Genomic DNA, 110,270 nt, shown 5'->3' on the forward strand with positions numbered 1-110,270 from the left:
AACAGTGGCGACATTGCCGTTTATGGACTTATTGGTTGTTTATATTCTGTTTGTCACAAATCTTGATTGCAACATGCACGTGCCGTTTGCAATACTTCAACACTGGTAACATGATCATCCTCGGAGACCCAGGGACAGGTTGTCCAGCGGGACGACGAGAAAAATCGAGGAACTCGAAGGATAGACAATAATAAATCAACCTGAAAAAATTGCAGAATTTGCACTTCGATAATGAACTCGATCGGATCCCGATTAAACGCCGGAACACACAAATATTTGTGCCCGCTTTTGAGCAATTGTTCTTTTAAATATTGGAAGACGGTGAAAAGAGATACCTCTTTTTGAATTTCTTGGAGGTCTGTTTAGGCAAAATGGAGCTACACAAACAGGCATTTTGACAAACAAAAGCCACTACAAAGAAACAAGGGGTTTGAAAATATTTGAATTTTCCCGCTAAACTTTCAGGCTGAGCTCTTTGACGTCACGCATACATTACCAGCTCCAAGATGGCGGCGTTCAGTTGTCGAGTTTTGGGTTACTTCAGAAAGGATTTCGTACGGTTTAAGCGCTCGTTAGAAGCTGAAATTTTGGTGAACAACATATCTTTGTATAAACATTTTATTGGCGTAAAAAAAATAAATGGCAAATTCCGGAGTGAACTTCTCCTTTAAAAGTTTTAGCGGAATCGATGTTCAAAATTCAGCGAATTAAAGCTTTACAAGATACCACCACCCTAATGAATTTATTAATGAGCAAGGGTCCTGCGTGACGTTAAGGTGGCTCAATCGGATTTTTGAGTGACGATACCTTTCAACTTTGAGCAACTTGTATGTCACCGTAAACAATCCGACTTAAAATCGATCAATACAGCTGTACTAAAGAAAGATGAAAGTTTCAAATGAGAAAAGTTTCATCGAAATCGGGGTAACCATAGCAACAAAATGACATCACCACCTATTTTACACGAGACTGATTTTCCAGCAATTCAGGGATTATTTTGAAAAAGGCTTCTAGATCTTGGACTTGAGACAAATTTCTCAAGGTCTGCGAAATTTGAAGAATTTCTATGAGAGCGTTTTCAAGAAAATTTCGGAGGAAGTTTTGAGGTGCTAAAATGCAACAAAATCAAAGCAGTCTTAAAACGTTATTGAGAAAACGTTCACAAGGCCCGATCAAGTAACAAAGAGGCCATGACCGTCCACATCTTTTGTTTCGCGCTCATAACTATGCAAGAGTTACGTAATTGCAATGTTTTTTTTTCTTTTTTTCAAAAAATATCTTAATCCTTAGTCGTCGCATGGGACGATGTAGTGTCCGGAGTTTGTTCGTAGCACGAGTCAAGTTCGAGCCCGAGTCAACTTCGAGTCACGAGTCAAGTTCGAGTCAAGTTAAATTTCTTATTTTTTTTGCAGTTTTATTTTTAATTGCTGTGTGAAAATTATATACGTACCGGAGGTATAAGAACAGCAAGATTTGAGTCATTTGACCTCTTCTTTCAGTTCACTGTCGATTGCGACAGTTTAGTCCTGCATTTGTTCGCAACTGCTTTTCAAACGTTCCTCGGCATTCATAATAAATTTTCTTCAAAGATTCCTACCTGTATTAATTACACACAGCTGAGGCATAGGTTCCATTTCAACAAGAAAGCGTGAAAATTGACGTGAAGTTAAAAAATATTAGCCCTTCTTGACTCGAGCGCCATCTTGTTTTATCCACAGGGATCCCATACAAGAAATAAAACATTCTAGCCCATTCTCTACACGGCCAAATTGGTGGAGGACATGTTGTTTACCTGTCAAACAGTTATAATTTCTTGCATCAGAATAACCACGTCCAATGTAGTTTTTCTTTGTGTGCGGGTTTTACAGAGAGAATTTGTCTAAGATTTTCGAAGCACCTCATAGCTGTGAATGGAAACATTATCAGTCTTGAAAACGCAGCAAACGGTTTGGAAACTTCACGACAATTCTGTCAATCGTGAGTGTGTATGTTTTTTACATGATAAATGCGGAAACTCGTGCGTCTGTGAGAAGCAGAAGAATTAAGCTGCTTCAACTTGAGTGACAGATGTACAAAACAGTTAAGTGAAAAAAAAGTGACTCGAAGTTGACTCGGGCTCGAACTTGACTCGTGCTACGAACAAACTCTGTCGTGTTACGGTTGCAAAGAAAAGCGTCAGGAACACCCAGGAAGGAATACAAGTGGTGTTTCAACGTCTAATTGAAAGCAAAATATAAACATAAAACATCATACTTTTAAATGTCGACTCCATTGCATTCTGCACTGTCCTTTGAGTCTCTGAGTTGATTTGATTCGTTTATCACTTCGTTTATTACTTTTCGTTTAATGACTATTGAGCGTGTAAAATGGAGACATGGCGCTTTCGAGAAAAACAAAAGTATCGTGCTACGTTCGTTTTGAAGAAAAACAAAAGTATCATGTATCATTGTTTGTCAAAAAGCCAAAAGTATCCCGTAATAAACAAAAGTATCACGTTACGGTTGTTAAAAAGCTAGCAACAAAATAAGCGCTATAAACAGATTAAGAACGTGCTATTCCGTGCCACTTTGATAATTAAATAAGTTCTTGTTTTTCAATAAGTGATGAAAATTTACGTATTGAATAAAACAGTTCTGACGTACCAAAGTGCACGCCAAAATTATATTGTTTGCAAGCGAATTTCTTTTTCGTTTACACAGAAACGATACGGTATTGTTTTGGATTCGATGTGAAGTATTTACACAGTGGAGGCTATTATACAATAAAAAAAACGCTCGTAACCACAAAGTAAATACGTTTGACCGAAACAGGCATGTAATTGAAGAGAAGGATATATATGCAGGTGAATTACAAAGTTAATTTCACTTCATGTAACAAACAGAGTACAGTGGAAATAATACGGACACCAAGGGGACATGCCAATGTTTCCGTATCATCGGAAACTCCTGGACGCTTAGCGTGCTTATGTTCATTGGTTAGTTGCATGAACACACGTTATCGCTTATTGTATTTTTTCAGGTTGTGTGCACAGCCAACCCCCAAAATAGCGAACAAATACCTTAAACAAAGAACTTTGCCGGGCATAATAACTATTTCCCTTTATTAACTATACGTGTTAACTATTTTCACCAGAAGTAAAGGCTTTGCAAGCAAACGCAACTCAATTTGGAAAGTCTTGATCATTGTGACCATTGTCTCCAAAGTAACTTTTACCATTCCGACTCTTTATCAAGTAAGAGAAATATATTTAATAAAACTTCTGTTTTATTAAGTGGAAGTTTTACTTTAGTTTTCTTTAAGTTATTTTACCGTATCATGAGTTTGTTTTGTAACTTATTTTACAATTTTAAATTGGTACGTGATTCACCGTTAAGACTGTAAATTTGGAGACTGACGCCACTCTATGCAGCAGCTGTTAATCATTATCTTCAAACTGAACGTTTTAACAATAACGCCCGCTCATCTGATGTCACTATTAAGAATTTATTCACTGTGTATCAACTAATGTCTAATAACAAATAACAGTGAGCTATCGACAGCATGTACTGAGAGAGAATAATTATGGTACAAAATTGTACCAGCTGCGGTACTTGGAAACGGGTGAAAAATCTCAATGTGTCCTAGGGCATAAATTATTATTATATTCTTCTGGTCGACTTGGTTTTATATGGAATTAAGTGCCGTTATCGTTGGTACTGTGACTGTTATTGTTCAAAAGCTAATATTACTACAGATAAAAAGAAGACAACAATCTTTAACAGGAAAGGAATACAATATTTCAACATTTTTGTAAGACCCGGCCTCTACAATGACAAGTATTTTGCAAAAGGACCATCTTCAAAAAAAGGCAGCATAGGGATAAGGATTGGGGAGGTGGGGGGGGGAGTGCACACTCAGTCTAAAATATCCACTTTCTGAAAGGAGTTTATGTGCGACGCGTAAAATTCTGCTTGGTTGTGACGCACTCACTCCACAGAATTAAGCCTTTGGACCGCCTTAAAACGCATGATATTAGGGACAGAATTGCAGAAAATGTCTTTCCCATGAAAAAAAAAAAACATAAGCAATCCTCAAACTACAAACTTAATAACAAAAAAGAGAAACCAAATTCTTTAATAAAACGGTCTTTAATCTATTGCGAAGCACAAAAGGCGTCAATGTTACTTGTTTGCCTTAAGCCAGTCCCAGAGTTTCGTTAACTCCTGCAACAAAGGAAAACAAACAAACCTTGAGAAAGATAACATGCCACGTGATAAACCGTAATCATGCAGAGCCGTCTAGCCTAGCAACATAACACCTCTTTCGTTTTCACAAGCCAGGTTACTGCACGTGTTTTTCCTGAGAAGCAAAGACCCAGACTCTGTGATAGAGCGTCTTACCATTGCAGAAAGTAGCAGGTCAGAAGAGTTAAGATTATATTTACGATAAGCCAACTCACTGTGTTTCTACTAAGCATGACATATAATATACATGCATCGTCATTTCTTACCTATTATATTCAATTTTTTAAAGAGATAAATCACTGAAATAACGGTTAAAAGACCAATAACAACAACTTACAGCGTCATCGGTAACCTTGTACCCATGCTTCATATAGTTTTTAAACTTCTCCAGTTTCTTTGGAAGATTAGGCGTCTAGAGACGAAGGTAGAAAAACAGGTTTACATGGAATTCAGAACAAACTAAGGAAATTCAATTTCAAACCATTTTAAGAATGTAGGGAAAATCCAGGGCGATTATATTTTTCTTGGCAAAACTAGGTAACTCCCACTGTCAAAAATGGACTTGTCCCCAAAACTTGCTGCAGGGACAAGTCACAGGGACGTGTCCCATCACGAGTGCGTGCCAACCTAAAACGCCTACCCAATGCAAACTGTATACAGTCTAGCCTGCATGCACACACCTCCCTTCCTAAGTCATGGCCACAGCCACATAAACCTTGACGTTTTTTTATCTCGCCTTACCAGGCACTTCTTCAGGCCCAAAGAGCGTCTAACAGCAGACACAACTGCACTTATAGACCTTTGACACTCAGAGTCATGTTTGTTAGATATTACATTTAGATAATTAGAGCCAACTAGGAACCACATGCTTTGTTGTCTACCTCTTATCTTCATTCTGAACATCGGTTAATGGATATAGGCTTAAATGAACTCGCTATCGACCAGTCGACGCAGTGGCTTCACAGCACATTGGTAGAGCGTTTTCTCCAGAATCACAAAAGTCAGGGGTTTGAGGAACAATGGGGACCAGATTTTTTTATGATTTTTATACAAGACATAAATTTCATTATCATTGTTCAGGTATTCTCTGTGTTAGGGATTGATTTTCATTGTAGCTAAACTTGCATCCTCTAACCACTTAAACTTACACCCTTGGAGATTATGCGTACTCACCTTAACTAACTTTTCTTTAATTTTATCCGTGTCCAGCTGAAGAAAATTGAGTTTATTCAGATGTAAAAGAAGTCGTTTATAATTTAACACTTGCATGGTTTTACTTCAGTTACTGAGATGTACTCATAAAAATCGTAGCGAGTACAAATCATTCCTGGATCAGCCAGTGTGATTTTTCTTTTCTTTTTTCAAGTATTATTTATCATGATTTGAAACCAATGAAAATTGAGCCAACAAGGTGGCACTGTCAGGGTACATTCTGTCAAGCAACATGGCCCAAAAAGTAGCGACAGCACTTGAAATGAAATTGCGACAAACAATAACTTTTCTCATCACATTCCGATAAGTAAAAAAAAGGCCTAGAAAGGCCAAGGAAACACCAAGCATTATGTTTTGAAATTCAAACAAGCGACTCTGGGACCCCGCCCTGGCAGGGCCTCAACAAGGCTAGTCAACTGAAGAATGTTCTTATATCATTATCATGTAAAATAGTGTCTTGCTGGTTCAGGAGTTTTGCCTCCAGTCTTTTTCCCACCAGTTTTAGGTGTACTTGGTTGCTGAAGTAACAAGATAAATAAAATGATTGTGAAAATCATGTGGACTCAAAACGAACAGAAGCAAAAGATTGACCAGGCATTCCAAGACCATGTGCAGAGGAACCATGTTAATCTTGTTACAAATGGGCCAAAACATAACCATATTAACAGGGTGGCCATATTACAATTTAAATAGAGTAGTCCTATAAGAAAATGACTTACTGAGCTTTCGTTCGAGCCACAACATACATTGTAGCTTTTCATATACTGGTCTCCCTGCTAGCAGAGGCCTCTTTTCTTTTGTACATTGTATTAGCAAGGCTAACGGAACGCCCAAACGTGTTGTTCTTAGCAGGTTGAAGGCTCAATCAATGACAGCAGAATAAAATACCGGTATCAATGGAAAGAAATGAGCGAATCACAACAAACCCAAGTTGTGGACAGCAAACAAAGGCAAGGAGCATGCATTTTGAGAGCAGCTGTCCAAGACTGCGGATGGTGGTCGAATAAAGTGATTTTCGACCCAGGGTAGAGGTCTCTTTTCCCCGTTCCTTAAACTCAGCGAATACAAAAGAAGCCTCTGATAGCAGGGACCATGCTCGTCACAAACCTGTAGAGTTGGAGTCTTTCTTGTTTTTTCTTCTTTGTTCTTCTTATCTACTTTGGCTACTCCCTGTGTAGAAAGAAAACAAACATGTACACTATAAAAGGAATGTAAAGGATCATGACTGATCTTGTCTACAATGTACTTTTGTCATGACCAGAGATCTGATGCTTATTAAATGAAATATGGCACTTACATGTATCACAAAATATGTTTGTGTTTTAACATAGTTTTTTTAATAAACTAAAAAAAAACAGAAATTTTGTCGGACTAATTGGGTGCATGTGTGAATTTTGGCACCAGTGTGCCTTAGTTCTTCAGGATGAAAATTTATTGGTTTATGGTTGTCTTTTATTTTTAAATCCACTGAGTTGACCCAGTAACACCTACATGCATGTACAACCCAGTCCCAAAAGATGATACTTAATCTCTTTAAATGATTTAATGGTAGTATGGTATGGTAGTATTCAAATGGTATGATTTAATGGTAGTTTTAAGAAATTCAAACAATAATTATAAGAGTAAAGCCTTTTTAGAGTACAGTTTATGGCAGAGCAGGCCAATATTAAACTTCATTATTTGTAGCATGTTGCAGTTATGAGTAGCGCTACTATTCCTAGATGGGAAGGTACAGTGTACATGACGTCCCTTACAGGTAGCCCCCCTGTTGTCAGTTTGCTCTTTCACCGGCCTCTATTTACACTCCTGGGTGGATGTACATTCCAAGATGACAAATGACCCCATCCAGTGGTCAAAATGGTTGGTGATCTGCTTGATTAAGATTCAAACACGCTAACTAGTGATCAAGTCACTGCATCTTTCATATACATTTCGAATTGGCTTTTTCTGCTCTCCTTTCCTCCTTGCTGTAATATTAAATATCATTTTATCTTTTTTTATTTATTTATTTGCAAATACAACATTAAACATACAACATTACAATGATTACAAAAAATAGATCACTAACTTTACAAAAGGAGCTACTTTACAGTACAGCTTAGACAGTGTGAAATTACTCTACTTTATGATATCAATACTATTAACATTACAACACTTAGGCTAACGATGCAAAAATAATTAACAAATAAAAACAAAACATATTATTTTATCAAAAAATTAGCGTCACAACTTTTTACACAGTCTACATTTTAAAATGATAAAGTAAACCTGAGTGTATTTCAATTCCAAAAGACTGTGTAGTGGGAGCATAATTTGGTTAACTTTCTCTTTGTCACGCAAGGCATTAACTGGTCCATGATTGGACGAGTAGGACGACAATTTCTAAAAATTTATCTTACTTCTGTTCTCTTCCACATTTAGAGATCAGCAAGCTGATAAAATTAGCCAATTACCAAACAATTTTGGACCAGGACACTAAACTGTGCTTAACGTGCAATTTTTTAACGATCATGGATTTTGAGACCAACATGGAGGACACAGTAGAACAAACATTAACAGCATTTAAAAGCCCGCAAAGATGGTTTTTTGAGGATTAAGATGATCCGAAAGGTGTTTCTTTAGTGTCAGAGAAAATATATTAAACAATTATCTGGAAATGATATGTGAAAACATTAACTTGTACAGGTAGATGATCTTTTACTTTCCATCGCACGGATTTAAGGCGCTGGCCGAGTGGCTTAGGGCGCTGGTTTTGTAATCTGAAGGTCACCGGTTCGAGGCCTGCCCTTGCCACTAACTGGATTTGTTTCTCAGTTGTCCCGAGTTCAAATCCTCGACCACGCTTTGTATATAGCCAACTGGTCTGCCTCCTGCCAGTTGGGATTTTTAACCTGGTTTTGTTCATTTATAAATTATTTGTTTCCTCTGTTTCAGTGGCATGCTTCAGATATGAGATATGATATGAAGCTAAGTGCATGACCACTATAAACACATATTTATTTTATTTTTATTTTTTTTAGGTCTATTGGCGATAAGAGCAAACATTCTTCAAAATGCGACTTAATACTCTTGAGATCGCCGTTGTTATGTTAAGAAACTGTGTATCGTCGTCTTGTCAAACCTTTGAGACCTTCTCTTTCTTTTTATTTATTAACAATAGCGTTATAATAATTTAAACGTTATTCCCGTAGAGAGCCTTTGAAGTTAAAGGAGTTGTATCATTATCATCATCATCATCATCATCACCATCATCATCATCATCGTGATCATCATCATCAGCATCATCATTATAATCATCATCATCATCGTCATCATGATCGTCGTCATCATCATCAGCATCATCGCCGTCATCGTTGTCAACGTGAACGTCATCACCGTCATCATCGTCATCGTGATCGTCATAAAAAGAGGTTCGTTAGTAATGGACGGTGTGTATAATTGTCATTACATAGGCAGTAGTAAATAACTGTAAAAAACCTTACCTATGAGATTAGGGTTAGGATTAAAGGCTTCAATTTTTTACCTGGTGTACGTGCGCCCTTGCTATTAGTAGGTAGGGGGACCTTCCCTCAGCTTTCTTACTTGACCGATGAATAAAGTTGAAATAATTATTTTCATCATAACATCAGTCAACCTACCTCTACATTGCCGGCGCTAGTGAAACGCACCCTGATCGAGGTAGTTACTAGGACAAATCAATAACGTGCCTCCCTTGCGATGTTTACTTGCATCTTCCAGCTTCTCTTTGTTGAATTGTGATTTAACAATTCGAATTTCATGGCGTATTTTTTGTAATACAAATTGCCCTTACAGACTGCCCTGCAAGCAGTTCTATCAGCATTATATATCAAGGCAATTCACTGCAAAATTTTAGAAAACTAGCTACTTGGAGATCCATTCCCTTTGAAAAAGTGTCCAGTATAAAACTGATTTCAATGTAATGTACCCCTGACCGCAAGTAAGATTTAGCTCGAAATACAGAATGACTACAAAACATATTTCTTTGGCTAAAATGCGCAAAATGCCATTCAGCAGGGCGGGCAGGGAGGGGGGGGGGGGGGGGGCGAATAATAAGTGCTGTGGGGGGTAAATAAGCTTTAGCTCTTCTCCAAACGGTGCACAGACCTTACAGCTTTTCTCGATTTTCCTGGCTTATACACGGCTATAAACGCACTTAAAACTCACAGTAAACTCGCCTCTTCGGTTTTCGAGAATCCTCGCACGTATTCATTTCCTTATTTTGTAGAACTATCAAATGTCACTATGTGGATGGGAGTTGGGCAAAACTCTCGTACACAAATAAAAGTCAGAAATTGTAGCCCTTTTTTTGTATTTGATGTCAGTAAATAAATAAATAATAATGGATTATGTCAGTAACATATGTTTTAATGCCTGTGATGTTCGCTACTACATTATGTGTTTTGGTTTTCATATCATTGCCATCACTTCTGAAGAAGAAAACTTTAAACCAGCAAGGGACAGGAAGCAATAATGTTGCTAACGTAAGATCTGCCAAGAGATCTTATCAAACTAAAAAAAATGAAATAACATAAAAAACAATACAACAAGGCTGATCATACTAGATGAAAAAAAAAAGCAGATTCTGCGAGACATCATCACGACTAGAACTGAGAGAAATGGATACAACAGTGGAAACGAATGCTCAAGCATCATTATAGAGTAAACGTTGTTTTAACATAAAAGAAAAAAAGAAAAAAACTCAAAGAGGGTGACATCCTCCCACCCCCCGCTCCGTATTCCAATGACTTGATGCGTAACGTTAAGCTGATGATATATAGAAAAAACAAATACTGATCACATTGCTGTACCACTGGAGGCCTCTCGACGCCATATTAGGCGAACCTATCCTATGAAGCATTCGCATTCTTTCGAAGCGCAGGAGTAGCGTGAGAGCAGTTTTCCCATCATTTATCTGAAATGCTTTTCACACTACCGAAAGTAAACGACTGCTTTCTAAAGGGACGTGTAATCTCCTATTGACAATATTTTGTTGTTCGCAACGCCATTTATGTGCATGACAAGCCCACATGTTAAGTACGAAATGAAGCGGTAGCAACTCATTCGCCTACATTAGAAATTAACGAAAATGGGAGATCCATTCCTTGAAAATGAATGAAAGAAACGCTTAGTACACATACCGAAACAAACATGGATGTAACCAATCTGTAAGTAGGCTTTATAAAAGAGAGAAGCAGGCACACTAGCTAAGGTCAAAAGGTTGGCTTTATTTAAGGCTTATTGTGTCTTTTTCCCAGGAAATCATGACCCACTTTACAGCTGATATTCTGACGTCCTGTCGTGTTCTTTTAACAACACAATATGTTTTCACTATAAGGCGGTTGCATAAAACCTTGTTTATAAATAAAAGCCTTTTCAATGACAAACATGCTTGATCAATCAGAAATATGGGAAACAATGGTAAGACAGCATTTCGCTTTTACAACAACATCGCTCAGTTGAGCATAAATCACGCGCGATGCAAGTACGGACTTTGTACGTTAAACCGTCGAGGTTATTTTTTTGTTGGCTGGTTACTTAAATGCCACCAGGTCGTATTCCAAGAGCGTTAACGTTTTCTCTTTCCGAGAAATTTCAGTTCAAAAAGATGAGAAAGGGTACCTTTGTTAAGAGCAACGTAAATTTGATTCGTTTGTGTAGATGTAACGAGCTGTTTTCGGTAGACGGTTCTTCAGACTTTGAGAACGTCGGTTCTGTATTGAGTAGAATGAAAGCACTTCGACGTTAATTATAACTCGCATAGTGGGGATTTTTTTGGAGAAGATCGGATGTCCAAATTAAACATAAAGTATAAAGAAAATTTCCCCTTCAAAAAATAAACAGAAATTCGTCATCAGGTTTGTGTAATATCGCACAATAATGAAAAAGAATTTACAAAGCTTCCTGCAAATGTTTAACAAAAGTGAAGGAAAAAGTACTGAAGGAAGCAAACAATTACCGAGCAAATTTCCGAAAACAAACATTGCTACAGCAACGAAAGCAATCAGATAATAAAACGTCTCAGTGCATAACTAGCAGTGCGACACGTTTTTTTTTTTCTCGTCTACATTAATTTGTTTTTAGGGACTCGCCTTACAAGATTGTAAAGTGCAGTTTAACTTGGTTTAACGTTACAGCAGGCCAGGGCAAGTATGTTTGTCAAAAAGGGAATGAACGTCACTAATCCTACAAATAGAATTATCTGAGGTCGCAAAATACAAACAATGCGCCACAGTGAAAAAGACTACAAAATTTCTAATTATAAGTGACTCCATTATTAGACCTTGGCAGTTTCTTGGTTAGTGACTAAAATACTAAAAAATTCCTTATCATAAATGATATTGTTAATTTATGTTTATAGCAATATTCTATGCTTATAATGATAATGATATTAAGCTTATCCATTTTTGTTGTTATATTAGGTGTTGGGAACATTTATATTTACAATCACCTGCTTTCATTGTGTTACGGGAATAGCTGTCTTTCTTCATCAATCTTTTGACCTGGTCTTTTGACATCATCTTTCGATCGACGTAATTTTTGAAATGAGCCAATCAAAACCGATACATACCGGAGTTGGTTTCACACGAATGAGCCCACAACTTCAGGATCGGATTTCGATCCGTCTTGTTTGTTTAGCACGTTGAAAGATGGATGACGATGGAAAGCCGCCTTTCATGTAGCACTGAAAGCGGGTGAAAACGTTCTTGAAACGTTTAGGGCTTCATTCGGGGATAAGGAATCACTGAGCTGTTTTGCTATATATATCGAAATTCAACTAAAGAAATACAGATCTATAATTATATTGTGACTGGCGCTTAGATTTGGACGTAACTATGTCTATCTTGTAATCAAACTATTACGGCAGCTTCGGCTTTACGTCGGAACACCGCTTATCTTCATAAGCCGAGATAAAATTGGTTTAATCTGGACATATTTTATCCCAAGTCTACAATCGTATCTTCATGAGATAAGAAAAAATGCTGTTAAGTTTTGTTGTAATTCTATTATACGATATTACAGTCTTACGTTCGCGTTTCCAATTTATCAGTTCCACAATATAAAATGTTCTAAAGTAAAGCCGTTATAACCTAAAACTTATGTCTCTTTAATATAATTGCGTTTGAGTATAAGATTTGAGAAAACCATGAGCGAGAGTCTGCTAAATCTGACTCTCCCATGGGTTAACTAACTGTTCTTCTTGCAGGAAAATTATACACCTGCTGTTTTGCGTTATTTTGGCTACCTAGGCGTTGCTTCTAGGTAAACAACTACATGATCTCAATAATGTGGCACGAATTATCAAACACTTCGCTGTGGCTCGCCCTGCCTCAACATCTACCTCAACTTTGAAGGCATTAGCTATTCAGGCCGTCAACCAATCTAACGTATTAACGCGCCTTCAATATTACCAATGTTACAGCGAATACTGCTCTTTGGTTTATTTCCTGGAAAATCCCACCAGGAATCGAAAAAGAAGCCTAACTAGTAAGTAAACGACTACCAAAATCTTTATCATAAATGGCGCCATCACGCCTAAGGTTTTTTTTTTCTAGAGACTAAAAAGAGTACGATATTCCTTATGATATAGGTGTTTTCTACCAAAACTACCAAATTCCTAAAAAAAAGCTTGACATATTTTTGAGGTCTTAAGTATTTTCTTAGTCTATCAATTTTTCTAATATCAAGTTTTAGGTATTTCCATGTTTGGTTACTTAACTGAAACAGTATCATTAAATCTTATTCTATCCTACAAGTAATACCGTAAGACCTTGTCGTGACTAAAAGAACTATTAATCCCGATTTGCAACTAATAGACTACTCTTTAAAGAGTATTCTATTTTTCTTAGCTTATCGCATACCTTTTGGGCTGTCTCACATCCTAGCTGCCTATCAAAATACTTCATCCATTTATAATAAAGTAAATTGTTACATTTTCACGACATCAGAATGTTAATATATATAGAACTTCTTTTGAAAGCTATAATGAACAACGCTAATTTGTTTTGTTCTCGGGTTTCCGATAACCGCAACAATAACTAACTACGTATTCATCACGTGTTTTGTGACCCTAAAAAGGGCAAGCATTTTTTGTCTAAACATTATTGCGTTCGATGAAGAAGAGCGCAAGCCTAATTTTGTTTTTGCGTCCTGTGTCTTTTGAGTTGGTATGCCTGTGTACTGTTATGTGGAATGAATCGAGCCGTAATGCGCGCGCAGTTGTATGGACACCAGATTGGCCGCCCGATTGATTTTTGCAGGGGCAAATCTCGGCCGGGAAATTGGTAGCCACAGATGGCAAGATGACGTCCCAACAAAAACATTATTTTGCTTGAAAAAAGAGTTAAAAACGTGTGGCCAAAAATGTCATGGAGAACATTAGAAGGTTATCATCATAGGTAGCAGAGTTGTCTTCAGCCACCGAACGTCATAAAAAGAGTGGAAATCGAGTAAGTCGATGCATAGTTTTGTACGGAGTTCGTTCGTAGGTAAACCAGCGTATTTTCCTGCAATTATATGTTGCACAAAACTACAAATTGTTAGAATTAAATGCATCGAGAGTGGGTATAGTACGGACCAAATTTTTTTAAACACTTCTTTAAATTTGTGATATATCGTTATTCCTAGAAACACTAGACGTTTTCACGAGGAAATCGTTGTGTGAGTGCAATATGCGCGTAGTGGATTACTGTGTGAATTATGTCTGTGGAATTTTCAATCAAAGTGAAACTATTTCCAGAAGTTTGTGGAAGTTTAAATCTCGTTTAGTGCCAAACGATAACAAGTCAAGTGAATTAAATAATTATTTGTGTGTATGTTATATTTCATTCTTTTGGCTCGTCACACAATCTTTCTCGCTCTTTATATCCTCCTCGCGTTTAGTGAGGTATAAGCATAGCAACTAACTTTGGTTTTTAAAAGGCATACTACTAGTAGGCCGATCATATCGGGTTTTGGCCACTGCCTGCTTACCTTGGGTCTATTTTACCTATAGGTCGAACGCACCCCCCCCCCCCCTAATCTCTGATTACTACTAGTTTATATGGGCAAAACATCGACAAAATCATGCAGTCTTCGCACGAAAAAATAAAAACCTACGAACTTAAAACCTACTTTTTCTTGACTATGCGAGAAGCGCTCGATGTGACTAACAACTTAATCATGGGCTTGTCAAAACTGTGACATCCGAAGGCCATTTCCATCCTGCTCACAAAGAGGTATCATATGTCTCCTTTGGTGGCTCATGAATTGTGACGTCTGCGATGGATACGTCGCTGTCAGGGTAAACTATGCTAGCTTTCAGTTTGGATACTTCATTTATTTTACTGCTGGTAATGGCTTCTTTGTCAAACGTTTGTGTTTCTGTCAAGTTAGCTTCGTAGATTTCCTCGAGGCTAAAATCGCCAACTCCACTGTCTTTTAACGTGCTTGTTATCGACGGCATGCCAAGTTTACCTGTTTGCATTTGTTGCTTGAAGATATTTTTTCCAACCAATCCACGTAATTCGCCCTGCAATTCATTCAGAGGTAGTAGCAGACCTAGGCAACACGAAAAGGAAAATTTTGGATTTTTTCGCCATTCCTTTAGGTTTCTATAAATCAGCGCAATGTACTGAACTGCAAAGAAAAGAGAAGCATTGAATTAGTTATCAATTGATTATAACCATTATTACACTTTTGCGCCATTTTACCATATGGCACACGATTGAGCAAAATATGGCACGTTATTGCACTGTAGAACAGGGCAAAAATGCAGACGGACAAACCAACGGACTACGGACCGAAACTTGGGAATTTACAATTTACAGGGATTTACAGCAATTCCTCGAACCGTTAATCAGTGGGATTGGAAGCGATCGCTTTTCACTGATTCCAGATCGAGTTCGAATTAAGTAGTGTTTTTTGTGGAGGAAGAAAAAACTGGAGAAACTGGGAGCAGAGGCGCAAAATAATAACAAACACAACCCACATATGACGCCAAGGCCGGGAATACATACTTTTTTACCACAAAGGATATTTCCTTTCTTTTGATCATGATGAAAAAAATGAAAAGACAATGAAAGTAAATGTACTAAATAGTAACAGAAAAACAAGGCACGATTTAAACCCATATTTAGCTTTATTAGATTGCCCGCTTTCCATTTACTTTTTCACCATTTTCTTACCTTCTCACTTTCCCATTTTCTATTGGAATATATTATTGTATCATTTTACGAAAGGCAGGCTTTCAGCCTCTAACAACATTAACTTCGCAATCAGGCAAAAGAACCCCCTCCCTTTCCCCTGTTCGCCTTCAAGCCGTACATAGTCTAGTGTGAATATCATTACCACCACTACTCTCCTTTAAAGGGGCTACGACACCGACAACTCAACTTTAAAAAATTGTCAATTTTTTTGTCTGTTTCTCATAATTCGTCTTAACCTTCTTCAGTTTAAATCATCCTTGTTTATTTTCGGGTTTTTGTCTCTCTGTTGGTGTTTTTCTATCTTGGAAAACTATTACCTTGAAGTTTCCTTCGATTTAATAGAAATCAGAAAATGATTTCAAATACCGTAACAAATACTCCTTTAAAATGTATTTACTTTCCCATATTTAAGCAGATTACTTTTTCAATATTTTTAAAACACGACACTTACCAAGTAGAAGTCCAATCACTAAAGAGTTGGCTCCAATCACTAATATCTGAAACATCACGCTGTCCAGGTACGGGTCGATAGAGTCTGGTAAGTTTTCTTTGGGAATCTTACTTACAGACCCTATTCCCAAGTTTACGAATGTTACAGCGAGAGATGACAGCATCAACTTGTTCTCAAATGGATCCACTATGGGGTGGACATAGGCAAAGAACATTCCATAGAGACCTGACACGATACACGCCAGTCCAACATAAGCCCTGCTATGTCCTCCCACAAGGATCGAGCCGGATGTCAATACCACCTTTCGAACAGTCTCGACTAATTCCCAATACCACGAATGAGAATTATAGTTCTCAAATAGGAATTGCAATCCCTTGGAAACTTCCTCGATTTCTCCTTTTTCTTCAGATGTTTGCTCCTCAGCTTCTCTTTCACCAACGACTTTTCGTTGTTTCCAAAGAACTATAAGCGATGCAGTCGGCAGAAAGATGATGTACGTCACAGCGACGTATGCGACGACAACCAAACGATTGTACTCTGGATCTTTACACCTTATGGTGTAGTCTGCTTTAAGGAACTTTTGGCAATTTTTTACGTTGTCGTCGTCGCAAAGTTCCCGACAAGCAAGTGGAAGGACATTTGCCGTCTTTGAGCAGGTACTAAGGTATGTGACGTAAAGGACGAAAAACAAGTTTCTGTAGATAAGTTCTTTCGCTTGTGATGTTTTCGCCACAAGATCCCTTTCATCCAAACTGCTCCGCATCAGAAAGAACTTTCTTAGCCAGTAGATAACGAGAGATATAACGATAACGGCAGCATTCATGGCGAGAATGGCAAATAAGCTTCCAAATGCATCAACTTTTACACCAGGAAATAAGCATTGAATTGGGGCAATCTGAAGTACGTTCAGCTGCAAAATTTCGGAATATTCACTCATAACTGCAAGTGGACCTGGCCACTTAATGTACGCAAAGGCTTCCAAAACTCCAAATGTTACTTGATAAAAACCAATAACGATCTTCAACTTTCCAAGAATGATATCAACTATAGAGCGTCCAGCATTCTTCTTTCTTTTCTTTTTGCTTGTCCACATCACAATAGCAATTATTACTGCAATTATGGTTGCAATAATTGACAGCTGACCAGCCATCCAGTACTTTGTTGGACATTCCCTGCATGTTTGCAATTGTTTATAGAATCCAGCCTGGCACACTTCACACAATGGACCTTCATAGCCATCCTCACATCTAGCGTCTAGACCTCCCATGCACGATTCCTTTCTTGGACATTTATATGGCTTAGGCAGGACGTAAGGGTACTTAATGACGGCATCGTTTCGCGAATTATTGCCTACAAGAGGAGTGATATTGACGAGATTCTCGGTATAATTTTCATATACTAGTTTGTGTGTTTCGTTTCTCCAGTTCCACCAGTAACCAGGTTCGAGAGTAGCATAATCATCAACACACTTGAGTCCAGTTTGATCACATTGTTTGCAGCCTTCAAAAAGATGATTGCGGTAGAATCCGCTCAAGCACTTGCAGGCTCTATATCCGGCAAAAATGCTTGTATTTGTTCCTACAGAATACGTGGAAATCATAAATTAAGATATAATATGTTTTAAGTGACATCTGATATTAACCTTGTTTTGGTCGTCAAATCCCTCGAATTTTCCTCTTCTTTTCAGTATTCTGAAACCAGGTGAAGCCCTCGCTAAAATATTCCATTGACAGTGAACAACCAGATTTTTGGTTGGTATTGGTGGTCTTCAAAAACACACGCAAAAATAATTTGAGTCATAGGCTGTCGTAAACCTCGCACTGATTCATTCGCATTATATAAACCACCGGTTTTAAGCCTGCAAATGATTAAGACCCAGAGCGAACCACTATGCATTGCGCGCGTTAATTGGCTTTCGGCATATTTTGTGCGACTTGACAAGTCCACAATTGACGACGGTGATGGGAAATCCGTTTCCATCGGCTTACTTTCGGTCTCTAGAAAACTTAGAATTATTACTTGGGTTCGGTCGTCAATATTCTATATTAGGCTGGCTTTTTTTTGAGTCGTGGTTTTCATTAAGGAGAAATACATAGTCCAATCTATAGTTGTTGAGATGGTTGCGGAAATCAGACAGGTCGTTCGTCCTAAACTCTGGAGTGAAATGAAGATTATTGGCTCTTTGAGTGCAGCTCTCAGTGGCTTCGAAAGATTGTAGGTTTGAGCCGCGAACGAGGTGAAGTCCATGACACGTGGAACGGTTTTTCGGTGGAATTCAATTGTGAGTACATACGTATAACTTTGGAGGCAATTTTCTATCTTTCTTTTTTTTATGTGCGCATTTAGAAACATATGATCGCATTTATCAATCCGCGCGTCTGTTGCCGGTTGCAGCTTTGAGCTTTGATCGCTTGGGTAGCGGCTGCCGTTATAATATTCACGCGGGAATTTCGATATATTTCAAAATCCGTCAGCACAATTTATGAGAATGGTAAATTTGGTTTTTCCTTCTTGATTGTTGTAGAAGAGTACCACTATATAAAATTTATTCACAAATACCCTGCGTTGTCTTTGACCTGGCACTTAGCGTGAAACAGAAACTTCGCTTTTGTTTAATTTGACCGTCACATGTAAACGTAATACAATAAATCCTGATGGGTATAGGGCAGAAACAACACTAGTACTGATACACCTGATCTAAGACTCAATAAAAGCAGAATATGTTTGCAATCGGTTTTTCAAATTATCATGATCACATGCAACGAAGTACGTGATCAAAACAAAAAGATAAGCGCGCAAAGTACAGTGGTGCGTCATTTGTCCTTAAAAGTCATTTGAGTCAAATTCGTCTTTTACCTTCAAAATCAAGATTTGAGCTCATTTTGAGAGAGAGACAATTTCTTACTTGTCCGGAAATGGCATCGCTTTTTCGCCGTATAGTTTACTATGGGAATCTCCCCGAGTAAAACAGTTTTCTTTTCTTGTAAACGTGATATATGGAAGAGTTAGTATGTGGACGAGGCCTCAGGGCGACGCCACCGGTATAAATAGTTTTGAGGTCCCCTTAGCTTCGGGGTAGGGGTGGGTCTATCATATGCGATGAAAAGTTCGCATTTCGCTTAAGATGCTGCTGGTCTCAAATAAACCACACAGCCTTCCTTCTTCAGGGTCCTACAAATAATGACTTTGGATCAACTAGGACGGTGAAGATTAAAGGTGGCTCGTCAGCCCGGAGCTTATCCTGGTATAAGTAGTATGGAGCGACTATGAGTATTCTGAACTCGATATTTGAAAAATATGTATTCAAGATGAGCTAAACATGAACTGCTATAGTTCACATTCAAGTACTAAAAACAAAGCAAACCGAAAAAAAAAACAGAGAAAACACTGAAAAGATACGTTTCGCTTATCTGGTCAGAAGTACGTTGCCCCAGTTTTCAGTCTAGTGACAGAAAAATGTTGTGATTATGAGGATTTGAGAGCGTCGCACCCAGCGCTTATAAAAACCCCGAAACTATAATTATCACACCAGGTTTTAGAACAGCACTCCCTTGTTTACAATATCTACATTCAAGTGGTTTGAAGTTTTACCGAGTAGAGAAACTGTCTTTCAAAAAATAGGAGCAAATTAAAAATTTCGGGCAACCGAATTTAAGTGACTTTAGGCGGTTCTCGGTGATCTTGAAAAATAACTTAGAGAACAATAATTAGACTAAAATAAGTATTGAAAAACTTAACAGCTCAAAACCGGGGTTTTATATAATGGGGATAAATCAGTGCGGAGCTTACGACAAGGTATGAGTCACATTTATTTTGTGTGTTTTGAAGACACGTGAGCCCATAAAGGTTTTGTAAGCTTTTGTTTAAAAACCATATAATATATAATTAAAATCCTCTGAAGTGTGAGCAATCGCGAAACAGGCTTGTAGGGATGAAAGTGTAGTTTTTTTTTCTATTTTCAATATATATATATAATTATATATATATTTCAGGAAAAAAACCCACCGCGTTTCTAGGCCAATTATAGGCTTCATTTGGGCAAAGAAAAAAGGAATTTGATTGTTTATAATGTATGATCACTCCCACGGACTTAGAGGGCATTCCCTTGTACGTCCTCTCAGTTAAAAATCTAGCCAATCAAATCATTTGTCCCCAGAGGCACTTTCTTCTCGTGCCTCAGTCTTCGCTTGGTAAGAGGAACAGGTTTTATGTGAGGACGAGAATGCGCTATGGCTTTTATGGACTTTTAGAATATAGCCGCTGTATACGCGCGATGGAATTCTAGCGGGCATTATTTTTAATAGAACATAGCTGAAAACTATAGAAGTCCGGTACCCCGGATGTGCGAATTGTTTGTCGAATTCGCTGAACGACTTTGTCGACTTCGCCTCATTTCTCTTGTTTTGTTGTTTAAATGATGCTTTAAAGCAGCAAGTTTTTATCAGAAACGTTTTACCTGCTTAAATGGAAGTAAGACAGTGCCAAAGGAAGCGACAGATGAAGAAAGAATCGTTGAAATTTGTTGTTTTTCTTTTTGGAGTTGTATACGCCAGTATTTTGCCGTGAACTGCCCGAAATTGATTGGAAATTATATAGCACAAGCCGGACTCTAGAAACGCTTTGAGGTAAGAAACCTTTTTTTAGCCACAATCTGAAGACAGAACACTCTACTTTTGTTCTTTTTAAATCGAAATAAGAGGCGAATTTGAAAAACTTGCTGCGAAACGAACGCATGAAAATTTTTCATTTGAATGAAATTGAAGTAGGCTTAACCAAACTTGAATGCGTAAATATTTCAACTAGATTTGTCGGCTTTGTGAGAATCTTTTGGTAGTTGGAGAAAGGACTATGTAAATAGGAAATATGAATGAAATGGTATCTTGGTTTATTTATAAAGAAACCGCCAAAGAAAAGAATAAACTAAACTTTCACTTTTACCAATGTTGCGTGCGTTTGTAAATGCCGTGAGCGGCCGCGAGTCTTGTAAGTTCTGTGCTCTTTTTAATGCTATATTCTAAACCCACTAGAAGATGGTTTTCCTATGTCCTATAAGAAAATAATGCACTTTTGAGGTCTAGAAAAGCAGCTGAATGCCCTCGCCTGACGGCTCGGGCATCCACTAGCAGCTTTTATAGACCTCAAGCGTGCATTATTTTCTTATAGAACATGGAAAACCATCTTCTAGTAGGTAAATAGATACCGATGCTATAATATTATGCAGTCCCTCTGGAATACAGTTTAATCAGTAACTGGCTTTCGTGGAGAAGCATTAAAAATATGTAAGAGATAAATACCGAGAACGGAGGTATTAATCCATATACATCCCGAGGGCCGTAGGCCCGAAGGATGTATATGGATTAATACCGACGTTCGAGGTATTTATCTGACTTCTTTTATGATATTATTCATGAGGGATCATTATATAAAGCCCGTTTCCAGCAGGACAATAGCTGTCTAATTAGAGGTATTTCGGCTCCGACCGTAAAAAACATAGTCTTTCTTTTGTTGTATTGTTGCCATTGTGCGGCTTTCTCAGAATGTCCGATTTTCACGATTTCGCGACCCACTGTGACTTGTCAAGCGGCTTATTTGAATAACACAAGGCTGTTTTGATGTTTTGATGATTTGTTTTTCTCTGTGTGATGTTCACAACAAACGAGTTAGTTTGTTTAGTACAGCGTCCATAACGTACGAAGAAAAACCTCCAGAGAAACGGCAAGGTCATTTTACGAAGAGTTGAACCAGCGACAGGAACATGATTACTGTGACTCAAGCTTCCCAGCGAAACCGAATTCCAGATAAGTTGTTAGGAAACGTTTAGGAATGCCATGTTTTCAAGAATGAGACGCGCGTTGTTGTATTCAAACAAGATAATCAAGCAGAAGAAATTTCAACTGAGGCAATATGCAGCTACAAATTCAACTGAACTGAGCAAATCGCTTATGTCGATTGTGTTTTTCGTGAATATTATATTTCCAAAATGAATTTAGAAACAGAAGAAGGCTTTATAAATTTCAAAAGACTTTAAATTTTAGGAAAATTAAACCTAAGAAATGTTTGGGCTGCCTATACGGTGAAATTGTTTTGTATTAGGTTGCTTTCAAAACTTAATCGTTGGAAATGTAAAGTTTAATTTGTCCATACAAAGGTTTGATTTGGTCAGGAAAAAATTAGTCGTAGCCTAGAATATTAATGAGAGGTTTAACAAATTTTACAGAAACATCCCTCGTTTGAGGTCTTTATTTGAAAGGAGGGATTTATACAGATAAATCCCTGAAATGAGGGATTTATACAGATAAATCCCTCATTAATAGTCATAAATTCAATTCATAAGTCCCGCTCTTCCCTGCTACATTATCAAGCCCTCCCCGGACTTTCAGATAGTTAATATTCATTAGGGTTGTAAGTTAAATAAAGGTTGTTGAATAACAAAAGAAAATGTGTCAATCATGAAATAAGGTCAAATAAAACACACATTTCGCGAAAGAGAAATTAACGAGGAATTCGTTTCTTTTTTATAACTTAAAAAAAAATAGTAAAAGGCTTTGAAGTTTGCGTAGCGAAGTGAAAGAACCTTTTCAAATCTTTCTCCTTGCAAATTTCTAATCGTAAAAATGATAAATCCAGTATACCTGTATTGCATTTTTCGAAGTTTAATAAAGATTACATGTCACTCTTTTACACTTAACCCTTAAGAGGTTTTTAACCTTCCCTGGGGGGGGAGGGGGGTATTTTATTACCTCCTGGAGAGGAATTCCGTCTTTACTCAGTACTTTAAGGGATTATCACACCAAGAGAGGATCATCGCCTCTCACTCAGTACATTGGAAAATTATAATAATCTTGGGAGTATTATCTCCCCTCACCTGGGATTTTCACCTCTTAAACAGAATATCTACCTTTGGGAGAGGTGGTTAACCTCTAGTAGAATTATCACTTTTCTCTTAGTGCATTACGGGAAGGGGTATTTTTTAAGGGGGCAAGGCGGGCAAAAGAAAAGTGAACTAAAGTCCATACCCCTTTACCCACAATTTTTATTTCTGAGGTGTTTCCCTCTATGGTAAGAGTTACTGTTGGGAACATTAAATTTTGGATGGGTAAATAAAACTTATGTTCCTCGTCATTTCTTTATTTATGTATTTACCTTGTGGGCAAGCAATGCAATCTCGTGCTCTTTTTCCAGGCGCTTTATTGTACGGGACATAAGTGCCATTGGGACATTTCAGACAGCTCTCGCTAACATACGCTTTAGTGTCCGAGTAAAAACCACCTATAAATATGTTTGAGAAAACAACAAACATTACTCTTTACAGTGATGACATTACAACGTTTGCTAATGCGATGAACGGCGTGTTCATGTGATACCCACGACTTGAAGGAAGGGTCCCCTTAACCGATAATCTTTCTAATTAAAATTTGATCTAAAAGTAACAACAACAACAACATCTTTATTGTGACGTCATCATCATCATCATCATCATCATTATCATCATCGTCGTCGTCTCGTCGTCATCATCGTCAACAGGAAAGCAGCTATTCAAGAACACAATATTTACATCCTGCTTATAGCATCATTAATCGAAGCAGTGATACTGAAGTGCTGTGGAAGAAAACTAGAGTCAATGTAGACACAAAATAATAATATAGAAATAAAGCTACAAAAAGAAAAAGAAAACCAGGTTACCAGTTAAAACAAAGCAAATAATAGAAAGTATGAAAATAGAGTGAAAACATGCATAAGGAATGAAAAGATTGGCAAATTTATTGACAATTTCAATCACGGCTTTATGGGTTACGGATTAATTTTACTCGTAAAATGTTTTTTCCTTGTTTTTTTTTTTTATTGTTTCTTAAGTTGCATGTAATGTTATTCCAGGTTACTCTCGAAAGAAAAAGGTTTTGTATTTTTTAACTTATAAACCAAAATGATTAGTAATAATTTCCACGTTCTGCAGACCTATTGTTGTAACCATGCACTTTATTTGAGTTTTTAAAAACAGTTTGATTTAAACAGATTGGCTGGGATCTCTGTATCGTCAATCTTTGGCTTTCGCTTGGACGACAAACTAAGTCGGTTATGATCAATGTTATTACTCTTCACCTCGTCTGAAAATGGAGATTATCAGTATTGTAAAAAATGAACTGATCACGAGACTTACCCACAGGACATTCCACGCACTTGAGCTTACTAACATCGCTAACAGACGCATTGACAAACGTTCCCGTAGGACATGGACCAAGTTCGAGACCGTTTTTGCCTTTGCTTGCAAATCCAGCTCGTTGAAAGATCTGCAGTAACCACACTTCTGTAATGGTTATGTACTCCGAGCTACCTACACCACTGAAATATGAATTGTAAACAAAAAGCTTCAGTACGGGATTTTAAAAGTTCTGTTATAAAAAATAATGTCGGTACAATGAACAAGAGCTCACGAAGGCGGAATTTATCCTCTCCGCAGAGTATAAAGCGACTTGGAGTGTTAGTTACTATTACTGGATGAAATGCTAATTAATCTTACGCGGTATACGTTCTTATTTTGATTTCCATTATACCCTGCCGCCATTCTATCTGAGCGTGGGGATACACTGTGGAGATAAGTGCCTCGCCTGTATTCCCCTGCCAACAACACAGTAACCCAAACCAGGGCTCGAACCCCGAACCTCTTAATCCTGAGTCCAGTGCACTAAGCATTAGGCCTGCATACCTCTCACTCTATTATAAATAAATAATAAAAGAAAGAAAGAAATACTCTATGATCTATATAATAAAAGTTTACAAATTATTATGGCAAGTTACATACAGCTGTATAATACAACGCTCTTCCTGATTAGGTCCCAGAAATTTTACGGTGCCGATTTTTCCATCTTCCATGCTTCTACAGAGCACAAGAGAGATTTTTTAAGAACTTGATAATACAACTGTAAAGCCGTTTATCTTGTAATGGGCGGGATTAGCACATAATGGCGTTCATTTCTTAAAGCACCTGCACCGATTGGTTATCATGTTCGTTTATTGTTGTCCGATCTGATAAAAGTTTGGATGTATTGACCTTCAAGAGGACATTGGAATTTTGTTCTGAAGTTGCACCCATCGTGTGATTGTTGCTTTGGCGTCGCTGTGACATTTAAGATGATGTTTTTGTTGTGTGAAGCGATAGTGGATTCATGTTTGTATACGTTGCATATGTTACAGGTCAAATTTAAATTCAGGTTAATTTTTTTAACTTAGGTTTTTTTTTTTTTTTCAACCTAGGTAAAATTTATGTTTATTATTAGGGTTAGGGTTTGGATTGCAGTCATTTATTTTTTTAAAAAATAGTGAGTCACACAACATTTCCTATGTGACAAAGTGGATAATGGGTTGGACAGCAAATCTGAAGGTCGAGAGTACAAATCCAGTGCAGGTTAGTAAAAAGGAAAAAAAATAGATGATACTACTTGGGGGTGGCATAACAGCAGATGGTAGGGGAGGGTAAGTAAGGATGGTGAATGGGGGGGGGGGGGTTCAGAGACAGCGAGCTCGAGGAAGGGGAGGTGTTTTAATTTAATTTTCTACTTATTAACCTAGTATAAAAAAAAATAAACTAAGTTAAAAACAAATAACCTAGGTTGAAAATTTTGACCTAAAGCTAATTTTGACCTATAACACATACATTGAATTAGTGATTCATTTTTCTAGATCAGTCTGTGGGGAATCGTGTTTTTGCTTGCCAGTGGGGTGTTCTTTTTCAAATACTTGAATTCCTTCACAAAGTGATATACCACACTTACATGTCTGCTGTCAGATTAGAAAATTCCTCAGTGAAAGATCGAAGACTCACTGTTTTTAAGTCCGTCCGTATCATATATCTAATAAAAGTAAACTCACTAAGTTACCAACCATAGATTGTAAATGAAATGTCTTTGGCATTCGCAGCGCGCACCGAAAGCGCAAGCCATCTAGGGGTGTCCGGGGGCATGCTACCCCGTAAACGTTTTGAAATAAATGCTCTCAGAATGCTTAAAAATGCATCCCAATAAACGAAACGCAGTGAATTATTTCATTATTTATTAGGCTAACAAGTACCACCAAATTTGAACTACAACAACAAAACATCAAACCAAAGAGAAATTCTAATAATTACCTTTTACCACATTGACAAATCTAAATCAGTAAATTTACCAAAGTTGCATAAACGGTTTTCATTTCGTTGGACAAATTCATTCGCTAAATCTACAACCCGAATTTTTCTGTTCTTACCTTGTTGGCATGCAATAAAGCAACATTATCAAACCGTTGTTGGCTCATGTTCGCAATTATTTTTTATATTTCTACCTTGTATTTTACTCTGTAATTCAGTTATTACTGCAATGAGTTTCCATTAAACATTACATAATAATTAAGTTACCACCCTTATTGCCGACATACAGTATGCCAAACTGATTACAATGCCTTCTCCGATGCAATGGTTATTTGAACAGTTCCCCATAAGAGTTGCATGTTTCTGATGTAAGTAAGCAACGACTTCTATAACCTGGCCCTAATAGAAAACCTTCAAACAATGCCTTACGAACAGCCGCAATAATTATTGCATGTTAAAGTTCTTGTCCTAAAGGAAAAACTTAAATGATCGGCGGCGACAGACAATAGAAAATTTTCGAAACTGTATTAGAAAGAAGGACTAGCTCTTTTAATCGAGGACACGTCCGTCAATTGCAATGTATGTAGCATGTAATAATTTTCAAAGTATTCACTTTATTATTTATTTATTGTTGTTTAATGACTTTTTAATATGTTTAGTTGTTATATTAAATAGATTAAGCCAAGTTTAAAAGCAGAGCTCCCCGGTTATTTACTTCGTCCTTTTCGAAAATCCGAATTTACTGAGCCCGCAATCCAATGTAAACCATTACTTGGTTAGCGGAAAACTTCAAAAAACACTCGACCTCGATGAGTTCTATTTGTGAGCCCGCGATATGGTCATGTGATACTTGTCAGCGGATGCCTTGTTTTGATGGCTGTTATTTGACCATGACATGGATGTCCAATATCAAAGATATAAGCTGACGTTAACCATAACCTTGAACCTATTTCTGGAGTATGGCCACCATGTTGGGGCAACTTCCTCGCTAGGGCGCACGCGCCTGCGAACCATATCGCTAGCCATGATGACCAAGAAAAACCAAAACCATGGGTCTGTTAAATTTCTATGGGTATGGGGCTCTGCTCTGGGGCCCTTCGGGCCGCTGGGAGCTCCGCTTTGATTTTAAATTTAAACCTAGCATGATATTTTAGACTGGTAACGATTATTTATTTAATAATTTCAAAATTGTTTTATTGCCCCCAATTAGCCTAAGAGCGAACAAAAGACAAAACGCTTAAAATGGACGGCTGTTTCTGAGGTTTCTTTATAGTACTTCCTCGACAATTGAGTGTCCGGTTTAAAAAAAAAACACTTTCAAATTTTGGAAACTTTGTCGAACGTGCCTCGGCAAGTTGTTTGTGTTGCTTTTTACTCAACTCTGTTTTAGGTATCAAGGAAGGAAAATTGGCGTTTTCGTTTCAAGTGAAATTGCGCGAAAGCCATCAATGGTAATTGGTAACCCCAATAAAGTATATAGTTTTCTGAAAGCTTATTGAATAAAGATTAAATTTTTGATTTTATTTTGATCATATAGACCATAATAAGAAACTTCAGCATTTTGTTTGCAATTATAATGCTGCGCAACATTAGGTTTATTTGAGAACACATTAATTTTACGTGAGCGCCTAATCTGTGGAATTTGATCTACATAATTATATTAGTCTAAAAACCGGTGTCTCAGATGTTACTTTTCCTCCTCCATTATTTTCTTATAAATTTCTAAACTTTAAAATGGCACTTTTAGGGCTTCTTTAGGATTAAAAACTAGAAAATATACACTTTATTGGGGTCACCATTGATGGCTTGCACACAATTTTAAAATTTTTCTTCCGTAATACCTTAACGCTCTCCAGAAGTTATTTCAAAATAATCTTGATCCGTACAGTGTTCATGCTTTCGCGTAAAAATGAAATCCAGTTAATTGGAGAAATAAATTAATAAAAATTAAGTTAACTTTTGGAGTCACGTCTCTTTCATTAAGCCAAATACCAAACTATTTCTGGAAAGCCTATAAAGATCACTAGCCGCGCGTCAACCTGATGAAGCCGTTCAGACGTACAAGGAGGGGGGGGGGGGGGGAATGCGGAAAAATATAATTTACTCTTCAATGCTGAAACTTTCAGTAGCTGTTCATTCATCCCTTGCGAAAATTTGGGTATGCGGTGGTGAAATCCAAGATGGCTGATCAAAGATGGCTGTTCTGATAACGACATGCGACGTCATATGACGTTACAGCTAACACAAAATTACGTCATCTGTAGAGTAAGCGACGGGTTTTCTACAAAGTGCAAAATAATTTCACAGTTTCTTAAGAGAACTAAAACCGTGGAGAGGGGCTCCATCCACCCAGGCCACGACTTATTGGAAGCAGCTGAACTTATTGAGAACACTAAAGAAAATTACTTACATAGTAAGCTTCCCTTTTGGAATAACGAACGCTCCAGAAGAAATTGACTTGACAGGATTATCTGAAAGCATTCTACGGAAAATCATAACAATAATTATGTGGAAATGGAAGTTTCAATGACCAAATGATAGTTTATTCAAGCACATGGATGCTCTTTTTGCAACTTGTATTTTTTTAAAATGCAGACAATTATAAAAACCTTTAATTGTCGTTCTATCATTGCTTTACGGTTGATTACTTTTTTTAAAAAAAAACTATCATTTCTCATGTTCGTCTTACCTAGCCTGTCTCTGTATTCCCCAATTAATTTTAACTATGCATCTCCTTTGTTGATTTATTGTAACATCAATGCTGTTTTTGTTACTAATTTGGGCATGTTCAAGTTGCGAGTTGCTCCGATTTGAGAGTGCCGACCAGAGATAGAGACCTGGCATATCTTGATCTGGACAGCTCTCTTACAGCTTGTCAAACAAAGACAAGAAACGTTGCACGAGAAAACTCAAGATAATTATTATGGGCAATACTTGCTATGAAACTTAATGTTTTCAAAGAAATTACTTCTATGGGTCTAAATGGCAAAACCATAGCTTCACTGCAATCAAATGTGTCTTCCGAGCATTATAATTTTAAAATTACAAGCAAACGAGATTAACTTTGAACACTGTTCAGCCCAACAATATTTGAAAAACCAATCTCGTAATTCATTTTAATCGTCGCTACTTTTGACCATCCCTTTCTTCTTTCTTATTTGCTGCATTATTGAAATGTCCATTCACTGTTATTTTATTATCAGACAACGACCATGAAATCCAGGTAGAGGACGAAAGTGTCGATCAACATGCAAGCCTGAGTGAAGATAGTGATAGAGAAGATGTTGATGTTGCACCTAGCAGAGGCCAAGGAAGAGGAAGGGGTAGTAGCCCTCTTGGTCTTGCCGGAGGTGCTCGAGGTGGAACAAAGGGTGCTCGTGGAGTTGCATTTGGAGCTCGTGGCGCAGTAAGTGGCGCTCGTAGTTCTCGTAGTGCTCGACGTGCACATGCTACTGGTCCTTTTCAACAAGCAGCTCTTGAATTAGCGCAATGGCCTTTAGTTAACACGGTGCCAAATGTTCCTTCTTTCACCAGTTTTCAGAAATAACAGAGTCACTCCAACATAATCCATCAACAGGTGACTATTCAAATTTGAGTTAATTTCGCAGTGGTTATTATTTTTGACATCCTTGTTTAGAAAAAAAAAAAATTGTATGTAGCTCAATAAAAAAGGAATAATCCCGATTTACTGCCTTATGACTATGCTAATGAGTCGTTTGACACAACCAGAACTGAACGAAGCAATATATTGCCCTTTAATTGTTGATGGGAATTGTTAGAAAACCAGAGCAATCAAATTATTGGTGTGCAAATCAAATCCTGAAAGGCATGCCACGCCCACGAATTAATTCCAGTCTATTAAACGTTATTGACAACAGCCAGGTCGATCCCAATGATCCTGATCCATGCCATGCCTGTTGTCGAGTAGCTGGTAAGCAAATTTTGTAATAATTATGTTCCTACGGATCACATTTTCAGTGATGAGAAATTCTATTTATGGAATAGAAATATGTCATTCAAGAAGCACGATTTCATAAAATGTGCACGGTTTGGGATAAAGCTGTTCAGTTTACCCAAAAACTCTGGGTATTTATAATGTTCATATGTTTAACCAGGGTGAGGAACCCAACATAAATGGCTATGACCCACAGCTAAAGTGCAAAGGCTTGCTTATATTTCGAGTGACATTTCGAGGCTGATTGATGGAAACCCAGCTGATTAAAGTACATAGGCTGTGGGTAGATAACTAGTGCACCATCCAAGAGTTATTCACCTACGTACGTGTGGAACAGCACGGGAAAATAGAATCAAGCTCCCGAGGGAGTTAAAAGATGCTTCACTTGCAAAAGTGCAGCCCACTGTTTTCGACGAAATTGGGACCTATTGGCTGTACGTTTTAATTATAAGCAGGAAATATAATTTTCCTTTCACTGAAGCTTTTCAGGTGAATCAGAATCCCCAGAAGAGGTGGGTGATCTGTATACGCAGTTGAAGGAGAAAGGAGTTCCGATATCCTGTGGTGACTGTTGGGAAAGGCCAGGATTGTGTGCTGCACCATGCTTTAGAATCTATTACGCACAGACAGATTATCGAAGCCACTGAACTGTGTTTCTCTAGGGCAAACATGACACATAAGACCTACTTCTTCTTATACTAACTTTTAAGGGCAATGAATATAATTATAAATTAAAGATGGCTACCAGCCATGATCATTGACATTTCCAATTTCTTTTAAAATGTAACCAATTACAATGAACTCATATTTTTTCTACAACGTTTTTTTAATAATTGTAAATTCAAACAGGCTGCCATAACAGTTGTGACTGCCTAGCCAATATATATACAATACATACTTGCTGTATTGACTTTTCAGGAATGACAACTAGCAAGAGTGATAAAGCACCAAAGTGTTTTAAAAATTGCGTAAAAGAATTTTTTGTGAACAAACCAAACCATAGTTCAAAGGGGCCTTAGTGGCCCAGCAGCACACACTTTAGCTAAAAGCTGGCAGAGTACACCCCGGGCGTAATCTCCGTTACAGGGTTACGTTCGCTGTACACGAAGTTGTAAATCCATGCACAGATCGAAAGCTGTGAAAACGAAGAATGTTGTATTCCTGTAAAGCCGTGAATAAAGACGTTGAGTAAAACAAAACATAATGGTCCTTCGACCTGTGGATTTAAAAGATCGCAAGAACATTTTGCTGTGGATTGACTGACTTCTGTGAGACTTCGTGGAGTCAACACTAGAAACCACGTGGGCGACAAGATGGCCGCCAATGGAAGTGACAGTGATATCGAAGAGGAGCTATCTCGAAAATCAGTGGAGCAACTACGTGGATTACTCAAAGAGAAAGGATTATCAACAGTTGGAAAGAAAAAGATCTTGATTCAGAGGTTAGTAAACGCATATTATGAGTCAAAGACTGCTGTGAAATCAGAGCCGTCAGAATCACACGAAGATTTGAATTTCGCTAAACTTAGCAAAGAAGTTCCTCCATCCGTTAGCAAGGAACAGTCGAAGGAAATTACTTCGATTAGACTTAAAGCGAAAGTATTGCAGGGGGATACTGACGCCTTAATTCGTGATATTTCAGAGCTGAGTGAAAGTGAAGGCAATAAGGTCAAAATACAGATTAGAATCGAGAGATTGACAGAGTTTCGCATGGCATATCTTCAGTTGAGTACGAAAGCCGAGGAGGGACATCAGATTTCCGACTTCAGACTTCAGGCTTCGGACTTCGGAGATCGGAATTCGGAATTCGGACTTCGGACATCGGACTTCGGAATTCGGACTTCTCACGGCGTGTTTACATGGTGAGAGGGTGCCCCGGTTAACCGAGTTACCCGGCTAGAAGGGATGAAACATAGCCTGCCTTTACATGCAGAATTCACAGTACCTCTACCCGAGTTAAGACAGCGTCATTGAAGCGTGTCACAGCGTAGGAAAACCATGTAGCTCCAAATGATTGAAAAAAATATGACTTTTGTACTGAATAAACAAGGCTAGCCGTCATCAAACCTATTTTACTTTGATGTGCAAGCTCTTAGAAATAGGTCAATTCCGATATATTAATATTCTAACTTGGCTCCGAGGCTTGGGGGAATGAAACATAAGAAATGATTTATTCATCCCTGAACCTCGACGTGATATCTTTTTTTTTATTCTCCCAAGCCTCGGATCCAAGTTAGAATTTTAATATAACGGAAATGGCCTATTTACTGCGTCCTTTTTTTTTTGGGGGGGGGGGAATTCAATAGAAATTCAACAGTCATTGGCCGCCAAATTGAAATTAATGAATTGATTAGCTGTTGCTCAAAAAAGTATTTTCCAGCCTACAGATAAAACTAATTTGTTCTAATTTTGGTCAAATAGCACTGTTTAAATTTGGATCCAGAATTTATACAATTTTTTGCCATTAGCTTCAAATTTAATTTAAAAACACGCGTTCACATGGCAAAAAGCTATCTCGCCTAGAAGGGTGCCCCGGGCAAATAGACTGAGAGCCCCGACAAGGCGAAGTTTCCCGTATAGTATGTAACGCTCCAGTGCGTTTTCTAAAGAAACGTATGAAACGTTGGCTAGCCCAGGGTTGCTCGGTTAGCCGGGTAACTCCGTTAGCCGGGACACCCGCCTTCCATGTAAACAGGCCCTTACTATCGACGTCGGACATCAGACTTCGGATTCATCGATTCGAGAGTGAAGACTTATACTTTTTCACTCAACACTAGTAAAATTACACAACAGTACTGACGGCACATAACATGACTTAATAGTCACAATAGAACTTTTCAAAATAACTGAACTGTGGCACTGTAGGAAAGAAATCCGACAACCGTGACTCGATTATTTTGTGATTAAATATTAATTAGAGATTGTGTGACAAAGGTCACGCTATGACACTTGTTACGCGAATTGGATAGATTTCATGATATAAGATTGCACAATTTGTACACAAAGTCCTTTAGAGTTTTTTATACTGTATGAGCTAATGTAACTGCATTTTTTATTAAATTAAGCTAGATATAGAAGCGAAAAAACGTGCAATTTTGCAATTATAACTTCATTAAAGTACATTGCAATATTGTAAGCTTTGGAATTTACTGGACATGTGATTTATGGAAAATAACTACTTGAGGAAAAGAAAAAAACTCAATTATGCTTAGAATATATTTTATATTTATATTGAATCACAAAATAATCGAATCACGCTTGTTCTCAATCATGTACCGACTCTTCCTCAAGCATCTTACCATATGATGTAGCCCAAATCATCTTAAAAGATACTTAATTATCCGTTAAAACGAACTCCGTCTTGACTAGTGATTTAAAGTGGATAGTTCGACTGGAAGGGTTACTGGGGGATCCATCTGTAGTTACTAGATACACTAATCATTCGTGTGTACTTATACTAGACGGATGGTAGTATAAATGGAACAATTGGGAAATGCAGTGGATGTGTTGACAAAAGTAGACAATTTAACTCGAGAAATGAATTTTTAAAGGATTGAAAATAAGATGTCGTAAAGAATACTTAGGTAATTTCCATGTCTTTTTAAGTCTAAATCACTACAACTGGCAAAATGTTAATTAATTCTTTGAACTATTTAGTCCTGTTAGTCCTGATACGTCAGAACTGTTGTGTAATTTTACTAGTGTTCGTAAGTCTTAAATCGAATAACCAGAAGTCCATGTCCGACGTCGGGAGACGAGTAAGAAGTCTGAAGTCTGAAGTCTGAAGTCTGAAGTCTGAAGTCTGAAGTCCGAAGTCTGAAGTCTGAAGTCTGAAGTCTGAGGTCTGAAGTCTGAAGTTTGAAGTCTGAAGTCTGAAGTCTGAAGTTTGAAGTCTGAAGTCTGAAGTCCGAAGTCCGAAGTCTGAAGTCTGAAGTCTGAAGTCTGAAGTCTGAAGTCCGAAGTCTGAAGTCTGAAGTCTGAAGTCTGAAGTCAGAAGTCCGAAGTCTGAAGTCTGAGGTCTGAAGTCTGAAGTCTGAAGTCTGAAGTCTAAAGTCTGAAGTGTCAACTGCTTCTGCTTTGTTCAGTAAGGCAAAACCACCTACAATTCCAAGTTGTAAATTTTGTAAAGCAAATCATGGGTCACTTAACTGCCCAGAGTTTAAATGGCAAACCAGTAGATGAGAGATGAAAATTAGTTCAAGAAAACAAGTTGTGTTTCAACTGTCTTAAGCCTACCAACAGCAAGCATTTCTCTAAAATTTGTCGTCACCCCAAGTGTTCTGTTGTAAATTGCGGTCAACGTCATCACAAATTACTGCATAGTCAGCCATTCGTTGCAAGAACTGAGAATCCTAACAATACCACATTGACTGGATTGGCTGCTTCGAAACCCTCTTCATCCATGAAGGAGACACTTCTTCAGATAGCGTTAGCTAAGCTATCAGTGAATGGCCAAGAAGTTACAGTTCGTGTTCTACTTGACTCTGGCAGTCAACGGTCGTACATCCGAAAGAACATTGCAGAATCCATTGGTCTGCAAGGTCCCTCAGAAATATTTAGCGTTGCAACCCTGGGTGGAGACACAAGTGAAACCAAGAGACTTCAAATAGTGCCATTTACTCTTTCGCCAATTCAGGGACATCCAACAGGAACTGTGAAAATGGAAGTTCTTACCATACCCAAGATTTGTAATCCCTTGGGACCTGTCAAGTTGAATCTTAAGGACAATCCTCACCTACAAGGTTTGACTTTTGCAGACTCCTACCCGCGCAATTCAGTTCAAGTAGATGTGCTTATCGGTGCAGATCACTACTACTCTTTCGTAACTGGAGATTGTAAGAGAGGAGAAACCCCTGAATCATTGGTAGCTGTAGAATCTCACCTTGGCTGGATACTTACAGGACCTTTAGAAAGTTATTCAGAGCACACGTCATCCATGCTAACAATAGTAGAGAATAAAGAGGTCACCACAAGTCTGAAACGGTTTTGGGAACTAGAAGCAATTGGCATAACTGAAACTGTGAATACAACTATGTCACAAGAAGAAGAGTATGCAGTCGCTGACCTCAATGATGGACTGAACTTTGATGGAAGAAACTACGAAGTTCGATTGCCATGGAAGAAGGACCATCCAAAACTAGAGAACAATTATGCGCAAGCTGTTAAACGACTCGAAAGTATCGAAAGGAAGCTAAAACGAGACCCTGAGAAAGCTAAAGCATACACAACTGCAATCAACCAGTGTGTAGAGAAAGACTTTGCAGAGGAAGTAACTGACTTGAGCAGTGAAGATGGAACTGTCCGATACTTACCGCACCATGCTGTTTTCCGTGCTGACAGAAAGACCACAAAGTGTAGAATCGTATTTGATGCTTCTGCCCGAGAGCAAGACAGCGCATCTCTTAATGAGTGTGTCCTTCCTGGTCCTGCACTACAACAAAACCTCGCACATGTCTTCATCCGTTTTCGTTGGCATGATAGCAGATGTAGAGAAGATGTATCTTCAGATTAAACTTGCACCAAACGATCAAGACGTCCACCGGTACTTGTGGAGGGATCTAAGGACAGATGAAGTAGCTAACGTTTACAGAATGCGAAGATTGACATTTGGAGTGAACTCTAGTCCATTTCTTGCCATCGCAACAGTGCATGCTCATGCCAATAAGTATGCAGAGATATTCCCTAATGCTGTGAGGGAAATTTTACATAACATTTATGTAGATGATTGCTTAACGGGAGCCGACACAGACAACTCCGCAATGAAGCTTCAACAAGAGATGTCAGAAATCACGATGACAGCAGCGCTTAACTTGACGAAATGGGCTAGCAACTCAGAGCTCGTAATGGATAGCATAGACCCAGAGAAAAGAGCATCTTCGCCGCTAGTGAAGTTTGACTCATGTTAACCACTCAAAGCAGTTGGTGTTTCATGGGACTTGACATCTGATTGCTTCAGATTCATTGCACCGAACGAAATTGTTTCATCCCATGATCCAATGACATAGAGAAGTCTTTTAAGTTTAGCATCCAAAGTGCTTGACCCAATGGAACTGATTTCGCCTGCCACTGTGAGAGCAAAGATCCTTTTCCAAGAGCTCTGGCAGAGAGGATTAGAGTGGGATGACCCACTGGACAGTAAGTGACATTAAAAGAGAGAGGTCATCATGAAAGTCAGGGTTGTTGCAGCTAAAGGAGGAGGCCATACCTAGATGGTTTAGAACAAGTGTCACTTCAGAGTCTACCGTCGAGTTACATGGTTTTGGAGATGCCTCCCCAAAGGCCTATGGAGCAGCAGTGTACATTCGAGTTATTGACAAGCTGGGACAAGCATCCTCACAGCTAGTGATGTCAAAATCCAGAGTTGCACCTATCAAGGAAGTGTCACTTTCAAGATTAGAACTACTAGCAGCAGTGGTCAATGCTAGATTGTTTAAGTTTGTTGTAGATACTTTGCAAATCAAGATGTACCGTGTTGTATGTTGGACAGATAGTATTGTGACGTTTCACTGGATTAGAGGACGAAGCTCACAATGGAAGCCATTTGTAGCAAATCGAGTATCAGAAACCCAGTCAACATGGAATCCCGAGTGTTGGCACTACTGTGCTAGCGAGGACAATCCTGCAGATCTGTTGACACGTGGATCGAATTGTGACAAGCTGATGTCAAGAGGACTTTAGTGGAATGGACCACAATGGCTGTCCTTACCTCTTGAGTATCAACCCATCCAATATCAAAGTGAAGATAGTCCACCAAAAGCCTGTGATGAGGAACGGAGAGTAACCCATGCTTGCACATCAGTCACCGTGAAGCCATTAATCGATATGTCTCGCTGTGGAACATGGATGAAGCTGATCCGAGTAACTGCTTACGTGTTAAGAGCTGTAAAGGTGTTCAAAGCAAAATGCAAGTCTCCCGTAACTGAGCTGTCAGTCGAAGAAATGCAACAGTCAGAGCTGAAGTGCTATATGTGGATACAACAAGATGCATATAAAGAAGACTACGAGCAAGTGAAAGCTGGAGAAGCACTGCCTAGAAGCAGCCGCCTGTTAAAGTTAGACTCTTACTATTACAAAGCTGATCAAGTAGTAAGTGTAGGTGGACGATTGCAGTTCGCTGACATTCCTGAAGAAACAAAGCATCAAGTAATCCTGCCATATGGACATTTAGAAGTTTCCAAGATGATACTAGATGTCCACAAACAGATGTTCAATGCTGGTCCAGAAACCATATTTTCAACCCTGAGACAAAGAATATGGCTAACCCAAGGAAGACGTGAAGTCAAGCGAATCATCAGAAAATGTGTAATTTGTCAAAAGCAGCAAGTTGGCCCTTGTGATCAGAAAATGGGACGGCTTCCTGAGGAGAGAGTTACACTCTCTCTACCATTTAAACACATTGGTATTGACTTCGCTGGGCACCTATACGTGAAAGAGGGATCAAGTGTAAAGAAAGCATACATATGTCTATTTACCTGTGCATCGTCTCGCATGGTTCACCTAGAACTAACAAACAGCCTGTCAACAGACGAGTTCCTACAAGCCTTAAGTCGCATGACATGTCGCAGAGGTCTGTGCCATACAGTGTGGTCAGTAACGTACAAACATTCGTAGCAGCAAGTAATGAAATCAAGAAGGTTTATGCCAGGCGCAAGACACAAACCCAACCTATGTGGGATGCAATGGATCTAGATCGTATCAAGTCTGAGTTATCATCAAAGGGAATCAAGTGGAAATTGATCACTGAGCGTTCGCCATGGAGAGGTGGGCGGTGGGAACGATTTTGTAAAGCAGTCAAAGAACCACTTCGCAAGGTCCTGGGAAGAGCACTTCTCACCTTCACTGAACTGAACACACTGCTTATTAAAATTGAAGGTGTCATCAACTCAAGACCTCTGACTGCAGTGAGTGATGATTATAGAGATCCATCCCCTATTTCACCTGCCCATCTCGCCATTGGCAGACCACTTAACCAATTACCTGATGTTAATGAAGAGAGCCTTGAGATGTCTAGTAAGAACATTATGGAGAGGTATCTTTACGTGCAGAGATTATTCAACCACTATTGGAAGCACTGGAAGCAAGAGTATATGCATCAGTTGACCGTGAGAAACAGGTGTGCATAAAGAAGAAGCTCCCATAAAACAAACATTGTTGTCCTCTCCGATAGACAAGACAAGGACAAGGTGGGGAGAATGTTTCAGCCCGCTACACCCGCAGGGGTAGGCTGTGTAAGAAACCCAAGATTTTTGACCAGTAATTGTACCCCCGTGGGTACCCAGCAGCGAGCGTCACGTGACTCGCACCGTGTTCGCTGTGCTCGAAGTTGTAAATCCATGCACAGATCGATCGAAAGCTGTGAAAACGAAGATTGTTGTACTCCTGTAAAGCCGTGAATAAAGACGTTCAGTTAAACATAACATTCATGATCATTCATGATTTGATCTTTATAACCAAGCACTTTCTGTGCTAGTTGATGAATATCTACCCAGAGTACACAGGACGAGTTAACAAAATCAACATAAAGTGCCAGTGATCAAAGCGTCGTCCGTGGAAGCACGCGAATAAATCATTTCGCACGAGGAGACACAACGAGCGAGACGTCGACTCGTCAGAAATAATTTTCTCGGAATCTTTAGTGCTCGCCCGTTGGACTGACCCGAGAAAAATGAGAGACTACCCTTGGTTTACGGTAAAAGCAAACTGAATGTAATTGACTTCTTAGCACTTCCGAAAATATAATTTACTGGGCTTCTAAGTTAACAACAACTACTATTGCCAGGGGATTGGCATTAAAAATAGCCGAGAAACTGGGTCATCCTGCGCTGTGTTGACCGATGGACGAACCATTTCGCCTCGTTGGCATAGATTATATTTTCGCAGGGCCGAATGAAATTACAGTTATTGCACCGTTGACATGCCTTATCACGATTGCTATTAGAACTAATCAACCCTGAAATAGATCGTGCTTTGAGAGTAGTTATTTTTGACAAACCGTTATCGCGTCATTTTATTGAGGAAAGGTATTTTGGGGTATTGAAGGCAGTACTTTCAGAATGGATTGGATAATTTCCGTAATATTTCAATTGGATCGGAGCATCGTTTAACAGGAATCGGACATTTCCTTGTCCACTTTTATATTTAGTTACTCGTTTAGCTGTCATTTGATATTGTTCACCCTAGTACTTGGCTAGTTGTATAAAAAAATTAAAAAAACAAAATAAAGATTTTTAAAAATCTACGCTTTTGTTGGAACGAGGTGAACGGTGTCGAACTTTCATACTTACAAATATTCAAGTTCTGCGAGGTTGCTAAACGCCTTTCTTGGTATATAGCTTATGAAGTTATTTTGTAAAAATCTGGTAAAAAAGAAAACAAACATAAATTAACATAAAACATATTTTAATAAGCAGGAAAAGTCACACCTGGATCGGAAAAATGCCAATTTTATAAAGTCGAAAAAGTAATACTTACAAATACTGAAGATTAGTGTTGTTTGAGAAAACCTTCTGACGTAACTCTGTTAACTGATTCTTTGATAAATCCCTATCAAAGAAATACATCGCTTAATAACTAGAATGTGATTTACACTGCACATTACCACTTCTTACCAAAAGTAGCTTGCACATTAACAGTTACTAATAAAATGGATCTATAAATCGATTCACTGATAAACTCTATGCATATATATTTCTACAATCGCGTTTTTTTTTAATAAAAATAAACATACATAAAATTAAAAGTTATGAGCTACCTTGAAAAATTGCAATTTGGAAACAAATAAGACGTTAGACAAATTGTGTCGTGCTCTATTGGTGTACAATAAGTGTGCAATAAACGAATTTATATTTTAATAGAAATAACGTTAATCATTCAGTGGCACGAGCTTTTTTTCTAAAGTCGTTTTATTTTTTTCATCAGGGATAAAGCTATGACAAAGTGACAGGAAAATATCACTAAAAACTTCCTCTTTGGTCAAGAATATCTCACACAAGTACTGATGATTATTGTACTTAGTGGAGTCATATAAAGTGCGTCACACAAAATTTCTCAAAAAAAGCTTCCTATTAAAATAGAAATGACAGAATACTCAGAATGAATTCATATAAGATGTATGTCTTAAGAAGATATTTGTTGAATCTCAATAGCACACATGCTAGTTTACATAATTTATCTAACTCCACATATTCAACAACATGAGCTGACATTTTATTTCAAACCGGTGTTTTTCGCGGCGCAGACAAAGATGAGTTACTGTCTTCGTAAAATTAGTCAACTTTATTTACATATCCGACGCTAACTCGGATATTTTGTGAAATTTGTCTCTGCGCAAACCCTTGATGATGTAGATCAAGCACTGTTTCCCGATAAACTTGGGACAGAGCTTTACCATTGTCGTGGATCCCATACTATCGATTAACGCCAAGTTTACATTCACCTTTGCCGAACAGGAGTAATAAAGTCCCAGTGGTAATAAAATCTTGAAAGATAACTTGATTCTAGCGAAAAATATGAACTCACCAGCGTAGTTAGCAGACGCATAGGCCATTTCACATTCGAAATACAGCTGAGAAGCTGACATAAAAAAACTCACATTATATTTTGCCGCCACCGCTGTGATTGGACGGCGCTTAAAAAATGCTAATTCTTCTGTTTATATAAAGAGTGCTCATTGGTTAACCGTTAAGAAAATGCCCGAAACAAAGTCGAGTGTTCATGGTTCAAGTATCCTCACTGTAAATTAAGCACAGCTGGCATATTCTAGCTTTCGCGTAATGCAAAATTAACGTAGTTCCGTTCTGAATATACTTTTTTGTTACTCATGCATTCTCTTTCTAAAACTTTCGTGTACTGTTTGCTCCGGCTGCCTGTGGTTGGTGTGATGTTTCTTGGTACCGCTCAGCAGCAACAGTGAGCTGAGCGGTACCCTGTCAAAAAATAAAACTTTATTAGTTAAATACGGTCAATATTTCAAAATTGAAGAGCTGCGGGAAAGAACACCCCTGTAATTTCTGGCTAAATCGAACATTATCAAAACAGCTCCAGATTGCGCATGCAGGTTTGTTTACGTGTGCTTAACACTCTCCTGTCTTTCATTTTGCTGGTATTTCGTTCGTTTTAGAAAAATCAACACATGCAAAAGGCAAGGTTTTTTGCTGGTGGCGTCTTTAGGACTTTTCTTACACAAACGATAAAGAAAGGAAACCTTTTGTTCCTTAAAACAATGAAACCAGCTAAAGTTTGGGATTACAGGCCTAGCCCTAACCCCAAGGGTTAGGGTTAATGTTTGACGCTAGGGTTTCATTTTAAATTTAGGTTTAAAAAGCTATACCCAAGGATAAGGGTTAGTGTTAGGGTTATCGTTTAAACTAAGTTTAGGATCAGAGTCAGCTTAACACTTAATTGTCATAGTCTATAAGATTCGAACTTTGCCGGACACCGTACCTCACCGATTTCGCTGAAATTTGGCATGCAGTCTTGTTTTAGGGTCCTAACTACCAAATGGATATTAAAAAGTTTCAATTCTTTTTATTTTGGAAAATATCGAGAAGGCCGATTTGAAGCGTCCGTGACGGCTCGCCAACATGGCGGATCGAAGGTGTTCTTGTTACTTCGACACTGAACCTGCCGTCACAGTTTCTCGATCATACTTGGTATAGTTATAAAGAACTATCTTTCTTCTTTCTATATATCAAAATAGATTCGGCAAATGTTGAGTTTGGATGATCAACGGCCAAGAAGTTCGAAGGTATGTTAACGATGTTTTGAACAGTCTCAAATTTACTACAAAATGAAAGGCTAATAACTCCACTGTTATCTCGAATTAGAACAAGCCATTTACCATGAACAAAGCTTGTTCATTGGTGAATTGATTCCATTAATAAAAAAATTGGGGAAATGTAACCGTTAAGAATAAAAAATTATGGAACCTCTTGTAAATTGGCCATTTCAGCGCCATTTCAGCGGATCAGCTCATTTAACAGCAAATAATCGGGAGAAACATGAAAGGGTTACAGTCGTTTATAATAAGCAGTTTTCAGGTATTCTTTGCTTATCTTAAACAAATACATAATCTTTGCCAAAGATATGGCGATTTTTGAGCGTACGATCGTTTCTCCAAATTTTTATGTCGGCAACTTTATTTTATTTGTTGTCGAGATTATACGCTGTTGTTATTCAATATTCGTTTCACAAGAACTTCTGTTGCTCGCATTTCCCAAATCACTGTTTAAGAAATTGCCCATTCCGTAACAGGGTCATTCTTACTTTTTCTTTAAAAATTACTACGAAAGCAAGAATGCCATAGAACGGTTTTATACTAGTGAAAATACCTGTCAGACATAACTTCAACTGTTTGTGTTATCTGGCTGTTTTCACAAATATGCAAATTAAGGAATTCTTAAAGTGCCTATCTTTAACTATTTCACGCTTAAAGATTCCTCTAAATCTTTTCGCCTACCTTTTGGCCAAACGAAGTTTTGTGTCTCCAGGCAGAATGCTCGTTATCAGTAATGAAAGTCGAAGAGATACAGAAGCTCGAGTAAAATTCTAACTGCAGTGAAATGAACATCGTTTGAGCTTGACGTGTATTTATAGATTGCTCATTTAACAGCAAATAATCGGGAGAAACATGAAAGGGTTACAGTCGTTTATAATAAGCAGTTTTCAGGTATTCTTTGCTTATCTTAAACAAATACATAATCTTTGCCAAAGATATGGCGATTTTTGAGCGTACGATCGTTTCTCCAAATTTTTATGTCGGCAACTTTATTTTATTTGTTGTCGAGATTATACGCTGTTGTTATTCAATATTTGTTTCACAAGAACTTCTGTTGCTCGCATTTCCCAAATCACTGTTTAAGAAATTGCCCATTCCGTAACAGGGTCATTCTTACTTTTTCTTTAAAAATTACTACGAAAGCAAGAATGCCATAGAACGGTTTTATACTAGTGAAAATACCTGTCAGACATAACTTCAACTGTTTGTGTTATCTGGCTGTTTTCACAAATATGCAAATTAAGGAATTCTTAAAGTGCCTATCTTTAACTATTTCACGCTTAAAGATTCCTCTAAATCTTTTCGCCTACCTTTTGGCCAAACGAAGTTTTGTGTCTCCAGGCAGAATGCTCGTTATCAGCAATGAAAGTCGAAGAGATACAGAAGCTCGAGTAAAATTCTAACTGCTGTGAAATGAACATGCATCGTTTGAGCTTGACGTGTATTTATAGATTGCGCTCGAGCTCCGTTAATTAAGTTTATTCATTTGGCGATCAGATAAAAATCAATGAATGATCAGAGTTATTAAAGTCCATTTCTAAGCACCAGAGACACGGATATTTGTTTCAGAAGCATTTATGCATACAAATACCGGTTTATTATTGACTGACGCGGTTAAAAAATACATTGTGTCTAGATACCCGGCAGCCGGGAAGTGTTTTCAAAATACTACATACCCGGCAGTCTGAAATTATTCTAGAATTTTCACGGAAAAACCAATCCAATCCTCCTCAAAACTATAGATCTTTGCTTAGAAATGCCAAGCGATTTCAATTATAGTTTTGGCTTTGTGTTTGAGGAAATTTTCGAGCTTGGGCATACTACAAAATCTTGATTCTTCGACACTTAGAAAAAATTCGTACTCTGACTCCGGTGTCAACTCTTATAGAATAATTTCTACAAAAACTGAAGTTGAAACCCTGCGAGAGTATTCGATATTTGCTGAGAAATGCGAAGCGATTCTAAATAATGTTTTGCTTTTGTTGTGGACGAATTCTCTTGGCTTCGGCGTACTATAAAATCCTCGACTCACGGGCACGGTTGTTCAAGAGACTAGATACCCGGCAGTCAAAAATTCATGAATAATCAATACATTCAATATCCACAAAAATGATCATTGAAACCTAGCTCCCGGCTCCCGAGAGTATTTCAGTATTTCAATTTTCGGTCGGAAATACCAAGCGAGTTTTTACAATGTCAGTTTAGTTTTGCACAAATTGTACGAACTTTATGTGACTCACGGGCACGATTTTTCAAAGACTACATACCCGGCAGTCAAAAATGCTTCCCGTTTTTCCATCAAAATTTCCATTTGAACCTGCTGAGATGTCGGTGTAGAAATACCAAGCGATTTTCCAACTTAAGGCCTCAATTCAACAATTGCCTCGGCAAAGTAGTACAAAATAGCTACAAAACACTTGAGCGTTCGGTGACGAAAGTCCGCCACCGATGTAACTTCCGGTGTGACACTTTAGTGGCGTGACAAAGGTGGCACGTGGTGTTGGTTTTCGCGCCAAAACGAACTCAGCGTTGGAAGCGACGAAGTTCTTCTGTGAGCTAAACGGCTTTAGCGTTGGAAGCGACGAAGCTCTCGGTTAAATAGAAATACAAAGCGTTCCTCTATATATAGTCACTCAAGTAGATTTTTTCAAATTCAGGGGATTTGTCCCCTCAGTGAGGAGACCACTCTCAGATCAGTTCGCAACGTGTGCCTAATAGCGTTGAGGTTCTGTTGATCTGATTTTTGACTGCCGGGTATGTAGTCTTTGAAAAATCGTGCCCGTTAGTCACATAAAGTTCGTACAATTTGTGCAAAACCAAACTGACATTGTAAAAACTCGCTTGGTATTTCCGACTGAAAATTGAAATACTGAAATACTCTCGGGAGCCGGGAGCTAGGTTTCAATGATCATTTTTGTGGATATTGAATGTATTGATTATTCATGAATTTTTGACTGCCGGGTATCTAGTCTTTTGAACAACCGTGCCCGTGAGTCGAGGATTTTATAGTACGCCGAAGCCAAGAGAATTCGTCCACAACAAAAGCAAAACATTATTTAGAATCGCTTCGCATTTCTCAGCAAATATCGAATACTCTCGCAGGGTTTCAACTTCAGTTTTTGTAGAAATTATTCTATAAGAGTTGACACCGGAGTCAGAGTACGAATTTTTTCTAAGTGTCGAAGAATCAAGATTTTGTAGTATGCCCAAGCTCGAAAATTTCCTCAAACACAAAGCCAAAACTATAATTGAAATCGCTTGGCATTTCTAAGCAAAGATCTATAGTTTTGAGGAGGATTGGATTGGTTTTTCCGTGAAAATTCTAGAATAATTTCAGACTGCCGGGTATGTAGTATTTTGAAAACACTTCCCGGCTGCCGGGTATCTAGACACAATGTAAAAAAATACTCGGCTTCTAGCGGTAAATCTGCATTTATAATAGCTGGGAGTTTGGGTTTTTATTTTGGTGTTGTTGTAGGATGGCGGGGGGAAGGGGGGGTGGAAGTGGTGCCTCCGAATCCTCTTTAGATCTCTGACACAGTGGTCTGAATGTTGAACAAAAGAGCTCATCTGTTAATAAGCACAATGCGAGCTGATTTTGAAATGAACATGACTTTATGTTTGTGTCATCAGTAATTATCGTGTTCGAAGAAGGCGTGGCTTACTCGCGGCAAGAACAACATAATAACAGTAAAGCTAACACATTTTCCTCATTGATTTGAAATGAATTTCGAATCAATTCTTTTTAGGGCAAGTTAAAAGATACAAATTTTTTCGTCCAGATTTTTCCAAAAAAAAAAGCAGGTGAGAACTTGGCTGTTTTTGTTATCTCAGACTTTTTTATTAAAGTCGAACCTCTCCATAAGGACACCTCTCGTGATGCGTCATGACTTACATCACGTATGTCCTTATCGCCGACCTAGGTGAAGAAAGGGACTACCGTAATTACTCGAATAAGCGCCGCGGCGCTTATTAAATTTTTTACGCCTCCAGTGCGGCGCTTATTCGAGGGCGGCGCTTATTTGAGGGCGGCGCTTATTAAAAAGTTTGACGCCACAAAGAATCTAATCCTTTATATTTATTAAAATAGGGTCCCCTGATTGCCAAAAGTCGTCTCTTGCTGAAGATTGTTCTGAAGAATGTTCAATAGAAAAACTGAGCGGTAAAACAAGCACTTTGAACTGCAGAACGTCGCTTTTGATGGAAAGAAATGTCCAAGTTTGTTTTAGAGTTGCTTTGTAGTTCTGTTTCTAGTTAAACAGATTTCCTTGAATAAGCGCCGCATCGGGACTGCGGCGCCGGGGGCGGCGCTTATTAACTTTTTTGTCCGAAATGCGGCGCTTATTCGAGGGCGGCGCTTATTCGAAAATTCGGGGGCGGCGCTTATTCGACTAAATACGGTATGATAGTACAGAGGCTTTCCGAAGAACTCAACGCAATATCCCCCCAAAGCTCGAACCGGGATTTAAAAATCTCAAAAAAGTGTTAATATGAATTGTAAATCCACTCATAGCGGTCTGGCCTTACTAAAACCTGGAGAGAGGAAAAGACAGTGGGCAGATAAATGAAAGCTGGTCGAGAGTACGCTGTTGAGCAGATTCTGTGAAACTCCCCTTTTTATCCTTTTCTCTCATAAGCCCTCCCAATTCAAGGCCCATATATTTCTTCCAAGTCAACTGTCAAAGTTTAAGGCCACTTTTTTCCTACCAGGTTACCGTCTTGAGAGTTTTAAGCTTTATTAAATCTTGGTGACACTGTCCCTTTAATTCATTAATGTAATTCAAATCAGTTTATAAAAACGTTTTTCAGAAAACAAGAAGTTTTTTAATTTCGCTTTAAGCCACCGCACCCCAACCACGGATATAAGACCTACCACATTTAAAAGCCCACATTTCGTACCAAACTGTACAACCCCAGGGCTTATACAAGCAGATTTTTGCACTTTCTTACACGGTTGGGGAGCGTGATGGCCTAATAATGGTCACTGCGCTGGACTCTGGACCAAACAGTCCTGGATAGAGCTTTTGGGGGACAATGCGTTAAGTTCTTTGGAAAGCCTCTCAACTCCCAGAGTCCCTTTCCTTACCCAGGTTTAAAAATGATTACCAGTCAATCTTTAGCTTTTCGGGAAGGGAGGTAACCCTGCGATGGAATAGCATCCCATCCGGGTGGAGTAAAAAATACTCGTTGTCGCTTCACGTTGCGGAAACCGGTATGAGCTCCGGCCTGATGGGCCACTAGGCTCGTAACCTGCCTATTGAGAGACCTGGCGGAGAACTACATAAATGGACCGGGCGGCGCCATAAATTTTTTATCGTGAATTGAGGCGCGGCGCTCCCACATTAAGGGGTAGCATAACGAAGAGTAATTGATAATCCATTCCCCGAACTGTTCCAAATTCAGGCCATTGTGTAAAAGAACAAAAGAGGATACGAAGGCACCACTTCCACACCCCCCTCCCCCCCCCCCCCGAGCCCCCCTCAAAAAAAAAACACCAAAAAACACCCCAAACTCCCAGCTATTATAAATGCAGATTTACCGCTCAAAAATAAACCGGTATTTCTATGCATAAATACTTCTGAAACAAACTTCCGTGTCTCTCGTGCTTAGAAATGGACTTTAATAACTCTGATCATTCATTGATTTTTATCTGATCGCCAAATGAATAAACTTAATTAACGGAGCTCGAGCGCAATCTATAAATACACGTCAAGCTCAAACGATGTTCATTTCACAGCAGTTAGAATTTTACTCGAGCTTCTGTATCTCTTCGACTTTCATTGCTGATAACGAGCATTCTGCCTGGAGACACAAAACTTCGTTTGGCCAAAAGGTAGGTGAAAAGATTTAGAGGAATCTTTAAGTGTGAAATAGTTAAAGATAGGCACTTTAAGAATTCCTTAATTTGCATATTTGTGAAAACAGCCAGATAACACAAACAGTTGAAGTTATGTCTGACAGGTATTTTCACTAGTATAAAACCGTTCTATGGCATTCTTGCTTTCGTAGTAATTTTTAAAGAAAAAGTAAGAATGACCCTGTTACGGAATGGGCAATTTCTTAAACAGTGATTTGGGAAATGCGAGCAACAGAAGTTCTTGTGAAACGAATATTGAATAACAACAGCGTATAATCTCGACAACAAATAAAATAAAGTTGCCGACATAAAAATTTGGAGAAACGATCGTACGCTCAAAAATCGCCATATCTTTGGCAAAGATTATGTATTTGTTTAAGATAAGCAAAGAATACCTGAAAACTGCTTATTATAAACGACTGTAACCCTTTCATGTTTCTCCCGATTATTTGCTGTTAAATGAGCTGATCCGCTGAAATGGCGCTGAAATGGCCAATTTACTAGAGGTTCCATAATTTTTTATTCTTAACGGTTACATTTCCCCAATATTTTTATTAATGGAATCAATTCACCAATGAACAAGCTTTGTTCATGGTAAATGGCTTGTTCTAATTCGAGATAACAGTGGAGTTATAAGCTTTTCATTTTGTAGTAAATTTGAGACTGTTCAAAACATCGTTAACATACCTTCAAACTTTTTGGCCGTTGATCATCCAAACTCAACATTTGCCGAATCTATTTTGATATATAGAAAGAAGAAAGATAGTTCTTTATAACTATACCAAGTATGATCGAGAAACTGTGACGGCAGGTTTAGTGTCGAAGTAACAAGAACACCTTCGATCCGCCATGTTGGCGGGCCGTCACGGACGCTTCAAATCGGCCTTCTCGATATTTTCCAAAATAAAAAGAATTGAAACTTTTTAATATCCATTTGGTAGTTAGGACCCTAAAACAAGACTGCATGCCAAATTTCAGCGAAATCGGTGAGGTACGGTGTCCGCGAACTTTTAAAAAAGCTCGAAAATTATGGAGTATTACACTTAAATCGCGCTTTTCGTGCAGTAATCTTTCACGCCAGTTTGTTGGCGGCTAGCTTTCACTGCAGTCTGCTTGCGGTTAGCTGCTTTTTGTTGTTTTGGGCAAGACTATTTTAATCTGTCTCCGTTAGCTGTAATTTGAGGTTAAGTGCCGCCGGCTTGCTCTCACTTCTATCTCCACTCCTTACATCATCACACATCTACAAAATCTTCTGAGGTTTTCGTTCGCACGAATCGATAGATTGATTGATGAATATTAATGAGACACAGAAAAAATATTGCGAAGGAAAGGTGCCCTGCGGAACATCTAAAGAATTTTTTTAAGTCTAAAACCAGTTCGCTTCTCGGCAACTTTGTCGCTGCCGCACCCACGGGGACACTGCAAAACTCACGCTGACATAGTTCTCGACAAACGATCTATGTTTTAAGACTTTATTTACCACTTGGCTCCGCCGACCTTAATCGAACAACTTTTCTCTTGAGCGCTAAAAAGCACTATTGTACAAAACAAAGGCCGAACATCTCTCATTTCTTCGAAAAATGCTGTAAAACTTACGAGTTTTCAGACTTAATGATGTCCTTCAACCGCCAAGTGGATGCATTTGCACTAAAACGAACCAGTAGTTTATTTCCCCAAGAAATGCGCCATTTTTGTTCTCTGTACTTGAATCCCTAACATGTGACTTTAGACGTCACAATAGAATAGCGAGTCCGAGTCCCTCGCTGCTACCGCCTGGGAGCGGTCAGCTAAGTTGGTTTGTGAAACGCTGTTTTTACACCCGGACGACTGTAATAAAGTTCCTCGAAGCAATTAAGATTTGCACACGCGATGCGTGGAAAAATGTCTAGTGCTGGATTACTGTGGACAATGTAAGCTAAAAAACCTTTTTTTTTTTTTTTTTTGCATATGTTATTTTTCGAAAACGAACGAAAGACCAGCGAAATGAAAGACATGACAGTGTTAAGCACACGTAAACAAACCTGCATTCGCAATTTGGACCTGTTTTGATTATGTTCGATATAGCTAGAAATTCCAGGGGCCGTTCTTACCCGCAGCTATTCTTTTAAGATTGAAAGGATTCTGCCTATTTTGTTATGAATAAAGCTAATACCGTGCAACCCTCGTAAAACAAGGTTGATTTATTTATTTATACCAAGTGCGAAATAACAAAAGATCTACGCTGAGAATCGAAGTTCAGTAAAACAATAACCCGGACGTATAAGGAAGGACGTAAAAGGAAGGGGGTGGATGCAACCCCTGTCAAGGTTGCATTTAAAAAAGATTTAATTTTATGACGCTAAGACTGCCAGTAGCTGATCATTCATCTTCCGCAGAAACTGTGATTTGTCAATAGCGTGCCCATGATTTTATACATTGCCATGGCAACCGCATACTGGCATACAGATTACGCCAATTAAGGGCTGTTTGAAATAACTTTTTAAGGGTTCTTTTATAGGTTTTGAAAGCAATTTTTTTACAAAATCGAAGTTAAACAAAACAACAACGTTAGCCTGTGTTAGCCCACGGACGTACAAGGAAGGGGGTAGAAGCGCCCCCTCGTGGATTTCTTGCAATTTTGAAAAGGAGATTTACTATATGATGCTGAAACTCCCAGCAGGATGCTATTCAGCTTTCGAAATATTTAAGTCTTGCAACGGTGTCCTTGATTTTGTAATCACAATGAAAACCGCAAAACTACATGCAGGCTTGACCAAATATAGTTTACCATTCTCAGTCATTAATTATGCCGCTCATTGTCCGGCGTGGATAAGATATGGGAAAAGATTGTGGCCGAGGCAATGAGCGACTGGGTGAGAAAGCACTATAGCTGTGTATTACGTCGCCGAAGGGGAGGTGGGAGGGTCGAAAATTTGTTCGGACTTCCCGGCTTGCGTATCTCTTTCGAAATGTCCCGAAACTAAGCAAAGAGATCTTTAAATACCGCGATTGTGCACATGCTGATTAGGCATTACATAATACAACTATCTATAAACAAACAGGGTTATGTAATCCACGCACTTGTGAGTTCCGCGTCATAATTATGAATGAGAATAGCAACTGTTTAAAAAAATATTGGAATGATTTGACATAATTTCAGTTTTATGAAGTAAATTGCACAGTTCGTATATTTTTACAACCCATTAGCTTTTTGTCTTGACTTTACATTAATTTCCATTATTTTCTAACTTTCTTAAAAAATAGTGAAATCCAAGATTGCGGGTCCAAAATTGTGAATGGTTATGATGGTTATGACATTATATGATGTCATAGCCAACTAAAGATGTGTCATCTTGTAGTGCAAGCAAACGGCTTCCTACTCAAGGTAAACTAGTTTTGCTTTGACTAATAAGAACGAAAGCTTATTTAAATTTAGCACTGCTAGCATATTCTGACTTTTTTGACTTTCAGGTAATGAAAACGTGACGTAGTTTTGCTCTAAAAATATACTTTTTGTTACTGACTCGTCTTAGGGTTCGATTCCAGTTCAGATAATTCAGCAGCTGCCAATGTCGTACAGGGAGCTTCAATCTCTTTATTGGAACCGACCAAAGGAAAATATGCCAAAAAAGGTCTCTCAGATACAATAAAAAAACCTATATCTTTATGATTGACTCTAACAATTCCCAAATTTTCCTTTTTGTAATAACTTTGAGTTCTAATTGTCAGCGAGAGCGTCAAGATCTACATTAAACACGATGTTTCTTGAAGACGTTTTGGTCCATTTGATATAAAGATCCCGGAAGGTAGCAGGGTACCTCCCGCTAAGCCATAGAGCTAAATCCCAGATAAAGCCCTGCTTACAATAGAAATTTCCTGCACCGGATTTTTCCCTTGTTTGGCTTGGGGCCTTCTTTTCTTCACCTCAGCTTAAACATACTATTAGAAAATTAGGTGACGTTATCTTATAGTGTCCGTTTCGCCGTAGAATCACCGCTTGATTTTTTAGAAATCGCTCGTGAATCGCTGGATTGTAGGAAGGCTTGGTTGGATTGTTGCACTTTTTGCTCTACCAAGACAAACCCGGTTTGGCTGGCAGAAGTATTATGTCGGAAGTGGACGTAAACCAAGGTTTTGAATAATTTTTAATCACCTTTCGGATCTATTGATGCGTGGAGTGTAAATTGCCTTGGCCAATGTAGTATTCTACCATATAGCTGATCTCCTTTTATGTAACGCTCTGCTTTGCAAAACACCGATGAGAATAGGACGCTCGTTCGAAAACTAGAACTCTTGAGCGATTGCATGCTGAAGTTCCTCATGGTAACTCATTATGTATGTCTACAATGCGCTCATTTGCGACTTATCATCAACTGATCAACTGATGTACTGTCTATGTCCGTGTTGTTTAGCAGTCAGCAAGCTTACATATCTCTGTCTGCGAGTTCCTTCAGTAAATTTTCCTAAATTGAGTGTTTTGTCAATTATTTTATTTTTTCTGCTATATACTCCTTTTCAATGTTGCAGGTCTCTTAGCGGCATTTGTATCTTTTACCCCAGCTTCTGTAATCGAACTTTTTACAACTGCACCCTTGTTAATTTGTTTAATTACCGCCTGTCTAAGTCGTTGTGTCACCGCTCAGTGTTATAAAACTGTAAATGTAATACAAAAAATGCTAAATGTAATACTGATTTCAAATGTAACAATAATCGACGATAAATGTACTAACGTACATACAATAAATATAGCCGAATTGAACGCTAAATTTAATCACATGACCATCCGGAAATTTAAAATAAGATAACCCTGAATGGTATAACACAACCTGAAAACAACCTGACGAGGTCGTGTGTTTTTCCCGTCTTTCTGTGTGTGGTCTAATAATAAACATTGAGGAACTTTTAAATTAAAAAAAAAATAAAGATTCCTTGTGTAATATTTCGTTTTTGGTTTTCCTGTCATTCCATTTTACTTATCCCACCCCTCAATTGGTATGTCTGGAGAACACTATCTAAAATTATTTCAAGGAAAATTTTGACAATGTCATTGAGCACCTTTTTCTCCTTCCCTCTTGTTCCAGTCTGAATGGGATTAATACTGACTTTGTAACTGCAGAATAGTTCTACTTACAGGTATTCCAACTCGGTGTTGCGTGAGAAAACTTCTTGAGGCAAGTCCTTTAATTGATTTTGTGACAGACTCCTATAAACAAGTAAAACCTCATTAGTTAAACTCGGTCAATAATTAAGAATTGTTTTTATAAGATTGCAAGAATTCTGTCCATGCGTTAGGGATTAAGCTAATTCCAAGATCGAACGCTGAAATCAAAGATGGTGAACCCAAAATGGTGAACGTTCGTAATATTAATAAACTATCATTTAATTTTTGGGTGTACTTTGACATACTTCGTGCATGAAAGACTACAAGCTATTCCAGTTCTTCGAGGTGTTGACAACGAACGAATAGTAGTATCCTACAAGGATGTGTCTTTACAAACGTTTATAAATATCGACAGGGATAAAGGTAAAGGTAAAGCAACTTTATTTATACACGGTTTGTGTTTAAAGCTAGAAGCTTGTGGGGCCGTGTATATGAAACAAATACTGAACAAATATAATACCGTAGAATTCCGGTTATAAGCCCCCCGCTTATAAGCCCCCCCAGTTATAGGCCCATCATCCTGGAAACAAAAAAATACATCCGGTATAAGCCCCCCCGGAATAAGCCCCCCTCTACCAGATGACAGTACTGAATAGGGCTAAATGTTGCTTTATTATGTGTTTTTAACTTAAAAACGATTTCCATCAACACTCCCGTGGCTCGTTTTGAAACGTTTTTTTCATTCCGCTATAAGCCCTCCCGGATATAAGCCCCTCCGCTATAAGCCCACCCAAAACCCCTTACGAAGTTGTATGCCCAGGGTATAACCGGAATTCTACGGTATATTAAATAAACATAACATGATTAAAAATCCCAACTGGCAGGAGGCAGACCAGTTGGGGATTTGAACCCGGGACGACCGAGAACAAATCCACATACTGGTCAGAACGGGACTTGAATCCGGGACCACGCTGCCTCCTGTCTCCTGGATCTTGTGATTTGTCAACAGCGTGCCCATGATTTCATACATTGCCATAGCAACCGCATACTGACATACAGATTACGCCAATTAAGAACTGTTTGACATAACTTTTTAAGTTTTGTTATAGTTTTTGTAATCAAATTCTACAAAAATCGAAGTTAAACAAAACAACAACGTTAACCTGTGTTAGCCCACGGACGTACAAGGAAGGAGGTAAAAGCACCCCCTCGAGGATTTCAAGATGGCTTTTATTTGAATTTAGCACTACTAGCATATTCTGGCTTTTTTGACTTTCAAGAAATGAAAAAAGTAATGTATTATGTTTCGTTAACTGTTTGCTCCGGGTAGCCTGTGGTCGGTGTGATGTTTGTTGGTACCGCTCAGCAGTGAGCTGTCTGAGCTCTTAGATCTAAGATGGCACGCTTGTCGTCTAACAATTCGATTCCAGTTCAGCAGCTGGCAATGTCGTACAGAGAGAGAGCTTCAATCTTTTTAATTAATTAATTAATTAATTAGTTAATTTATTTTTTTTTTTTTGTTTTTCTTTGTTTGTTTGTTTTTTTTTTTTTTTTTTTTTTTTTTTTTGGGGGGGGGGGGGCGCATCTTGAAACTCACCAAAGGAAAATATCCCAGAAACAAGAAATGTAGGTCTTTATGAGCGAAACAAACAATTCCCAGAATTGTCCATTTTGTCATAAGCAAAGAGTAAAGATCTACATCAGACACCATGTTCCTTGATGATTTTTTGGTCCACTTGTTAAAAAAAAAGTTCCTGGAAGGTAGCAGGGTACCTCCCGCTAAACTACAGAGCTAAATCTTAGATAAAGCCCCTGCTAACAAAAGAAAGTTCCCGAACCGGATTTATCCCTTGATTGGCTTGGGGCCTTCTTTCCTTCACCTCAGCTGAAACAAACTCTTTGAAAAACTTAGTTAGGTTATCTTATAGTTTGATTTGGTTTGGTTGTGTTCAGACTACGAGCTTGAAGCGAAATTTTTTTTGGAGAGTCCGTCGAGCTTTTTTTTTTTTTTTTTTTTTTCATTAAAAAAAACTTTTAAATTAAAAAAAAAAAAAGATTCGTTGTGTGATATTTCGTTTTTGGTTTTGCTGGCATTCTCTGTGAACGTTTAATAGAGCATTTCAAAATGACTGACACGTATCCCACCCCCCAATTGGTATGTCTGGAGAACAATATTTAAAATTATTTCAAGGAAATTTTAACAATAGCATTGGGCAGCTTTTTTCTCCTTCCCTCGTATCCCAGTCTGAATTGGTACTGACTTTGTAACTGCAGAATAGTTGTATTTACAGATATCTCAACTCGGTGTTGTGTGAGAAAACTTCTTGAGGCAAGCCTTTTAATTGATTCTTGTACAGAAACTTATCAACAAGTTAAACCTCCCTTAGTTAAACTCGGTCAAAAATTAAGAATTATTCTTATCAGATTGCAAGAATTCTGTCCATTTCGTAATGGATTGAGCTAATTTCAAGTTCGAACGCTGAAATCAAAGATGGTGAACCCAAAATGGTGAACGGTTGTAATAATATTACAAAAACGATTATTTCATTTTTGGGTGTACTTTATGCATAACGGACTCCTCCTCGTTGCGAGGCTTGTGAACTGGGTAAAACTAAATGAGTCCGCAAAGCCGAGGGATGGATACATAATAAGCAGCGCCCTTTTCGGAGGCGCGGTGGCCTAACGGTTAGCGCGTTCGACTCTGAATCAAACGGCCCGGGTTCGAGGCCTGGCCGGGGCGCTGCGTTGCTTCTTGTGCAAGACACTTAACTTTCACAGTGCCTCTTTCCACCCATGTGTATAAATTGGTACCGGCGAAGTAACGGCTGTCTGTATGGGATTAATACTGAGTTTGTTACTGCAGAATAGTTCTACTTACAGCCGCACAAGCTAAGTGTTGTGTGCGAAAACTCCTTGAGCCAAGTCCTTTAAATACCGTTAATTTTTAATAATTTTATTTTTAAGATTAAAAGGATTCTGTCGATTTTGTAATCGATTAAGCTAATTCCAGGTGGAAATAACACAAGATCTACGCTTAAAATCGAAGTTCAGTAAAATAATAACCTGGACGTATAAGGAAGGACATAAGAGGAAGGGGGTGGATACAACCCCTGTCAAGGTTGCATTTGAAAAAGATTTATATTTTATGACGCTAAGACTGCCAGCAGCTGATCATTCATCTTCCGCAGAAATTGTGATTTGTCAACAGCTTGCCATGATTTTATACATTGCCATAGCAACCGCAAACCGACATACAGTTTAGGTTAAAAAAAGGACTGTTTGACAAAACTTTTTAAAGTCCTTTATTAGTTTTTGTAAGCAAATTTTACAAAATCGAAGTTAAATAAAACTACAACGTTAACCTGTGTTACCCCTCGAACGTACAAGGAAGGGGGTAGAAGCGCCCCCTCGTGGATTTCTCTATACCATTCAAGGAAAATCCATTACCTGACTCGTAAATTCCACGTTAAATTTTACTTGAAAAACCGATATCACACTCATGGCTTCGCGATTCGTGCGATATCGGTTTTTCGCGTGAAATTTAACGTGGAATTTCCTCGTCAGGTAATGGATTTTCCTATAAAATTTTGACAATGGCATTGGACACTTTTTTCTCCTTCTCTCGTGTCCCAGTCTGAATGGGATTAATACTGACTTTGTAACTGCAGAATAGTTCGACTCTGAATCTGTAGCGCGTTCGACTCTGAATCGAACGGCGCAGGTTCGAGGCCTGGCTGGGGCTCAGCGTTGCTTTCTTGGGCAATGCACTTTACTCTCACAGTGTCTCTCCTGGGGGGTACCCCTACAATGGACTAGCATCCCATCAAGGGGGAAGTAGCCATACTCCTGGTTGCTTAATGCTACGGAAACCGGGATACGCTCCAGCAGTATGGTGCACTTTGCTCGGACACAGACTTTACGTTTGTGAACCGATTTCCAGTTGTCCTGCACCGGTTCAAAGCAGCTCTCTGATTGGCTGATTTTGGTCAATTTTTTATAAATTCTGAACCGAGACGTACCGAACCACATCACACGCGAGCTTTGGTTGTGTAGCCAAGAGCAGTCCAGCACCGTACCGGTTCAAAGCGGCTTTCTGATTGGCTGATTAACGAAGACAATAGAAAAGTACTTATTAAAATAAAGACTTTATATGTTTTGTGGTAAGTTCTTTCTTCGTTAGTAGTTCCTCTAATTTACATTCCATGTAAAGAACCTTTATGGCTTATCATAGAGATTTATAATAGCAAGGGCAAACATGGGTAAGCATGGGTAAGCACGGCTATGGCCGTACTATGGCCGTACCGGCCAAGACAGCAGCGTAAATGCAGCAAACGATGGTGCCGGCTCAGCAACAGCATCGGATTAAGTGTCATTTTCTACATGTGAAAAAGCAGGATCCGTTTCAAGCCGACTTCGGATCGTTTCCATCTCTGCACAAAGTATTTCCTAAAGTCGTTAGTGAAACCTGCATATGACTCATATAAGACTAAAACGTTATTGGACATATATTTTTTAATGTTTTAACATACTTTTTGTCCAAATCGCGAAAATAAATTCCAGCGAAATACTGTCACGCCGAACGATGGAATAAGAGGGAGTCCACCAGACTTTGTTGGACAAAATTATGTGCTACTATGTGCTACTCTCTTGTTAAAATAAATATTTTCAAACAACACCAAACAACAAAAAGCAGGTTTGACGTTTTATAGAATTGCACTGAATCGCCGTGAGCTTTTGCGTAAAGCTTGTGAACTTTGTGAACCAGAATTGCTCTACCATAATTATTTACATCTTATTGCAAACTTTTGTGCTACCCTTATCTTCTTAAAACATGGAAAAAACAACGTTCTACTGAATTCCACTGAATCGCTAAAGAAGATTTTACAAAATAGCTACAGGTTTTCAGGTTTTAGCATGTTTCCGCAAGTTTTGGCAGGGCACAACAAAGTAGTGGTAAAGGGGATATGCGAGACGCGTAATTTAAAATAAAATTACACAAACACACAGGAATCATGAAGCAAATATTGGACGTAATTAGTTGTGTAAAAGACGCGTTCCCTCTGCTTTATTAATCCTTTTTGGGTTTGTGTTGCTGTTGTGAACTCAGCGGCACATTTCGGTGAACATCGCTTAAAAGATAATATTTATCGTAGTATAGTACAGGTATGAAAAAAGTCATCTAGGATCTAAACTCTGGAAATGGAAATTTAAAGATTTTGTTCGTTGGGTACTCAGACTATACGCGGCTTAAGACAAGAAAAAGGGCGTGCCACGCTCGAGCTCGGTACGCCTACGCCCGGTACGCACGGTGCGCTGGGTACACCCGTTACGAGCGGTTCACCCGGTACGCCTGGTACGCCTGGTACGCCTGGTACGCCCGGTACGCCCGGTACGCCCGGTACACTCGGTACACTCGGTACACTCGGTACACTCGGTACACTCGGTACACTCGGTACACTCGGTACACTCGGTACACTCGGTACACTCGGTACACTCGGTACACTCGGTACACTCGGTTCACTCGGTACACTCGGTTCACTCGGTACACTCGGTACACTCGGTACACTCGGTACACTCGGTACACTCGGTACACTCGGTACACTCGGTACACCACAAAACATATAAAGTCTTTATTCTAATAAATAATGTTCTATTGTTCTCGTGAATCAGCCAATCAAAGAGCCGCTTTGAACCGGTGCGGGGCTGCTGAACCGATTCAACTCGTCAAAACGATCGAAGGACAGGGATGTCCTACAAAACCTGTACTTCTACTCTATAGAATATACAATATACAATAATCATCTTAGCAACGTACGCCTGGAGGTAGACTACTAGCTTTTCCTGCTTTTTCGCAACAAGAAGGTCTTTTTAAGATAATAGTCATGAGGTTATATGACGTCATAACCAACTGTGACATGATGTAGAGCAAACAAATTGCTTTCTACTCAATGTTAATGATTTTTACTTTGCCTTAATACAACTAAAATCTAAGATGGATCCTATCAACGCGCACCCCCCCCCCCCCCATGTACTATGGCTTTGGTATGGATTAGCTTAAACTTTCGAGGGTTAAATAGATCATATATTTACTCGCAGAACTCCTCTGTCTAAAAAAGATGTGTGCTTAACGACGTCATTCTTGCAAACGCATTACTAATTTTAAAGCCGAAAATTGTTGTCTGGCTAAAACCCTCCGAATTCTCGAACGAAAAAACTCGTAATACATAGGCCTCTGTAATTCTTCTTGTACCCAGTTCTGCAGCTTTCACGGTGGATTAGAGTAGAAAAAAGCGTTTAAATCTTGGATATCCGTACCCTCTTCCAGGCGTTCGGTTCTTTTTTCCACTCTCCGTTTTTTTGCGACAATCTGTTTCTAGCACACAAACATTTAAATATAGCTATCAGCCTCTGCAGTTTGTATTGCAAGATAAGATAAGGCCCTGCCTCAGTATAAAACCCATTATCGCGCGAAGTCGATAATGGGCCATATTCCATTATTTTCTGACTTTCTTAAAAAAAAATTGTGAAATTCAAGATTGCGGGTCCAAAATTGTGGATAGATTGGACTTTTTTTGATTGTGCTAGCATAACTTTTTGCATAATAGAGCAAACTGAGCATAATTTTTGGCTTTTATTTAAATTTAGCACCGCCAAAATAGTCTGGCTTTTTGCTTTAAAGAAATGAAAAAGTAACACAGTTTTCTTCTTAACATACTTCTTTTTAATCTTTCTGCTTTTTAAACGTTTGTTAACTGTTTGCTCCGGGTTGCCTGTGGTCGGCGTAATGTTTCTTGGTACCGCTCGGTAGTGAGCTGACTGAGCTCTTAGATCTAAGATGGCGTTCTCGTCATCTAACACTACGATTCCAGTTCAGATAGCTCAGCAGCTGACAAAATCGTACAGAGAGCTTCAATCTCTTGGGGCCGTTTATTGAAACCGACCAAAGGAAACATGACGAAAAAGAAATCTCAGATACAAAAAAACGTGTCTTTATGGGTGAATCCAGCAACTCCCAGAGGACAAAATGCTGTTTAGTGATACTTGCAAAGAGTGTTTTTAGAGGAAATCCGCCAGGACGAGAGATGGATGTACACCGAGAAGCGGACGCCAAACACGAGAATCCCCCCGAAACCGGAGTCCACCCGGAGGCGCCGGCTCCAGCGTGACCCTGCGACTGCCCCACCCCACACCAGAAGATGTCACTGAGGCCAGGCGGAGGCCCCACGGCGACGAGGGGGCCCAGGGAGGAGAAGGGAGCCAAATACCGACTCCAGTGGACCGTATATAAAAGCTCTAAAATATGTTGGTTTTTTTGCCCTGTTCTCCCTTTATTTTGCTTAAAAGTGAACTAGCATAAATTTGAAAATAGGAAGCATAATTTAGAGAAATAACATAATTTCCTTGAAATGTTTTTCTTTTACAAGGGCCAGAGATATTATACTCGGTATGTTGTAAATAAGCTAGGGACTGAGCCGATTTTGACCTGCGAGGTCTGAGTTGAGTCTTTAAGCTCTAAAATATGTTTTTTTTTTGCCCTTTTCTCCCTTTATTTTGCTTTAAAGTCAACTAGCATAATTTTGAAAATAGAAAGCAAATTTCGGCATAATTTCCTTGAAGTGTTTATCTTTTACAAGGGAAAGAGATATAATACTCGGTAAATGCCTTATTAACTGACTTTATCTTTTCGGTCTGTACTGTAAGTTAGGTATCCTCCTCTTCTTCACGTTGATTTATTTCTGCTTTGTGGTTGAATCATAGATCGACGGATAAAAACTCACCGGTCGGAAATACATTACGAACCAAGAGAAAACGGAAAACGGAAAAAGATTGTCTCCCAAAGGGAAACAAATTGCCACATTGCATATAGCGTACGAAAATAGCCCTTCGCTATATTTCCCAGAAACACTCTGGATGGGATTCATGCCGATTTTGTAGCTGCTGCATGAAGAGTTCTACTTACAGACCGCCAAGCTTGGCGTTGTTTGAGAAGACTCCTTCGGGCAAAACTTTTAACTGATTCTGTGACAAATCCCTAGTGAAGAACAAGATCCCCTAATAAGTTGAAAGACTTTTCCCATTTAAAAAATGGGTGAACGTGTCGCAAAACACAGAGATTGTAAGGGGAATTTCAGAGAATTTGATACATTTTATTCCTGCATTTATTTACGAATCGGAAACTTAACCCTATAAAAGACCGGGGGGCTGACTTTGAACGCTTATAACTTTTTCAAGTTTTAACCAAACCCTGCCAAACTTTGTGAGTTTATCTAAAATTTAACTGGTATTTGTAGGGTTTTTTTTTTAAATAATTTCCTTGGAAAGGATGTTGTGTGAGGAACTTAACATCACCATGGCAACGACATTTTGATAGGCATATTTTCCCAAATTTGTATTTTTCGTGTTTCTATTAATGAAAATTAACTCAAATGCAATTATTTTTTACCTTTTTACGGTTTTTAAGCACATTTTCATTGATTTTGAGTACTTTGCAGTAATTTTGGGTGGTTTTCTGGCATTTTGGAAAAAAAATTTGAAATCTAAGATAGTGGATCCAGGATGGCGGTTGTTCTGACATCATGATTTAATTGTCACTAGATGTGACGTCATCATCCCACGTGCCGTATACTAAAAGAAAGATGTTTAGACGTAATATATATTCTTTAAGTGTAAATGCTTAAATATTCTGGAAGTTAAATAAGGGGGGCTTCTGAAGACCCCCCCCCTCCCCCTGTCAGAGAAGGTCCTAAAAAGCCTGGTCTGAATAGGGTTAAAGGGGAAGTATCATGGGATTTTGTGCAATTCAGAAAAGCTAAGAAAATATTATGTATTGACGGAAACCTTTAAATAATAATAATAATCTATTCCCAGCGCATTGCATTAAAAATATCAATGCTCTTACAACTAGTATTAACGAAAACAATATTAACGTAAGTAAATAGAATATTGAACAATTACAATAGGATGATAACATACAAATTCAATAAAATTCTTAAATTCATTATAAAATACTAAAATTCATTAAAAAATACCAAAGTTCATAATTGAATAAAAACGTTTTAAGGCTAGTTTTAAAAGTGTCAGCAGATGGGGCACTTCTCACATCAAGTGGGAGGCTGTTCCATGGTGCTGGCGCGCAATATGAAAAAGCCCCTTAAATACTGGTCTCTGAAGTCACAGGTGATCATTATTGGAGCGAAGACACCTAATCGGTCGATAAATATTAATAACTTCCGCCAAGTAACTGGGTACTAAATCATTTGAAACTTAAAAAGCTTAAAGTAAAATTTTCAAAAAAAAAACACTTTTGCACGGGCAGCCAGTTGGGTAATGCGATCTGCTCTCCTTGTTCGTGTCACCAGCCGGGCGGCCGAGTTCTGAACACCTTGAATTTTCGAGGTTTCTTTTTCAGGGAGACCATACAAGAAACTGTTACAGTAGTGCAGTTTAGAGGACACAAAGTCGTGAACCAATTTTCCTGTGCTCCGTTGCTCAAGATGCTGACGAATATATTTCCAATAATGGTCCATGTTCATTATAAATTACCACCTACATGTAGTGTACCAAAACTGTCGACGAGTGTCTCTGGCCGAAAGTGGAAAAGGTCAAAATAAATTACAACTTGTAAAATCCCGGCGAATTTTGCTTTTAGTTCTCTCCAAGTTCTCGCATTTTGTTTCCCAAATACGCAAGAGAGGATCATTATTTTTTCCGTTTTTTAAGAATTTGGTTGACATCTTTCTTGTGGTGTTCTGTGATTATTTTCTAAACAAATAAATCTATTATACCACAATATCCACGAAATCAATCAAAATCCACTTTATACCTTTAAGATATAAGGTAAATGATTTTACACCTATTTTCTTGTCTTGTCGTTTTTTCCGCGCGAGGACTGGGACCAAGTTCATTCTAACCGTTCGAGGACTGGGACCGACACTCCAAGGACCCTGGGACCAACTCTTATGACGTCATCACACCCCTAAGTCACATGATTTTACCAATGGACTCTCAGGGATGTCGCCTGGGTGGAAAACCCCTTATCGCTTGTTTAGTTTCCATACATTTGTCTATAAATTTGCTAGCAGACAACGGGTGTCTTTTTGCAAGCAAAAATAGACAGGTGACATTGAAAACAAATTGATATTGTGAATTGATGCTCACCGCTCTCTAGCTGCTCCCTGCTTATTTCTAATTTCTAATACTAACATTCTGCTCGTCTGTGTAAAGAAGAGCAAGCTTAAACTGAGGAAGAATCCTACTTACAGCAACTCCAGCTTGGTATTGTTACCAAACACTGATGGAGGCAGGGTTTCTAATTGGTTCTTGGACAACATTCTATCGAGAAATGGACACGGCATTGTGAAATTAGGACGTTATTTATTGAGGTGAGAAGGCATTCCATCCAGGCACATATTTACAAATATTCCCGTCGAAAGGACAAATATTTTAAGATTTTCTGAAAGAACTAGACGGTGACTGGATCGCCAGGTTTGTTTTGCCCATACAAAAGAAAAGAATAGAAAATGCCCTTTTTAAGGTAAAGGCCGCAAATGTACAGGGTAGCTTATTTTAATACGCTCTTTCTGTTCCTGTTAAAAACCATTTTTCAAAGTGTAGGGAAGCGGTAGGTTTTGGCAAATCCCGCTCCTCGCCTCACCTCCACTTGTTTCAATGTGTATGAGATTTCCGAGAAAGAGTTTTACTTACAATGTCCGTATTTCAGTGTTGTTTGAAAAAGTTTCCACCGGCATTTCTTTTAACTGATTTTCTGATAAGTCTCTATCAAAAAAAAAAAATCACTACATAAGCTGAATACAGTGCTTGTTAGATAGTGCTTCTGTGTAAATTTGTGCCTTGTTGCGACCGGGTGATCATTTTTTTCTTTACCGTACTTAATTTCTTTACTTTTTTGGTCTCATTCAATTTCGTTTTATTTTATTTTATTTTATTTATTTCATTTTATGTAGTGTTACTACATGTAGCACTGTTATCCGTACTGTTACTATTATCTCTAAGTATAAATCAGGCTTACTTTTTCTATTTTCAGCATTTGTTTCTTCATACTATTCATTTTCATGAATGCGAAATAATTACAAGAGATACGTCTTCCCCATTCATATTAAACAGGAAGAAGGAAAACATTACTATTCCGAACAACTTTAATTGTTGCAATTAAAGAGACTGTGTCACGGCTGAGTTAAGTTTAGTTGATCAAGTTTTGCCAAATTCTCGCTATGAAACTTAATTTATTTTTTAAGGAAATTACCTCTATGGATCTAAATGACAAATCATAGCGTCGCCCAGGCGTTATAATTTAATTAAAAGTCACAAGCAAACGAGATGAACTTTGAAATATGTTCAGACCGACAATATTGAAAAAAAAAAAATTTTACAATCCTTTTTAATTTTTTTTTTTTTTTCCCTCCCGACCTTTTTTTTTTTTTTGCGGGGCTGAAATTTCATTCACTGTTTCAAGCGGTTATTTTTATATTTCACTGAACTAAATGGCCTTTTTCCCATGCCTTTAATCCGTGATACAGTCCCTTTAAGTATTTCATATTCCGTACAATACAGCAGTGGAGAATGGCAGTGTTCTTGGAACTGTCTTCAACTGTTTTCCTGCACACAAGACTGATAACATGGAATGAGCTCCCTCGTGATATTTGCACTGGCAGGAATCTAAGCATTCTGAAATGATCAAGACAGTTTTAATAAGCTATACTATAGTTATAAAAATAATCAAAAAATGACAAGTATTTCTCCGATTGGATAAAACTGCATTATAACTAACAGTCTTCTCGAAACAGTACGTTTAATTTCGAACAGTTTTATTGGTCATTTTCATAATAAAGCTGTAGTTGCGTGGAGCTCACGTCTCTCGCAGCCAACAGTATGCCAAGAAGTTTAAAACTCACTTTCCATGAAAAGAAGAAGTTCTTTCTTTGTATGTTCACCGTCGTTCTTCACTTCACAACTGTAAGTGCTGTTGTTTCCCTTCACAATCCCCATGTTATATCTCACACTTGTTCTGTTTTGCACAACAATACCGTTTTTTCTCCAGACGATGGTAGGGGCTGGACCACCTTTTGCCGGACACCACAAATACGAGGAATGATTGAACAGTACAAACTGAGTGGTCTTTACCTGGGTGAGGACTGGCGCCACTGAAAACAAAAGCAATTTTATACGTCATTTTGTAATTTTGTTTTGGCTGTTGTTTATAGACATCAATAGCTGTAATTGTGTTATGTTGATAATTATTTATAAAGAAAGAACCTCATACCTGTGAGATTTAATTGCTGGGCCGTGTAGCTTGCGTGAAAATCACCATCAGAGGCCCAGTTTGATTTATGAAGCTTTAACCACATATGGCGTCCGCTGGACCAAAAAACATATCGTTTTTGATAGAACTCACAAAATAAACTCAGGACATTCGCCGACTGGTTTAATCCATCGCGAATTTCAAAGAATATGTCCAAGTAACAAGCCTGGAATCCATAATCGTGAGAAAAAGTGATGGTCATTTCCACGTAATTCCCTTCGGGAACTGTAATGCTGTAAGTACCATCTGGTCTCAGTGTTATTGTTCCCTTAGTATCTTGTAGGGATACTTCTGAAAATACTGCAGCTGTGGAGAATAAGAGGTATTAGTTCGAGCGTTCAAAACATTGGTAAATAATGAATCGTTACATTACACACCATAGACAACGTCATACACCTAGGCGAAAGTTGCAGTTTGTGTTCTTGACAAGTGGTTATAAGCCCAACCTTACCACCTCCTACCCCCTTACCCCCTCCACCCTCAATCCGTAATAGGCCTACCTATCCGCCAACAAAGGAAAATATATCTGGCAGTGACCCACCATACCCCTCAACGTTTTCTTACTAACGTTCTTGCAGAACTTTAGATAGTAATCACGGCAATTTCTTATAATTTCTCTCTCTGTATATGCCTCATCAAGCACTTAGGTGCCAGGGAAAACTTGAGTTTTGGGGGTGCCCGAAAAAAATTTTAAACATCATACCAATACTTGAAACTTTCCACACTACTTCTAATTGCATTGTTCTTCATCATCCAATGTGTGGTTTTCATTTTTCCGTTCTTTCCATTAATTTATCGCTCTTTACTTTTGCAAATGGCGGGAAATCACCCACTTTACTCGAAAAAGTCAAATAAATCCCTCGAAACTTATTTTTTCGGCAAAAGTTTACCTTTGATGATTCACCCGACTCCCCTAGCATTACCTTAGCTTTCCCCCGTTTAAGCATTTCCGATTTTTTGACTTTTGAAAATTTTCCAGTGTACTTGCATGCTTAGTACTAGATTCAAAGCTCAAGAAAGCGCATTCATCATTTTTTTTCCAAACAGAATAATTTAAAAAAATATATCTTCGACAGATTTAGAGGTAATGGACTACAAAAATTCACACACATTAGGCATGCAATATAGCAAGTTTTTGCAAAGTTTCGCCCTATTTCAGGAATTTTTGTTTTCCTTACGCTACTTTGTATTACAAAAAGATATTTTTTTTCGCGGCGGGAAATCAAACACGTTTTCAAATCTCGATAAAAGTTGTAATTTTCGATAAATATAATTGGAAAGTTGCAGCAGGGTGTAAAACTGCATGTAATGTAGGGAAATAGGTTCATTTTGGATTTAAATTGCATATTTTGGGCGATTTTTAAATTCAAAGACTAAAAGCGGCGGGCAATCAACCAAAATGCGCATTTTTTTCCTATTGACGTATATCAGGCCAGAACCCAAACAAATTTCGCTATTTTCTTCCAAAAATTTACTATTTGATTGCGATGTTAATACAAATCCCTTGTGTAGATAGACGATTTCAATAATTTTAACGTGCAGAAAAAAATGACCTTTTTCTGTAGCAAATAAAATAGATATAATATGTTGCTTAGTTTCTGGCCAGTTGAATTGATTATCATCATAACTATTCTTTTTTTGATGGAGACTTTCCAAAATTTGTTGCAAAGACAGTTAAATTGCCTTCCTACCAATAGCCCTTGCAAGGATATTGGTTGTTCGCTTTTGGGAAGTATCGTGGGGATTTTGTTTGCGTAGTTTCAAAAACTAAGAAACATTTGAGTGTTAACGGAAACCTTTAAATAATGGTCCAGATTCTTTATAAATTACCACCTAGAATACTAAATCTGTCGACGAGTGTCTGTGGCCATAGGCGGCAAGGGTCAAAATGAATTAGAACTTTAAATATCCCGGCGAAATTCCGAGTTGTAGTGAGCGAAGTGAATTTCACATCAACATAGGTACGCAATGCGTGCAAATGTCTAAAGGACTCAGTTTAAAGAATGAGACCTGTTCTCTGATTACCGAAATTATTAGTAATATTATTGGATGTATCAAACTAAATGCGTTAAACTGAAGTGTGGAACGTTTAGCATAACGTGGTCGGAAAATCTTGTCAGTTTGTTTTTTTTAATTTTGTTTCATAATAAATTTTCCGAGTTTAGTGGCTTATAGCCACTTTAATTCGAATACAACAACATCTACAAGATGATATTCAAGCTTTGTACAGCATACATGACGCAGTACAATCAAATGTAATTGGTGAGCTAACATGATGCGAGATTTATCACGTACGTGATTTTCTCATTGCCCGACTTGGGCTTGAAAATGTACAACGGCCAGATCCCATGGAAACTGCCACAGTATTCTACTTCCAACAAGCAGAGCTGAGCAATGATGGCAGCTACACAATGTACTGTCCAAAACACAAGCGATCCTTTGATGGCCCGGGGCGGATTCGCATAGATGCTGAAACGCACGCCAATGTTACCACGTGCATCGATTATGTGCGCAACGTCTGTGTCAATGATAACGAGGAAGCCTTGTTTATCACATTGGAAGGCAACGCCAAGCAAAATCGGCAAGTGAATAACCGCCTTTTGGTTCAAGGCCAAGCAGATTAAATTGTCGAGGACCGATGTTATTATTATGTTATGTTAGTATGTTATGTTATATTATTATTATGTTATGAAAATAGCATCCTCGGCAACTTTTGATATGGACATCGTCGAAAAGAGGGCTATCCACGAACACATGGCTCATAAAGAGCCTGGTTTTCACTAGCGGCGCAAGCACAAGCGCAAGCACAAGCGCGACACGCAAAGGTCAATGATCCTGTTCTGTCCCCGCGACGGACGGGTGCAATGCGCGTGCGTGACGAAGCCCACGGAGAAAAGAGCTGTACGGCGACTGCGTCGCAGGAAACCAGGCAAAGAGGGACTGTGGATCACTATTTACAACATTGGTCACATCACCAAGAAGTCTTCTAAATGTCACCAGCTACTGAAGAAGACCCTTGGTTTGGATAGGTCAGTATTAACAAGATCGAAAGCTAGCACCAAGTCAGCAAATTCAACAAAGTCAAACAATGAAGATCATGAGGAAAGCACTAACGAAGAAGGACTCACCAGTAGTCAAATAGAAGCCATCAAGATGCTGTTTTCCCACCAATTAATTTCTCGAGACTCACTCACGTTTGACATTGTTGGGAAAACCAGTGCCGAGCATATGGATTTACGGGAATTTTTGACGACACTTTGATGATCAAAAAGATCTACGACAAAGTGGTCTACTTGAGACGAAAAGAAAAGTAGAACGTGGTACTTTCAACAAATGAACCTGAGCCATCATAAAACAGAACAGAGGCGTGGTCGAACGTTATATCAGATACTCCAGCATCTGTGTCTGTCAGCTGTTCCGGTCCAAGAACAAAATCCAAATGGAACCAAACTGATGAAAGAAAATTTGAAGAATTCTTTGCAGAGTATTCTGTTCGCCCAGGCATAGCGGACTTAAGGGCTTTGTTCCTGTCATAGTCCAGCCTCAAAGCAATTGTCGAGCGTAACGACGGCGACTTTGAGCGTTGCTATAACAAAGCAGAATACATATTTAAGAAGAGAGGCCAGAAATAGATTTATTCCAGGTCAAACGTAGCAAGTCAAGGATGGACTCTGAACTCCCGAAGATGAAGCATTTCTTTATTTATTTTTATTGTGATAATTTTTCAAGATGGGGGGGGGGGGACTTCCTTTGTTACACGACTCAAAAAGTAATTATAGCGGTGCCGGGCAAACGAGACTGCGCAATAGACTATCGAATGGTTGCTAAGGGCGTAGTGAATAGCTTGACACACCATGATTTGGTCTTGACCGTGCACAAAACACAATAGCTATTTGCATGTTGATTGCTTCTTTGAAGTCTTCCGGACATCAAAACAACAAACAGTGATAACGGTGACCAGTCTGGCAAAAGTAAGGCTTGTGTATTATACTGATTATAAAGATATCTCCGATGACGTTCTGAAATATATTTCCCATTTTTTGGTTTCAACCGCAGTGACTAGAGGAAAGCCGGCAAAAAATTTAGAGAAGAAAAAAAAAATGAAAAAGACGTGGAAAAAATCCAAATAATTGTTTGCCTTATATAATAATGTATTATCCGTATTCCTGAGAAGGGAATAAAGAATTACCGTTAGAAATGAAAAATCCTCAGCCAATAATCCTCATCAACAATTTCACCGCCACCCAAGTGGCGGGAAATCAACCGGCGGCGGCACATCAGCCACTGGGCGGGACATCAACCACAATACGTGGCGGTGCATCAACCACCGGCGGGGAATCAGCCACACTTGCGGCGGGGCATCAGCCAAAGGGCGGGAAATCAGCCATGTGGCTGATGCGCCGCCACAAATTGCGGCGGGGTATCAACGGGCGTATGGCTCTCTCTCTCTCTCTCTCTCTCTCTCTCTCTCTCTCTCCATGAATAAATGTTCAACGTTTTCCGCCCGCAACAGTTACCAAACGCCCGATTTCTCATAGCTCTCTTTTTAAAAGAAGGCCCTGTGATCTTTAGAAATATGCCATATCCTTTAATTCTATTAATTAATTAATTATTAATTAATTTGTTTGTTTGTTAATTTTTATTTAATTTTGTTTTTTTAGTCGCAGGACACTACTCAGACTGTTCAGTTCTCATTATTTCGCTTTAGAAACGCTGACTTGTAACGTTTATCACACATTAATTTGTGTACCCATTGACTTTCGAGAGCAAATAATACAGAAATAAATGACTAAAACCTTGATATTCTTTTTTTGAATACTTTGCATGTAAAGTTTCTTTAATTTATGTCATGAGCAAAGTTATCTAAGACATTTCGAGCAGTTAATTTTTGTTCTTTTTATCTTTTGCCCTACACTCTTCCTCCATTACACAAAGTTCGCACAACTTGTCAAAAACTTTATTTGAGCCCTGTCATGGCAACTGATGTTCACGTTGTAGAAGTTTGGTTTTCTTTACTGTTGAAATTGTTGCTAGCAAGCGCGCGACAGCTGTGATGACATCTATGGAGGATGATATCAAGTTTTGGAAGACATTATAAATCATCAAAGTTTCTATAGAAATAATAAATTTTGCTCAAACAATTGTTTGTTATATCACTTAAGATGTACTGCAGCTAAAAAATTATACAGACTGACTGCAAATTAAAACCTTGAAAAAAATATTTTTATATAAGAAATCGAACGGCATTGCGTACAATTTGTGATTAATATGTACGAGTGATGTTTTGAAACTTCTCCAAATTTCTCGATTCTTAAGGCGATTGCAATTTGAACACTTTCAAAAAATTGCGAGACCTAATCACGAATTGTACAGGAAGGTCGTGTGATTTGTTTTCATCTATAGAAAACCAAGTAAGTTTATGAGAAGCATGTTTTCGTGCTAGGTTTTACAGGTGTTTTCACGAATCATTAACCTCTAACACTATTTCGAAAATTAAGCTTAGAATCCTTGGTCCGTCTTCCGAGCACTTCGGGTCACCTTCGGAAATGTTCCAAAGCATCTTTGAAATTCTTCGGAGGTTATCGTCGGGTCAATTTCAGAAATCATCAGAAGACCCCGCGTCAAGTTTGGAATCTTCTTTTTGATGCGCTTTGCTGAGTGTACTATAAAACATTGATCACTTACAAAAGAAAACAATAAACAGCCACGATGCTTCCCTTCTCAATAACAACTTCATCACTCAGACCTATTTCAGTGACCAAGAAAATATAAAATATTAGTTAAATAGAAACTATTATGCTACATGAACTAGAACATCAAGCACTTAGATAACCATTTGATTTAACCCCGGTGGCGAATTTTAAAAGAGGCTGGAAACAAAAGTTCGTCGGAGATGAAATAAATTTGCATTAGGTTCGTGTGCACCACTACGAACTAAGAAGTATTAACTGTACATGTGTTCCGAATCGGAATTTATTTATTCACCATCTTTAAGCTGAGCCCTCGCAATTCGCGCCTTTAAAATCAATTTTCTCAAGTATTATGACTTTGAAATAAACCAACTTTATCAAACAATTGAAAACAACTGTTGTTGGTGACTGACGTTTCGATAACCTGAGCGGAAGTCATCTTCGGAGTCAAGTAAAAAGTTGTTGTCAGTCGATGATGTTGTTTGTTTATTCAATAAAGCATTAAAAAAAATTAAAATCATTCTTTCACAGTTAAGTAATTTGAAAACGAACAGTAAAAAAAGGAACGGACGAGAACGTCCTCACTATTCGCAAGTCAAATAGCGGAACCTTCATATATTAATATTCAAACAGTTTATGTTGATTGTTACAAAGTTTTCTCTTCTCAGTTACAACAACCCAGTTTCATTTCTCCATTGCCATTTGACAACTAATAGCACGAAAGTTAATTCACTATGAAACAAATTTCACAATATAATTTTTAAAAAAGCAATGGTATCTCTCCCATTATAAGACTGTTCCGTTGAAGTTGATTGGTCAGTTTAGCCGTGATGTTATTGGCTGTAAGACTCGTGTAAAATTTGTCAACTCTCACCCGGACGATCACACTATTCGCGCCAGTCCCTTACAAGAGCGAGTATAAATAAGAGCCCTGCATCTCATTTCGGCCCAGTTCGCGTAAGAATCCTTCGCTTCTGTTACCTGATTTGTTGTAAAAGCAAATGTTAAACTCCGTTTTGGCCGCTGTCTTTCAAGCTCTTCTTCGACGCCTTTACACTTCTGCAGCTATCCAGTCCCAAGTCCGGCACTATCTGGTAAAGTAGCGTCTCGTATTTATCTGTTTTTGTCATTTACTGGCTTGTTTTTTAATACCACGTATTGTGTGTTCCCTTGTTAGCTCTCGTTTGTGCAGCGCTTTTTCCTCGGTCCCTCGCTTAAATTTTGCACGCTTGCACTGTTGTGAATGTTTATTTTATGCGTGCTTCGACTCCAGGTTTGTGAAGTGCTTTTCCCGTCGGTCGGCTTCCAACACATTTTGCACACGTTTATTCAGTTTATTTGTTATGTCAGTGTGCTTCGCCTCGCAAACATCGGGTTTGTGCAGTGCTTTCCATTTGCACACGTTTATTTTGTTATGTTGGTGCGCTTCGCCTCGCAAACATCGGGTTTGTGCAGTGCTTTCCGTTTGCACACGTTTATTTTGTTATGTTGGTGTGCTTCGCCTCGCAAACATCGGGTTTGTGCAGTGCTTTCCTTTTGCACACGTTTATTTGTTGTTAGTGTGCTTCGCCTCGAACACTTCGGGTTTGTGCAGTGCTTTCCTTCATTTTTGCACACGTTTATCTGTTATGTTGGTGTGCTTCGCCTCGCAAACATCGGGTTTGTGCAGTGCTTTCCGTTTGCACACGTTTATCTGTTATGTTGGTGTGCTTCGCTTCGCAAACATCGGGTTTGTGCAGTGCTTTCCTTTTGCACACGAATATTTGTTATGTTAGTGTGCTTCGCCTCACAAACATCGGGTTTGTGCAGTGCTTTTCTTTTGCACACGAATATTTGTTATGTTAGTGTGCTTCGCCTCGCAAACATCGGGTTTGTGCAGTGCTTTCCTTTTGCACGGCTTTAATTTGTTTAGTCAGCGTGCTTCGCCTCGCAAACACCGGCTTTGTGCTGTTCTTTCCTTGGCCCCTGTGGAATTGTACGCTTTTATGCTTTATTTGTACTTGTAACTGTGAGGGTTTTTTTGTTGCGTACTTTGCCGTGCAAACTTCGGGTTTGCATAGTGCTTTCCACTCCTTTAGTTTCCCTTTAATTTGTACACTGGTTTGTTTCGTTCCTTCCGGTGAAACTTATGTTTTGTGTTGTTTGCCTCACAAACAACGGGTTTGTGAAGTGCTTTTATTTGGCTGTATTGCTTTTAGATGTTTTGTTATGCATACTTTGCCTTTCAAATTTCGTGTTTGGGTAGTGCTATTCCCTAGGCGCCCATTTTTTAATTTTTACATGTTTTGCTCTGGCATATCTGTTTAGGTTTTCTTGACAGCAAAGTTCACTGTTTTTACACGTTTCGATTTTACTGCCCTATTGTCCCGGGCCATTTTTCTTTTCCTTTTCTTCCCATGGTAGCCTGAAAGGGTGTCTAATGCCCTAGTCGGATTACTGACGCTCAGGCTGCCATCCCTTGGGTGGGTTCTCTCGTGCATTTCCAGCGCCAAATATTTTTGTCCCATGCCATGTACATTTATCCTTGATTTTCTGTATCTCTAGTTCTGCCGCCCAAGGGAAGGCAGTCTGTCCTCAGTTGCTTTATGATTTGTCTTTGTGGAAAAGTGCTCGGCTTTAGGCCGGGGATAGCGAACTTTTGCTTAGATAACTGCGCGTCCTGTCCCGGGCCATTTTTTTTTTTCCTTTTCTTCCCATGGTAGGCTGAAAGGGTGTCTAATGCCCTAGTCGGATTACTGACGCTCAGGCTGCCATCCCTTGGGTGGGTTCTCTCGTGTATTTCCAGCGATTATCCTCGATTTTCAGTACTTCAAGTTCTGCCACCCAAGGGAAGGCAGTCCAGCCTTAGTTGTTCAGTGTATGCTTTGTTTGTGTGAAAAAGTGCTCAGCCTTAGGCCGTGGATAGCGAACTTTAGCCCCTGGAACCTAGTAGTTAAGACCTTGTCAGCTAGATTGGTTAGTGTCTTGCTAGCCTTTCGTCTTCAGTTATGGGTTGCTGGGAAGGATTTTTCTGGTTTGAGTTTTGGGTCTTTGGGTTTGAGTATTGGCGATGTCTTGGGTCATCTGGTTTTGGGCCATGTAATGCGCAGACTTCTGAGCGCGGGAGCATATCTCCATCTCTTATTAGCGAGCGTGAAAGGGACTGTCGCGAATAGTATGCTATTCGCGCCAGTCCCTTACAAGAGCGAGTATAAATAAGAGCCCTGCATCTCATTTCGGCCCAGTTCGCGTAAGAATCCGGGCTCTTGTGGCCGAGACCTGTTGTTTATTCCTTTCGAGCTTGCCTCTCTATGCTACCGTGCTTTTTCTTTTCCCACCCTCCCTCATCCTTTCCATTTCTGCTTCCAACTTACCAAAGCACGGTCGCATATCTTCATCTCTTATTAGCGAGCGTGAAAGGGACTGTCGCGAATAGTATGCTATACGAGCTACTGATACTCCTGGGTTCAAACCATTTACTGTATATCATAATTAAATTAACATCTTTGAATATATCACACGCTATTGTAAACATTGACTCGGAGAGTCTTCGGAATCCTTCAAACATGCAATTTTGTGTTCAAATATTCTCCGCCAATATAGAATTTCAGGAGTTGATTTAAGAGGCACATCGAACTTCTCTTTCATAAACATCGCTGATATTAACTTTCCAATTCGTGCTGTCACAACTACTCAAGTCCAAAAAGGGTGCAATCAGAGTTATTTAAAAACGCAGCGCCATACAGCCAAAATTTGTACTGATCTGTTTTCTTGGCGAAGGAATAAATTGAAATTTCATTGTTTTGTACTCGAAATTTCATTGGCTGAAGTAAAAAAACATTGAATTTATTGTTTCCTTTCTGATTTGTGATTGGTTAACTTTTTCTGACTGACCCCGGTTATAGTAGCCGCACTGTAGAACAAGACAAAGTAAAGAAAAATTTGCCAAATACTTAGTATTTCGCTTAGCTTCTTCCTTGAAAATATGTCAACGTGCAGCGTTTGTTAACAAATTTAATGACACAAAGCGGCTACAAGGTGACGACACTAGATTTATCAGTTTACGGCTAAAAATGGTTTGAACCACCTTCTTAAACCTGTAAACGTGTTTTTTATATACACGTGGTTATTTTTGCGGTCTAAAATATAAATGGATGGTGTAAAAATTAATTTAAGGATTCATCAGCACATTGAAAGTGTAAACCTCCGTATTGTGTCATTTGAGCCACAAACCTTTTATTTTCTCAGCAGGAAACGTTTCGATTTCCTTAAAACTTGGTACAGCGAATGTTTAATGATTATAATTTGATGCTGTAAATTCAAATTTTTGATAAATGAGGTACCAGGTGTATTTTTAAGCTGTTGAATATGGCTTTTATTTCGCCGCCACTTTAAGGGCTTGTCAGAGCGGTTTATAAAATAGATTGCAAGACCACATTATCAACGTATTTCGAACTTATGACAGTTAAAGAATGTAAAGCAATGTTTGTTCTGGTTTTGTGTGAAGTTTGATGTTAATTGAAGTTTTTTCGAGACCTTCCGGAACTTCATCCTCGCAGCCTATTTCAGGCCTTTGTTTGAAAGGAAAATTGCACTTTGACTGCGTTTTCCAATATTCGTAAATATCTGAAAAAAGGTGCTGGAACTTTTAAATATGATTTTTACAAATGTCTTACCAAGGGGTATCTTTGGACAAGTATAAGCTATTCGCCAAATGGGTCGCTGACGGAGAGTTGGCTGGCGTTATAGTCGGCCGTTTAAGTTTTTTTAAAAAAAATGAATATCTCTGGAAAGAAAAGAGATATTCAGCAGTCAAGGAAATAAATTTAACTAAAAAAAAAGAATTTTAGAATAATGGAAAACTGGTAAAATATTTACGTTTTGAGGATTCAGTTATTGCACTTGAAAATACCGAGGTTTCTCGTATGGTTCAGCGTTCCTTTTGTAATGATTTAAACCGAAATTTGACTTTAATTTTATCAGTGTTAGGCCCCGTCCACACTGACCCGAGTAAAATTTGAAAACGTAGAAATTTGAAAACGCCGCGTAAAATGTTTTCCGTCCACATTAACCCGGGTAAACTTGAAAACTATACGCTTCATAAGTAAGTAAAAGTAAAAGTAAAGTCTTTATTTAACAAAGGTTGCACTAAAATAACATAAAATACTAACAAACCAGTGGCCCTCTTAAATAAGTTACAATAAAATATAAAAATACACTATTTCACGCTCCAAATCCAAACGCTCATTGGTGAGCGTTTTTGAAAAGCTCCGTTTTCGGTGACCGAAAACACCGTTTTAGTGTGGACGGTTGGCCTAACCGGAGAAAAAAGATGCGTTTTCAAATTTACCCGTGTCAGTGTGGACGGGGCCTTAGATAGAGTGGGAAAAGAATACAAGCAAAGGTTTTTAAATACCTGAAAGAAGATTGATGTTGCTCTCTGTTGACAGTCAGTACAAGGCGTTTACCAGGAAAATCAACAATGAATTTATATACAGCAAGTTAGACTCTATTCAACAGCTGTTGCTCATTATTTTCAGACAAAACCTTTTAAAATCTCATTTTAGATCTCATGTTGTGGGTATATTGAATTTTGATATTTCATTATACGCCTTTTTTGTTTTATTTGAGTAGTTAGCTTCTTTTGGCTGTTTAAATGATATTTCGGTTGTTATTAGGGCGATCAGTGTTTAACATAATAAAAATGTGGTTTGTATCTGATCTTAAAATCGGTTTGTAAAAACGTATAAAACTGAATTTTCGGTAACTCTCTGTTACCTTTATCAGAGTTAAAATTGATTCAGTTTTTTGTATACTAAGTTCTTTATACACCGCCAGTCTCTAGGGATGTTCCCAATGTTAAATAAACTTATGGTAATTGCACATGCTCATTCACACAGTTAATGTCCTGGATAGAATGTAGCGCTTCTAAGAATAGGCGTTGTTTCCTATTGTTGACATATCTTTCTAAAATTTCTACTGATAATCCGGATGAATGTCATGGTCTGTTGTTTCCGCGTGAAATCTTATTGAGCTTTCGTTTTTTTGTCAAGAGAGTCCAAGGGATTACGCTTCAATCCCTTACATAAAGGGTGTTTCCGAGAGAGTTCGACGTGTGCTTAGCAGGGAAAACATAAGAACCACTTTCAAGCCTGTTAAAACATTGGGCAGTATCTTTAAGAAACCAAAAGACCGCCCCGCCACAAATCAGATCAAGGGAATTGTGTACAAAGTCAAATGCAAAACATGTGATTTTGCCTATGTGTGAGAGAGCAAAAGATCGTGGATTTCGCGCGGCGCAGAGCACAAGCCTGGCACAAGATATAATAACGAAAGCGCAATAAGATTTCACGCGGAAACAACAGACCACGACATTTATCCGGATTATCTAGAAATTTTAGAAAGATATGTCAACAATAGGAAACAACGCCTATTCCTAGAAGGGCTACATTCTATCCAGGACATTAACTGTGTGAATGAGCATGTGTAATTACCACAAGTTTATTTAACATTGGGAACATCCCTTGAAACCGGCGGTGTTTAAAAAACTTATTATGCCAAAAAACTGAACCAATTTTAACTCTGATGAAGGTAACGGAGAGTTACCGAAAATTCAGTTTTATAAGTTTTTACCAACCGATTTTAAGATCAGATACAAACCAAATTTTTATTATGATATTTCAGTTATTTTATTTTAACCTTGCATGTATTGTATCTATTTTGGGAAAAACAAGCTAAACATCTGAACTAGTTCAGTTGTCATCGAAAGCATAGTGCCGCGCAAATTGAGATGACAAAGAGTTCAAGGCTCAAAATAATTTTCGAACAGTTGGTGGTCAAACAGATGTAAACTCGGTCATGTGTCGTTTCTGACCGCTCAAAACGTTAAGAACAGTAATTTTAAACAACTACTAGTGGTAGTTTAAAATTACTAGTATAAAAATACCCGCTATTAAACTAAAGCCAAATTTAAGCATCTCCCACGTTGTTTTCCTTCTTACTTGCCCTCAAATTAAAATATCTGCTTTCCATGCTTTAAACGTTCTTCCAGTCCTTCCAAGCACGCGTTCTTTTCGTTGACGTGAAAAAATCCGAATAATACTGACTTGAACAAAACTATACAGGTCAAATATAAAAAGACGCATCATGTCTTACTGAATGGTCTTTACGTTTTGCTTAACAGGAATAACATTGATTCCACATTTGTTGGAGAGCATGCGCGAGTCCGGCATGATCGGACGTGTTTATTGAGCGGAGCCAAATCTCCCTTCATTTTCCTAATTTCCCTGGTATTTTCGACCGTCTAGTAATCTTAGAGCGATGCAGTATATCGATAACTTCAATGGAATCGAATAGTCGCAAGAATAAAAGGGGTGCAAGAGGTTCAATGGAAGAAGAAACCAACGTTGCGAAACGTTCCAATATGGCGGATAGTTGTGACGAGGAGCCAGAGTTGGACGCCTCTTCATCTGAGCCAACACCTGAGCCAAGCCTTACCGACATCAAGGAGATGCTTGTTGACATAAAAACTACAGTTACAGCGATACTCAAGGAAAATCAACAATTCAAGGAGGAAATAAAGGAGCTAAGAGCCGCCCTCAACACCAACAAGAGGGAAACAGAGAAACTTAAAACACAGCTAACAAAGGCCGAGAAAGCAAACGGCACCTTGCAGAACGAACTTGAACAAACAAGACACAAGCTTTATAAACAGATAGAAGAGACGGACAGGCTTGACGAAATTTATGACGAGTTGGAACAATACTCGCGCAAAAATTCCCTGGAAATTGTCGGAGTCCCAGAAAGCGCTTACACATCCACCGAAGAAGTCGTGATCCGCATAGGTGAAGCTGTCAACATCACCATCAACCCAGAAGATATTGAAATATCTCACAAGCTGCGAAGAAAAAACAGCAGACCCATAATTGTACGATTCTTAAGCCACAAAGTGAAGTCCCCACTTTATAAAGCGAGAACCAAGCTGAAGGGCTTAAAAGTGTCTGACATTTTCCCAGACTACCGCAACGCTTCTTTTCAAGAACAACGCATATTTATAAATGAGAACTTGACGGATTTCAGAAGGGAATTATTTTGGAAAGCAAATAAGAAGAAAAAGGACAATATGATAATTAGCGCGTGGACAATCGATGGAAAACTTTTTGTGAAGACATCGCCAGACGGAGCGCCGATTAGAATTTACGGTGAGGAGGACTTAGAAGATCTATGAAATCAACAGACTATTGAACAAATGAAGGGATAACGGACTGGATTTGCTGAGAGAAGGAACTCTTAAAATAGGTTTGTTTTTTAAAATTTTGTGATCGTTAGTTTTGTTTTTTTTGATCAGCTTTTTTTTGTCGCTTATTGTTATTATTACTGTAGGAGAACGTAAACAAAATATTTCACCAGAGAACTAAATTTAAATGCATAAATCACACAAATGTTCGGTAATTTCGTTAAATGTTAGGGGACTAAGAGATACTTCTAAAAGAAGGAACATTTTTATGTACTTAAAGGATCAGAAAGCCGATTTCTATTTTCTTCAGGAAACTTTTTCCAAACCAAGCGACGAAGCAATTTGGAGAAATGAATGGGGAGGTCAAATTTACTTTTCTCATGGCACCTGTCACAGTAAAGGTGTTTGTATTTTGATCAATCGAGCGGTAAAAGAAAAGGTGGCATGCACATCCAGTGACACCTCGGGCAGAATAATCCTAATTAACATTACATACAATGGCTTGAAATTATCATTTTGCAATATATACGCGCCAAACGACCACACACAACAGCTAGGCTTTATTCAGGAACTGAATTGCCTCTTAATTGACAAAGCCGAAATTGCAACCCTAATAGTAGGGGGTGATTGGAATTGTACCTTGGAAAAGAAAGACAAAAAAGGTGGTGTCCCCTGGAGGTCCACAGCGTATAGGAATTTAGTCAAAATTACAATGGATAGTCTTGAACTTGTTGATATTCAAAGAACACGCCATCCGAAGCTTAACACATTCTCCTATGTGTCTAAGGCATTAGGTGTTAAATCAAGGATAGACTTTTTTCTAGTTGCTAAACATTTAACACAATTTGTTAAAAAAGTGGACATCCAAACATCAATAGCGCCTGATCACAATGCAATATTTTTGTTATTATCGTGGCCAGATGAGCACCCTCGCGGACCGGGATTTTGGAAATTCAATAACACTCTATTAAACGACGAGGAGTACACATCCAAAATTCGAGAATTATATCCTGAGCTTCGCAGAAAGTACTCTTATGTAAACGATCCACAGCTATTTTGGGAACTGATGAAAATGGAAATAAGAACCGCGACAATTTCCTTTGCTAAAGGAAAGGCACAAACAATTAAGAAACGCGAGACAGTGATCAAAGAACAACTAGATGATCTAGATAAAAAAATCTGCAATAGCCAAAATCTTGATAATATCGACTCTATCCTTAAACAATATGATGACCTCAAAAAGGAACTCCAACAACACTATGACAATAAAGGCAAAGCTGCAATTTTCAGGTCTAGATGTCGATGGGTCGAAGAAGGAGAGAAAGCTACAAAATACTTCTTTAACTTAGAGAAAAGAAATTACAATCGGAAAACCATAAATGAAATTAAATTAGAAAACGAGGTAACAACCACAGATGAAAAGCAAATCTTGTCGATGATTAAAATGTATTATAATGACCTGTATAATTCCAAAACAACTGAGACACAGGATAACTTCGAAACATTTACAGAAAACTTGGAGATCCCTAAACTGGAGGACAAGGAAAGGGATGAACTAGACGGCCCCTTGACATATGAAGAATGCAAAAAATCATTGGAAGCGTTTCAAAACGGTAAATCACCAGGAGTAGACGGCTTAACTGTAGAATTCTATAAACACTTTTTTGATTTGATAGGATTAGATCTTTTAGCTAGCCTAAACAGAGCATACGAGTTTGGGAGGTTATCGATATCCCAGCGTCGGGGTATAATTACTCTTTTACCTAAAGAAGATGCAGAATTACTGCTCCTACAAAATTGGCGACCCATTACTCTACTCAACGTAGACTACAAAATTGCATCAAAAGCCATAGCAATGAGAATCGAACCAATGTTGCCAAAACTTGTGCATCCGGACCAAACCGGCTTCGTAAAAGGAAGGTATATCGGGGAAAATGTAAGGCTAATATTCGATATAATGGAACAAACAAGAGTAAATAACATCCCAGGTATACTCATATCAGTTGATTTCAAAAAAGCCTTCGACTCACTGGAATGGTCATGTATTCAGAGCACTCTACAAAAATTCAACTTTGGGGATAGCGTAAGAAAATGGATCAAAATCTTCTACACAGATATTGAAAGTGCAGCCTTGAACAACGGCTTCGCTACGGATTGGTTTAAGCCTTCTAGAGGAGTAAGACAAGGATGTCCACTCTCGCCTTTTTTGTTTATCTTAACTGCAGAAGTTTTATCAAATAAAATAAGACAAAACCCGACCGTCAAGGGAATTCGTCTATTTGGCTCTGAGGTCAAACTAAGTCAGTTTGCAGATGACACGAACTTATTCTGTGGCGATCTGACATCGGTCGAACAAGCTCTAGACACAGTGAATGTCTTTGGTAAATTATCCGGATTAATGCTCAACGTAGAGAAAACAAAAGCCATCTGGCTAGGAAAATGGTCAAAAAATAAAACCAAACCGTTAGGGATGAAATGGGCAAATAGTCCAACAAAATTCCTAGGAATTTTTGCTTCCTATGATGAGAAAGGTAACAACCAGATGAACTTCAACCTGAAAGTGCAAAAATTACAAACGAATCTAGATATGTGGAATTCGAGAGGGTTAACGCTATATGGGAAAGTGCTAATAATTAAATCTTTGGGGCTATCTAACCTAATATGTTCAATTTCGAACACAAACGTTCCCAAGGAGATAGTTTCAACGGTGAAAGATAAAATGTTTCGTTTCCTTTGGAAAAATAAAAAGGACAAAATAAAGCGGACAAGTCTTTATCAGGACTATAGCAATGGGGGGTTACGAATGGTTGATATAGAACTTGCAATAAGATCATTACGGTTAGCATGGATTCAAAGACTTCTTTTTGGAAACAAAGGCAACTGGAAAATAGTTCCGGACCACTTCTTTAAAAAACATGGTGACCTCAACTTCCTACTCCGATGTAACTACGATACCAAATACCTTGGGCATTTTCCAGAATTTTACAGAGACATACTTATTGCCTTTGACGAAATTAAAACTTTGTACAACTATGATCAAGGAAACGACATTATCCTTTTCAACAATAAGGATATTTTAGTGGGTGGAAAGCCTATATTTATTAGGGAATGGGTTAATAAAGGCATCCATACGATCCAAGAGCTCTTGAATGAGGAAGGTCAATACCTAACCTTCCACGATTTTCAGATAAAATATCATTGCAAAACGAATTTTCTCCAGTTTTATCAAATCTTGAGCGCAATTCCTGGCTCTTTGAAAGATAAAGCGCGAACTTTAGGGCAAAACCCGATACTTAACTACAGCGAAAATTCTACATCGTTTCTGCTAAATCAAAACACCCAAATTAATCTGGAAAAGTTTAAAGCAAGAGACTATTACCACCTACTCCTTGCCAAGAAACATCAATCACCCCCTACTGGCCCTAAAAGATGGAGCACCGATCTAACAATAGATACAGAAGACTGGAAAGAAATTTTTAGCGCAAACCCAAAGCTATGCAAGGAAAATAAGTTAAAAGAATTTCAGTTCAAATTCATTCATAGGATTGTCGTCACGAAGAAAGAACTCTTCAGATATGGGATCCACACAGATAGTGATTGTGCATATTGCAGTGAACCAGATTCTATAGATCATACTTTCATTAACTGCACATTTACTCGAACCTTCTTTCGTAATGTCATTGATTGGTTTAATGTTCACTGAATGGCTCTAGTTTCCAACCGGATACGAAAGAAATGCTTTTTTCATCCTGTAAATACCCAAACAACCCGGTGCTAGAGAGAAAGGTCAATTACACCCTCCTCTTCATGAAATACTATATATATGCAAGTAAGCTAAATAACAGTTTACTTTGTCTGACTGATTTTAGCAACAAACTCAATCTTAAATACAAAGTGGAAAATCTGACACATTGACACTTAATCTTTAACTATTAAACTCCTCTTTTATTTTATAAAGTAGTATCGTTTTTTTCCCCTTTTCATTTATTTTCTTCTTGTTTTTCGATCCTTTAGATTTAATGTAAGTAGTGTTAGTTTCTTCTCCTGCTCAGCCTCAATAAATTATAATTTCATTTTAGTAATGTAAGTAACTGTCCCGTAAGTAATGTAAGTAATCAATTTGTAAGTAGTCTCTTTTTTTTTCCTGTAAGTAATGTATGTAACGGTCCCGTAAGTAGTGCAAGTAATCGTTTAGTAAGTAGTCTTTCTTTTTTCTGTAAGTAATGTATGTAACTGTACCGTGAGTAGAGGTAATGTAAGTAATCAATTTGTAAATGAGCTTTTTCTTTTTTTGTGTGTGTGTGTTGCAATTAAATTAATAAAAAAAAAAAGAAAAAAAAAAAAAAAAAAAGATTCCACATTTGTTTCGGTTTTACTTATAACCCATTCGCACCAAAGCTATTGTTTTCTTCATATAAGTTGCTAAATGAAGTTTGTTGACTTCACATTTAGCACAATCAAAGCACTAGTTAGATTTTACTTGGACTTTTTAAAAAAATTAGGTCATTCAGTTTTCTGTTGCTGGTTTTCATTTTTAACTCGGAAAAGAGTTGTAATGGGCGAAGTGAATTCACTCCCTCACTCCTTCCCTCGAATCCTGTAAACATAGGCACGCAATACGTGCAAGTGTTTTACGGCCTCTAGAGAATTAGACCTGTCCTCTGATAACCTACATTTCTAGTTAAGTTAAATAATATTAACATGCCTAATTACCAGCCGAAATATTGTATTAATGCCAGTTTTCTTGAAATACCGTATTTATTCAGCTTTAAGCCGAGACTCTAAACGTTTGGTTTTTAGAAACAGTTAGACTCCGACAAAAAACCCGAAAGACTCGGAAATAAGCCGAGACCCATTTTTTTTCCTCGCAATTTTCTACAACAATTATTTCTGCCTGAGACTGTTTCTGTTTCTTTCCTACTGTTCCTTTCTTTAAGTTAAGTTAATTTGCAGAATCATTGACTACGAGCAGTTCCTATTTTTTCGCAGAGTTCGAAAAATAATTTCGCTTCAAGCTCGACGGACTCTGCGAGAAAATAGGGACTGTTCGTTGTCTAGCAGAATCACTGTTACGTGACTTTTCAAGAGAAGAAGGGTCAAAAAGGAATCGATCTATTTGACTTGTTGTCGCGACACCAGAAACTGGCCAATCAGAAGCGTTCGTTCCCACGCGTTTGGTAAACATTGGAACACGATCTGACAGAGATTTTACACGAGTCTTACAGCCAATAACATCACGGCTACACTGACCAATCAACTTCAACGGAACAGACTTATAACATCATCGACTGACAACAACTTTTCACTTGACTCTGAAGATGACTTCCGCTTAGGTTGTCGAAACGTCAGTCACCAACAACAGTTCTGTTCAGAACTACTCTCACCCGGACGGTCACACTATACAAACTACTGATACTCCTCGGTTCAAACCATTTACTGTATATCATAATTAAATTAACATCTTTGAATATATCGCACGCTATTGTAAACATTGACTCGGAGAGTCTTCGGAATCCTTCAAACCTGCAATTTTGTGTTCAAATATTCTCCGCCAATATAGAATTTTAGAAGTTGATTTAAGAGGCACATCGAACTTCTCTTTCACAAGCATCGCTGATATGATATTAACTTTTCAATTCGTGCTGTCACAACTACTCAAGTTCAAAAGGGGTACAATCAGAGTTATTTAAAAACGCAGCGCCATACAGCCAAAATTTGTACTGATCTGTTTTCTTGGCGAAGGAGTAAATTGAAATTTCATTGTTTTGTACTCGAAATTTCATTGGCTGAAGTAAAAAAACATTGAAATTATTTTTTCCGTTCTGATTTGTGATCGGTTAACTTTTTTCTGAGTGACCCCGGTCACGGTAATAGTAGCCGCACTGTAGAACCAGACGAAGTAAAGAAAAATTTGCCAAATACTCAGTATTTCGCTTAGCTTCTTCCTTGAAAATATGTCAACGTGCAGCGTTTGTTCACAAATTTAATGACCCAAAGCGGCTACAAGGTGACGACACTAGATTTATCAGTTTACGGCTAAAAATGGCTTGAACCACCTTCTAAAACCTGTAAACGTGTTTTTATATACAAGTGGATATTTTTGCGGTCTAAAATATAAATGGATGGTGTATAAATTAATTTAAGGATTCATCAGCACATTGAAAGTGTAAACCTCCGTATTGTGTCATTTGAGCCACAAACCTTTTATTTTCTCAGCAGGAAACGTTTCGATTTCCTTAAAACTTGGTACAGCGAATGTTTAATGATTATAATTTGATGCTGTAAATTCAAATTTTTGATAAATGAGGTACCAGGTGTATTTTTAAGCTGTTGAATATGGCTTTTATTTCGCCGCCACTTTAAGGGCTTGTCAGAGCGGTTTATAAAATAGATTGCAAGACCACATTATCAACGTATTTCGAACTTATGACAGTTAAAGAATGTAAAGCAATGTTTGTTCTGGTTTTGTGTGAAGTTTGATGTTAATTGAAGTTTTTTCGAGACCTTCCGGAACTTCATCCTCGCAGCCTATTTCAGGCCTTTGTTTGAAAGGAAAATTGCACTTTGACTGCGTTTTCCAATATTCGTAAATATCTGAAAAAAGGTGCTGGAACTTTTAAATATGATTTTTACAAATGTCTTACTAAGGGGTATCTTTGGACAAGTATAAGCTATTCGCCAAATGGGTCGCTGACGGAGAGTTGGCTGGCGTTATAGTCGGCCGTTTAAGTTTTTTTAAAAAAATTGAATATCTTTGGAAAGAAAAGAGATATTCAGCAGTCAAGGAAATAAATTTAACTAAAAAAAAAGAATTTTAGAATAATGGAAAACTGGTAAAATATTTACGTTTTGAGGATTCAGTTATTGCACTTGAAAATACCGAGGTTTCTCGTATGGTTCAGCGTTCCTTTTGTAATGATTTAAACCGAAATTTGACTTTAATTTTATCAGTGTTAGGCCCCGTCCACACTGACCCGAGTAAAATTTGAAAACGTAGAAATTTGAAAACGCCGCGTAAAATGTTTTCCGTCCACATTAACCCGGATAAACTTGAAAACTATACGCTTCACAAGTAAGTAAAAGTAAAAGTAAAGTCTTTATTTAACAAAGGTTGCACTAAAATAACATAAAATACTAACAAACCAGTGGCCCTCTTAAATAAGTTACAATAAAATATAAAAATACACTATTTCACGCTCCAAATCCAAACGCTCATTGGTGAGCGTTTTTGAAAAGCTCCGTTTTCGGTGACCGAAAACACCGTTTTAGTGTGGACGGTTGGCCTAACCGGAGAAAAAAGATGCGTTTTCAAATTTACCCGGGTCAGTGTGGACGGGGCCTTAGATAGAATAGGAAAAGAATACAAGCAAAGGTTTTTAAATACCTGAAAGAAGATTGATGTTGCTCTCTGTTGACAGTCAGTACAAGGCGTTTACCAGGAAAATCAACAATGAATTTATATACAGCAAGTTAGACTCTATTCAACAGCTGTTGCTCATTATTTTCAGACAAAACCTTTTAAAATCTCATTTTAGATCTCATGTTGTGGGTATATTGAATTTTGATATTTCATTATACGCCTTTTTTGTTTTATTTGAGTAGTTAGCTTCTTTTGGCTGTTTAAATGATATTTCGGTTGTTATTAGGGCGATCAGTGTTTAACATAATAAAAATGTGGTTTGTATCTGATCTTAAAATCGGTTTGTAAAAACGTATAAAACTGAATTTTCGGTAACTCTCTGTTACCTTTATCAGAGTTAAAATTGGTTCAGTTTTTTGTATACTAAGTTCTTTATACACCGCCAGTCTCTAGGGATGTTCCCAATGTTAAATAAACTTATGGTAATTGCACATGCTCATTCACACAGTTAATGTCCTGGATAGAATGTAGCGCTTCTAAGAATAGGCGTTGTTTCCTATTGTTGACATATCTTTCTAAAATTTCTACTGATAATCCGGATGAATGTCATGGTCTGTTGTTTCCGCGTGAAATCTTATTGAGCTTTCGTTTTTTTGTCAAGAGAGTCCAAGGGATTACGCTTCAATCCCTTACATAAAGGGTGTTTCCGAGAGAGTTCGACGTGTGCTTAGCAGGGAAAACATAAGAACCACTTTCAAGCCTGTTAAAACATTGGGCAGTATCTTTAAGAAACCAAAAGACCGCCCCGCCACAAATCAGATCAAGGGAATTGTGTACAAAGTCAAATGCAAAAAATGTGATTTTGCCTATGTGTGAGAGCAAAAGATCGTGGATTTCGCGCGGCGCAGAGCACAAGCCTGGCACAAGATATAATAACGAAAGCGCAATAAGATTTCACGCGGAAACAACAGACCACGACATTTATCCGGATTATCTAGAAATTTTAGAAAGATATGTCAACAATAGGAAACAACGCCTATTCCTAGAAGGGCTACATTCTATCCAGGACATTAACTGTGTGAATGAGCATGTGTAATTACCACAAGTTTATTTAACATTGGGAACATCCCTTGAAACCGGCGGTGTTTAAAAAACTTATTATGCCAAAAAACTGAACCAATTTTAACTCTGATGAAGGTAACGGAGAGTTACCGAAAATTCAGTTTTATAAGTTTTTACCAACCGATTTTAAGATCAGATACAAACCAAATTTTTATTATGATATTTCAGTTATTTTATTTTAACCTTGCATGTATTGTATCTATTTTGGGAAAAACAAGCTAAACATCTGAACTAGTTCAGTTGTCATCGAAAGCATAGTGCCGCGCAAATTGAGATGACAAAGAGTTCAAGGCTCAAAATAATTTTCGAACAGTTGGTGGTCAAACAGATGTAAGCTCGGTCATGTGTCGTTTCTGACCGCTCAAAACGTTAAGAACAGTAATTTTAAACAACTACTAGTGGTAGTTTAAAATTACTAGTATAAAAATACCTGCTATTAAACTAAAGCCAAATTTAAGCATCTCCCACGTTGTTTTCCTTCTTACTTGCCCTCAAATTAAAATATCTGCTTTCCATGCTTTAAACGTTCTTCCAGTCCTTCCAAGCACGCGTTCTTTTCGTTGACGTGAAAAAATCCGAATAATACTGACTTGAACAAAACTATACAGGTCAAATATAAAAAGACGCATCATGTCTTACTGAATGGGCTTTGCGTTTTGCTTAACATGAATAACATTGATTCCACATTTGTTTCGGTTTTACTTATAACCCATTCGCACCAAAGCTATTCTTGGTTTTCATGTTACGTCATAAAATTCTGAAATCAAAATTCACTAGGCCTGCTATTTTTTCATAAACGAAAGATAAACTAAAAATATATATTTTTGCAAATTTCTAGATCGATAGTGTCATTCGTTTTTAAACAGAACATTTTGAATATTTGAGTTCTCCGTCGTTTGTGACATCAAGCTGAGTGCCGTGACAAAGCTGTTTTGTTTGAAAAAAGGCCTTTCCTTTCCATTTTGTGCAGATTGAACATTTCAGATATAATAAGTGGTGTTTATGTGAAAGTGTACTAGCTCTTAAGCCAAGGATGGCCGCTGTTGTAAACAGAATTGAGTTCCAGATGGTTTCTCTGACATCACGGCGGCCATTACTGTGTCCCTCGGCAGGACACAGTTATGGTGGCTCCATACTAAGCTTTATAAATTTGCGTGGAAAGGTTCGGAAAATAACTCGCGAACGGTACACCGCACAGACCCGAAACTTGGAGAAATTGTTTATCTATTTATCATCTATAATATTTGAAATTCATAGCTTCTGTAGTTGAATGGTTTCGAATTTATTTTTTGATTGCGTGACAGTGAAAACCAGCAATTGTTTTCTTCATAGAAGTTGCTAAATGATGTTTTTTGACTTCAAATTTAGCACAATCAAAGCACTAGTTAGGTCTTACTTGGACTTTTTAAAAAATTAGGTCATTCAGTTTTCTGTTGCTGGTTTTCATTTTTAACTCGGAAAAGAGTTGTAGTGGGCGAAGTGAATTCACTCCTTCACTCCTTCCCTCGATTCCTGTAAACATAGGCACGCAATACGTGCAAGTGTTTTACGACCTCTAGAGAATTAGACCTGTCCTCTGATAACCTACATTTCTAGTTAAGTTAAATAATATTAACATGCCTAATTACCAGCCGAAATATTGTATTATTCCAGTTTTCTTGAAATACCGTATTTATTCAGTTTTAAGCCGAGACTCTAAACGTTTGGTTTTTAGAAACAGTTAGACTCCGACAAAAAAAGGAAACACTCGGAAATAAGCCGAGACCCATTTTTTTTCCTCGCAATCTCTTCTACAATAATTATTTCTGCCTGAGACTGTTTCTGTTTCTTTCCTTCTGTTCCTTTCTTTAAGTTAAGTTAATTTGCAGAATCATAGACTAGGAGCAGTTCCTATTTTTTCGCAGAGTTCGAAAAATAATTTCGCTTCAAGCTCGACGGACTCTGCGAAAAAAAAGGGAATGCTCGTTGTCTAGCAGAATCACTGCTAACGTGACTTTTCAAGAGAAGAAGGGTAAAAAAGGAATCGATCTATTTGACTTGTTGTCGCGACACCAGAAACTGGCCAATCAGAAGCGTTCTTTCCCACGCGCTTGGTAAACATTGTAACACGATCTGACAGAAATCGGCTACATGTAATATTTTTGTTCAAAAGCGAGAACTTAAAATACCACGACTTCTCTGCTAAAAGAAATCACTTCAGAAGAGTTTGATTGGATTGAGGATACTCGACAAATACTGGTAACAGCACATGTTTCGTTTTGATGACATTTAAAGTTCACCCGGTTGATCTGCTTGATCTTTTCCCTAGCATCTTGGCGAATTGCGACGAACTGAAGATTCACTGAATCATCAGGAATCATCCCGTATTCTCTGGCGATTTTGCAGTTGTTCTGAACTGTCTCTACCTCGGCAACAACTTTCAATTTGAAGGTTTAGTTGTTTGAAAACCAGTAGCTTTTGACATGACGATCGATAACTGCTTTTCGGAAGAATGCGTGATTGTTTGAGATGGGATTCTGAACTCAGGTGAATGTTTTGTTACGCTTGTGTACGGTTCTATTAATAAATTCATTCTTTATCAGTGATTTGTTGTTTTTCAATTACATAGTTGTGATTTAACGAATATTTTGATTCGCTGCATGTGGATTGTTTTATAGTTTGAAGGAAAAATCGGGTCTCGTCCGAGTGATTTGGGTTTATTTTTTGTCAGAGTCTAACTGGTTCGAAAAACTAAAAGTCTAGGGTCTCGGCTTATAGCCGAATAAATACGATACATGCATGCTTAACTACCAGCCAAAATATTGTATTAATGTCAGTTTTCTTGAAATAAACCAAAACTTAATTGTTCTAATGATATTATTATTTTGCCTAACCTTCAAAAAACAAAAACGAAAAATAAAAAGAAAGAAAGCAATTTGCAACCGATGGGAACTCTATCACTTGCCCTTTCGGCCTGCTCTCGATGAGATAATCAGTACAGATAATCAGTGTCCGTTAAGCGGGGTTGAAAATGTATGGCAGTTTGTTACTCGAGGCACGGAAAAGTGTCCGTTGTCCGTATTAACGGGTGTCCGTATTAAGCGGGTGTCCGTAAAGCGGGGTTCCACTGTATAAGTAATTGCACGTTATTGCTCTTAATTTTGTCTCCCCTGCGCTGGAACATAGCGAATTATCATAATTAGATTCACAGCTTTGAATATGTCACACGTTGTTGTAATCATTGACTCGAAAGGTCTTCGGAAGCCTCAAAACCTGTAATTTTGTGTCCAAGATTTTTTCCTCCAATATGGAATTTCAGGAAATGATTTGCGAGGCACATAAACTTCTTGTATTTTTAGGTGTTATGACATGTTCAAAGTTTAGATTTCAAGTTTTAACTCTATTAGAATTTTTTTCTGTTATAACACAAAAGAGGTTATGATTTATCACTAGGTTTTCTAGCAGAAGACTTAGACACAAAATTGCATTATCTGCTGTTCAACTTTTAAGACCTTGTAACATCACTGTAGACGGTTATCTCTCAGTAAAAGGCAATCATGATGTAATTCCATCATCCTCTAATATCCTTTAAAAGTTTTAGCGGAATCAAAGTTAAAAATTCAGCGAATTAAATCTTTACAAGATACCGCCCCTTTAAGAAATTTGGCTAATGAATTTATTAATGAGCAAGGGTCCCGCGTGACCTCAAGGTGTCTCAATCGGATTTTTGAGTGACGATACCTTTCAACTTTGAGCAACTTGTATGTCACCGTAAACAATCTGACTTAAAATCGATCAATACAGCTGTACTAAAGAAAGATGAAAGTTTCAAATGAGAACATTTTCATCGAAATCGGAGTAACCATATCAACAAAATGACGTCACCACCCATTTTACACGAGAATTTATTTGAGCGTTCTCGAGAAAATTTCGGATGAAGTTTTGAGGTGCTAAATCAAAGCTGTCTTAAAACGTTATTGAGAAAACGTTCACAAGGCCCGATCAAGTAACAAAGAGGTCATGATCGTCCACGTCTTTTGTTTTGCGCACATAACTATGCACGACTTACGTAGTCGCAATGTTTTTTTTTTTTTTTTTTCAAAAATAGCTCGATCCTTAGTCGTTGCATGGGACGGTGTAGTGTCCGGAGTAGGTTTGAGGTACTACCAGAACCAATGAAATTGCAGTTTATAAAGGGGAAGTGATCTAATGAAATAATGAGGCAGCGAACGATTTTGTTCGAGGATTTTAGATTAGTAGGGCGCAGAATTGGTGAGTTTTGAATCAACTCTGGATTTCAAATGTATTTTATTGTCAGTAACGCTCCCCAGCTTACAATCCACACGCCATCAGCAAAAGACCCAGCACTAAATTGTTATTCGCGTCGGACTGACTGGTTTTGCGCCAAACGCATGCACAGATTAGTATACATTATTGTCTAGAACTCTCATGGACATCGCTTGCGTGTTTGCGGTAGGAATCCTGCAGACTCCGTGGCGCCAAGTGAAAACCGCAGCACTTTCGTAATAATTTTCGTAATAGTTGAAAGGAAGACAAATGTCCTCGATGTTGCCGTAAGATAAAAAAAAAAAAAAAAAAAAAAGAATCACGTTACGGCATTTTCAAGGAAAACAAAAGTATCTTGTTGCAAACGAACAAACGTGTCGTGTTACGGTTGCAAAGAAAAGCATTAGGAGCGCCCAGGAAGGAATACAAGTGGTGTTTCAACGTCTAATTGAAAGTAAAATAAAGCAAAATATAAACACAAACATAAAACATCATACTTTCAAATGTCGACTCCATTGCATTCTGCACTGTCCCCTTTGAGTCTCTGAGTTGATTTGATTCATTTATTACTTTTCGTTTAATGACTATTGAGCTTGTAAAATGGAGACGTTAAGTATCGTGCTACGTTCGTTTTGAAGAAAAACAAAAGTATCATGTTACAAAAGCAAGAAAAATAATAGTATCATGTTACATTGTTCGACAAAAAGGCATAAGTATCCTGTAACAAAATTATCACGTTATGGTTGTTAAAAAGCTAGCAACAAAATAAGCGCTATAAACAGATTAAGAACGTGCCAGTCCGTGCCACTTTGAAGGAGTTCTTGTTTTTAAATAAGTGATAACAATTTACGTATTGGATAAAACAGTTCTGACGTAACAAAACGCACGCCAAAATTATATAATTTGTTTGCAAGCGAATTTTTGTTTCGTTTCCTCAGAAACGATACGGTCTTGTTTTGGATTTGATATGAACTATTTACAGTGGAGGCTATTATTCAATCAATAAAAAAACGCTCGTAACCATAGAGTAAATACGTTTCACCAAAACGGGCAAGTGATTGAAGAGAAGGATATATATGCAGGTGAATTACAGAGTTAATTTCACTTCATGTAACAAACAGAGTACAGTGGAACCCCGATAATACGGACACCAAGGGGACATGCCAATGTTTCCGTATCATCGAAAACTTCTGCACGCATAGCGTGCCTATGTTTATTGGTTAGTTGCATGAACACACGTTATCACTTTTTGTATTTTTTCAGGTTATGTGCACAGCCAGCCCCCAAAATAGCGAACAAATACCTAAAACAAAGAACTTTGCCGGGCATAATAACTATTTCCCTTTGTTAACTATGCGTGTTAACCATTTTCACCAGAAGTAAAGGCTTTGCATGCAAACACAACTCAATTTGAAAAGTGTTGATCATTGTTACCATTGTCTCTAAAGTAACTTTTACCATTGCGACTCTTTATATCAAGTAATATAAATATTTCATAAAACATCTGTGTTTTTTAAAGTGGAAATTTCACTTAAGTTTTCTTTAGGTTATTTTACCGTTTCATAAGTTTGTTTTGTAACTAGTTTTACAACGTTTTGACAATAACGCCCGCTCATCTGATGTCACTATTAAAGAATTTATTCACTCGTCATCAACTAATGTCTAATAACAAACAACAGTGTGCTATCAACAGAACGTACTGAGAGAGAATAATTCTGGTGCAAAATTTTAACAGGTAGCTGATTTGCGGTACTTGGAAACGGTTAAAAAAATCTCAATGTGTCCTACTGCATAAATTATCATTATATTCTTCTGGTCGAGTTGGTTTTATATGGAATTATGTACCGTTATTGTTGATATTGTGATAAAAGAAAGAGAACAATAAAAAGAAGAGAACAATCTTTAACAGCAAAGGAATACAATATTTCAACATTTTTTGTAATACCCGGCCTCTACAATGACAAGTATTTTGCAAAAGGACCATCTTCAAAAAAAAAGGCAGCATAGGGATAAGGATTGGGGAGGTGGGGGGGGGGGGGAAGTGCACACTCAGTCTACAGTCTAAAATATCCACTTTCTGAAAGGAGTTTATGTGCGACGCGTAAAATTCTGCTTGGTTGTGACGCACTCACTCCACAGAATGCAGCCTTTGGACCGCCTTAAAACGCATGTTATTAGGGACAACATTGCAGGAAATGTCTTCTCCATGAAGAAAAAAAACATTAGCAATCCTCAAACTACAAACTTAATAACAAAAAAAGAGAAACCAAATTCTTTAATAAAACGGTCTTTAATCTATTGCGAAGGCGTCAATGTTACTTGTTTGCCTTAAGCCAGTCCCAGAGTTTCGTTAACTCCTGCAACAAAGGAAAACAAACCAACCTTGAGAAAGATAACATGCCAGGTGACAAACCGGAATCATGCAGAGCTGCCTGGCCTAACAACATAACACCTCTTTCGTTTTAACAAGCCAGGTTACTGCACTTGTTTTTCCTAAGAAGCAAAGGCCAAGACTCTGTGATAGAGCGTCCTACCATTGCAGAAAGTAGCAGGTCAGAAGAGTTAAGATTAAATTTACGATAAGCTAACTCACTGTGTTTCTACTAAGCATAACATATATACATACACCGTCATTTCTTACCTATTATATTCAATTTCTGACTAGACAAAACAATGAATAACGGTTAAAAGAGCAATATGAACAACTTACAGCGTCATCGGTAACCTTGTACCCATGTTTCATATAGTTTTTAAACTTCTCCACTTTCTTTGGAAGATTAGGCGTCTAGAGACGAAGGTAGAAAAACAGGAATTCAGAACAGGCTAAGGAAATTCAACTTAAACCAGTTTAAGAATGTGGGGGAAATCCAGGGTGACTCGCACTGTCACAAAGGGACTTGTCCCCAAAACTTGCTGCCAGGACAAGTCGCAGGGACGTGTCCCAGCACAAGTGCATGCCAACCTAAACCGCCTACCCAAACTGCAAACAGTCTAGCACAAACCGCCTTTTCTAAGTCATGGTCACAGCCACATAAACCTTGACGTTGTTTTATCTCGCCTGACCGGGCACTTCTTCAGGCCCAAAGTGCGTCATAACAGCAGACACGACTGCACTTATAGACCTTTGACACTCAGAGGCATGTTTGTTCGATTTTACATTTAGATAATTAGAGCCAACTAGGTGCCACATGGTTTGTTGGCTACGTCTTATCTTCATTCTGAACATCGGTTAATGGATATAGGCATAAATGAACTCGCTATTGACCAGTTGACACAGTGGCTTCACAGCACAATGGTAGAGCGTTTTCTCCAGGATCCCAAAAGTCAGGTGTTTGAAGAACATTGGAGACCAGATTATCCTCAGGATTTCTATACAAGACCTAAATTTCATTCTTATTGTTCAGGTAGTCTCTGTGTTACGGATTTTCAGTGTAGCTAAACTTGCATCCCCTAGCCACTTAAACTTACACCCCTTGAGATTATGCGTACTCACCTTTAGTAACTTTTCTTTAATTTTGTCCATGTCCAGCTGAAAAGAATAAAGTTTATTCAGCTGTAAAACAAGTTATGTACAAAATTTTAACACTTGCATGATTTTATTTCATACAGTGTAGGTACTGAGATTTACTCATAAAATCGGAGCGAGTACAAATCGTACTGAATCAACCAGTGTTATTTTTCTTTTTGTTTTTCACGTATTATTTATTATGATTTGAAACAAATGAAAATTGAACCAACAAGGAGGTTCTGTCAGGGTAAATTGTGTCAAGCAACATGGCCCAAAAAGTAGCGACAGCACTTGACCAAATTCCGATAAGTGAAAAAGGCCTAGAAAGGCCAATGAAACAGCGACACCAAGCATTATTTTTGAAATTCAAACAAGCTACTCATGGACTGGCCCTGGCAGGGTCTCAACAAGGCTAGTCAGCTCAAGAATGTTCTTATATTAGTAGCACGTAAAATAGTGTCTTACTGGTTCAGGAGTTTTGCCTCCTGTCTTTTTCACACCAGTTTTAGGCGTACTTGGCTGCTGAAGTAACAAGATAAATAAAATGATTGTGAAAATCATGTGGACTCAAAATGAACAGAAGCAAAAGATTGTACAGGACTCAGTTTTTTAGGAGACATTACATGAACAGTGAAACCCTTTTCATCTGGTTACCAATAGGCCAAAAAATACATTCTATAACCATATTACAATGTAATTAAAGTAGTTCTATTTAACAATTAGACTACGAGCCCGGGTTTTCTATGTGCGCCTCGTTGACTATCGCTCATAAAAAACGAGGGCGAGTAGTCTAATTGTTTTAGTAGAAACTCTTAAAGGACTGCAGTCCAAAAACCTACAATTTTACGTTCATATAAGCCAAAAATAGGTCCGCAATGCGTACGTGTGCCTAGGGCTGAAAGCCACTTGTGATTGTAGAAATTGGAAGTCTCCCTCGTACCTCTAATTTGCTTTAAAATATGCGCGGATATTTGTTCGTGTACAGGATTGCTTGGTTAAGAAGCATAACAAATGATTGGTTAATGATTGCCCTTGGTTGTTACCTAAACAATCCTACAAAATTGCTCAGTCAGCTTAAAGTATCTGGAGTGTGGAACTGAGTGTAATGATTATATGTAATTTGTAATAACAAATATTTCAATAAAGTAGACTGTTTCCCAACGTTGTGCCATATCTTAATTAGGCAATAAGAATGATAAACCTAGTATAATGGTAACAAATGATTATTTATGAAATAAATGATCATATAACAGCAATGGTATATGTAAATGTAGTCGAGAACAGAACAGAATGACAGGAACAGCATGAAATAAGTACATGCTGCTGAAATAATGTACGTCTTTGATGGCAAAAACTGAGAATTAGGCAATAAAAATAATAAAATACGAGTATGATACTGAGAAATTATGATCATAACAGGAATGTTTCTTAAAGAACACAACAAAAATAACAGTAACCAAACAAAGTAAATTAATGCTGCCGAAACAACAGTGAATCAAGACACATAAAAACTATGGTACATGTAACAATAACAGGCAGTCGAAGACTGCGTGAGGATGCTGGTAGTGGTATAAAGATATTTTAAAGCAGTGACAGAAACGATCAGAAGACCGTGGTACAAAAAACTCAAAACTTTTAGCGCACCCACCCTCAGTTAACAAAATTTCTTCACCTACAAATATCTCAAAATGAATTGCTGTATTTTATCGAATTTGAATCAGTTCTCCCGAAACTTCGCGATTTTATTAAATTCAACATGGCGAATGCAATCTATTTATGTACCCTATTAAAAATGACATTCTGACCGCGAATAGTGTTAATTTCTGACTTTTGTGGCCTTGATGGAGAAAGTCAGTAACTCAGGTAATTCGAGATGAAATTATTTACGAAACACAGCAGTGTGTTTGAGCAGCGTGAAGCAGCGTAAAATTGGCTTAAAATCGTCCCTTGAACTCGACTCACGATACTTTCAATTGCTTCCATTTAACCTTCAATAAAAAAAAAATCAATTTCCTTTTTGAAGTACTGTAATAATTCTCAATTCAAAACAAAAAGCGGCTTACCTGAAAGTAAATAACACAAGACGTAGGGCTCGCCGTAAAGATGCTTATCGGCTATAACTTTTGTCTTAAATCTTATTAATAAGTTTATATATGTTGCCTAAAATTTCGAACTTTTAAGTTTAAGAGATATAGAAAAATCAAAGAAACTTGAAAGAAATTCTGTTTCAGATTTATTTTCATTCATATCAAGATAAGGAATGTATTTAAAACCGACAAAATAGCGAAAACTTGAAAGACGTGAGATTCCGCTACACAAGCAAATGTTTTGAATTTTGGCTGCTCGCGGCGGCTTTTAATAACCGATTCTTCCAAAAATTCCATCAAAATTCGAAGCAACACTGTACATTACCATTTTGCTTTGTAAAGTGTTCAGAATCCGCACAAAGTCCACGATTACGGCGGTGTCACACTTGATATTGGTTAAGAAGCTCTGAATAGCATCGTTGAAAGCAGTGTACGTAACCATCTTATCCCCAATCTTCATGAGTAGTTGAGAGGAATTTCGCGGTGATCTTCCACGAACCTTCGTCTTTCTTTTTCCCGAACTGAAATTATCTTCAACGAAAATACAGCACCTTTCGAAGAATACAGCAATACACCTCTACAAGTTTTACCAGATCGAACGAGAACGGGTCGACGTATCGCTGACGCAATGACGAAATGCTCTGTTCTGATTGGATCGATTGACAATTCTATTGTTAACAAGAATATCTTCCATCACAAAGTGGTTCGATCACATATTGCCTAGGGGCTAGGCGGCCTAGGCCCTAGGCACAAAAATGAAGAAAAAATAATCTTTAAATGAGCAACCAGTGCGCGATCATTTTCTATCAGCGAATAGAAAACAGTGGGAGAACCAATCAGATTCACGGATTTTCAATAGACCACAGTTGAGTTTCTACTAAAAGAAAGTAACAAACTGAGTTTTTGTTCCAGCCAAAATAAATTTTGCTGTAAAACCGAGATAAGCATAATAACAGGGAGACAGTAGGGTATTGTTCTGTTGTCTTTGATAAGGGCTTACAGGGTGTGTTATACCAACACAAACTGACAGATTAAGATCACACAATGTGAAACCTTCCAATGTAGAGTCAACATACATGTAGCCTGCCCTATACTGGTTTCCCTGCCAGCAGGGGCCTCGTTTCTTTTGTATTCGCTGAGCTGATGGAGAGACCAAACTGTCATGTGATGTTCTTGTGGGCTCAATAAATTACAGCAAAATAAATTATTAATGCAAAGAAATGCGTGAGGCACAGAGGTCTTTTTTCCCCATTCCATCTCTCAGTGAACACAAAGAAAAAGAGGCCTCTGCTAGCACAGAATACATGTATGCTGGTGACAAACCTGTTGAGTTGGAGTCTTGCTTGGTTTATCTACTTTGGCTACTCCCTGTGTAGAAAGAAAACAAAAATGTAGACACATCATGAGTGTACAGGATCATCTGACTGGTCTACAATGTACTTTTGTCATTTGACCAGAGATCTGCTACTTATTATATGAAATTTGGCACTCAAACGTATCACAAAATATGTTTGTGTTTTTAACAGAGTTTTTTTTTTAAAGTAAAATTTAAAGTTTTGTTGGACTGATTGAGTACACATATGCACTTTTGCAGCAGTGTGCCTCAGATCGTCAGGATGAAATCCACTGAGGTGACCCAGTAACACAAGAAAATGGTCATACATGTACACCCCTGTCACAAAAGATGATACAAAATCTCTTCAAAACATCTTATTAAACGAGCCACTATTTAACTCCAGTATTCAAAGCATGAGTGCTACTCTTCCATGTACATGTAGTCCCTCCCAAGTAGCACCCTGTTGTCAGTTTGTTCTTACAGTTTTCTGGCACCCATTTACACCCCTGGGTGGAGAACATTGTGACAGTTAAGTGGCCTTTCCAAGAACATTATGAAATGATCCCATCCAGGGATCAAAATGGTTGGTGGTCTCCTCAATTTTAAATGAGTCAAATACACTAACCAGTGCCCAAACTTGTCACTGCATCTTCCAAGTACAATCATGTCACTGAGACATGTCCCGCAATAAATCAATTTACTTACTGTACAATACAGATGTACCAAAAAAATTGCTTACATTTGTGATTGGCTTTTTCTGTTCTCCTTTCCCTCCCTGCTGTAATAGTAAATAAATAGTAAATAAATATTTATAAAAAAAAAATGAGTGCCACAATAAAATAATTCACTTTTTACAATTTTTACACAGAGTGCAAGTTAATAATGGAGTCCAAATCCAAAAGACTGTGAAGTGGGAGTCCAATTTGATTAATCACAATTTAAGCAAAACATTTCATGCAACCCTCCAAGTTTATTTCCTTAGTGACCATTTGGCCACTAAGTGCTCAAGTTTGGTTGCCAGGGAAAAGGTTTAGTCACTAAACTAAGCTCATGCTTTCAATCCTGCTTCTCAATTTTAGTTGCCAGCCAGGCTGGCGACTTCGGTTGCAATTTAGCTGCGAGCTCCAAAATTTCAGTTGCCATGGCGACTAAAATGGTCTTAACTTGGAGGTGAAACACATTTTCATATGAATACCTGGAAGGTTGCTATGTTGACTTGCCTGACACTAAGGCATAAGGCGAGGTGGAAATAGTCCATTTTGTCATTAATTTGACAGGAAAAAAAGGAATTGTACACGATAATAACCAGAAAGGAAACTTCAAAACATGAAAACGAATTCATCAAGCTCTGACCTTTTTCTTTGCTGTCAGGCTGGTGGCAATTTCATCTTCTTCATCACTTTCCTCGTCCTCTTCGTCATCATCATCATCTTCATCACTTTCGTCCTCATCAGACTCGTCATCCTCCTCCTCATCTTCATCATCACTCTCTTCTTCACTGTCCTCCTCCTCATCATCATCACTCTCCTCCTCCTCTTCATTCTTCTTCTTTACTTTGGCGTCTTTACTTTCTGGCTTATTTCTCTGCAAAAAAGTACAACAGGAAAAAAGCATAGCATGATTTACATGTAGCATTTCCTTACTTAAAGTTTTAGGGGAGCAGGGATGGCGCAGTGGTGAGAGTGCTCGCCTCCCACCAAGGTGGCCCGGGTTCGATTCTGGTCCGGTGTCATATGTGGGTTAAGTTTGTTGTTGGTTCTCGTCCTTGCTCTGAGGGTTTTTCTCCGGGTCCTCCGGTTTTCATCCTTCCACAAAAATCAACACTTCCAAATTCCAATTCGATCAGGAATACACGGCCCCACAAGTTTATAGCTTTAATCTTTACCATGTCTAAATATAGGTAATTTTAAGGTAAGGTTTACTACATATTGTATAGGATGCTCATCTTATAATCAAGTCTCCTACCCTGTTATTAACTGGATATGCATAATTAAATATGCATGATATGTACACAGGGATGTACTGTAGCAGGTAAAATTTTCTCAATCAAAGGCAGAAAATTTGGGTCACATGAAAAGAAATATTTAACCAGACACAGACTTTTAGCCAGAAAAATCAATTCCCCAGGGCCCAATTGTTTAATGGTGTGGATAACGCTATCCACCGGATAAATCACTATCCAGTGGAAAAGTCTTAACAAAACATACTGCACTATTCATTGGATACCTTATTATAGGAAATTAACGATACAGGTAATTAACGCGAATTTCAGAAATTCGCGTTAATTTCATGCACCTTAATTTACGTCATTTTTAATTAAAATCACATTATTTTCCAGCATTGTTATTTTAAGACACCTTAATTTCCAAGAAAATTATGTTTAAATGACATCTACTTCTCCGTCAAAGCTACAGGAATAACAGAGGCAGTGAAAAGCGCCAGGATGGGATGTATTTCATCCCTGGATCCACTTATTTAATATTAGTCACTATTTGGTCTGTTTAAGTATCTTTGTCGTGTATGGTTTATCCGAATGAAACCTCAAGTTCTGTTGTTGGACGTTGCTTTTTTGTCTTTTAAATAGCGCAGGTTGCTATAAAAATTACTACGCATCAAATTTGCGTTAATTAACTGCATGTAAGCACACACTACACAAGAGTTCGCGTTAATTAAATGCATGTTAACATAAATTTTCGACAATTCGCGTTAATTTTATTACGCGTACATTTTGTTCGCGTTGTTAAAATGCTTTGTTATATTCCTATAATAAGGTAGTCATTTATCCGGTGGATAGTGTTATCCACCTTTTGAACAACTGGAGCCTGGTATTTTTTTTTTTTCGCCTTCCGCCTATTATTTACATGTTCATCCCTTTATACAAGGAGATTTTTGGAGCTGGACTATTAATTTTGATCTGTTACATTTTGTGTCTAAACCAGCACAAGGACTAAAACTGTTAGAAACAATACCAGTTCATGTAAGAGCACACCCTTTGTTCTGTCATTTCAGTGGATCACATACAGGTACATGACATACAACATGCTGAAATCAAGAATTTAGTTGGGAAATTTTTCTTTTTATTTCCTTCCCTATCAAATCTTTTAGTACAGAAAACGACAAACAGTAAATGTCTGCAAATTCTTACAGCTGTCTTTGGAGTTTCCTCTGTTTTTTTCTGTTTTGGTTTGATATCAACTTCCATTTTTGTGGATTCTTCAGTTGACTCGTCTTCATCATCATCGTCATCATCCTCTTCATCACTTTCCTCTTCATCGTCTGACAAAAAATAATGGAGTTACTGATAACAGCATCTTGTCAATTATTCATGGGACATGTACAAACTTGCTTTAATCAGGAAGTACAACACTGAGGACTGCATGCATGCATCTCTTTCTTTCATATCACTTTACTTTACACAACAGACATTTAGTATCTCCAATTATCTCTTTCATGACTACATGTAAGGCCATTCATCACAAACACACCTGCAATTAGCTCATCCTTGTTGTAAGAATTAACATGTAAATCTCACCAGTGATGTAAAACAAAGAACGAACAGCACAAAAAAGAACCGCAAAACAATAAAGAGCAGAAAAACGATAGCTCAAAACCCAAGAAACATAAAAATTATCACAGCTCCTTACACTGAGGTAAACCCAAATAAACTCTTTAAACCTTTCACCACCACTGGCCAAAAAGTAAAAGACATTAGTCTGCATAACTGAAGTGACCAGTAAACCAACCAAACAAAATGCCTGAAAATGAACTCTCTTCTTTTGGGAAAAAACTGGGCATTTTCCATTTTGGAAAATTAATTTCTGCAAGTGAAAACACATGACTTGAAAACAAAATGGTGTTCTGTTTCCACAAACTGAAGGATGAAGAAAGCATTGTAAAACAAAGAAGAAAATTTCCTGCGCAATTCTTTTCACCAATTTCAGCAACAACTGAAAGTGAAGTCAATATCCAAGAGCAAATTTAGCCGTGAGTTTCAACAATTTAAAGTCAAATACAGTGTACCTTCAAAATTGCTAATTAAATCCCAAGAGAGAACACCATCTACATGTAAGCCCTCTTTACAACATTGCTAGTCAAGGGGCTCTTAACCAGTTGCTTACCAGCTTCAACCCGAGCAAGCTTCTTTGGTGGTCCTTTGGGAGTCTCTGATGCTAAAGGCCTTTTCTGGAAAAATAATAATAAATGTATCGTACATGTACAGTGTAAGTGATAGCAGAAAATTACCTTCTCATTATGTCTTTAAGGCAAAGAGACTCAAGACAAATAAATTGACTACAAGTACAGTACTTAGGGCCTAAATGCTGATTAACCATGAAATTTAAAAGATACCCCCTCTCCCCTAAAAAGAGACGACGATAACAACAATGATGTTGATGACAATGCACAGTACTAGTGCTGAGATTGCTATGGTATAATTATGTTCTTATAATAATTATCATACATGTCCAATATGTACCTTTGAAGCCACCTTTGCCTCTGATTTCACAAATTCATCATCTGTGGCATAAATAATACACTGGTATATCAATTACTAAATTAGCACTCGGCACTAGTTAGCATGTTTAGAACAAGTACATTAAATGAATATTTCACTGCTTTGGCATTTAGAAGAATTTCCTATAATGCTATCCCTCATTTCTTGGTTTAAATGTGACTTTTGCAGCCATTAAAAGAAAACAGGAAGAAAATATCCAGAACAAACAGTTAACAAGTAGCTCTGTAAGGAATCAATGAGCATTTTACCAAAAAGGGATTTATAGAAAGTTTTTTTGTCTCTTTGGTTTTTGTCTTTTTTTTTCCTTTTTTTTTTTAAAAAACATTAATCATTCCAGCTGTAGTTTGCACAACTGCATTTTTGTATTCATACATGTACATGAATGTACATAGTAATACACTAGAAAAGTCACCTGTTCTCAAAACCACAAAAATACAAACTGTCCACATCAATACTACATGATTGTACATGTACATGTAGTGTCTCATGATCAAATTGCATTTGCATGTGCAACAGAAGAAGAAACGTTTTGATAACTGTTCAGTTTGGCAAAAATTTGACGTGTTTTAATTTCCTTAGGGGAAAGATAATTAACTGCATACCTTCATCATCACTCCTTTCTTCATCTAATAAATAAAGTTCTGCAAATAAAATAACAATGCTAGTGATATCACTACAAAAGTCCATAACCACATGACGGTGAAGAAGTAATTTCAACTTTTAGTTCATACATTTTTATAATACAACTAAATTTCCTCAACAAAATGCTAGATGTTACCATCAATAAATGTGTACATTGTAAATGTAAAGTTCTGCTGTTTCTTTTACACATGATTGTGTAAATTGTATTTACAGGGGATTCATTCCCAGGGGGGGTACTCCGGCTTGTTAATGACGGGGATGATCGAAGGATGTTTTTGGGTTTGAAATTTTCGATTCTGGGATTTTTTTGGGGTGACTTGATTTAGATAGGGGATATTTTTGGGCTCCGGAAACGAACTAAAGTGCCTTGGCCCTTTTATGGTATGATGAATAAACAAAACAAGCATTCTTTTGTGTTATGTTATTGCCGCTCCTGGCAATTTAGGGGTAATTTGACAAGGGATTTTTGGGGGGGTTATTTTTGGTCCAGGGATTTTTTTGGGTAATGTCGGAAGACTTAGGGATTTTTTTGGGTCCTGAGTTTTGCCTCCATTCGATCATCCCCGTCATTTACAAGCCGGAGTACCCCCCTGGGATTCATTAAGGTTTGCAGCAGCTGGGCATCAGGTTTGGGCACATGGGAAAAGTATCAGTAAGGCATACCCTCTTTGGCTAACTGAAGTCAGTTCAGAAGTTTGCCTGCTGCCTGGCTCTTAATGTGTTCAAAGCAGTTCATTCTTCACAAAACAAAAATTTAAAATAAAATTCTTGGCAACATGAGAAAGTAAGCCTTTGTGGTAAAGATATATGTTTGTTTGTTGTGTGCATAGGACAAAGAAATCTTAGTCCCTGACAGAATTCTAACCTAAAATGTACCTTATTACATGAAATTTTCGCGACACGTTAATTTCGCGAATTTCGCGATTCCAAAAAAAATCGCGAAATTAAAGTGACGCGAAAAAATAAGTGTCGCGAACATAACATGACGCGAAAATTAAGTGACTCAGTACGTCAATAATCAAGAAAGAATATGTTTGGAACCACTGAGGGAAGGAATCTTCAATGTAAATGGATGTTGACGTCAATTGACTGAAGAAAGATAACTCGCGGACTTGCGTTTTGTAAGTTTTGACGTTATTGCTCCTTTAATGAAGTCGTTTTATTTATTCAAGGGCATGTTTAATAATATTGCCAAGAAAATCAAAATCGTGTTTTACCCAGAAACGCGAAAATAAAGTGATTCAAAATACAAAATTTACGCAATATCGCGAAATTAAAGTGTCGCGAAATATGCGCATCTCAAAATCGCGAAATTAACGTGTCGCGAAATTTTCATGTAATAAGGTACATGTACATGTATGACCCCCCGTATACCAGTTGGGCACTAACCACTGAGCTGCAGTATGGATAGACTTTTCATGAGCTAGACAAATTACTGGGTTCAAACTTTATTGTGCTGTAAAACACATTATTGAAAAATGTTGAAAAATATGACAAGAGCACTCAAGATGCCCATGTAACAGTAATGGCAGACACTATACAGCTTGGTTTTCTCTTATCCGTGCTCTTGCTGTACTCCTTGCATGCTTTACAACAGAACAATGCGACACATCTTAAAGGCTTCATTAAATTAAGTTTTTCTCTCCCGATAAAGCTCAACCTGCTGCTTAATACCCTTACCTTGGTACACAGCACCAGTCAAATGAACCGGACCAGAACCTTAAAAATACAAAATGTATTTCAATACGGCAAAGTACTGTATGTACGGTAACTGTATACTGTTACTGTACAGTCAACTCTCTTTTGACGGACACCTCTATAAGACGGACACCTCCATAAGACGGACACTTGGTGATGGTCCCTGCCGTTTTTCAGTCATTTTACTGTAACCAAAATCCCTATAAGACGGACACCTAAATACAGTCCTTTTATTATTTTAGTTTTGTTGCAGTTAGCAAAGGTTTGTTGCATTGTGCAAAAGTTTAGCTTTTTTCATCTCAGAATTACTGGTGTCATGTTACCTCGACTCTCTACAGAGCAGACATCTCTCCAAGACAGACAGCTGCGGCTGGTCCCGAAGGTGTCCGTGTTAGAGAGAGTTTACTGTATGTTATATTGTTGCTTGTTTTGCTGCCCTTGTTCTTGCTACCACAAACACAATTTGTCAACTTACTGGATTTCGACTAAGGAATTCACGGAGTCGATGATCAAATACCTCATGCACACACTAAAGGATATTTAAATTTTAACAGTAAGGTAAAGTCTGCTTCGAGCCTAGTGGCCCATACAGGCTGGAGCTTATCCCGGTTTCCGTAGCATTAAGCAAGTGAGAGTATTGCTACCCCCCCCTAGATGGGATGCTAGTCCATCGCAGGGTTACCCCCCAGCAGTAAATTCGCCGGTACCCATTTATACACCTGGGTGGAGAGAGGCACTGTGAGAGTAAGTGTCTTGCACAAGAACACAACGCAGCGCCCCGGCCAGGCCTCGAACTTGGGCCGTTCGACTCGGAGGCGAGCGCGCTAACCATTAGACCACCGCGCCTCCACAAAATTTTAACAGTAAACTACACATAATTATTAGAAGTATTCTCACCTTCTATGAGCTTAAAGGTGACAGATGATGGAAATCCCAAACTAATTCGACACTGCAAAAGAGATGGAAAAGTTTTAAACAATCAACATCACTGTAACATCACTATTTTGCTCTCTTTGTTGTACAGACTGCACAATCACAAACCCAGTTTGACTTCTGGATTTTGGATTTTTTTCACATTGTGAAATCAAAGATTGAGACAATTTGAAATACCGTAATTATTCGAGTAAGTGCCCGGGGCACTTATTTACTTTTGGCACCTCAAGGGAGGGCGCTTATTTGAGACAGGGCGCTTATTCAGGACAGGGCGCTTACTTAATTTTTTGAGAAACAACCAAATGTTCAAAACAAAACTTAAAATAAATATTAAAGTAACTAACAATAACAGAAACTGTAACAGTAACAAATTGTTGAAAGTTTAGTTACTTGCAAAAGGATTGTTCATTTTTGCAGTAAATATATACATGTACGGTATGGTAAATGCTCATGAGTTTATCTATTCGACGTCAATGACTTCAGTAGGGGCAGTTATCCACAATAGGGGTGCTTATTAGAATAGGGGCGCTTATTAGAATGGGGTGCTTATACAAATAAGGGAAGCTAATTGGAATAGGGGCACTTATTGACAAAAACATATTTTATGGGGGAGGGAATTATTTGGAAGGGGGTGCTTATTGGAAGGAGGGCGCTAAATCGATTAATTACGGTACAAGTAAAACCAATTTTCCCTCTATATTCCAGGTTCAGTTTCTGCCAATTTGTCTACTATCATCATCATCATCATTTATTTGCCACTTCAGAATTACAAATACAAATTAAAATAACTTTAAAGATAGGGCGAGGAGACCTCCAAGAAACCACAAGGCTTATGTGGGAGGCCACCTTGGGTTAGCTATGGGGTGACCTTTTTTATCAACTACAGACGTAACCTTGTCATCTCATCTAAGCACTGCCAATAGAAGCAAATAAACAAGATATCTTCTTTACCTGATCAGTTTTTCCAGATGTTAATGACAGGATCGTAAATGTTACTGAGTTATCACTACTATCTATTGTTGTAGCCTGCACCAGATTCTTTTCATTGGCTTTAGCTTTTGACCCTAGACAAGCCTGGAAAATCAAGGAAAGCACAACTTGATGAGGACCTACTGTTTGCATGTAGAGTTGACTCCCAATAACTCGAACCTTCAAGGGAAATTGAAAAAGGTTCGAGATATCGTACTCCAAGCCAAGTGTGCACCCCCTGACTGAAGGACTAAAACATGCATTCTGCAACTGACATACATGTACAGAGGTGGAAGAGCGTTTTGAAACGTGTTGGGGGGAGGGGCATCATACTCCAAGCCAAGCGTACCCCCCCTGACTGACTGACTGACTGAAACAGGAGTTATGCAACTGACATACATGTACAGAGGTGGCAGAACGTTTTAAAATGTGAGGGGGGGGGATTCATACTCTAAGGCAAGCGCATACCCCCTGACTGACTGACTGACTGACTGACTGACTGACTGACTGACTTTTTCAAGTTGAGATCTTAAGTTCCTGCTAATATCTAGCTTCGGTACACTGGCATGGTAATTATTTAACAAAATGGACCACTATTTATAGGTTTCTATACGTCTTTACGCCTTTGAATAATTTTTTGAAGTGAAGCTTGTGACAGTGTCCGTTTATTGCTGGCTTGCAACCACGTGACAAAGCGGCCATGTTGGGAGTCAAAACAATAAAATAAATTTTCGCAGAATTTGTATGATAAAAAAGTTAAATTCCCAGCGGAGGGAAACGCTTTGTTCTTGTCCCCCAGCATGGCCGCCGTGACGTCAGTTGCAAGCATGCACCATCGAGTTGCACCATCGAGGCCCACAGTAACAACTCAAAAAGGTTCCTACATCATAAATTGGAGACATAAACAAACATAGCTGAAGATTGCAAAATTTCAGAAGCTAGAAAAAAAGAAACAAAGAAAGAAACGTTGCAATAAACGACCCAAGCAGTAAAAGTTCCACGTGTTTACAGATCGGAAATTATAATTTTGTAAACAACGTCCGCGCAAATAAATATCTTTGCTTTACACTTCTTACGAATTGAAAGTTTGGCCTAACAATTATTGCAGTTCTAGATACAAGCTTTTAAATCGAGTATAAAAGCAACTGTCACTTTAGCGGCTGCAGAAAATGCCTTTTAAACGCGTACAAGCAAGTGCACGTGCAAAACAAATCATACCTGAGATAGAACTAATTTCTGCTCTATATCCGCCTTGCTGAGTTCTTTATCTTCGCAATCCCAGCTGTATTCTTTTTTGTCTTTGCTCAGCTCACACCCTACAGTGGATCAAAGGTTAAAATAAAACTACAAACACGGTTGAAAAGCGTCAACAACAAGCCTTACCCCAGAAAAACTCCTTCTCCATCGACGCCATTTTGCAAAAGAGCGATTTACACGTGCTCGGTATTATTCCACGCATTCACCCGTTGGATACAACCGCTGGACAATATAGGCCCGTAAGGCGTGCAAACATTTTTTTTTTTTTGCGCTAACAATACCACCAAGACATTTAATTCTCTTCCCTGGTAACTTTTGTGAATGGTCCGATTTGTGAGCGAGACCAGTATTATGAGTTCAAGTTTTCCTTAAATGATCGACTGCAACACGTCGCGGCGACCAGTTGCTGCGACATGTCACTTCCTATGACATAGTGCATTCTTGCGACAACCTATGTCGCGCACGAATCCAAACCAGTTTGAATTCGTGCGACAAAATGAGCTATAGCACCCGGGGAGTACTCCCATAAATTTCGGATAGGGGTGCGCCGCGAAGGTTCTTAAACCCTGACTCTATTTATGGATAAAGAAAGCGAAAATTAATACCCTATTCTCACTAGGGAAAACACGCACAAAAGCCAAAATTTACCACTATGCGCTATCTAAAATTGCCAGCGTGGCCCAGGGGAGTACATGGCATTTCCACAGACCTCAACCTTCTATTTAAGAGTAGCCTGCTTGATAATTTCAGCCAGTTTCAGTAAAGTTTAGGTCTCGGTACCCTTGCTAGGAGATTAACGCATTAAATACGATCAGTAAGGAACCAACGAAGGATAGCTCAGTGGTAGCCCACGGACCGACGAAAGCAATCAAATCGCATAAGGTTGAAACGAACGAGATTCAGAAGTTTCAGTGTCACCATAAAAACAGCAACAACAATTGAGTCATTTACCAGCTGGCCCAGTCAAGAGCTGCGTGAAAGTGTACAATAGGCCATTTCCGAGTTACCCTTTGCCTCTGTTTCAAGACGAGTGTAGGTGCGAAACCATTCAAATGAAAATGAGTTTGATTTGCATAAAAATGGACCTGAAGGTAAAACTCATTTTAATTTGAATGGTTGCGCTCGTAGACTCGTTTTGAAATGGAAGCAAATGGTAACTGGGAAACGGCCTATTTCATATGGATTAGCGTGGATGGCTTTAATTCTCTTCAAAACACCTTTTGATCTACCTCATTACATGAAATTTTCGCGACACGTTAATTTCGCGAATTTCGCGATTCCAAAAAAATCGCGAAATTAAAGTGACGTGAACAATAAGTGTCGCGAACATAACATGACGCGAAACTAAGTGACTCACATTATGTCAACAATCAAGCAATTATAATAAGTTTAGTACCACTTAAATCAGTGTGAATATGTTGTCGTCCGAATTGACTCAAGAACAATAACTCATGCATGTACAAGCATGACCTACTTG

General features: G+C 38.2%; 2 protein-coding genes across 7 annotated transcripts; both read right to left on the bottom strand.

Annotated features, from left to right (window-relative positions):
- Window positions 1-4,108: 4,108 nt before the first annotated feature.
- On the bottom strand, window positions 4,109-108,982 carry LOC144642807 (uncharacterized). 6 transcript variants are annotated; one of them, XM_078501893.1, is made up of 16 exons: window positions 108,920-108,982; window positions 108,755-108,852; window positions 107,519-107,641; window positions 106,532-106,583; window positions 105,617-105,655; window positions 103,897-103,935; window positions 103,256-103,296; window positions 102,900-102,963; window positions 101,927-102,057; window positions 100,135-100,365; window positions 99,521-99,559; window positions 98,769-98,813; window positions 95,824-95,877; window positions 95,344-95,379; window positions 4,561-4,635; window positions 4,109-4,202 (listed from the first exon to the last, which is right to left on the bottom strand). In XM_078501893.1, exons 1-16 carry the CDS (start codon window positions 108,948-108,950, stop codon window positions 4,161-4,163), a joined length of 1,140 nt encoding a protein of 379 aa, XP_078358019.1. In that variant the 5' UTR covers window positions 108,951-108,982; the 3' UTR covers window positions 4,109-4,160. The 6 variants fall into 6 exon arrangements, with proteins under 6 accessions (XP_078358019.1, XP_078358015.1, XP_078358020.1 ...); XM_078501889.1 differs by having other exon boundaries at window positions 95,824-95,880; XM_078501894.1 differs by lacking the exons at window positions 4,109-4,202; window positions 4,561-4,635 and adding exons at window positions 94,122-94,207; window positions 94,561-94,635 and having other exon boundaries at window positions 99,521-99,556.
- Window positions 11,527-76,333, bottom strand: LOC144642762 (uncharacterized). Its single transcript, XM_078501820.1, has 19 exons — window positions 76,283-76,333; window positions 75,543-75,652; window positions 70,883-70,943; window positions 65,159-65,503; window positions 64,791-65,039; window positions 64,443-64,563; window positions 63,583-63,654; window positions 63,139-63,210; window positions 60,839-60,910; window positions 52,909-52,980; window positions 39,637-39,708; window positions 39,450-39,521; window positions 28,622-28,693; window positions 25,862-25,939; window positions 24,892-24,966; window positions 24,250-24,431; window positions 23,235-23,360; window positions 16,092-17,669; window positions 11,527-15,071 (listed from the first exon to the last, which is right to left on the bottom strand). Exons 3-19 carry the CDS (start codon window positions 70,932-70,934, stop codon window positions 14,662-14,664), a joined length of 3,720 nt encoding a protein of 1,239 aa, XP_078357946.1. The 5' UTR covers window positions 70,935-70,943; window positions 75,543-75,652; window positions 76,283-76,333; the 3' UTR covers window positions 11,527-14,661.
- Window positions 108,983-110,270: the final 1,288 nt, after the last annotated feature.

This window comes from Oculina patagonica, chromosome 2, assembly GCF_052425735.1.
Source record: "Oculina patagonica isolate OP01 chromosome 2, crgOcupat, whole genome shotgun sequence".
Lineage (NCBI taxonomy): Eukaryota > Metazoa > Cnidaria > Anthozoa > Scleractinia > Oculinidae > Oculina > Oculina patagonica.

What these genes read in the sequence shown, in the direction of transcription:
- LOC144642807 (XM_078501889.1), bottom strand. Translation starts at nt 108,950, where the DNA reads ATGGCGTCGATGGAGAAGGAGTTTTTCTGGG. An exon ending in GGAGAAGGAGTTTTTCTGGG is followed by an intron (nt 108,853 to 108,919) that starts GTAAGGCTTGTT and finishes GATCCACTGTAG; the next exon opens with GGTGTGAGCTGAGCAAAGAC. An exon ending in TTAAAGAAAAGTTACTAAAG is followed by an intron (nt 4,636 to 95,343) that starts GTGAGTACGCAT and finishes CTTCGTCTCTAG; the next exon opens with ACGCCTAATCTTCCAAAGAA.
- LOC144642762 (XM_078501820.1), bottom strand. Translation starts at nt 70,934, where the DNA reads ATGAAGTTGTTATTGAGAAGGGAAGCATCGTGGCTGTTTATTGTTTTC. An exon ending in AACGCCAAGCTTGGCGGTCT is followed by an intron (nt 52,981 to 60,838) that starts GTAAGTAGAACT and finishes ACTTGTTTATAG; the next exon opens with GAGTCTGTCACAAAATCAAT. An exon ending in TTGCATTGCTTGCCCACAAG is followed by an intron (nt 17,670 to 23,234) that starts GTAAATACATAA and finishes CGTATTCTGTAG; the next exon opens with GAACAAATACAAGCATTTTT.